Below are 144,179 nucleotides of genomic sequence, written 5' to 3'. Positions count from 1 at the left end.
AGACTTTTAATCAAAATACTTTTAAACATCTATTATTGATCTACATCCTTGACTTTTTAACAATCTTAAGAAACTTGTTAAACTGGGGAAACTTTTATAACCTATTATTGATTTACATCTTAGACTTTTTAACAACTCTTAGAAATTTTTGAAATAAATTGGGAATCTTTATCAACTTTTAACTTTTAAATTAACTTTGGAAGTCACCTTCCTAATGCCTGCCCCCAAACAAAGCCTCGAGCCATCGACCATCAATGGCGCTACTCGGTGCCGAGCTTGCGGCCAACACTGCGCCGTAGGCTTATACAGCTGTGTCTGGTCTCCAGTTGTCTTGGACCCCCTTGCCACTGGACCAAGATCTTGTTCAGCTAAGCCCGCGTGATTGCCGGTGTGCAGCGGCCACCCCACGTTAAAAGAACTCACGCACAGGCATCTTCCACTTCGTCAGTATGAAGGTCGGGACCTGGAACGTCAGGACTTTCATGGACAATCCCAACAGCAACAGGCTGGAACGCCGCACCGCCATAGTGGCCCAGGAACTCAGACGTTTTGACATTGACATCGCCGCCCTATTTAGATAGGTTAAGCGAATGGGCTAAGGTTTGGCAGATGGAATACAATGTCGGAAAATGTGAGGTCATCCACCTTGGAAAAAAAAAAACAGTAAAAGGGAATATTATTTGAATGGGGAGAAATTACAACATGCTGCAGTGCAGAGGGACCTGGGGGTCCTTGTGCATGAAACTCTTTTGAGTTTACCTGCAAAAACATAAACATTAAAACCATGCCACCCGACCTGGGTGACACAGCAGACATTTTCAAGGCCCCTTTTTTTTTAAATTTATTTATTTTTTATTTTTTTTTTTGTTTGTTTTTTTGGGGCGCTAAAATCAAATTTTTCCAGTGCCCCCTATAAAAGAGGAGGGGGACACTAAAAGCACCGGCAATGAAAACAAATTAAACTTTAAAACGTAAAATCAAATTAAAATTTGGTTGCCGGGCGTGATGATGCACTCCAGTCCCTCTGGTGCCCACCTCTCGCGGAAGGCCGCGAGCGTACCGGTGGACACCGCGTGCTCCATCTCCAAGGACACCTCCTTGTGCATGAATCCCAAAAAGTTAGTTTGCAGGTGCAGCAGGTAATCAGGAAGGCGAATGGAATGTTGGCCTTCATTGCGAGAGGGATGGAGTACAAAAGCAGGGAGGTTCTGCTGCAACTGTATAGGGTATTGGTGAGGCCGCACCTGGAGTACTGCGTGCAGTTTTGGTCACCTTACTTAAGGAAGGATATACTAGCTTTGGAGGGAGTACAGAGACGATTCACTAGGCTGATTCCGGAGATGAGGGGGTGACCTTATGATGATAGATTGAGTAGACTGGGTCTTTACTCGTTGGAGTTCAGAAGGATGAGGGGTGATCTTATAGAAACATTTAAAATAATGAAAGGGATAGACAAGATAGAGGCAGAGAGGTTGTTTCCACTGGTCGGGGAGACTAGAACTAGGGGGCACAGCCTCAAAATACGAGGGAGCCAATTTAAAACCGAGTTGAGAAGGAATTTCTTCTCCCAGAGGGTTGTGGATCTGTGGAATTCTCTGCCCAAGGAAGCAGTTGAGGCTAGCTCATTGAATGTATTCAAATCACAGATAGATAGATTTTTAACCAATAAGGAAATTAAGGGTTATGGGGAGCGGGCAGGTAAGTGGAGCTGAGTCCACGGCCAGATCAGCCATGATCTTGTTGAATGGCGGAGCAGGCTCGAGGGGCTAGATGGCCTACTCCTGTTCCTAATTCTTGTGTTCTTATGTTCTTATATGCCCTAAGCGAGACCCGGCGGGCAGGGGACGGCCAGTTGAAGGAACATGGTGGAGGTTACACCTTCTTCTGGAAAGGGAAACCAGAGGCAGAATGCCGCCTTCATGGAGTTGGCTTTGCCGTCAAGAATGAGCTGGTCGACCGCCTCAAAGACACCCCCTGTGGGGTTAACGAACGCCTCATGTCTCTTAATCTCATCCTATCCCGGAACCAATGCGCCACACTCATCAGTGTATACACCCCAACACTCGATGCAACGGATGAGGCTAAAGTGGGTTTTTATTCCAATCTCGGAACATCCTTGTCCCGCATCCCCACGGACGACAAATTGATCCTCCTGCATGATTTTAATGCCAGGGTCGGCAAAGACACAGCCCTCTGGGGAGGCGTGATTGGCAGAGAGGGGGTAGGGAAAGCCAACTCCAGTGGTACACTACTCTTGACAAAATGTCGAGAACATGAACTCCTCATTACCAACACCCTGTTCCGCCAGAGGGACAAATGCAAGGCATCGTGGCAATACCCCCGCTCCAAACACTGGCACCTGCTTGATTATGTCATCGTCTGAGCCAGGGATCGCAAGGATGTGCGCATCACCCACGCCATGACAGGAGCTGACGACTACTGGACGAACCACCGCCTAATCCGATCCATCATCAACATTAACATTGCCCCAAAGCAGAGGGGACAGCAGAAGCAGTTCCGCTAAAAAGTTAATGGCAGGGCACTTAGAGACCCAGCTAAGAGATCCCTATACAACCTGTGCCTCACAGCCAATCTGGCGTGCCTTGATGACCCTGAGATGCTGAATGCCCATAGCACTTGGTCTGCCCTCCAGGCCTCTATAACCAGTGCCTGAGAAGAGACACTTGGTCACTCAACCAGAAAACATCAGGACTGGTTTGATGAAAATGATCAGGAGATCAAAGAACTAATAGATCGCAAGCGCAAAGCATTTCTGAGACTCAAGCAACAACCCAACTCGGGAGCTGCAAAATGACATTACAAACGGCTCAAGGCTCAGGTCCAACAAAAAACCCAGGACCTAAAGAACAGGAGGTGAATGGAGAAAGCACAGGAGAGACAACAACTGGCTGACAGCCACGATATGCGAGGACTCTTCGCTGCAGCCAAGGCCACCTACGGTCCAAACTCCCAAGGCCCCACCCCACTCCTGGCCAAGAACAGGGAAACACTCATCAAGTCACCGAGGCTGTCAGGGCCTGATGGAAGGAGATCTCCTCAATCGAGACTCTGCCTTTGACTCAAGTCTTCTCGACTCCATCCCGCAGCATGTGACCCGCCACCAACTCAGTGAAACTCCAACGTTGCACGAGGTAGGCAAAGCCATAAAACACCTCAAGAATAACAAGGCTACGGGTGTGGATGGAATCCCTGCTGAGGCGCAAAAGTATGGCAGAGAGGCGTTGTTGGCGCAGATACATGACCTCATCTCTCTCATCTGGAGGGAGGAGAGTGTAAAGTCCTTACTCTACAGCATGAAACCACATGAGGCACATTCCAGGGGCAAAGCCATTCAGTGACCTTAACTCTTTATGACAACACTCCAGAAGTGATGACCTTGTGTGGGACCTCCCTTTATATACCTGAGTGATTGTCATGTATCTTACATTATTATATATAACTGTATCCTAACATGCTATACATGACTGTAATAAGATATGACCTGTAACCACCAGCATACCTTACCACCAGGGGTGCACTTGCAAGAGACAGGTATATAAGGACAGGTCTCAGGCAACTGCAGCATTCCAGAGCTGTGAAATAAAGGTGCAGGTCCAGAGTGACCTTGACTTCACGACATGCCTCATGTGAATCTGTACTGAGGGGACAGGACTTTACAGTGGCGACGAGTTATGGGATTACAGAATCCACAGAATGGCGAACAATGGATCAGATGAAAAGTACAATGCGGGAGACAATTGGGAGGACTTTCCAGCAAAGCTTAGTAACCAAAGACTGGTTAGGCGACGATAAGGCAGACAAGAGAAGAGCCCATCTCTTGACCAGCTGTGGGTCAAAAACATACACTTTAATGAAGGATCTGTTGGCGCCCGAGAAACCAGCAAGCAAGTCGTTTGAAGAATTGAGCACACTGGTAAGCGACCACCTGAAGCCAGCGAGCAGCCTACATATGGCCAGACACAGGTTCTACAACTACAGACGCTGTGTGGGCCAGAGCATACCCAACTTCGTGGCGGAACTTCGAAGGTTGGCTAGTTTATGTGAGTTCTCCGATGAACTGAGGAGAGAGACGCTGAGAGATTTTTTCATTGAAGGAATAGGCCACGCAGGCATATTCCGAAAGCTCATAGAGACCAAGAACCTGACCTTCGAGGCAGCAGCATTGGTTGCACAGACATTCTTGGTAGTGGAAGAAGAAACGAGGTTGACTTACAATGCAGGTACGACAACTAACTAAATATCGGAAGAAGAAGTTCACAGCAGTAAACAAGCTGCTACCCCCACACACAGACAAAACTGGGAGAACAGGCTCTCGACAGCAGACAGAAGCCATTAAGGGCCACAGGAACAGCCGTTCACACCTCATCAACCCACAATGCGAGCAATCAACTACAAACTGAAAGAAGCTCAAGAGAGATCAGCCAGACGCAGCTCATTCTTTGGGAACACTTTGAACAATGGAACAGGTCTGTGCTGGAGGTGTGGGGGTGGGCACTCGTCAAGGGGCTGTTTGCAGAAATTGTGAATATACAGGGCATTTGGCCCGCATGTGCAAAAAAACGGCAGCTTGGCTAGTATACGAATCGGATGGGTCGGAAAGTGGACCAGAAGATGGTGGGGACAGTACCCGGAACACCGATGTACAGCAGGTCAACACGATCAATGGCCGCTGCTCCTACAACAGGACGCCTCCTTTAATGATGAGGGTCCTACTCAATGGGATATCTGTCAATGTGGAGCTGGATACAGGAGCGAGTCAATCTCTCATGGGCGTTCAACAATTTGAACAACTGTGGCCGCATAAAAGAGACAAACCAAAACTCACAAGGGTCGACACCAAACTAAGGACCTATACCAAAGAAATCGTACCAGTCCTCGGCAGCGCTATGCTCTCTGTCACACACAAAGGGACAGTGAACCGACTTCCCCTGTGGATTGTCTCCAGAGACCCCCCCCAGCACTGCTGGGGAGAAGCTGGCTGGCAAAACTAAACTGGAAATGGGATGATGTCCATGCCATGTCATTAGAGGAACGGACCTCCTGCTCAACAGTTATAAAGCGATTTGAACATCTCTTTCAGCCAGGTGTGGGCACTTTCAAAGGGGCCAAAGTCAAAATCTACATCACACAGGATACTAGACCGGTCCATCACAAGGCCAGAGCTGTACCCTATGTGATGAGGGAAAAGATTGAACACGAACTAGACAGGCTTCTGCGGGAAGGCATTATATCACCTGTGAAATTTAGCGACTGGGCAAGTCCCATCGTCCCAGTCATGAAGCCTGATGGATCCGTACAAATCTGTGGGGACTACAAATCTACCATAAACAGAGTCTCCCTACAGGACCAGTACCTGCTGCCCAGAGCGGAGGACTTATTTGCCTCATTGGCTGGAGGTAAACTTTTCTCAAAATTAGATCTCACATCTGCGTATATGACGCAAGAATTGACCGAGGAATCCAAGCTACTCACCGACATCAACACACATCGAGGCCTTTTCATGTACAATCGATGCCCATTCGGCATCAGGTCGGCAGCTGCCATATTCCAGCGCAACATGGAGAGTCTGCTCAAGTCCATCCCGGGGACGGTTGTATTTCAAGATGACATACTTATCACGGGCAGGGACACCGATTCCCATCTCCGTAATTTGGAGGAAGTACTAAAGCGGTTGGATCGGGTAGGCCTACGAGTCAAGAAATCCAAGTGCCTGTTTCTCGCACCCGAGGTTGAATTTTTGGCAGAAGGATTGCTGCTGATGGAATCCGCCCAACAGAGTCCAAAACAGAAGCAATTCGCCTGGCACCCAGGCCCCGGAATGTCTCAGAACTGCGCGCCTTTCTCGGGCTACTCAATTACTTTGGGAACTTTATGCAGAACTTAAGCAGGCTGCTGGAGCCTCTCCATGTGCTACTCAGGAAGGGGTGCGATTGATTTTGGGGGGACGCCCAGGAGCGCGCCTTCAATAAGGCGCGCAACCTTCTGTGTTCCAACAGTGTTTTGACTTTCTTTGACCCAGGTAAAAAGCTAGTTCTCACATGCGATGCGTCAGCGTATGGGGTCGGGTGCGTTTTGGATCATGTCAATAGTGCGGGCAAATTACAACCCATAGTTTATGCCTCCAGGTCACTTTCGCGGGCGGAGCGCGGATACGGAATGGTAGAGAAGGAGGCGCTCGCGTGCGTGTACGGTGTCAAAAAGATGCAACAATACCTTTTCGGGGCCAAGTTCGCGTTAGAAACCGATCACAAGCCCATCACCTCCCTCCTATCCGAGAGCAAGGCAATAAACGCCAACGCCTCGGCACGAATTCAACGGTGGGCACTCAAGTTGGCGTCCTACGACTATACCATAAGGCACAGACCAGGCACAGACAACTGCGCCAACGCGCTCAGCAGGCTACCCCTGGCGACCACGAAAGGGTCTGACGAACAGGACTGTGAGATAGTCATGGCAATCAATGCCTTTGAGTCAACAGGTTCGCCCATGACGACTCGCCAAATCAGAGCCTGGACGGCCAGCGACCCCACATTGTCCTTCGTAAAAAGAAGGGTAACTTTGAAGGTATGAGGCGTGAATTGGCTAGGATAGATTGGCAAATGAAACTTAAGGGGTTGACTGTGGATGGGCAATGGCAGACATTTAGAGACCTCATGGATGAACTACAACAATTGTACATTCCTGTCTGGCGTAAAAATAAAAAAGGGAAGGTGGCTCAACCGTGGCTATCAAGGGAAATCAGGGATAGTATTAAAGCCAAGGAAGTGGCATACAAATTGGCCAGAAATAGCAGCGAATCCGGGGACTGGGAGAAATTTAGAACTCAGCAGAGGAGGACAAAGGGTTTGATTAGGGCAGGGAAAATGGAGTACGAGAAGAAGCTTGCAGGGAACATTAAGACGGATTGCAAAAGTTTCTATAGATATGTAAAGAGAAAGAGGTTAGTAAAGACAAACGTAGGTCCCCTGCAGTCAGAATCAGGGGAAGTCATAACGGGGAACAAAGAAATGGCAGACCAATTGAACAAGTACTTTGGTTCGGTATTCACTAAGGAGGACATAAACAACCTTCCGGATATAAAAGGGGTCAGAGGGTCTAGTAAGGAGGAGTAACTGAGGGAAATCCTTATTAGTCGGGAAATTGTGTTGGGGAAATTGATGGGATTGAAGGCCGATAAATCCCCAGGGCCTGATGGACTGCATCCCAGAGTACTTAAGGAGGTGGCCTTGGAAATAGCGGATGCATTGACAGTCATTTTCCAACATTCCATTGACTCTGGATCAGTTCCTATCGAGTGGAGGGTAGCCAATATAACCCCACTTTTTAAAAAAGGAGGGAGAGAGAAAACAGGGAATTATAGACGGGTCAGCCTGATGTCAGTAGTGGGTAAAATGATGGAATCAATTATTAAGGATGTCATAGCAGCGCATTTGGAAAGAGGTGACATGATAGGTCCAAGTCAGCATGGATTTGTGAAAGGAAAATCATGCTTGACAAATCTTCTGGAATTTTTTGAGGATGTTTCCAGTAGAGTGGACAAGGGGAAACCAGTTGCTGTGGTATATTTGGACTTTCAGAAGGCTTTCGACAAGGTCCCACACAAGAGATTAATGTGCAAAGTTAAAGCACATGGGATTGGGGGTAGTGTGCTGACATGGATTGAGAACTGGTTGTCAGACAGGAAGCAAAGAGTAGGAGTAAATGGGTACTTTTCAGAATGGCAGGCAGTGACTAGTGGGGTACCGCAAGGTTCTGTGCTGGGGCCCCAGCTGTTTACACTGTACATTAATGATTTAGACGAAGGGATTAAATGTAGTACCTCCAAATTTGTGGATGACACTAAGTTGGGTGGCAGTGTGAGCTGCGAGGAGGATGCTATGAGACTGCAGAGTGACTTGGATAGGTTAGGTGAGTGGGCAAATACATGGCAGATGAAGTATAATGTGGATAAATGTGAGGTTATACACTTTGGTGGTAAAAACAGAGAGACAGACTATTATCTGAATGGTGACAGATTAGGAAAAGGAGAGGTGCAACGAGACCTGGGTGTCATGGTACATCAGTCATTGAAGGTTGGATGCAGGTACAGCAGGCGGTTAAGAAAGCAAATGGCATGTTGGCCTTCATAGCGAGGGGATTTGAGTACACGGGCAGGGAGGTGTTGCTACAGTTGTACAGGGCCTTGGTGAGGCCACACCTGGATTATTGTGTACAGTTTTGGTCTCCTAACTTGAGGAAGGACATTCTTGCTATTGAGGGAGTGCAGCGAAGGTTCACCAGACTGATTCTCGGGATAGTGGGACTGACCTATCAAGAAAGACTGGATCAACTGGGCTTGTATTCACTGGAGTTCAGAAGAATGAGAGGGGACCTCATTGTCTAGGTTTAAAATTCTGATGGGTTCAAACAGGTTAGATGCAGGAAGAATGTTCCCAATGTTGGGGAAGTCCAGAACCAGGGGTCACAGTCTGAGGATAAGGGGTAAGCCATTTAGGACCGAGATGAGGAGAAACTTCTTCACCCAGAGAGTGGTGAACCTGTGGAATTCTCTACCACAGAAAGTTGTTGAGGCCAATTTACTAAATATATTCAAAAAGGAGTTAGATGAAGTCCTTACTACTAGGGGGATCAAGGGGTATGGCGAGAAAGCAGGAATGGGGTATGAAGTTGCATGTTCAGCCATGAACTCATTGAATGGCGGTGCAGGCTAGAAGGGCCGAATGGCCTACTCCTGAACCTATTTTCTATGTTTCTATGTTTCTATGTGTCCTAACCGGTGACTGGGCAGAGGCTCGCGATGCCTGCCCCGAGGAATTAAAAGCCTTTCATAGGCGCATGCATGAGCTATCACTACAAGCAGACTGCCTGATGTGGGACAGCCGAGTAGTCATGCCTCTGCGAGGCAGAGAGGCATTTGTCCGGGAGCACCCAAGGATCATTCTCATGAAGGCCATAGCCAGATCCCATGTCTGGTGGGCTGGTATTGACGCGCTCTTGGAGCTCTGCGTCCGAAGGTGCACCATTTGTGCCAAACTCAGCAATGCCCCCAGGGAGGCTTCACTGAGCCCCTGGCCCTGACCTACCAAACCGTGGTCACGGGTGCACGTAGACTATGTGGGCCCATTCATGGGCAAAATGTTCCTCGTAGTTGTAGATGCATTTTCAAAGTGGATCGAATGCACCATTTTAAATTCGAGCACAACCTCCACCACTGTGGAGAGCCTCGCAACCATTTTTGCAATGCACGGCATCTCTGACATATTGGTCAGTGACAATGGTCCGTGCTTCACCAGCGCAGAATTCCAAGACTTTACAATTGACCACGGCATAAATCACGTCAAGACGGCACCGTTCAAGCCAGCCTCCAACGGCCAGACAGAGAGAGCAGTGCAAATCATTAAACAAGGCATGCTTAAAATCCAAGGTCCCACGCTGCAGGGTCGCCTGTCGCGACTGCTGCTGGCATACAGATCTCATCCGCACTCACTGACTGGGATCACCCCCCCGCGCAACTGTTGATGAAAAGGACTTTAAAAACAAGGCTCTCATTAATCCTCCCAGACATGCACGAAATCGTTGAGGCAAAACGCCGTAAACTGACTGAGTACCATGACAGAAATTCGAGGGGGTGATGGAATGAGATAGGGGACAAAGTGTTTGTACTAAACTATGGCAGGGGTCCCAAATGGCTTGCAGGGACAGTAACGGGCAAGGAAGGAAACAGGCTACTGGTAGTACAAATGGACAATGGCAAAATCTGCCAGAGGCATGTAGACCAAGTCAAAAGCAGATTTACCAACAACACTGCGGAACCAGAGGCAGACTACAATGTGGAATTCGCACCACACCTGGTGGACAGACAGAGGGAACAACCTGAGGAAAGGGCAATCCCAACAGACAGCCCAGGCGAGTCAACAACAATCACACCAATCGAAACAGACAGCCCAGGCGAGATACCAGCAACCACACCCAAAGAAAAACAGACACGAAGGTAAACAACTGAACCACAACTCAGACGCTCCACGCGAGAGCGTAGACCACCTGAGAGACTGAACCTATAAAGACAATAAGACCTTGGGGAGGGTGATGTCATGTATCTTACATTATTTTAAATAATTGTATCCTAACATGCTATACATGACTGTAATAAGATATGACCTGTAACCACCAGCATACCTCACCACCGGGGGTGCACTTGCAAGAGACAGGTATATAAGGACAGGTCTCAGGCAAGTGCAGCATTCCAGAGCTGTGAAATAAAGGTGCAGGTCCAGAGTGACCTTGACTTCACTACATGCCTCGTGTGAATCTGTACTGAGGAGACAGGACTTTACAGTGATCAGGTAAGGAGTGTCTCCCACAAGTTCAGGCCCTGTGGTCAAGGTGTGCATCTGTGTTGAGTGTACAGTATACAGTAATACAGTAGTGTTACATTGTAGTTACAAACATGACATCACCTTCGCCCCCCTGCCAAAGTCTTTTCGGGATCATAGATTTAGTCTTTCAGGTGGTCTGCGCTCCCTCGTGGAGCGCCGCAGTTGGGGCTCTGGTTGTTGGACACTGACATGAGTGTCTGTCACCTGTGGTGATTCGGCCTGTCCGGGCTGACCTCAGGAACTGTGCATTCCTCTGATTGCTCTTGTTGCACGTTCACTGGCGGTAGTGTGAGCTCCATCTCATGGTCTTCTTCAGGTTCCTCCGTGTCGATGCTGAACCTTTTTTTTACTTGGTCCAGATGCTTATGGCATATCTGGCCATTGTTGAGTTTTACCACGATGACCCTATTCCCTTCTTTGTCAATTACGGTACCCTCGAGCCATTTGGGCCCCATGGCGTGATTGAGGACGAATACAGGATCATTTATTTCTATATATCTCCCCCCTCGAATTATGGTCATGGTACTCGTTTTGTGCCTTATGCTTGCCATCAACTATGTCGGTCAGGACTGGGTGGATGAGGGACAACCGAGTTTTGAGTGTCCGTTTCATGAGTAGCTCTGCCATCAGGACCCCCGTGAGCAAGTGCGGCGGGACCTTTCGGCCAGCAGGAGGCGCGATAGGCGGCATTGTAGGGAGAGTCCTTGAATCCTGAGTATCCCTTGCTTAACGATTTGGACTGCACGTTCTGCCTGGCCATTGGAGGCCGGCTTGAACGGCGCAGTTCTGACATGGTTGATGCCATTGCCCGACATAAACTCCCGGAATTCATAGCTCGTGAAACAAGGGCCATTATCACTAACCAGGATGTCCGGCAAGCCATGGGTTGCGAAGATCGCAGGTAGGCTTTCCACGGTGGTGGATGACGTGCATGAATTCAGGATGATGCACTCGATCCATTTTGAGTACGCATCTACAACGATAAAGAACATCTTCCCCATGAACGGGCCCGCGTAGTCAACGTGAATGCGTGACTATGGCTTGGTGGGCCAGGGCCACGGGCTGAGCGGGGCCTCCCTGGGGGCATTGCCCAGCTGGGCACATGTCATGCACCTTCGAACACAGTGTTCCAGGTCTGAATCAATTCCAGGTCACCAAACGTGTGACCGGGCAATGGCCTTCATCATCACAATGCCTGGGTGCTTGCTGTGGAGTTCCCTGATGAACGCCTCCCTGCCCTTCTGGGGCATGACTACCCGGCTGCCCCACAGTAGGCAGTCAGCTTGGATGGACAGCTCATCCATCCATCTGTGGAATGGCCTGACCTCCTCAGGGCATGCTCCGTGTGTGGGCGCCCAATCCCCAGTCAGGACACATTTCTTAATCAGGGATAGGAGGGGTTACCTGTTTGTCCAGATTTTGATTTGGCAGGCTGTGATAGGGGAGCCTGCACTGTTGAAGGCATCGACAGCCATGACCATCTCAGCGCTTTGCTCAGCTGCCCCCTCGGTGGTGGCCAGTGGGAGTCTGCTGAGCGCGTCAGCGCAATTTTCAGTGCCGGGCCGGTGCCGTATGGTGTAGTCATAGGCTGCTAGTGTGAGAGCCCATCGCTGTATGCGAGCTGATGCGTTGGCATTGATAGCCTTGCTATCTGATAACAGGGATGTGAGTGGCTTATGGTCCGTCTCTAATTCAAACTTCTTACCAAAGAGGTACTGATGCATTTTCTTTACACCATAGACACATGCAAGCACTTCCTTCTCAACCATCCCATAGCCCCATTCTGCTTGAGAGAGCGACCTGGAGGCATAAGCCACAGGTTGTAGCTGACCCTCAGCATTACCCTGCTGCAACACACACTCAACCCCATAGGACGATGCATCACATGTCAGAACTAAACTTTTGCAAGAGTCGTACAGGGTCAACAGCTTGTTTGAACACAGTAGGTTTCGCGCCCGATCAAAAACCCATTCCTGACAGTCCCCCCAAAACCAATCGCAACCCTTACGCAGGAGCACGTGTAGCAGCTCCAACAACGTGCTCAAGTTCGGCAGAAAGTTCCCAAAATAGTTCAACAGTCCCAGGAATGAACGCAGCTCCGATGAGTTGCAGGGCCTGGGTGCTCGTCGAATTGCCTCTGTTTTGGATTCAGTGGGCCGAATCCCATCTACAGCAACCCTCCTGCCCAGAAACTCAACCTCAGGAGCTAAGAACACACATTAGACTTCTTCAGTCGCAGGCCTACCCAGTCCAGTCGGCGCAGCACCTCCTCCAGGTTGGGGAGATGTTCCTCGGTATCTCGACCCGTGATGAGGATATCGTCCTGGAACACGATCGTTCCAGGGATGGATTTAAGCAGGCTTTCCATGTTGCATTGAAAAATCGCGGCCGTTGATCGAATGCCAAGAGGGCACCTGTTATACGCAAACAGTCCCTTGTGTGTGGTAATGGTGGTCAGTAGTTTAGATTCGTCGGCCAGTTCCTGGGTCATATAGGCTGAAGTGGGGTCCAACTTGGTGACCAGCTTGCCGCCTGCTAGCGTGGCGAAGAGGTCCTCCGCTCTTGGGAGCGGGTATTGATCTTGTAGGGACACCCGATTGATGGTGGCCTTCTAGTCGCCACAGATCCTGACAGAGCCATCCGCTTTAAGAACGGGGACGATGGGGCTCACCCAGTCGCTTAATTCAACAGGCGAGATGATGCCCTCTCGCAATAACCGGTCCAATTCGCTCTCGATTTTCTCCCGCATCACATACGGCACCGCTCTGGCTTTGTGGTGCACTGGCCTGGCATCCGGGGTGATGTGTATCACTACTTTAGTGCCTTTGAAAGTCCCAACACCCGGTTGGAAACGTGACTCGAATTGTTGTAGGACTTGTGAGCACGAACTTCGCTCCACCGAGGACATTGCATGAACATCCCCCCCATTTCCAGTTCATCTCGGCTAACCAGCTCCTCCCTAACAGTGCGGGACCATTGCCCGGCACAATCCAGAGCGGCAGCCGGGTCACTAAGCCATCGTGCGTGATAGCCAACATTGCACTGCCGAGCACTGGAATGATTTCTTTGGTGTAAGTCCTTAATTGTGTCTCGATACGTTCTAATTTGGGTCTACTGGCTTTGAGTGGCCATAGATTCTCGAATTGTTGAATGCCCTGTTGACTGGCTGGCCCCCGTGTCCAGCTCCATGCGTACTGGGATACCGTTCAATAAAACCCTCATCATCATTGGTGGCGTTTTGGTGTATGAACTGTGAATATTCGCCGCATGGACCCGCTGAACCTCGGCGTCCATCGATTTGCCCCAAAAGTCATCCTGCCTCACAGAACCCTCTTCTGGTCCATCTGCCTCATATATCAGTCTGGTTGCAGGCTTTCTGCACATATGAGCTAAGTGACCACTGAGATTGCAGTTTCTGCAGACAAACTGTTGGAATCTGCAAGATCTGGCTGAGTGTTTGCCCCCACACCTCCAGCACGAGTTAAAGTTTCCATTGTTGGGGACAAAAGGGCTGCGGCCAGGAATTCCGCGCTGACTGTCCCCCTGACTGCTCTTAAGTACCCTATTAGTAGGTGTCAATGGCCCCATCCCGGGCCGCATTGTCCACTGTGATGGCGTGAACGTCTGTTCAGCCTGCCACTGTCTCTGTTGAGGTCCTACTCTGGGGTCTATTACTGCCTGATGAATGTCGGACTGCCCCTGTCTGCCCGCGGGGTTCTGAGTAGCATTGAGGACGTTGACCCCCTGATCCATCACCACATTGGAGGCAGAATTGCGCGCATAAATCATTTTCGTCTCTTCCTCCCCCACCATGAAAGTCTGAGCCAACAACACCGCCGCTTCCAAGGTCAAGTCTTTGGTCTCAAATAACTTGCGAAAAATTCCCACATGATCAATATCCTCGATAAAGAAGTCCCTTAGCATCTCCCCCCTGCAGGCGTCTGTGAACTTACAGAGGCTGGCCAAGCGCCTGAGGTCCGCTACAAAGTCCGGTATGCTCTGTCCTTCACGACATCGGTGGGTGTAGAATCTGTGTCGAGTCATGTGTATATTGCTCGCCAGCTTGAGGTGCTCCCCAATCAACTTGCTAAGCTCTTCAAAGCTTTTATCCGACGGCTTTTCGGGTGCCAGTAAGTCCTTCATGAGCGCATAAGTCTTTGGTCCGCAGCTGGTCAAAAGATGAGCCCGTCGCTTGTCGGCCGCTGCATCCCCCAGCCATTCTTTCGTGACAAAACTCTGCTGAAGCCTCTCAACAAAATCGTCCCAGTCTTCCCCAACACAGTACCATTCATCTGTGCTACCGGTGGCCGTTCTCGTGGGTCGAGAATTCCCGTTTCTCGTCGCCAATGTAAAGTCCTAACTCTACAGCATGAAACCACACGAGACACATTCCAGAGACAAGGCCACTCAGTGACCTTAACTCTTAATTACAGCACTCCAGAAGTGATGACCCTGCATGGGACCTCTCTTTATATACCTGAGTGATCAGGTAAGGAGTGTTTCCCACAAGTTCACCCCCTGTGGTCAAGGTGTGTATCTGTGTTGAGTGTATACAGTAATACAGTGGTGTTACATTGTAGCTACAAACATGACAGAGAGCATGCCGGGACATCAGTGATTGTGACCATTTTTAAAAAAGGGGACAAGTCCGACTGCGGCAACTACAGGGGAATCTCCCTGCTATCAGCCACTGGGAAAGTTCTCCTCAATCGTCTTCTCCCTGTGACCGAGGAGCTCCTCCCGGAATCACAATGCGGATTTCGTCCCCTACGGAGCACAACAGACATGATCTTTGCAGCGCAACAGTTGCAGGAAAAATGCAGGGAGCAGCGCCAGCCCTGATACATGGCCTTTTTCGATCTTACAAAAGCCTTTGACACTGTCAAACATGAGGGTCTATGGAGCGTCCTCCTCCATTTCGGATGCCCCCAAAAGTTTGTCAACATTCTTCACCTGCTTCACAATGACATGCAGGCCGTGATCCTTACCAACGGATCCATTACAGACCCAATCCACGTCTGGACCGGGGTCAAACAGGGCTGTGTCATCGCTCCAACCCTCTTCTCAATCTTCCTCACCGCCATGCTCCACCTCACAATCAACAAGCTCCTCGCTGGAGTGGAACTAAACTACAGAACCAGTGGGAAGCTGTTTAACCTACGCCGCCTCCAGGCCAGGTCCAAGATCACCCCAACCTCTGTCGTTGAACTGCAGTATGCCTGTGCACATTCAGAGGCTGTACTCCAGGATATAGTCAATGTATTCACTGAGGCAAATGAAAGCATGGGCCTTACGCTTAACATTCATAAGACAAAGCTCCTCCACCAGCCTGTCATTGCTGCACAGCACTGGCCCCCCAGTCATCACGATTCATGGCGCAGCCCTCGACAACGTGGACCATTTCCCATATCTCGGGAGCTTCTTATCAACAAAGGCAGACATTGATGCGGAGATTCACTATCACCCCCAGTGTGCCAGTGCAGCCTTCAACAGTCTGAGGAAAAGAGTGTTTGAAGACCAGGCCCTCAAATCTACTACCAAGCTCATGGTCTATAGGGCTGTCGTAATACCCACCCTCCTGTATGGATCTGAGGCATGGACCATGTATAGAAGGCACCTCAAGTCACTGGAGACATATCACCAATGATGTCTCCGCAAGATCCTGCAAATCCCCTGGGAGGACAGGCGCACCAACATCAGTGTCTTCGACCAGGCTAACATCCCCAGTATTGAAGCACTGACTACACTCGATCAGCTTCGCTGGAAAGGCCACATAGTCCGCATGCCAGATACAAGACTCCCGAAGCAAATGCTTTATGTGGAGCTCCTTCGTGGTAAACGAGCCAAAGGAGGACAGCGGAAACGTTATAAGGACACCCTCAAAGCCTTCCTGGTAAAGTGTGACATCACCACTGACATCTGGGAGACCCTGGCCGAAGACTGCCCGAGGTGGAGAAAGTGCATCCGGGAGGGCGTTGAGATCTTCGTGCCTCAATGCAAAGAACATGAAGAGGCCAAGCGCAGGCAGCAGCAGGAGCGCGCGGCAAACCAGCCCCACCGACCCCTTACCTCGACGAATGTCTGTCCCACCTGTAACAGGGTCTGTGGCTCTCGTATTGGACTGTTCAGCCATCAAAGAACTCACTTTGGGAGTGGAAGCAAGTCCTCCTTGATTCCGAGGGACTGCCTATGATGATGAGACTGTGACCCCTGGCTCTGGACTTCCCCAACATTGGGAACATTCTTCCTGCATCGAACCTGTCCAGTCCAGTCAGAATTTTATATGTTTCTATGAGATCCCCTCTCATTCTTCTAAATTCCAGTGAAAAAAAGCCTAGTCGATCCAGTCTTTCTTCATATGTCAGTCCTGCCATCCCGGGAATCAGTCTGGTGAACCTTCGCTGCACTCCCTCAATAGCAAGAATGTCCTTTCTCAGATTAGGAGACCAAAACTGTACACAGTATTTCAGGTCCTCACTGGCCCTGTGCAACTGCAGTAAGACCTCCCTGCTCCTATACTCAAATTCTCTTGCTATAAAGACCAACATGCCATTTGCCTTCTTCACCGCCTGCTGCACCTGCTGTCTGCAGGAAAGAGAAAAGTTGAACAGCTTTCTATCAACTAGCCGGTCTGTTTCTCCAAAAAGGCTTCAGCTGTCTTGTGTCTCAGATAGGCTTCAGGGAAAGGAGGGCAGGGAAAAGTGCATGCATCATTTTATATTGCTTATATAGGTGCAAAGACTGAATCCAGGTAGAATTTGTATCTAAACATACAAGAAAAAAATAAGGTCCTTAAGGCTAGAAATTCATTATAGCCAAGAAATGGGCGGTGTCGGTAGAAAAGTTGGAGAATTAGCGCCAAGTGCAGATGCATGAAAAATTCGTGCTCACTGCTCAATAAAATGATTGGAATCCTAAATCAGTTTTAAAACCCAAGCTCATTGGCGTTACAATTAAAGGGTGGACCAATATCGGGTGCAGTCGAATCGCAACTCATCATTGTCACAGGCTTTTTTTCATTACTTAAAGAGGAGGTTCATTGATGCTGCAGCACCTCATTTTCAGCATTGCTGGCTGTGCAGCTGCCTCGGGAGCGGGAGCGGGAGCGGGAGCGGGAGTGGGAGTGGAAGCGAGGGCAGGAGCGAGGGCAGGAGGGCAGGAGGGCAGGAGGGCAAGAGGGCAAGAGGGCAGGAGCTCCAATGAAGCACTGGAGGCATTGGTTTTCACTGTGCAGATGGAGGGCGGTGGTCTACCTGGCAAGTTGCAGGAGGCCCTCACCACAAGTCTTCTGCGCCATGTGGAGGGAGGTAGCACAGCACATCTCAGGCAGCACCGCGATCCCCAGGACCCACACCCAGTGCAGGAAGAAGTTTAACAACCTCACTCGGGTGCTCAGAGTGAGTGAATACTTCAATAAATGCTACATACCACCATCTGTACCATAATCTTCACACAATGTCCTAAGCACCACACCCACAACACTCAGCCACCAACAATCTCTACCTGCCAACACTCACACCCACATCTCACACCTTGCAACAAATTCCAGCTATTCAACTATGGCAGGCACAAGGGTCATTAGTTATTCGAATTCATGTGATATTTGTAATATGTTTATAGATACATTTATTAATGGTCATTGGAATATTTTATGGTCTCTCTCATTTCACCTTTGTGCCCAGGACACTGTGATAAGCCATGAGATACGGACTGTATGATGGGGATATGGTGAGCTGCAGGATTCTGGGGTTTCATTCATGTGAATCAGAGTCTGATGAGCCAGTCACGGACAGCCTGTCCAGAAGGCCTATTGTCTCGCTGACTCCTCCCTCCCTCCTGCTCCTCCTCCTTTACCTTGTCCTCCTCCTGAGGTGGTCCTGCAATCCCTGATGGCAAGGGCTGCACTCTCATGATAGCCAAGTTGTGGAGCAGAACCACCACAAAATGGGACATCCGCTCTGGTGAGTACTGGAGGGCTCTTCCTGAGCAGTCAAGGCAGCGGAACTGTGCCTTCAATAAATCGATGGTATGCTTGATTATGTTTCAGGTGGCAGCATCTCTCTCATTTTATGAATGCTGGGCACGAGTGTTGGGGTTGTGGAGCACAGTCATGAACCAGGCGGTGAACGGATAGCCCTTGTCTCTGACCAACCACCCTCGAGCTTGATGTGGTGGCTGGAAGAGAGCAGGCACACCGGTTCTTCATGACGCTCCATAAAACATACCTCTTTGACCAAGCTTTTGGTCACCTGTGCTCATTTCTACTTATGTGGCTCAGTGTCAATTTATTTATCTCATACTACTCCTGTAAAGCGCCTTGGGACGTTTCACTATGTTAAAGGTGCAACATAAGTATAAGTTGTTGTTGTTTTCAAATTCCACCCCCCCCCTCCCATCACTTCACTCCACCTCTATAATATATAGTATATAGTACATGTGTTCTGACGAAGGGTCATCGACCCGAAACGTTAACTCTGCTTTCTCTCCATAGATGCTGTCTGACCTGCTAAGATTTCCAGCATTTTCTGTTTTTATTCCAGATTCCAGCATCCGCAGTATTTGCTTTTGTGTTATCCTAGTATATACCCTCCACTCTACTGAGTGTGCCCTCCACTCTCTGCTCCACCACTGGTGCCAGAGTCTTCAGCCATCACATGCTTTTACTGCGGAATTCTCTTCCTAAGCCCGTATACCTTGCTTCCTCTCTCCTCAACACCTTCTCAAAACTTTACCATGCCTTCAGTCACCTCCGATAAATTCTACCCCATCATCATCGGCAGTCCCTCGGAATCGAGGAAGACTTGCTTCCACTCCTGAAGTGAGTTCTTTGGTGACTGAACAGTCCAATACGAGAGCCACAGTCCCTGTCACAGGTGGGACAGACAGTCGTTGCGGGTAAGGGAGGGTGGGACAGGTTTGCCACACGCTCTTTCCGCTGCCTGCGCTTGATTTCTGCACTCTCTTGGCGTTGAGACTTGAAGTGCCCAGCACCCTCCCGGATGCACTTTCTCCACTTAGGGCGGTCTTTGGCCAGGCATCTTGCTCAGTGTCCTCCAAATCCCTTGGATGTTTTATTCTTCATCAAAAGACTGCCTTTCAGTGATATTATCTGTAAGCATTGGGTCAGTTTCTATAACTATGCTGACGTGACACTGCCACCATCCTCCATTCTGCAACTGTTACTGCGCTGTATGAAGTTACAATTCCCTCAACTGAAATTCACTCAATTCAAACTGCAGAAAAATCTATTTCTGTTTGACTGATCATGATATAAAATGTCATGCATACTTACGCTCCTTTCAATTCTCACCCTTCCTCCCAAAGACCCTGGCTCATGCTGGGGGTGTTTGCTATCCTCTTGTACTTCACTCACATGGTCATTCTAAATCTGTGAGTTTTGAGAATGACTATCAACAGGTTAGTCAATTGTTGGTGGGGAGGGCATCAAGGCTGAGCTCAACCCTGTCCTCAGCTGACGACCACACATTACAGGAGAAGTCATTGGATGATGATTAGAAGCAGGGCCCATTACTTGTTTCTCCATTCACCAACCTAGTGGTGCTGTGGGCGATGACCATGTGCCTCCACTGCAACATCACTGAGATTAGATACATCGGTACAGACCGGGAATTAAACCTGGGACCTCCTGGTCCGTACAGCTCATTGGCACACTGAACAACATGGTTAGTGATGAAGACACTGAGATGCGATGACTCGGTGAACTATTTTGCGGCTGTGTAGCAACATTATAGGACTGATGAATGTATTCTCTACTAAAGTAAAATTTACTTTTCATCTGCAATTTTTCTTATCAAACAGCTACTAAAAGGAGGCATGATGGGTCAAACAACAATGATCCTACACAAAAGCAAGATGCTGTGGATGCTGGAAATCTAAAATATAAACAGAAAATGCTGGAAATACTCAGCAGTTCAGGCAGTATCTGTGGAGAGAGAAACCAAGTTAACATTTCAGGTCGATGACCTTCTGTCAATACAAATCATCCAGAAGGTCATTGACCTAAAACATTAACTATGATCCAAAACATCCTAGCAAGTGGCCAATTCCTCTATTGAACAGCATTATTTCTGATAGTTCTCTTCTTCACTCATCATTTTGTGCACAAAATGAAAAACCTTCTCAAAATTGCCAACCTTGTATCTATCTTTCGTATTTCTAACCTCCTTCAAAGCCATAAAAACATAAGAACATAAGAAATAGGAACAGGAGTAGGCCATGTGGCCCCCCCGAGCCTGCCCCGCCATTCAATAAGATCATGACTGATCTGATCATGGACTCAGCTCCACTTCCCCGCCCGCTCCCCAGTGAATTTCAATGGGGTGAGGCATAAATCCTAAAACTGCTTTATTGATCGGCAGCATGTGAACATACAGAGGAGCAGTCAAAGCAAATTCCTCTTCACTCCATCGCACTTTTCTCCTCAGAAAATAGGAATAAAATAATAAACCACATCCCCTGCACCTTTCGTGGGCTGGCTTACTTTATTTTGTGGACAACGTTGAACTGCAAAAACTGACCTGCATTTTCACTTTGCACTCCACGCCCCAGGCTTGGATTACACAGTCTCTTGTCTAACATCCTCCCTTGATTGCTCATGTGTCCCTTTTTTTTATTTTCTCTCTGTTCCCTGGAAGGGCCATGATACTGACATCCAACCATTCAGTGATTCACCATTAGGCATGTCAATAAAACCAGCTACTTCTCCTCCACCCTTGGGGTGCGGGTTTGAAGAAAGCATCCCCTGCTGTGCTCAAAATAAATGGGGTCCATCCTGGCTGATGGGTCTGCGATGAACCAATTGAGAGTTTGAAATAGACTGTTTGCAACATATCTTCAATGCCTGCAACCTGTAGCCTTTTTTAAACCTGTCTCAATTCACTTTGTTTCAAAACACACTTCAAAAATACTCATTTCCAAATCCTTTCCAAGAAAAAGAAAGAAAGACTTGTATTTATATAGCGCCTTTCACGGCCACTGGACATCTCTAAGTGCTTTACAGTCTACTAAATACTTTTGAAGTGTAGTCACTGTTGTAATGTGGGAAACGCGGCAGCCAATTTGCGCACAGCAATCTCCAACAAACAGCAATGTTATAACGACTAGCTAAACTGTTTTTTTTTGCCATATTGATTGAGGGATAAATATTGGCCAGGACACCAGGGATAACTCCCCTGCTCTTCTTAGAAATAGTGCCATGGGATCTTTTACGTCCACCTGAGAGAGCAGACAGGGCCTCGGTTTAATGTCTCATCCGAAAGATGGCACCTCCGACAGTGCAGCACTCCATCAGCACTGCACTGGAATGTCAGCCTAGGTTTATGTGCTCAAGTCCCTGGCGTGAGACTTCAACCCACAACCTTCTGACTCAGAAAAGAATGATCAAACAACCTAAAATGTGACACCCACATTTTATGCTGTGCTATCTCCCACTCAGTTATCACCCCTGTCCTTGCCAACCTCCACTGTCCTCCAATGCATTGATTTTAAAATCATTGTGCTTGTGCACAGAGGAAAAGCTATCAGGATTGGCAGCAGCTTGCAGTATACATCTGCTGGCATCTCAGTACGGAACACCAGTAAAGGCAGACATTGAGAAATACACGGCTCAGAGTGTGTTGTGCCTTTGTAGCTGAATAAGTAGTGACAAAAGTGAGATGCAGCAGTGGGGAACTTAGAGGAAACTCATTAGATAAAAATATATTTAAAAAAATCTTTACTCTTCGTGATAGCCTTTAGAATTATAATATTACTCACTAAAGATACAATTTGGCATCTTTCTCACTGACAGTGCCTGTTTCTTAGAGAATATCCAATATGACCATTATGCAAAATAGCTCTGAATTATGATGAGTGATTTAACAGCAATGTGCAGTGAGTGATTTTAAAGAGCTTACCAGGAATTTGTGACCTGAGAAATAGGTGTTTGAGTCTTGCTCAAAGGATTATGTGGTTTCATTCTGCATGAGTTTTCAGCCTCTCAGATTTGTGATGCATCCTAGCAGTGGGTTTTTTGCTCCATTTATTTTATTTGACCCTAGAAAGTATGTGCATATTTCATTACAGCACATGCAAACTAATGTTTTTTCATCAATAACATTAATAAAAAATATTAATACTAACATATTTCTCATCCAAGTAAAATGATTTGATGTTGTACAGTTACAGCTCTCCAACAAGGGGAATTCTTTGTTTGAACTGATTCTGTGCATAAAAATATTTCATGCACAGAAGTATTACTGTGCTTTAACAAAGGGGAACTGGGATTAAAGATTGGGAGTGCCTTTCACTCTCATTTCTGTTGTTGTAGTTTCTTCTGATAAATTTCAATAACGTTCAAGCAAAGCTGTCCAAAAGTCAATGCAGGGATGATGGATATTAAGCAGGGTATTCACTGAAAGGAGTAATTTTATTATCAGATTTCAAAGGAGAAGGTGCTTGTGTTATTTAATCGCTACAATTAAATTATTGTGCAGACTTTCAAAAAAAACAATTTCAAAACACAGGTTTATATCAATTACATCCCTAAGAGCATTGACCTTTACGACAACCCGTACATACAGTAATAACACAAACATGGCTTGTGAGAGGTTGACGCAATGAGGGTGACAGCATTGTTTCTCGTGCATTATTATCAGTAGCCTGATATTTTCTCCAGCATATTCTGAAACGTCTTTTCAAAGATTGTATGACTAATTATAGATGTCGTTCTCACGAATCTGCATTTTATAAATAATGCCAATTCAACTATCTGTTAGATTATTTATTATTAAATTAACAAAAATAACAAGAACAGAAAATGCTGGAAATGCATAGCATGTCCATCAACATCTAAAAGGATTGCAGGTTAACACTTCAGATGGGTGTGATGAAGGGCACCCTCCCGACATGTTAACCTGCTTTTTCTTTCAGATACTGGACATTTTTCCAACATGTCCCTTTCACATTTCCAGGTTTTTTTTCTCTTCTTATTCTAAGGAGTTTCATCTATCCTTTCATCTATCAAACTTGGGTTATAATCCATCTAACTAATAAGATAATGGTGTACACAACCTGGTGGCTGTAATTAGGTTGGAGATTCACCATTCAGTTCCCAGATCTCATCATCGTAGGCAATCCCTCGAAATCGAGGAAGACTTGCTTCCACTCTCAAAGTGAGTTCTCAGGTGACTGTACAGTCCAATACGGGAAATACAGACTCTGTCACAGGTGGGACAGACAGTCGTTAAAGGAAAGGGTGGGTGGGGAGTCTGGCTTGCCGCACATTCCTTCCGCTGCCTGCGCTTGTTTTCTGCATGCTCTCGGCGACAAGACTCGAGATGCTCAGCGCCCTCCCGGATGTTCTTCCTCCATTTAGGGTGGTCTTTGGCCAGGGATTCCCAGGTGTCGGTGGGGATGTTGCACTTTATCAAGGAGGCTTTGAGGGTGTCCTTGAAATGTTTCCTCTGTCATCCTGGGGCTCGCTTGCCGTGTAGGAGTTCCGAGTAGAGCGCTTGCTTTGGGAGTCTTGTGTCAGGCATGTGGACAATGAGGCCTGCCCAACGGAGCTGGTCGAGTGTGGTCAGTGCATCGATGCTGGGGATGTTGGTCTGATCGTAAACACTGACGTTGGTGCGTCTATCCTCCCAGGGGATTTGCAGAATCTTGCGGAGACATCGTTGGTGGTATTTCTCCAGCGATTTGATCTAAGTTCATAGTAGAAAACACCCAATAAGCTCAGCACTAAATTAGGCTATAGCTCTGCTGTAGATTGCAAGGACAAACACATTGAATGGAAGTATACAAACAGTGCAGCAAAGACATTCCTGAAATGAATTTTACTAGTTCCATGAAGAAAATAGTTTTGCTTTGTATTTCAGCTAACCACTGCTGTCATTTTCAGCAATACCGTCAACATCATTAGGTCAGATATTGCACCGGATTTTGCTGTAGAAATAATGGTGAGGTTCAAAAGCTTCCTGAAAACAGTATCTCGCCATCTGACTCACCATTCAAATGCACTGAACGGTGTGAAATTGCTGCACTTGCCTCACAGATATGGTCTAAACTTGCCACAATAAGTTAGGGCTTCTCCATTTCAATCTGAGGCTGTGTAATTCCCTCTCCTGCTGACCACTGTTAAGGCAAGTTTTGGCCAAAAAATGGCTGCCGTCTCGCTTCTGGCCACTTCCGGTGCATCCAGGCCTCGGGGAAACTTAAGGGAGGCGCGGACAGCTTCAGGGAAAAGGAAGAACAGGAGTGCTTCTTCCTGTCCCAAAAGCTACCTGGTTCCCTGGGATTGGACCCCCCACCAGAACGCCCTCATCCAAAGACCACCCCCAATCGGGAATCAGACCCCCACATCTGGGATCGGAACCCCCACCGGTGTCATAGATCGGACCACCACACTCCCACTAGGAGCTACAGGCTCCTCACCTGCAGCCACAGCTTGCTCCGGACTGGCCCCCACCCAAATTGGAGCCAAGTCTGTCAATCAGACGGACTTCTGGGCAGCGATCCTGCCAAAAAAAAAACCCACGCTGTGGAGTCAAATCTCCACAACATGCAGGGAAATCCAGACTTCATGTTTCCCACCCACAATGTCGTCCCTGCTTGGAAAACCTGTCCTTATCAATATCGGGGCCCTTGTCTCTTTAAAAATCCCATGCCACTATTTAAAGGTGTGCAGGGAGTTCTCTGATGTCCTGGACAATAGCTGTCCCTGAGCCAAAAGCAGTTTATTTGGCCTTCCATTAATTTTCTGTTTGTGGGATCTTGGATGCATATATTGGATGGAACAACAATTTCTGCACTTCAAAAGCAATGTATTCCTTATAACTGCTTTAAAATGTCTTGAGGATGTGATAAGGTGCTATATAACATAGAATGATATAGCACAGAAGGAGGCCAGGTGGCTCACCATACCTGTGCCGGCTCTTTGAAAGAGCTATCCAATTAGTCCCATTCTCCAGCCCATTCTCCATAGCCCTGCCAATTTTTCCAATTCAGTTTTGAAAGCTATTTTTGAATCTGGAACCACTGGTTCAGGGAACTCATTCCAGGTCATAACAACTTGCAGCATAAAAAACGTTCTCCTCGGCTCATTTCTGGTTCTTTAGCCAATTATCTTAATTGGCCTGGCCTCCTTCTGTGTCCACTCATTACCAATCTTTCTGCCACTGGAAACTGTTTCTCCTTATTTACTCTATCAAAACCCTTCATGATTTTGAATACCTCTGTCAAATCTCATCTTCTCTGGTCCAAGGAGAACAAACCCTAGTGCATCTCCTCTACATCCTCTCCAAGGCCTTGACATCCTTCCTAAAGTTGGGTGCCTAGAATTTGGCACAACACTCCAGCTGGGGCTTAACCAGTAATTTACTTTTGTACTCGATGGAGGGAATTTTAACCCCCCCCAAAAATGGGTGGGTTTTGTAATGTATTATCGCATGGTTTAGTATGAGCATGCTCAGTTCACCCTGGCCTAAAAGCAAACACACGAACTAGCAACTCATCGTGTCTTTTACCTTCATTTGTTCTACCCACATATATTACATGTTGGTGACGAAGGTGAGATCCCAAAACCATTTTGTGGGAGCATGGAAGGACGCAGTGTTCAACCTTCGCGTGGACAAGCTTAAGGTGAATTTATGATACCTAAACTGAATTTTTGTGATGTTTTAACATTAATGCGAATGCAGAATCATCTGTGCTTCACCTTCACGTGTGTGTATATACAGCAACTGCGGCATTGATTCGCACACGTACACAGTTAGTGTGCCGAGTCACTGTTCAACAGGATCAGGACAATCATGCCCACACCTATGGGTTTCATCGGAAACCTCGGCATGTATGACCAAACTCGCGAACCATTCAGTTCTTACACTGAGCAGATGGAGATGTTTTTTAAGGCCAATAACACTATTGAGACCGAAGGTACAGAGGAGAATGTTCAAGCTCAGAATAAAGTGATTCGTGAATGGAAGAAAGTGATCGGGCCAGATGTTTATGTAACATTGGGAAACCAACTCATGCCAGGGAAAGTGAAGGATGTGTTGGTTGGAGACATTGTCGAGAAACTCGAGGACAATTTTGACCCAAAGCCATTAGAAATAGCAAGAGCTATAAGAATCCAAAAACATGGTGATACCATCAGTACCATTGTAGCTCTTAAGAACCTGTCTTTGCATTGTAACTTCGGCACATTTTTGAATCGTGTGTTGCGAGATAAGTATGTGTTGAATGGTGGATGAGTGCACACAGTCCAAGTTACTGAACACTCTGAACCTAACGTTTGACATAGCATGCAAAATTGCCCTATCCACGGAGAGGGCATCTAACAATGCTAGGGAGCTCCATCCAACCCAAGTGACTTGTGCAGCTGAGGTCTACAGCCATAAAGCCACCGCCAAACCTAAAGTGAAAAGTGAGTAGACCAGGCCTATATTCTCCAGAGTTTAGAAGAATGAGAGGTGATCTCATTGAAACAAACATAGTTCTAACAGGGCTTGATGGGATATATGCAGGGAGGATGTTTCCCCTGTCTGGGGAGTCTAGAACCAGATATCACAGTCTTAGAATAAGCAGTCGGCCCATTTAGGACTAAGATGAGGAGAAATTTATTCACTCAGAGGGTGGTGAATCTCTGGAATTCTCTACCCCAGAGGGCTGTCGTGACTCAGTCGTTGAGTATTTTCAAGACCGAGATCGATAGATTTTTGGATGTTAAGGGAATCAAGAGATTTGAGAATAGTGCAGGAAAGTGGAGTTGAGGTATAAGATCAGCCATGATCTTATTGAATGGTGGAGCAGGTTCGAGGGGCCGAATGGCCTAATCCTGCTCCTATTTCTTATGTTCTTATGTCGATGAGACAAGTTCAGTGAATTGTTATCGCTGCAATGGAAACCACTCGTCACACCACCAATATAGAAATGCAAAGTGTTTTCACTGCCCTCAATTAAAGGGAAGGGCCCATGCTGCCAACTCTGCAAAACAAAAAGGTACCTACCTGGACCACCCGGTGTGGGGCTGCCATGCAATCAATCTAGCACTCAAGCATAGCGCTGGGCTGAGCGATCGCAGCCACATAAAAAGCACATTTGGAGTGGCAATGAAAAAGTTAGGTTTTTTTCTGCACTCGGCCACCTCCCTTTTAATTTTCACCCCGGTAGTGGCCGGCCGCCCGATAAGCATCCCCTGAAACTGTCGCTGTTATCGCCCGGCACAGCTACAGGGTCGAAAGCCAATTTCGGAGCCGGGGCGCTAATGGGGCGATGATGCAAAGTAGCCCAATTTCTCCCCCTTAGTCTTAAGTTTATTCCTGCAAGTTAGTTGATAACTTATTAAATAGAGGCATGGCAGGGCAGCTCAGTCCTGAGAAAAGCACATATGGGAAATCCAGGATGCTTCCCGTATCCTGCACATCTACGTATTTCAGTAGGTGTCATCAGCTGGAGGAGCTCGAGCTCTGGGTTTCGGAGCTTGAGCCGCAGCTGGCATCACTGAGGTGCATGCATGAGGCTGAGAGCTTCATGAATAGCACATTTCAGGAGGTGGTCATTTTGCAGATAAGGACTGTGCAGGCAGAGAGGGAATGGGTTAACACCAGACAGAAGAGGAGGACTAGACAGGTAGTGCAGGAGGCCCCTGAGTGCATCTCACTTTCCAAACAGTATTCGGTTCTGACTACTGCTGAGGGTGATGGTTCCTCTGGGTGTGAGAATAGAATGGCAGCCAGCATAAAAGGTAATCCAAAAGTCTTCTATAGGAATATAAATAGTAAGAGGAGGGGCAGGGCCGATTAGGGACCAAAAAGTAGACATACACATGGAGACAGAGGTACTAAATGAGTACTTTGCATTTGTCTTCACCACGGAAGAGGATGCTGTCATAGACATAGTGAAGGAGGAGGGAGTGGAGACACTTGATAGGATAAAAATTGATAAAGAACGGGTATTAGAAAGGTTAGCTGTACTTAAAGTAAATAAATCACCAGGAGCGGATGGGATGCATCCAAGGATAGAAACATAGACATAGAAACATAGAAAATAGGTGCAGGAGTAGGCCATTCAGCCCTTCGAGCCTGCACCACCATTCAATGAGTTCATTGCTGAACATGCAACTTCAGTACCCCATTCCTGCTTTCTCGCCATACCCCTTGATCCCCCTAATAGTAAGGACTACATCTAACTCCTTTTTGAATATATTTAGTGAATTGGCCTCAACAACTTTCTGTGGTAGAGAATTCCACAGGTTCACCACTCTCTGGGTGAAGAAGTTTCTCCTCATCTCGGTCCTAAATGGCTTACCCCTTATCCTTAGACTGTGACCCCTGGTTCTGGACTTCCCCAACATTGGGAACATTCTTCCTGCATCGAACCTGTCTAAACCCGTCAGAATTTTAAACATTTCTATGAGATCCCCTCTCATTCTTCTGAACTCCAGTGAATACAAGCCCAGTTGATCCAGTCTTTCTTGATATGTCAGTCCCGCCATCCCGGGAATCAGTCTGGTGAACCTTTGCTGCACTCCCTCAATAGCAAGAATGTCCTTCCTCAAGTTAGGAGACCAAAACTGAACACAATACTCCAGGTGTGGCCTCACCAAGGCCCTGTACATCAGTAATAACACCTCCCTGCCCCTGTACTCAAATCCCCTCACTATGAAGGCCAACATGTCATTTGCTTTCTTAACCGCCTGCTGTACCTGCATGCCAACCTTCAGTGACTGATGTACCAGGACACACAGGTCTCGTTGCACCTCCCCTTTTCCTAATCTGTCACCATTCAGATAATAGTCTGTCTCTCTGTTTTTACAACCAAACTGGATAACCTCACATTTATCCACATTATACTTCATCTGCCATGCATTTGCCCACTCACCTAACCTATCCAAGTCACTCTGCAGCCTCATAGCATCCTCCTCGCAGCTCACACTGCCACCCAACTTAGTATCATCCGCAAACTTGGCGATACTACATTTAATCCCCTCGTCTAAATCATTAATGTACAATGTAATGCTGAGAGAATTGAGGGTGGAAATCGCGGAGGTACTGGCCATAATCTTCCAATCCTCCAAAGATACAGGGGTGTTGCCAGAGGACTGGAGAATTGCAAATGTTACACCCTTGTTCAAAAAAGGGTGTAAAGATAAACCCAGCAACTATAGGCCAGTCAGTTTAACCTTGGTAGTGGGGAAGCTTTTAGAAACAATAATCAGGGACAAAATTAACAGTCACTTGGACAGGTGTGGATTAATTCAGGAAAGCCAGCATGGATTTGTTAAAGGCAAATCATTTTAACCAACTTGATTGAGTTTTTTGATGAGGTAATAGAAAGGATTAATGAGGGCAATGCGGTTGATGTAGTGTACATGGATTTCCAAAAGACGTTCGATAAAGTGCCACATAATAAATAGGCTTGCCAGAAAAGTGGAAGCCCATGGAATAAAAGGGACAATGGCAGCATGGTTACGAAATTGGCTAAGTGACAGGGAACTGAGAGTAGTGGTGAACGGTTGTTTTTCGGACTAGGGGAAGGTATACAGTGGTGTTCCCCAGGAGTCAATTCTAGGGCCACTGCTTTTCTTGATATATATTAATGACTTGGATGTGGGTGTACAGAGCACAATTTCAAAATTTTCAGATGACATAAAACATGGAAGTATAGTGAACAGTGAGGAGGATAGTGATAGACTTCAGGAAGACATAGACAGGCTGATGAAAAGGGCGACAAGTGGCAGATGAAATTTTACACGGAAAAGTGTGAAGTGATACATTTTTGTAGAAAGAATGAGGAAAGGACATAAACTAAATGGTACAATCCTAAAGGGGGTGCATGAACAGAGATACCTGGGGTATGTATACACAAATCGTTGAAGGGGGCAGGGCAGGTTGAGAAAGCATTAAAAAGGCTTACGGGATCCTGGGTTTCATAAATAGAGGCTATAGTGTACAAAAGTATAGTAATTACGATGAACCTGTATAAAACACTAGTTCGGCCTCATTGGAGCATTGTGTCCAATTCTGGGCACCGCACTTTAGGAAGGATGTGAAGGCCTTAGAGAGGGTGCAGAAAAGATTTACAAGAATGATTCCAGGAATGAGGGACTTCAGTTACGTTGATAAACTGGGGAAGCTGGTGTTATTCTCCTTGGAGCAGAGAATATTGAGAGGAGATTTGATCGAGGTATTCAAAATTATGAGGGGTCCTGACAGGGTAGATAGAGAGAAACTGTTCCCATTGCGGAAAGGCTCCAGAACCAGAGGACACAGATTTAAGGTGATTGGCAAAAGAACCAAAGGTGATGTAAGAAAAAACTTTTTTACACAGCAAGTGGTTGGGATCTGGAATGTACTGACTGAAAGGGTGGTGGAGGCAGACTCAATCTTATCTTTCAAAAGGGAGTTGGATAAGTATCTGAAAGAAAGAAATTTACAAGGCCACAGGGAAAGGTCAGGGGAGTGGGACCAGCTGAGAGTCTGCATGGGCTCGACGGGCCAAATGACCTACTTCCTTGCTGTAACCATTCTATGATTCTGAGGGCTAAACTTTCACCTTCATTTTTGACAGTTTGTTCGCAGCACAGCTGTTTTTTGACGAAAAACCGACCAGCGAAAGTTTCCTCTTTATTTTTTAAAGAGACCCACCCACATTTTGAAAAGACCGCCAGATAGCAAACCGCCCATGTGCACCGCTGAGAAAACCGCCAGGATCTAAGTTTGGCCTCAACGGAGGACCCGTACACCACTGCCGAGGAAACCGCCCACGAAAAGCTGCCTAAAACAGGGCGGTACGTGAGCACCCTTCAAAGAAAGGTAAGTTAAAGTTTTTTATAATTATTTTTTAAATTCTAAAACGGTGATTACATTAAAAAGCGTCTTGGGAATATTTTATAACTTTTTATTTTTTGTTTAAGTGAAAAAATATTTTGAGTTTCCCCCCTCCCAACCACAACCTCGGAGTAAATTTTAAAAAATTTTTAAGAACCGCCTGTTATCGTTACTTTCGGCTGTAATGCCCAGAAACCGCCGAGAATCTTGGTGTAAGAACCATTTTCTTGCCGGGCAGTTTTAATTACCTAATTAGTGGAAACTTTCACCGGCGTTAACTGATGAAGCTTAGTGGTATTTTCTGGGTGGCAATCGGGTGGTGAGGGCCTTAGGGAAAGTCTAACCCTATGATTCTAAGCGATTTGATACAATGCTGCACAAGTACGAAAGCATGTTCACGCAGTCATGAGGATGCGACTCTCTGCATGAAGTCCAATGTGAAGCCTGTCTATTGTAAGTTATGTGTTGAAAAGTCAGGTGGAGGAAGAGCTTGTGAAGCTGAGAGAACGGAGTGCTAGTAAAAACTCTCAAAAGTTAATTGGCTACCCCAGGCAAGGGATACTGAGGGAATGATCAGCCATAATCTTATGGAATGGTGGTGCAGGCTCGAAGGGCCAAATGGCCTACTCCTGCACCTATTTTCTATGTTTCTATTATGGTACTTCCCAAAGTAAACAAAACTGCTTTTTTTAAGGGGGAAAGCAGTGTAATGTATTATCATATGGTCACATGGTTTAGTTCGCTCTGATCGCTCTGACCTAACAAAGCAAGCACATGGACTAGCAACTCATCGTGTCTCTGTCCTCCCAGTTCTTAAAGGGGAGGTTCATTGATGCTGCAGAACCTCATTCTCTGCATTGCTGGCTGTGCAGCTGTCTCAGCAAGCAGCAGCAGGTCAAGGAGAAGGAGCCAGAGGACTGAAGCAGCTGTACTCATGGCAGATCCACGCCCCAGGGAGAGAGCCCACAGATTCTGCGATCAAGCCTTGGAGGCATTGATGTTCACTGTGGAGAGACGAAGGGCAGTGGTCTACTTGGCAAGTGGCAGGAGGCCCTCACCACAAGTCTTGCGCACTGTGTGGAGGGAGGTAGCGCAGCATGTCTCGGGCAGCACCGTGATCCCCAGGAGCCCCACACAGCACAGGAAGAAATTTAACAACCTCACTTGGGTGGTCAGAGTAAGTGAATGCTTCATCATCATAGGCAGTCCCTCGGAATCGAGGAAGACTTGCTTCCACTCCCAAAGTGAGTTCTTTGATGGCTGAATAATCCGATACAAGAGCCACAGACCCAGTTGCAGGTGGGACAGGCATTCATCGAGGGAAGGGATCGGTGGGGCTGGTTTGCCGCGCGCTCCTTCCGCTGCCTGCGCTTGGCCTCTTCACGTTCTTTGCGTTGAGACTCGAAGAGCTCAATGCCCTCCCGGATGCATTTTCTCCACTTCGGGCGGTCTTCGGCCAGGGTCTCCCAGGTGTCAGTGGTGATGTCGCACTTTACCACGGAGGCTTTGAGGGTGTCCTTGTAACGTTTCTGCTGTCCTCCTTTGGCTCGTTTACCACGAAGGAGCTCCACATAAAGCATTTGCTTAGGGAGTCTCATATCTGGCATGCGAACTATGTGGCCTACCTAGCGAAGCTGATCGAGTGTGGTCACTGCTTCAATACTGGGGATGTTAGCCTGGTCGAGGACACTGATGTCGGTGCTCCTGTCCTCCCAGGGGATTTGCAGGATCTTGCGGCGACTTCATTGGTGATACATCTCCAGCGACTTGAGGTGCCTCCTATACATTGTCCGTACCTCAGATCCATACAGGAGGGCGGGTATTACTACAGCCCTGTCGACCATGAGCTTGGTGGTAGATTTGAGGACCTGGTCTTCAAACACTCTTTTCCTCAGACGGCCGAAGGCTGCACTGGCACACTGGAGGCGATGTTGAATCTCCACATCAATGTCTGCCTTTGTTGATAAGAGGCTCCCGAGATATGGGAAATGGTCCACGTTGTCGAGGGCCGCGCCGTGAATCTTGATGATTGGAGGGCAGTGCTGTGTGGCGATGATAGGCTGATGGAGGACCTTTGTCTTACAGATGCTAAGCGTAAGACCCATGCTTTCATATGCCTCAGTGAATACATTGACGATATCCTGGAGTTCAGCCTCCGAATGTACGCAGATTCATGCTACGTACCACCATCTGAACCAGTCTTCACACACTGCCCATAGTATCACACCCCTAGCACTCACCCACCAACAATCTCTACCTACTAACATCATGCCCACATCTCACACCTTGCCCACAATGACAGCTATTCAACTATGGAAGGCACATCACCCAAACACATTGCTCCACACTCACACACTTTCCTTTCTTTTGCAGGCCAAGGTGGCTCACAACAGGAGGGAGCATGAGCGCACAGGCGGGGACAAGCCGATGCCCAACCACTGTCTGCATTCGAGAATCGAGTGCTGCCGATCCTTGGCGGCCAGGTGGTGGGCGCCGTGGCCACCGGCAATGTTGACCTCCTTGGGGAAAACAATAGTATGTTCATCCCTACTCCTTCTCACATCCCACTTCCCCCTCACCCCACGTGTTTTTCACTTTCCAGCTAATCATGCTGTATGCATGCATTTCTGCCTTCCTGCCCCCTCCCCTCACCTTAACCCGACTCTTGTGCCTTTAGGCTTTCAGATAATCAGTAAGCACCTGAGCAGCCTGTCCCTTAGGGTACCATGGAGACCGAGGCAGAAGAAGAGGAGGAGAAAAAACGCACTGCATCACCGCATGTCTCAACCGCAGGCATCAACTCAGATACTCGAACTACGCATTCTTTCGAGGTTAATATCGTAGCAGGATATGCACAAGATGAGGAACCAGGGATGAGTGTGCTCCAGCAAGGCCAACTCTCCAGGGGGCAAGTTCCTGAGCGAGTTCTGCTGCACAAGCCTCAGATGAGGACCTCTATGAGGAGGCGTTTAGAAGAATGGTGATGGGCATGCACACAGAGGTGATAGGGGCAGTGGGTGTCCGAGAGCCTCTCAGCAATGATAAGGAGCGTGGAGGAGTCTGCCTCCAACATTGCACTAGGCTCTGCTCACATCATGGAACCCGTTCTTTCCAGTCTGCAAAGGATGGTAGAGTTGCAGAGAGGCTGTGGTGACCCAGACCTGATGCCATGTGTGGTGGGCGATCTGGCAGCTTTCATTGCAGCACAGGCAAAAGCAACGCAACATCTTAGTGCTGTAAATGCAGTCTATGGTTGGTGGCATCCAATCTCAGACTGCTCTTGTGCAGTCTCAACTTGATGCCACACAAGTTCTGACTGCTGCCATCGTGGCTCGGTCTACCATCGTCAATCAGGGCTTTCATGATGTCTCAGCAGGCCAGCAATCTGTGCTCCAACAGATTGCTAGGGATGCTGAGGTGCTGCCCCGGGGAGTGGCAGTGGGTCAGTGGAGCAGGAACCTGCTCCCACCACTGCCATTCTGCCATTGCCCTGATCGCTGCCTGTCATCCAGCCAGCCCAAACTGCTGCCGCACATGTTGTGGTGGTGTAGTCTGCTGCTGGGCCGAGAGTAGGCCAACAGGAATTGTACAAGGGTGAATCGTTAATATTTTTGTTATAAATATGTGATCACTGATTATTGATATATTTATTAATTCAGTTTGGATTCTTTTGTGGTGTCTCTCATTTCAGCTTTGCTCTGTGATTTGGCCTGTGAAAGGGATGGAATGATGGGGATCTGGGGTTTAATTCATTCAAACCGCCCTTCCGGAAGCCAATTGTGTGGCTGCCTCCTCCCTTGCTCCTCCTCCTCTCACTCTTCCTCCTCCTGAGGTGGTCCCGCACTCCCTGGTGGCAAGGGCTGGGCCCTCATGATGGTCAAGTTGTGAAGCATGCAGCAGACCACCACAAAATGGGACACCCGCTCAGCTGAGTACCAAAGGGTGCCTCCCTAGCAGTCCAGGCAGCGGAACCATTGCTTGAGCATTCCGATGGTCTGCTCAATGTTAGCATTATCATAGACAGTCCCTCGGAATCGAGGAAGACTTGCTTCCACTCCTGAAGTGACTTCTTTGGTGGCTGAACAGTCCAATACAAGAGCCACAGATTCTTTCATAGGTGGGACAGATAGTTGTTGAGGGAAGGGGTGGGTGGGACTGGTTTGCCGCACGCTCTTTTCGCTGCCTGCGCTTGATTTCTGCACACTCTTGGCATTGAGACTAGAGGTGCTCAGCGCCCTCCCGGATGGAATTCTTCCACTTAGGGCGGTCTTTGGCCAGGGACTCCCAGGTATCAGGGAGGTTTTGAGGGTATCCTTGTAATGTTTCCGCTGCCCACCTTTGTCTCGTTTGCCGTGAAGGAGCTCCGCATAGAGCACTTGCTTTGGGAGTCTCGTCTCTGGCATGCGAACTATGTGGCCTGCCCAGCGGAGCTGATCGAGTGTGATCAGTACTTCAATGCTGGGGATGTTAGCCTGGACAAGGACGCTGATGTTGGTGCGCCTGTCCCCTTGATGGCAGCATGGCTTTCATTATATGAGTGCTGGATAGGAGTGTTGAGGTTATGGAGGCGAGACATGGCTAAGGTGGAGAGCAGATAGCCCTTGTGTCCGACCAGCCAGCCACGAGCTTGACCTGGTGGCTGGAAGAGTGCTGGCACACCAGTCTGGCACAGGATGAAAACATCGTGGCTGCTACCAGGATAACGGGGATTGACATTGAGGATTCTCTGTCTGTGGTCGCACACCAACTGCGCATTAATTGAATGGGAGCCTTTGCGGCTACGGAAAATCTCAGGATTGTTATGTGGTGCCCGTAAAGTCACATGGGTGCAGTCGATGCTGTCCTGCACCATGGGGAAGCCCGCTATACTGGCAAAGCCACATGCACGCTCATCCTGCTTCTGTCTAGTGATGGGAAGACAATGTAGAGAGCCTCTGTGACCTCCCAGATGCAACAATGGATGGCGAACTGCAACATTTTAGCTAAGTTTCCTGTTGCAGACTGGAAGGATCTGATGGCGAAGAAATTGAGGGCCACGGTGACCTTGACTGCCACTGGGAAAGCTGTGGTCATGTTGATCTGAGGCTGGAGGTCTGGTTGCAGGAGATGGCAGAATTGTGTGACCACCTCCTTGGTGAAGCGGAGTCTGCTAATACACTGTTCCTTGCTTAATTGGGGGAGGAGCTCTTGAAATACCCTCAGAGGGTAAGGCCTCCTATTGAGAGCCCTGATGTCCCTCCTCCTCCCTCTGGCCACATGTTTTAATCTTTCTCACTGCCTCCGCTCACTCCACCATAAATCCTGGAGTGTGAGGTCGACTGCCAGTGCAGCCCCCATTAATGTTCCCAAGTGTAGCAGTTTGATTTTTATAAGAACAAATGTAGCTACTTTTTAGTTGCCATAATACTTCTGTTTCTAAATAACCTTGAAATTACTAAATGGAACTGTTGCAGTGGATGAATCTAAAAAAAAACACTGAAACTGCACTAACCTGATCGCTGCGAGTCATGACTGATGATCCCTTTAAATAACGTCCCTGACTACCTGGTGCTGCACGCCAGCTCTCCCTGTTGGTGTTTACTCTAGGCTGTGAGGTAGGTGGTGACAATCAATTTCACAGTTGTGGCGGTCAGTGAGCATTGCAGACTCACTGACGTCACTATCCATCTGGCATTGAGGCTCCCGGCGATAGCTGTTAACGGCGGCGCTGTGGGGGGCTGAGATTTGGTGTGCAGTGCTAGATTCGCCTCACCCAGGTGGTAATGATCTAGCGCCATGTTAGCACTATCTGTTAGCGCTAAAGGCAGGCGCTAAGTTATCGAATTTTTCCACCTTTGTGTTTAAGTACTTTTGAATAAATATTGTTCATTTAGAAAAACAAAATTCTACTATGTCATTTGAAAGGCCCGGGGGCCAAAGTTATCCCTTTGCACAGGGCCAGTTAGTATTGTCCCCCGGTGCTAACAGAGAGCTAATGAGTTAGCGCACAGTGGCCACATCGACCTGCGCGGAATTGCCCACGGGGTTCCATCGGCAAAGTGGTTTGCACCGCGACCTGCGATTAGCGCACCAGTGTGGTGAGCATACAGCGATGCCGTCATCACCATGCACACCAGCCCCTTATCACACCGCGCCAACCCCTTTGCGCCCCTTGGGGGAAATTGCTCCGTGGGACATGAGGTCGGTGATGGGCGATGCCACCGACAGTTTCTTGATGCGAGAGGCTGTGATAGCTGTGGCGTCCCGGCCGCCTTTAAAGACGAGGTGGTAGCCTCTTGGGTGTCAGACTGCTGGCCTGGCCGACACCCTCCCTGGTGGCCCAGAGCGTGCTATTAAAGAAGCTGCAGAGTTCACAGTGGCCATTCACTTTCAAAGAAGGGGAGAAACATTGTGAGGCATCAGCGTGATGTGGCAAGCGGTCTGTGTTGTCCTGGATGGTGTCGCGCTTCTTGTGTTGTTGGAGCTGCACTCATCCAGGCAAGTGGAGAGTATTCCATCACACTCCTGACGTGTCTTGTAGATAGTGGAAAGGCTTTGGGGAGTCGGGAGGTGAGACGCTCCTGCAGAATACCCAGCCTCTGACCTGCTCTTGTAGCCACAGTGTTAATATGGCTGGTTCAGTTAAGATCCCTGTTAATGGTGACCTCCAGGATGTTGATGGTGTGGGATTTGGCAATGGTAAAGCTATTGAATGCCAAGGGATGGTGGTTAGACTCTCGCTTGTTGGAGATAGTCATTGCCTGACACTTGTGTGGAGTGAATGTTACTTGCCACTTAGCAGCCCATGCCTGAGTGTCATCCAGGTCTTGTTACATGTGGGCATGGACTGCTTCATTATCTGAGGAGTTGTGAATGGAACTCAACACTGTGCAGTCATCAGTGAACATCCACATTTCTGACCTTATGATGGAGGGAAGTTCATTGATGAAACAGCTGAAGATGGTTGGGCCTAGGACACTACCCTGAGGAACTCCTACAGCAATATCCTGAGGCTGGGATAATTGACCTGCAACCACCACAACCATCTTCCTTTGTGCTAGGTATGACTCCAGCCAGTGGAGAGTTTTGCCCCCTGGTTGCCATTGACTTCAATTTTACTACGGCTCCTTGATGCCGCACTCGGTCAAATGCCTTGATGTCAAGGACAGTCACTCTCACCTCACCTCTGTAATTCAGCTCTTTTGTCCATGTTTAAACCAAGGCTATAATGAAGTCTGGAGCTGAGTGGTCCTGGTAGAACCCAAACTGAGCATTAGTGAGCAGGTTATTGCTGAGTAAGTGCCACTTGATAGCACTGTCGATGGCACCTTCCATCACTTTGCTGATGATTGAGAGTAGACTGATTGGGCAGTAATTGGCCGGATTGAATTTGACCCACTTTTTGTGGACAGGACATGCCTAGGCAGTTTTCCACATTGTCGGGTAGATGCCAGTGTTGTAGCTGTACTGGAACAGCTTGGCTAGAGGCGCAGCTAGTTCTGGAGCACAAGTCTTCAGCACTACACCCTGGATGCTGTTGGGCCCATGGCCATTGCTGTAACCAGTGCGCTCAGCCGTTTCTTGATATCATGTGGAGTGAATCGAATTGGCTGAAGACTGACTTCTGTGATGGTGGGGACCTCAGGAGGAGGCCAATATGGATCATCCACTCGGCACTTCTGGCTGAAGGTGGTTGCAAATGCTTCAGCCTTGTCTTTTGCACTCATGTGCTGGGCTCCGCCATCATTGACGATGGGGATATTCATGGAGCTTCCTCCTCCTGTTAGTTGTTTAATTGTCCACCATCATTCACAACTGGATGTGATAGGACTGCAGAGCTTTGATCTGATCCGTTGATTTGGGATCGCAGAGCTCTGTTTATAGCATGCTGCTTCCACTGTTTAACATGCATGTTGTCCTGCATTGCAGATTCCCCAGTTTGGCTCCTCATTTTTAGGTGTGCCTGGTGCTGCTCCTGTTAACATTTTTTAATGTTTACTTGTTTGCCAGCAGGAGCAGGAGTGTTCCTCAAAGCCATACAAGAAAGTCTTGAGCCTCACCTGCCCTAGGTTTCTCTTCCCCACCCCTGACTACAATCTCCTCCAGATGCCCCTCCCCCATCACCATCTACCATAGCATCGGGCACCATTTCCTTGCATCCTCAAGGCAGCCTCCGACCCTGCCGAATCCTGCTGCCGCCTGCCAGCCACCTCTTCATTCCCACTGGATTTGTGTGGAAGTAATGAGGCCTGAGGCTTAAAATGGACCAGGCCTCACACCGGCACCATCATGGGTGATGGGTGCTTCCCGCCCACCCCAGCCACGGCACCAAGAACTCACACTCTGAGTTAAAATCGGAGCTCAATAGTTTCACAGGTTTTACCTTTGAAGAATCAATGTTGACTGAGAAAATACTCATATACTCAGGGGTGGTTTAATGACTCTTTTACAGGTATCACTTTTGCAGTTTTATATGTCGTGGACAATCATCTCTTCAAATTGAGACAAATGTAGAACCAGCTGTAAGTTAAGATTGAATGGGTGAAACATTCTTGGTAAAATACATAATTACTCTGATATCTGTGGCTCACTTTCAGTGTCTGATTTTATTCTGCAGTTATATTTTCCAGACTTATTGTACACTACAGACAGGAATGTTCAACAGTCTGATGATTCAGTAATTTTGCTAAATCGACAACTTACAGTGCAAATCTCACAAAAAGATTGTGTGTTGAAAGGTGGAGATGAAACAGAAAGCACAGTCAAAGCCTGGACCTCACAACCTGCTCAGGTTTCTGGGTTGTTGAAAAGAACTGTACAATAAATTGAGATTTGGTAACTTTTCCCATGTTACTCCATGTACAGTTTTTATCATCATCTTTAAATAATGAATTCTTCTGTTTTCCCCAGATTGCTACTGTTCCTCTTTTTTTCTAGTAATGTTCTATATGGCAAGGGAGCAGAAAACGTGATCACATGCAGAAGGACAAGGCATATGGAGCACAGCTGACCTGCCAGCTACAAGGTACTTGGGTAAGTGGAAAGATGATTATTTAAAAAAATGTTTTTCGTCAGTTATTTTCCATGCCTTGTAAACACTGAGAAGTGACCCTAATTTAATACAATTATGTTTTTTAAGAGGGTATATTTTGTATCTAATAGTTACAAAATTCAGAGATCACTTTAGTTTTTAATGTTAGCCTAATCCTGAAATAGTCATCGAAGTCTCAGGGATTTATTTAAATTTTGGCTATTGATGCCAAGACCAATGAAAGCTTTCGATAAGAAAGTAACACTAATTTTTCTAAAGGATTGCACAACTTGTGAACTTTAAGATACCCTAACATTATAATCAATAATTATATTTAACAAACCATGTATTAGAATACTTTATAAACAGAATGTTAATGGACTATTTAATTGTTCATCACTTCAAGTATTTATGATTTGATTGGCGCATCAAAGACTAATATTTAAATTTACTTTTGATACTTCAATGAACTCTCTAACAAAATAACTTTCTTTTTATCACAAGCCCAACCCTGATTTAAAACAAATCTGCCCATAATCTGTATTATTTCCTTTAATTTTGCTGATTGCATTTGTTGATAAATTCCTTATTTGCTCATTCTCCATATAAGATATTGTAAAATGCTAAGCCGACTTCCATAATTTTTAGTTAGCTATGTTTCATTTGTATTCACCTCTTCACAGGGAAGAGGGAATATAATATAGACTTTGCAAATCTGTCTACTTATCTATTTCTAGATGCCAGAAAGATGTTAACTTTTTTTAAATAAAGAAACCGAGGCAATGGGGAAATCGCATTGTGAATGGACACCGTCAATTTTATTATAATAAAAACTTTTATTTATAACGTAGTAAAATGTCCCAAGGCGCTTCACAACAATTTTACAACATATTAGATATTGACCATTGAGGGAAAGAGAAAAAAAGCATGAGAAGGAAGTGTAAAAAGAGGTTATAGGCTCAATTTTGTAAAGAATAGGAGGGAAGATAATGTCAATTAGGAAAATGTGATTAGCTGGAGGCTAGTTTGTCTTACAAAAGCCTATAGATTGTAGAAGGAAGGGATGACTGGGATGAGGGTAAAGATTTGTAATGTTTTGAGGTCCTGAGAAAGAATGGGAGGCGACAACTGTGATGAATTTTGATTTTAGTACGGGTGAGGATCAGAGAAGAGGAAAAGTGAAAAGGGCAGAATATTTGCATCTTTGAAGGAGCAGATAGAAAATGTCACATAAGCAATGAGATAGTATTGATGAAATAGATACAGATAATAAAGGCTATGGTAAGATTTGAGATGAGGTAGCAATAACAAGATCATTCAAAATAATTCAAAGTTAAATAACTTAAAAAAACAACTCCCGGCCTGCTTCATAGATCTTCATCAAATTCTATTGATAAATTCTAGAAATTAACTTAATTTCCTTTCAAAACCTCATTTGATCTGGGAGAAGTAAAATAATGGAACCCTAATTATTCTAAGTTACAATAACAACTTACATTTGTATCGCGCTTTTAATGTAGTAAACGTCCCAAGGCGCTTAACAAGAGCGGAATCAATAAAAAAACATTTTTGACACTGAGCCACAGAAAGAGATATCAGGATAGATGACCAAAAGTTTGGTTGAAGAGGTAGGTGTTAAGGAGCATCTTAAAAGAGGAGAGAGAGGTAGAAAAGGAGAGAGGTTTAGGGAGGGAATTACAGCGCTTAGGGCCAAGGCAGCTGAAAGCACGGCCGCCAATGGTGAAGCAATTCGAATCGGGGACGCACGAGAGGCCAGAATTGTAAGGGTGCTGCGATCTCGAAAGCTTGTAGGGCTGGAGGAGGCTATAGAGATAGGGAGAGGCGAGGCTATGGAGGAATTTGAACATAAGGTTGAACATTTTAAAATTGAGGCGTTGTCAGACTGGAAGCCGGTGAAGGTCAGCAAGCACAGGGTGAATGAGATTTGGAGCGAGTTAAGATGCAGGCAGCGGAGTTTTGGATGAGCACGAGTTTATGTAGAATTTGTATTTGTGTAGAATTTTAGCAGAATTTGTAAAAGCAAAATAACTGATAGAGGTGTTCAAAATTATGAGGTTTTGATGAGGTAAATTGGGAAAAAGTATTTCGACTGACCAGCTAGTCTGTAACTAGAGGACATAAATTTAAGATCATCACCAAAAAAATGAAGGGAGAGGTTAGCAGAACTGTTTTACCCTGACTATTGTTAGGACATGGAATTCCTGACCAGAAACAGTGATGAGATCAGAATTTGCAACAGCTTTTAAATGGTAAATGTATAAATATTTGAAAAATAAAATTTTAAAGGGTCGGGAGAAAGAGTAGATAACAGATTAAGTAGATAATTCTTTCAGAGAACTGTGCAGGCATGATGGGTCAAATGGACTCCTGTGTCCGAAAATTCTACGGGGTAGCTTTTGGCTTTGTGTGATAGCGTAAAGTGGGTGATAGCGAATTGGCAGCCCGTTTTACATCTCTCCCGATTTTTTTATTTCCATTGAAGTTAAACTAGAGGAGCTGAGTTTATTTTCCTTCAAGCAGATAATGTATGGGGAGATTTAATAGAGGTGTTCAAAATTATGCGGGGTTTTGACAGAGTAAATAATTTTTTATACGCATCGTGTTGATATGATCTGGAATACACTACCTGAAAAGGTGGCGGAAACAGATTCAATAATAACTTTCAAAAATGAATTGGATGTATACTTGAAACAGAGAAATTTGTGGGGCAAGAGCAGGGGAGTGACACTAATTTGATAGCTCTTTTAAAGAGCTGACACAGGCACAATGGGCCAAATGGCCTCCTCCTGTGTGGTATGATTCTATATCTCATTTCTGTTTGCGGAACCTTGCTGTGTGCAAATTAACAGCAATGTTTCCTGCATTACAACAGTGATTGCAGTTTAAAAGTACTTTATTGGCTGTAAAATGCTTTGGGACCTCCTGAGGCTTCAAAGGCACTAAATAAATGACTTTCTGACTCAGAAATGAGAGTGCTACCACAGAGCTAAGGCCTTATATTAACTATTATGTCCATAAATTGCCTTCAGCGCAGCATTCAATATTTATTTTGTGAAAACAAACTGCTACTTATGAATCAAATATTAAACAAAATTATGGGAGAAATAAACCTAATTCAATTTTAAGTTTTAAAAATCCCTTAGATTATAATATCAGTTAACATGGGCCATTCATTTTTGTACATTATGCCAACACACATTGGGCCTGAAATTCAGTACCGCTGGAAAGCTGGTGCTCCCCCCACCTTTTTGTGGCCATTAGCGCTAAAATTTTTTCGTGGCTAAACCATCCCATATTCAGCTCCAAAAGTGAACAAGTGGATTCCAGCACTAATGAACCCTTCCAAAATGGATTTTTTAGCTTTGTGGCTGTCTTAATTTGAGCGTTATCACCACTGAGAAATTCAGCATGCAGGTAAGGGTTTCTAACGAGCCAGCAAAGGCCAGGGTTTGCAGCTAGGCCTTGAGGGGGGATGGAGGTTGGAAGGTTGGCTGGTGTAAGAGGTGGAAGGAGAGCCAACAGGTTCACTGATATGGAGCTGGAGACACCGATGGACGGTGTGGAGGACAGAAGAAGAATATTGTTTCCTGACATGGGGAGACCTGGCAGACCGGCAGTACATAATGCATGGAGAGAGATTGCAGGGGAGGTGTCAGGCACCTCCTTATATGTGAGGATGTACCCACCCAGGAGGGTTCTGGCCAGTCTGCACCCAGCCCTTCCAGAATGGTGGTGGGTCGACACCTTCTAGCTCTGGGGCGATGGGGATCCTCCTCCTCCTCAGGTGGTACTGCTGGTTCGACCACCAGCGGCTGTCCCTTCATGATGGCCAGGTTGTGCAGCATTCAGCAGACCATGACAATTATGGAGACCTGTTGAGGAGAGTACTGCAAGGTGTCACCAGAGCGGTCCAGGCACCGGAATCTCTGCTTAAGGATGCCTATGCACTGCTCGATGATGCACCTGGTGGCACAATGAGTATCACTGTATGCATGCTCTGGCGCTGTCCTGGGGTTCCGCAGAGGAGTGAGCAGCCAAGTGGACAGGGGATATCCCTTGTCCCCAAGCAGCCAACCGCAATCCTGATTCGGGCCGGTGAAGACAGCGGGCACACGGGTCTGGCGCAGAATGAACGAATCATGTTGCTGCCTCCCTTGCCCACTGCCTGTCTGCACGGTGCTAATGGCGACGCCTTCTGCTGTGTGCCGCCCTGCTTCTGACCAGGTGTGCCAGGTGTCACCCCCCCAACACTCCTCCCATCCTCAGGGTGAACCCTGCCAAGCAGGTCTCTGCAGTCCACAGGCCTCCACTAAAGAGTCAGACCTGAAAGTTGTACAAAAGTGCAGGGGTATGTGCAAACCTCTGAGCAGCACTCAACAGGTTTAATGGAACCAAAACAATTAATAAAACTATATGAAAAGATAAATACTGCGCATGCTGGAAAATGAAATAAAAACATTAATAATAAAACTATATCAAAAGATAAATACTGCGGATGCATGCTGGAAAATGAAATAAAAACAATAATAAGTAATGAAACTTTTTACCTACCAAAGGGCCCCAGCGGTGTCGTGTTTGAGCACCATATCAAAAACCTCGCGGGGGCACTCCCAGGAAAAGTCCTACCTTTTCCTCGATGAATTTCACTGTGATAGTCCCTTTCCAGCGGCCTGCACGCTGCAAAGCTGGAAACCTTCCTTTCTGGCGGAAATGAACACCGCTGAAATGCTCTCCGAGCTGAATATAGCTCGGGAAGGGAAAAGTACCCAACCATGGCAGCCGATCGATTTTTTTCGATCGACCGCCCAAACTCCGAGGTAGCCGCCCCTTCGGGGACAGGGAATTTTGGGCCCATTATATAAAATTATCGTTGACATTTTTCTAATCTAATAACATTATATTTGCATAGAATCATAAAAAATATAAACTGAAAAGAGTAAAACTATAAATACTAATAATGCTCTAACAAAAGCATTTTTTTCATTATCAATATGCTAAAACACTAAAGTATTTCCTATTGTAATATTTTTGCTCTGGAATATAAAACAATCTGAAGATGGTAAACTATAGCAATTCTACTTGAAGTGGGAAAGATCTGTAGCGAATGAGAGATGTAGCCCTGACCATGTTTGCGCTTTGTGTACAGTCAGGATTGATGTATAACCAATCTGGTGATGAACTTTCCTTGGTTATAAAGTTAATAAGAAATGTAAAATAAATAGAGGCAGGGATAAGACTAACTTTTTGTTCCTTTATTATTACTTTATTTTCTGAACAGTGCTGTGTCCGTTCAATAATATAAGACATTTTTAGTGAATGTTGTTGGTAGATATGGCTGTGACACTGGCTTCAGTTTTATAAATGGACTTTTATGAAAAAGACGTTTGGAGAAAAGGTCAGGATGATTGAAGAAAAACATGATTTATCCTTCAAACATGAAAGAGGCATACATTATTGAATGAAAATCATTATTGAATGAAAATCAACTAAACCAGCAATAAGTTGATTTATTTATTCCATGAATTTTTGGACTGTGTGCCTGACAGTGTTAAAGATGATAATTTGTCAATGTAAGTGGTTCCAGTCAAGAGCAGAAAGTGAATAGCCCTTTTCCGTGTATTAGATAGTCTAAAGTTTTAGTCAATCAGAAATTATAAACAAATATCAACTGAAGTTGAGGTAATGCAAAGTTTTCAATATTAATTACATACAAGAAGTATGGAATTGGTAGCAACTAATTATTTGGAAAACAGAATACCGCTAGCAGTTTTTATATTCTCTATAGTGCCCATTATTCCTGTGATACACATTCCTACTAACGAGGAATAAAAATATATTATTCATTCCGTTGTGTACTCTTAATGGGTGTGGTTGGCTGAAGTCATGATTGTGGTGACTGGTAATTGAATTAGAATGCTATGCCATTATATCACAAAAATGGACAACTAGATGTCAAAACAGAACATTTCCTGGACTAATTCACCAACAAGAGATTACTTATAAGAGCCAGGAAGTTACTCATTAGATTGTAGGGAAATGTTTTTGCTGGGTAATAAAGCATCCATTTAACACACAAACCAGCCTCTTCATCATTTTTAACAGTGCATGTCAATATATTCCACCTGTTCCAACAACAATTTGGAAGAGTGAGGGAGAATAGCCTTTGAGGCTCTGGGAACATCAAGAGAAAAACAGTAAAATAAATTGGAAAAATTACAAATGCTGGAAATCTGAAATAAACAGAAAATGTTGGAAATACCGGCTGGTCAGTTAACACCTGTAAAGAGAAAAGAAGGTTATGTTGTAATGGGTGTGTGCTCTTCTTTGTGAAGGATACACACCCGGATACACACCCAAGTACACACCCTTAATGTCATAATCTGTGTTTTCTCTTTACGTATGCTGACTGGCCTGCTCTGTATTTCCAACATTTTCTGTTTTCATAAAGACGTAAGTGCCTGGGATATTATTCATGGCAGGAAATAGCTGAGAGGGTTGCACGCTGTGACTCGTGAAAGAACATGTCAGATTTGAAGAAATCTACAAAGGTCACAAATTAATTTTAATGTGCATGATATGCACTTGGCATAAATGAATGAAAGGAAGTTGCCCAAAACTGCTTGTCCCCAAAAAACAGTGTGATGAATTTAGCGAGTGCAGTGAGTTAACCAAGGGATCCAAGCATTGTCATGAATGTGAGAAAAGACGCAACCCTGAAGGGAATAAAGATTACTATGCTTAGTTGATTAAACATTTCTGTAAACAACGAGCAATTAGAAGGCTATTTTAGATAGCCAGGGCTTGTAAGTGAACCTAGCAAGGTGATTATCATTTTCTTTGAACATCCAACATTCGAGATAGACTATGCTGCACCATTCTCAGTGGACTGTGCACTCTCAATCTTTGAGTGCTATTCTACTAGCAGGGCAGAAAAACATTTAATTGACATGAATGGATCTGCAATGGTGATGAGGGCAAGCATTGCATATCTCTTTCTCATATTTAGGGAACTATAATAGAAACTATTGGCAAGGAAAGCATAGAGGGAATGGGACCAGTAAAGCTGGTGGATGAACCCAAACCTATAGTTAGTAGTGTAACATTCATATTGTGTAACATTATCCAAAATTCATGCAGACACACACTCAACTTCCACAACACTGCAGAGGATGGCATGCGGTGATAGTGGGGGAGAAATTCGAGTCGTTTGCGCCTCCCGTTAACAAATTCCATCCGGGCGCAGCGCCGCTACCAACTCCCATGAAATCTTGTGGGCGTTTAGCAATGGTGCTAACCGGTAGCAGCCCGCTCTTGCCGGTAGCACCCCGGGCTGCTGCACCGGCATTGACGACGTGATCACCGTGCACAGCAACCCGTTTTCGCTCCGGAGCGAAAATTCAGTAGCGCCCCATGAGGCTGCCACGGGCAATGCCCGTGACTGCTTCGCGGTGCACGTACTGAACTTTAGGCCGCTCATGGGGCAAAACTTAAAGGAGAGCTGCGGCGTTGAAAATGTTTTAAATGGCTGACTTAATGCGATTTTGCAGTCCGGCACTCTGTTTCTGTGCTGGGCTGCTGCCATGACTCCACGCTCCCTAGTAGTCTAGCGGTGGCCCCTTCTCCCTAATGCAGGGTCTGCAGCGTCCCTCACCATTAATAGAAGGGGAGGGCCCTGTGTTCCCTTAAGCGTTATGCGCCTCTCTGCATAGCCCCGAAAATTCACAAAGGTTAGCGCCCCAGACACACTCCCTGCGCCTGGCGCAGCAAGTTCCGCTTCGCCGCTGTTACCATAAGAACACAAAGAATATAAGAAATAGGAGCAGGGATTGGTCACCTGGCCCCTCGAGCCTGCTCCGCCATTTAATAAGATCATGGCTGATCTGATCATGGACTCAGTTCCACTTCCCTGCCCGCTCCCTATAACCCTTTGCTCCCTTATTGCTCAAAAATCTGTCTATCTCAGTATTAAATATATTCAATAACCCAGTCTCCACAGCTCTATGCGGCAGAGAATTCCATAGATTTACAACGCTCTGAGGGAAGAAATTTCCCCTCATCTCAGTTTTAAATGGGCAGCCCCTTATTCTGAGACTATGTCCCCTAATTTTAGTTTCCCGTGTGAGTGGAAATATCCTCTCTGCAACCACCTTGTCGAGGTCCCTCATTATCTTATATGTTTCGATAAGATCGCCTCTCATTCTTCCACAACTCCACCTATCTTCATAAGTCAACCCCCTCATCTCCGGAATTAACCTAGTGAACCTTCTCTGAACGGCCTCCAATGTAAGAATATCCTTCTTTAAATACGGAGACCAAAACTGTACGCAGTACTCTAGGTGTGGCCTCACCAATACTCTGTACAGTTGTAGCAGGACTTCTCTGCTTTTATACTCTATCCTCCTTGCAATAAAGGCCAACATTCTATTTGCCTTCCTGATTACTTGCTGTACCTGCATCCTAATTTTTTGTGTTTCATGCACAAGGACCCCCAGGTTCCTCCGTACTGCAGCACTTTGCAATTTTTCTCCATTTAAATTATAATTTGATTTTCTATTTTTTCTGCCAAAGTGGATAACCTCACATTTTACCACATTATACTCCATCTGCCAAATTTTTATTTCCCACCCATCTTTGTATCATCAGCAAGCTTGGCTACATTATGCTCAGTCCCTTCATCCAAGTCATTAATATAGATTGTAAATAGTTGAGGACCCAGCATCGATGCCTGCGACTGTTTGCCAACTGGAAAATGACCCATTTATCCCGACTCTCTGTTTTCTGTTAGTTAACTAATCCTCTGTCCATGCTAATATATTACCTCCAACCTTTTATCTTGTGTGTGACACCTCATCGAATGTGGCACCTTATCGAATGCTTCTGGAAATCCAAAGACACCACATCCTGTTTCCCCCTTATCCACCCTGCTTGTTACATCCTCAAAGAATTCCAGGAAATTTGTCAAACATGATTTCCCTTTCATAAATCCATGCTGACTCTGCTTGATTGAATTATGTTTTTCCAAATGTCCCACTACTGCTTCCTTAATAACAGACTCCAGCATTTTCCTAACCGCAGATGTTAGGCTAACTGGTCTATAGTTTCCTGCTTTTTGGCTGCCTTCTTTTTTAAATAGGGGCATTACATTTGCGGTTTTCCAATCCGCTGGGACAGCCCCAGAATCCATGGAATTTTGGTAGATTACAACCAATGCATCCAGTATCTCTGTAGCCACTTCTTTTAAGACCCTAGGATGTAAGCCATCAGGTCCAGGGGACTTGTCTGCCTTTAGTCCCATTATTTTACCAAGTACTACTTCATTTGTGATAGTGATTGTATTAAGTTCCTCCCTACCTATAGCCCCTTGATTATCCACTATTGGGATGTTTTTAGTGCCTTCTACCGTGAAGACCGATACAAAATATTTGTTCAACATCTCTGCCATTTCCCTGTTCTCCATTATTAATTTCCCTGTCTCCTCCTCTAAGGGACCAACATTTACTTTAGCCACTCTTACTCTCTGTTTTTACTGGGGCGGTACGCATTTTCGTGCTCAGTGTTTCCACAAGCTGGTTCATAAATATTATGTTCAGATATAAATGGAAGGCTGCATCTATGAATACCTGCCATGTCAGTCCATCCTCCTGCAATGAGAGTTCCACAGCTGATTCTCATCCTCACTCTTGGCCTCATGGTCTGCCATGGATTGTAGATGTTCATTTTCTTCCACAGTGAGAATTTTTGGAAGAACAATCTGGTGCAGCATAAAAATTAATTCTGGAGACACTATAGGGGCTGCATTATAATTCTCCCCCTCCGCCCCCGAATCAGTCCAAACCTCTGAAGCTCAGTCTTGGGATCACAATGGTGTGTTCAATGAGAACCCTTTTGCTATCATGAGCATCAATATACTTGTGTTCTGCTGCTGTATGTGGGTAGTACAAAGGTACTGCATTAATTGCAGTGGCTACCCAAGATTTCCAATCTGATCTCTTTTCTCCTTCAAGCAATATGGGACTCACTAAAATTAAGGGCATCATTGGAGCTCAACAGGCATTGACTTGAATTTATTAGTACTGATTATCACATACCAGCTGGATGTCGCTGAAATAAAATCCCTCTCTATTCATGGTATTGTACACTGGGACAAGCATGACAACATAGGTACGTTCATTAATTGACTGCAGTCTTAGTAAGGTAGTAGTGCTAGAAAAATGTGTCAGCCCATCCTGCTGTTGCTATTGGTCCATACTGAACTGAATATATGGGCTAAATTTTCCATAGTGGTAGTGGGCTCGATTGGTGGCAGGCCAGGGGGAAAGTTTTTTTTTGACAGTAGGTCAGGAACCCACTGTCAACTTGCTCCCATGTGCCTTTCCCACAGATGCATCCATCAGCATGGAGCCGACCCGACCAGCAGCTGGGGGCTGGGGCGAGATCCAATTGGAATCATTACGAGGTACTTTACAGGCACTTAAGAGCCTTTTTCCCCTCAATGTTTTAAATTTCCCAGCATGACCACAGGATTCACAGACCTTGGGAACTATATCAGTCAACCTGAGACATGAGTTCAGCGGCCATTGCTCCAGCTGATGACTTGACAGCTCGGAAAACAAACCAAAACAAAAACAAAAGCAAAATACCGAGGATGCTGGAATCTAAAATAAAAACAGAAAATACTGGAAATCTCAGCAGGTCAAGCAGCATCTGTGGAGAAAAACAGAGTTACCATTTCAGGTTTGTGGCCGGGTGGAAGGCAGACGAGATTAAGAGACAAAAGGGATAATGGGCAAAAATGAGATGGTAATGGAACAAGTTAAGAAACAAAAGATGAGTCTAGATGGGGTGTGAATGGCAGAATCATCACCAGCTGCCATGGGGGAAGAGAAAAAAGAGGTGGGGTTTGTAAAAAAATAAAATAAAAACATTTTGCTTACATTAGCTAACAGATTGATGGTGATTCTGTTCTACTTGAAAAACTAATGATAATTTTTCACTAGCCATTCTCAGCTGCAACCTTCCAATTGAACAGTAATTGCAGTGGATTGATCTGCATAAAAGAAATTACATACGCCATTTAAATACATTTTTGCGTTGTTTCTGGTCAAGTTTTTCTGACAATATACTGTGATTGTCCAGTTACACATTAAATCATGTCATCAACCATAACAATATCATTCTCATCACTCAATTTGCTTTCAGTCTCTGAATAGGAGTAATTTAATTTTTCAGTCTGAGTCTTTAGGGTGAATTTCTGCGGAAGTTCTCTCACTTGTCCATTGTTAACTTCAACAAAAGAGCTGCAGAAATCTCAAACACATTGTTAACATCACTTACACCATTTGTCAGGGATTCCACAGCTCTTCCGCTGAGCTTGCATAAGATTTTAAATCCACCCCTTTATAATTACATTTAAAATCTGCTTACTTTTATGTATTACCTATATATACACATCTTTTATTTGTACCAGTTACTGATACAGAAAACTATAGATTTGTGACTAAAGCATCAATAGCTTCCCAATTAATGTACTTTTTAAATTATGTTCTTGATCATATTTGCAGATAGTCATATTAATGTTAATTTTATTTAAATAGTTCTTTGTCACTTATACATAATTTTTATTACAATATTGTACAGTAAAGATTCAATATGTTAGATTGAATTTAAAATTGAATGTGGCCAGTGTCCATTTAAGGATCCCGGTTTAAAACATGTCATGAATGATGTCACGAGACCCACTGCATCTAATTGGGCTGGGTAACGTGCTGGGCGGGCTTAATAGGCTCCATTAAGGTAAGTTTATTCTGTACAGTGGGATGGAGCCAGCAGTGGGGTGGGGACCCGCCACGGACACCAGCCGCACCGAACCCGCCGAAGTAAGGAAAATTCCGGCCTATGTGTTTGCATAGTGGAATAAGATATCTGTGATCTCAGCAGTGATGTATAGATATAAAGTAGCTGACACAACCTCTTATAGCCAGCATTTGACTGGAAAGACGCATTGCGTAGATGTTTAGGGCTGTGGTGATTATCACTGCCACTGATAGTGGAGTGTGTTTGCAGGTCTTGCAGAAGACAGCACAGATATGTCATTACATTCTTCCTTCATCTGAGCATTCTGAGGCACAGATCCACTGTGATGCCCAGGTAGGTTTACGTCGACCAGTATAACTAGCTAGTACTGGCAGGCCCTGGCTGTTGCTTTACTTCGCAAACCTCCCTCTGATGTTCCTCCTGATCCACCTCTGCTACGTGGTGAGCTAGTGGCCCACCAAATGAGTCACCTCCGAATAAGAAGGTCACGGGTTCAAGCTGCACTCCAGAGACTTGAGCACATAATCTAGTGCCGTTGCGTAGAAGTGCTGCACTGTCGGATGTACCGTCATTCAGGTGCGATGTTAATCTCCCCGCTAGATTAGATGTAAAAGATCCCATGACAATATTCAAAGAACAGCAGAGGAGTTTTCCCAATGATCTGACCAACATTTATTCCTCAACCAGCACTAATACAATAGAATATCTGATCATTTATATAAATACTGCTGTGGGATCTTGCTGAATCCAAATGTTTGCCAACCTTACAACAGTGAGTACCTTTTTAAAATAAGTACTTCATTGGCTGTAATACTCTTTGAGATGTCCTGAACACGTGAAAGACATTGGGTTGTAATTTGCGGCCCTTACGGGCGCGTACGAGATGCATGCGTGCCCGTAGGGGCTGCACAAGTTCCGGGTTTAGGCATATGCTGCGCATCCTCTAAAACCCGGAACTTGACATCTGTCAAGAATTCTCTTAACAGATCGCACACATCCCAGGAGAAGCGCCACCACAGGCGGAGAGTTGGGCGACAACTTCTGTCCAGCTAATGCCCGTGAAAGTCTTACGCCTGATAAAAGCAGGCATAAATGCCATTTTAATTAATTTTAAATATGTAATTTTTTTTTTAATTTGATGTATAGAGGTATTTTTTATGTGATCCCATTTCATACATATGGGCTTTCCGTACATATGGAATCCCCATAAGCATGAATGGAGATTCTCTTCTTTGGTTGGGCCAGCCCATGTGGTCCCCGTACGATTGCGAACTGCATGCGCCCCTGGGTTACAGGGCCTCTCTGGAGGCCTACACGTGGAGGCCCAGGAGCACGTGTCTGAACCTCCGTGACCATCAGGTAAGTTCGTTGATTTTTTTCAGGTCGGAGGCATCAGCCTGCGGGAAGCCTCCAACCGCAAACTCAGCCCCATGATATCAATGCAAGTTCTTTCCTTACTTACTCTTAGATGGTGTCCCAAATAGAACCAAGCTGCTCCTGTAATAGGTTAGTTGCTGCCCTGCAGTCAGTAAAACAAAGCTAATTGTCCCATACCTGAGATAGCAATTTATCACTGATGTTCCAATCATAACTGTACTTACGCATTCAATCTCCATTATTACACTGACTTCATGCAGGGAACATATTTAGAAACAGAAGCAGAAAAGTTCAGCACAATAGTGCACAACTGAAATTCTGCCCCATTAACAGATGATTAGCATGTGCGATAGAGGAATCTTTGACCTTGTATGACAGATTCAATTAGGTTTTGAAACATTTTTTGGGCAAAGTATACAGTGCAAACCATTAACTGGCAATTCACAGGTATATCTTATTTTAATTACAGAAAATTATATTGGGAGCAGTACAACACCAGTAGAATTTTTTTTTCACCGCAAATTAAGGTGGGGTAACGTTGCTGGTTAAAGAGGAGATTAACGAAATAGTAAGGAAGGACATTAGCTTGGATGATGTGGAATCTGTATGGGTAGAGCTACGGAATACCAAAGGGCAGAAAACGCTGGTGGGAGTTGTGTACAGACCAACAAACAGTAGTAGTGAGGTTGGGGATGGCATCAAACAGGAAATTAGGGATGTGTGCAATAAAGGTACAGCAGTTATCATGGGTGACTTTAATCTACATATATATTGGGCTAACCAAACTGGTAGCAATACGGTGGAGGAGGATTTCCTGGAGTATATAAGGGATGGCTTTCTAGACCAATATGTCGAGGAACCAACTTGAGAGCTGGCCATCCTAGACTGGGTGTTGTGTAATGAGAGAGGATTAATTAGCAATCTTGTTGTGCGAGGCCCCTTGGGGAAGAGTGACCATAATATGGTAGAATTCTTCATTAAGATGGAGAGTGACACAGTTAACTCAGAGACTAGGGTCCTGAACTTAAAGAAAGGTAACTTCGATGGTATGAGACGTGAATTGGCTAGGATAGACTGGCAAATGATACTTAAAGGGTTGACGGTGGATAGACAATGGCAGACATTTAAAGATCACATGGATGAACTTCAACAATTGTACATCCCTGTCTGGCATAAAAATAAAACGTGGAAGGTGGCTCAACCGTAGCTAACAAGGGAAATTAGGGATCGTGTTAAATCCAAGGAAGAGGCATATGAATTGGCCAGAAAAAGCAGCAAACCTGAGGACTGGGAGAAATTTAGAATTCAGCAGACGAGGACCAAGGGTTTAGTTAGGAGGGGAAAATAGAATATGAAAGTAAGCTTGCAGGGAACATAAAAACTGATTGCAAAAGCTTCTATAGATATGTGAAGAGAAAAAGATTAGTGAAAAAAATGTAGGTCCCCTGCAGTCAGAATCAGGTGAATTTATAATGGGTAACAAAGAAATGGCAGACCAATTGAACAAATATTTTGGTTCTGTCTTCAATAAGGAGGACACAAATAACCTTCCGGAAATACTAGGGGACCGAGGGTCTAGCGAAAAGGAGGAACGGAAGGAAATCCTTATTAGCCAGGAAATTGTGTTGGGGAAATTGATGGTATTGAAGGTCGATAAATCCCCAGAGCCTGATAGTCTGTATCCCAGAATACTTAAGGAAGTGACGCTAGAAATAGTGGATGCATTGGTGGTCATTTTCCAATATTCTATAGACTCTAGATCAGTTCCTATGGATTGGAGGGTAGCTAATGTAACCCCACTTTTTAAAAAGGTGGGAGAGAGAAAACTGGGAATTATAGATCGGTTGGCATGACATCGGTAGTGGGGAAAATGTTGGAATCAATTATTAGAGATATAATAGCAGCGCATTTGGAAAGCAGTGATGGGATTGGTCCAAGTCAGCATGGATTTATGAAAGGGAAATCATGCTTGACAAATCTTCTAGAATTTTTTGAGGATGTAACTAGTAGAGTGGACAAGGGAGAACCAGTGGATGTGGTGTATTTGGAATTTCAAGAGATTAGTGTGCAAAATTAAAGCACATCGTATTGAGGGTAATGTATTGACATGGATAGAGAACTGGTTGGCAAACAGGAGGCAAAGAGTAGGAATAAACAGGTCCTTTTCAGAATGGTAAGCAGTGACTAGTGGGGTATCGTAAGGTTCAGTGCTGGGACCCCAGCTATTTACAATAAACATTAATGATTTAGAAGAAGGAATTGAATGTAATATCTCCAAGTTTGCAGATGACACTAAGCTGGGTGGCAGTGTGAGCTGTGAGGAGGATGCTCAGAGGCTACAGGGTGACTTGGATAGGTTACGTGAGTGGGCAAATGCATGACAGATGCAGTATAATGTAGATAAATGTGAGGTTATCCACTTTGGTGGCAAAAACAGGAAGGCAGAATATTATCTGAATGGTGACAGATTAGGAAAAGGGGAGGTGCAACGAGACCTGGATGTCATGGTACATCAGTCATTGAAAGTTGGCATGCAGGTCCAGCAGTCAGTGAAGAAGGCAAATGGCATGTTGGCCTTCATAGCGAGAAGAATTGAGTATAGGAGCAGGGAGGTCTTACTGCAGTTGTACAGGGCCTTGGTGAGGCCACACCTTGAATATTGTGTACAGTTTTGGTGCCTTAATCTGAGGAAGGACATTCTTGCTATTGAGGGAGTGCAACGATGGTTCACCAGACTGATTTCCAGTGTGGCAGGACTGACGTATGAATCGACTAGGCTGATATTCACTGGAATTTAGAAGAATGAGAGGGGATCTCATAGAAACATATAAAATTCTGACGGGATTGAGCAGGTTAGACGCAGGAAGAATGTTCCTGATGTTGGGCAAGTCCAGAACCAGGGGTCACAGTCTAAGGATAAGAGGTAAGCCATTTAGGACCGAGATGAGGAGAAACTTCTTCATTCAGAGAATTGTGAACCTGTGGAATTCTCTACCACAGAAAGTTGTTGAGGCCAGTTCGTTAGATATATTCAAAAGGGAGTTAGATGTGGCCCTTATGGCTAAAGGGATCAAAGGGTATGCAGAGAAAGCAGGAATAGGGTGCTAAAGTTGCATGATCAGCCATGATCATATTGAATGGTGGTACAGGCTCGAAGTGCTGAATGGCTACTCCTGCACCTATTTTGTATGTTTCTATGTTACACTTGTGCAACTCGTTCATTTTTTTCTCAACAGCTTTGCAATGGAACAGTTCTGCTTCCTGCTGCTATTAGCTATCAAGATACATTCAGTGGATACACAATTCAATGGGTACAACTGTGATGCTAATCTGCACAGCAGGTTCCCTGGTAAGATTAAATTAAATAAAATGTACATAAAATATTTAACCCCCTTAACGGCAAGCAATATATTTCATCTGTTTGGCCTGTTACTTGAAAATACTGTTTGCAGAGTCGCAGAATTTCTAATTTTACTCAACAGTCTTCCTGCCAGGATAAGCAGGCTGCCTGAAGAAAGCCACATATTTAGATCACTCAGAAATCTGCATGGTGGTTAGATTTAATAAACACACATTGGAACCATATTTTATATCCTCAAGTTGCTTTGCAGCAGATTTCACTCTAGTCCAATTTTTCTCCCCATCTGCTGTTGAAACTCCCTGGCATGCCGTTGTCATTTTCGGATTTGATTACTCCAATTATCTCCCTGGCTGGCTTCCCAATCAATATCCTCCTTAAACTTTAGCTCATCCAAAACTCTGCTGTCCTTGTCAAAACACAAAAAGCTAGTGCAGAGATCCAAAAAATATGATCAAAAAGACTAAAGAAATGCTGGCCTTTTACTCGAGGGTTGGAATTCAAAAGTGAGCAAGTGATAATTCAGTTGTACAGAGCCCTGGTCAGACTCCATCTGGTTTAATGATCCAGTTAATGATTCATTTTCTAATCATCATCATCATAGGCAGTCGCTCGGAATCGAGGAAGACTTGCTTCCACTCTTAACGAGTTCTTAGGTGGCTGAGCAGTCCAATACGAGAACCACAGTCTCTGTCACAGGTGGGGCAGATAGTCGTTGAGGGAAGGGGTGGGTGGGACTGGTTTGCCGCACGCTCTTTCCGCTGCCTGTGCTTGATTTCTGCATGCTCTTGATGACGAGACTCGAGGTGCTCAGCGCCCTCCCGGATACACTTCCTCGACTTAGGACAGTCTTTGGCCAGGGACTCCCAGGTGTCAGTGGGGATGTTGCACTTTATCAGGGAGGCTTTGAGGGTGTCCTTGTAACGTTTCCGGTGCCCACCTTTGGCTCGTTTGCCGTGAAGGAGTTCCAAGTAGAGCGCTTGCTTTGGGAGTCTCGTGTCTGGCATGCGAGCTGTGTGGCCTGCCCAACGGAGCTGATCGAGTGTGGGCAGTGCTTCAATGCTGAGGATGTTGGCCTGGAAGAGGACGCTAACGTTGGTGCATCTGTCCTCCCAGAGGATTTGTAGAATCTTGCGGAGACATCATTGGTGGTATTTCTCCAGCGACTTGAGGTGTCTACTGTACATGGTCTATGTTTCTGAGCCACAGGAGGGCGGGTATTATTAGAGTTTAGTGGCAGTTTTGAGGGTCTGGTCTTCAAACACTCTTTTCCTCAGACGGCCGAAGGCTGCACTGGCATACTGGAGGCGGTGTTGGATCTCGTCATCAATCTTGTTGATAGGAGGCTCCCGAGATAAGGGAAGTGCTCCACGCTGTCCAGGGCCACACCATAGATCTTGACCCCCAACACCACCACCCCCCCAACACCACCCCCGCCCCCCCCCGCCCACAATACAGGGCACTTGATATCCTGAGCCTCTGGTCACTGCATCAGTACCATTAGAGCAGATACAGTCTGTGCACAGTCCATTTCCTTCTTCAGCCTGTACCATTCTTCACGAGAAGGCTGGATGTGGCATGCCAGTGCCTAGTATCCAATAAAGCCACACATGCTGGTGACCTGTTTACCTACCATCCAATTAGTTGGTGGGTGTGTCCCATTTGGTTGCTTGGCTCGGCCCATTTTATTGTGACTGTACATTTTCAGGGTGCTGGCCACCAATGTCACACACAGGTTGAATAAGTGAATAATCCTAGTTACTCAGCTGAAAGAGTCAAGCATGTTACAATTACCAGTTTCACTTCTGATTGATCACTTAAGCTGATTTATATGGTGCTATTTAGTTCCCTTTTTGATAGCTTTACCTATATACTGGATTAGGAAAACAGCTGGACTTGCTCTGTCCACAATAAGTAAAGGTTATTTACATTTTGGTTCAAATAAGTGTTGTTACTGTAATTTAGTACCATCACTACACCACCAACCTCGTATTCCAATGGCTTGCCTTTTTTGGTCAAAATTTTGCTTAGTCTGCTTTTTACATTTTACAAGGGAAAGTTCTGAATGAGTCCTCCGCAGTAATTATCACAAAGTTAAAATAACTTGATTGGCATTATCAAATATTCTTGAAATGCATTTCTATGCCCGGGGGAAGGTTTCTTCTGATCGCTATGTATTAGTGACATAGCTGGAAGATTTCCCATATTTGTTATTTTTAATCAAATCGGAAAAGTGTTCATAAAGAACATAGAAATTGCAATCAGACAAATCTTTCCACTATGTTTATAATGTCGCTAACACATAGCAACACATCAGCAATGCTTTCTTCAAATAGCATTGCTGATAACAGCTTCATGTTGTCTGGACACGCAGATAAATCATGCCCGAATCTCTTCCTTTTCCAACTTTGCCAATGGACTCACTACAGTTCACATTTCCTGTTCCAAATTGAATAACCTTACATTTATCCACATTCAAATCCAATTACCATTCTTTAGCTCATCCACATAATTGATTTGAACCCTTTGAATGATATCTTATACTCTTATACTTATCACTTAACTATATAAATTGGCATCATTAGAAAGTTTATAATATTACTTGAATCTAAAAAAAAAGCATACTTACCATCTGGCCGCTTGAATGACTTTATGTTACTTATAATATCATGTTTATATTCCAGCTAAATATATGCAAGGTCAACAAAATTGAATTTAATTGAAGTAAGAGTTATGCTGTCAGCAACGTATAATGTCAGCCAGTCTTTACTGAATTTCTTTGATTATATTATAATTGGTTTCATTTAATGTTTCTTCCTACAGGTGAAAAGGACATCCTTGTCTTTTGTGGGGTACAGACCATAACAATCAAGATCAATTTTTGTCCAGTACTGTTCTCTGGCTACTCAGAAACAGATTTAGCATTAAATGGTAGACATGGCAACGCACATTGCAGGGGTTTTATTAATAATGGTACCTTTCCCACAGTCGTCATATTCACCATCAACCTCAATACACTAGAAGTCTGTGGAAATAACCTAGAGGTAAGTTTATTATTTTTTCTCTTGTAAACAAAAGGTTTTGCGCTGATAGTTCATAAATACTTCATAGACATAGAAACACTGAAAGGAAGTATGAATCTCTCAACTTGTTAAGCATCCAACATTTTCCATGTATGAGTCTGTGTGGGCAGCCTCACTCTAGTTATAGAGCATTAGACTCAAATGGCACTCAAAATTGATTGGGTAGTTTTCTGCCAGGCTATTAAATGGATCATTTCATGTCAGTGGCTCACTTGCTCTCAAAAGCAAGGGAAAAAGGCAAATAGCACTAATCTTGTCTTTGCCAATACTGGAGCGACACTGATCTTCTCCGTGGTCAAGGTCACTTCGGAGAGGGAAAACCAGAGATCAACTCATCCTCGATTGCTCTCATGCACATGTTAATGGCCGTCTACCCTCTTGGCTAACAGATGATGCGGCCGCAATGCATGCTCGAATCAGGAAGCCCAAGGCCAGCCTAAAATTGGGCCTCAGGTCTCATTAATTGGACGCGTTGCTGGTGCCTGTCTCCCAGGTTGCCCATTTTCAGAAAAGCAATATTGGGTCATTTGCCTTGTTAGCAGTGGTCTGAAGCTGAGTCCCGGGTGGTGGGGTGGGGTGGGTTGGAGTGGAGTGATAACATAGAAACATAGAAATCTACAGCGCAGAAGGAGGCCATTTTGGCCCATCGTGTCTACACCAGCCGACAAAGAGCCACACGGCCCTCGGTCAGCAGCCCTGCAAGTTACACATAAACTAATGAACAATGGCGGAAAGGTAAAGCACACCCAGCCCAACCAGTCCACCCCACACAAATGCAACATCCCTTGCACCGAAACATTCTACACCACCCCAACCGGAGCCATGTGATCTCCTGGGAGAGGCAAAAACCAGATTAAAAACCCAGGCCAATTGGGAGAAAATAAATCTGGGAAAATTCCTCTCCGATCTATCCAGGCGATTAAAACTAGTCCAGGGGATCACCTTGGCCGTATTCAATGCCCTGCAGTACTTACCATCAAGAGAGGTGGGCAAACGAGAAACTGCAGAGTCGAGGAAGACTCCTGCTCCATTTGGTTCCACGGTAATGTATTTTTTTAAATTTAAATTTACCTGTTGATGGCAACCACTGCTTATGTCGCAGCGGCTTTGAAGGAGCCTGAGCGAAGCAAGATCTGCTCCGCTGATCAGAAAACAATTTCCCAGAGGGATCCTTAAACTGACATTAGGCCCTTTCATTAACACATACCCAAGACGTTTAAAATTTAGCAGTGGCTGCAACACACACGCGGATTGGGCGTGGGCCTTCCCATTGCTAAATTTGTCATCATTGCACCCAAGCTATGATCGAAAGATGGGTCCAACACATACCAATTTTTACCCTGGTAAACGGCAAGTCAACTAACACTCCTTGTTCTCTTTCAGCTTCCCCCTTGGCAAGTTATATTCCCAAGATGTACAAGTGCCTCCTATTTTGGGCTATAGAATCTCCTATTTTGAGCTGTAAAATTAGTAAAAATTGTCTTGTGAACTATTTTATAGGTCTCCACCACTCAAGGACTCAATGCATTAGGCAATATTTCGATGATGCAATTTGGGAACATTTCAGGTTATATTGACACTCCAGACCCACCAACCATTATTAGCTACCTGCCAGGACTGTTGTACAAATATAGCTGTAGCTACCCACTGGAGTACCTTATCAATAACACCCAGCTTGCCTCGTAAGTTTCCATTTAAATTGGAAAAATATTTCAGCACATTTGTTATATTACATGACAAGTATTCCTGCTCAGTTTTTAAACTATTTTTAAAACATTATTTTTAGATCATCTGCAGCAATTTCTGTGAAAGACAGCAATGGTACATTCATCAGTACATTGAACCTACTCCTGTACAATGTAAGTTTGTCAACAACTTTCTTCTAATAAGATTGCTTCTATGTTATTGAAATAGCAATAGTCAATATAGCCATACTTTATAGTACTGTTCAAAATTATGAAATGAGTGAAAAATTGCAGATGAGAAACATTTCCAAATCCTGCTTTATTTTGTTTTCTGTATTGTATATATATTGTATGCAATACACATGCATCACACATTTTAAGTTTCAAACTCCTTAACTAACTTAGTATCAATTTGCCTCAGTAGTAGAATTTTGCATTTTGTAGGTTCAATCCTTACTTCATAACTTGGCTGTGATACCCCATCCACCAGCCCATCATTCATCCCTCCCTCCACCACCGGCGCACTGTGGCTGCAGTGTGTAAAATCTACAAGATGCACTGCAGCAATTCGCCACGGCTTTTTCATTCCCCAAACCTGCGACCTCTACCACCTAGAAGGACAAGGGCAGCAGATGCGTGGATTCATCATCGCGTCCAAGTTCCCCTCCAAATCACAAACCATCCTGACTTGGAAATATATTCTATTCCTTCATCGTCGCTGGGTCAAAATCCTGAAACACCCTCCCTCACAGCACTATGGGAGTACCTTCACCACACAGACTGCAGCTGTTCAACAAGGCAGCTCACCACCATCTTCTCAAGGGCAATTATGGATGGACAATAAATGCTGGCCTTGCCAGCGACACTCATATCCCAGGAAGAAATTTTTCAAAATATATCCCTATATGCACTCCCAATGTTTGAAGGTCTGTGCTGGGTACACAATTCATTAAATTAGCTCTGAACAATACATCATAGGACAGAATCACTTCTGAGATCTGTGGATTGGGACTTCAATAATACTGGGAAAATATATAATTTAACTAGTTGGTCTCAGAGGGATCGATGATGGATAAAACATTAAAAAATGTGTCTCTCTTGCTGTAAATCTTGTAAAATTCAACAATTCTTTCTATTGGCCTCATTATTTTTCAGTTTGTCTTCTGCTCTCTCCCTCTCTCTGTATGGCTCTAAGTTTGTCTCTGCAACTTGTCAGTATTTCTGCTTCCCTCCTGTGGAAGTGTTTTCTACTCTCTGTTTCATCTTTGTTCGGTATTAATTGCAGTGCCTTTATATGCCTCCAACATGTTGCTTTAGTTAGTTGATTTTTTTTAACCATTTTTAAAGCTCAGAGTAAATAACAAAATGGGAGTTACTATGTCTGAAATTTGTATTGAAAGTGGGTGGAAGAGGCTGCTGGGCAAGGCTGGAGACGAGTGGGGAAGAAGCAGTTGAATGTAAGAGAAAAACTATGTGCCAGATTTTGGGCTAATAGAGAGCAAGGGGAGAGGGTGGAAGGTTGGCCTGGTTGGGAGAAGTGAAGTGTGGGGTTGGATTAGAAAGGCAGGGCCAGTACCTTGGATGGACATAGTGAGCTGGATGGTCTCCCTCTTGTAATAGATTCAGAGCTGCAGTCCTGGCCAATGTTGGTATGTTCAGGAACACTGCAGAATCATCATCATCATCATAGGCAGTCCCTCGGGATCGAGGAAGACTTGCTTCCACTCTTAGCATGAGTTCTTAGTGGCTGTACAGTCCAATTCGAGAACCACAGTTTCTATCACGGGTGGGACAGATAGTCATTGAGGAAAGGGGTGGGTGGGACTGGTTTGCCACCCATTCCTACTGCTGCCTGTGCTTGATTTCTGCATGCTCTCGGCGACGATACTCGAGGAGCTCAGCGTCCTCCCGAATGCATTTCCTCCACTTAGGGTAGTCTCTGGCCAAGGACTCCTAGGTGTCAGTGGGGATGTCGCACTTTATCAGGGAGGCTTTGAGGGTGTCCTGGTAACGTTTCCTCTGCCCACCTTTGGCTTGTTTGCCATGGACGAATTCCGAGTAGAGCGCTTGCTTTGGGAGTCTCGTGGCTGGCATGCGAACTATGTGGCCTGCCCAGCGGAGCTGATCAAGTGTGGGCAGTGCTTCAATGCTGGGGTGTTGGCCTGGACGAGGACGTTAATGTTTGTGCGTCTGTCCTCCCAGGGGATTTGCAGGATCTTGCAGAGACATCATTGGTGGTAATTCTCCAGCGACTTGAGGTGTCTACTGTACATGGTCCACATCCCTGAGCCGTACAGGAGGGCGGGTATTACTACGGCCCTGTAGACCATGAGCTTTGTGACAGTTTTGAGGGATGGCCGCCTGAGGAAAAGAGTGTTTGAAGATCAATCCCTCAAAACTGCAGAATACATGGGTGAGAGATAGCAGAAAGTGGGGAGGCCATCAGAATGGAGGTTGAGGTGTGAGAGAAAAGGAAAATTGCACAATTGGAAAAAAAGAAGAAAACAGCATGGGTGGGAGTTCTAGCAGGAAGCCCAGGTTAAGAGGCGTAGAGCTGGGTTACTTTAGGAAGGACTTGAGCAGAGGCAGAGGTTTGAGCCTGTGAGCTTCAGTCAGGTTACTTAAAATACCTGGAGTGGAGCATTAACAAAGGAAAAGATGGAGAGCTATCATGACAGCTAAAAATAGTAGTTCAATTTTTTTCTGGTGATCTGATTAGTTTGTGGTATTACATGGTTAACATAGACCATGCTCACTAAAATATTACAATCATCCACTATTACATACACTTAGATATGGGGGACAATTTTCCAATTTTCCGATTTTTGGCGCAGTTGTAGAGGTATATCCAATTTTTAGGTACCAACAGCGCCCCAAAAAAATTTGCAGGTTTCGCCGGAATAAACATTTTGGAGTGGCGCAGATTGTCCTTAAGCTCTGTGGGTGGAGCTTAAGGTCTGCACTGAAAAACTGATGCTTCCAGGATAACGAGGGACACACTGAAGAGCTGAGGCTGCAAAGTGAAACATACAAGATGCAGCAAGACATAAGCAATTGTAGAGCCCCGGTCTGCTGCTATCCTGGGCCGAGAGGCCCACCGCCCCCGGAGCCAGTGCCGCTCCTACCCTGAGCCGAGAGGCTCTCTGCCCTCGGTGCCGCTGCTATCCCGGGCCAAAAGGCCCTCCGCCCCCCCCTGGTGCCAGTGCCACTGCTATCCCATGCCGAATGGCTCCCCCCCCACCCCCGGTGCCGTGTCTTCTTCCCTCCCTCCAAAACCTAACTCTGCTCTGATAAAACAATGGCGTCTTCTCTGCGCCGATTTTCTGAAGTTCAGGTGCACTGCGCCGTTTTTGAAAAAAATCCTCGTTGGTCAAACTTGCTTAAATGGCCAGAAATAGTGCAGCCGGCACCCCCAGTGGCGTCAAAAAATCGGGAACGCAAAAAAATCGGCAGTAAGTAGGTTACAATGGCGTAGAAACTTTGGCGAAACTTGCAGATTTTAGCCTGCTCCAAAAAAAACAGCAATGCCATAAAAACAGTGCAGAATAGTAGCGAAAATTCCGCCCAAAGCTTTTGGATATATTATGTCAAATTTACATTTTATAAATAAGAAGTGAAATGAAAAACACCAAAATTATACATGGCTCATTGCTTATAGTCAATCACATCTGTTTAGTGTTCACAGGAGTTAGGTGTAGAATGAGACAATAAAGACTTCATGGGACATGCTGTGCTGCTGAGTCAGCGGGTGGGGGAAGGTTATGTCTGTGGAAGGCAGCAGGCCAGGGCTAAACACTCCAGTTGGAATAATGTGGTGTTTTAATTGATTTGCTTTGTGAACAGGAAGTATTTATGCAGAACTTTGCCACCCAGTAAGATTAGAGACCCTAATAGAGTACATGGTATGAGGAAAAAGCATGATTGACTGAATGTTCTGTCTCATTTTACATTTCGTTATAATCTTCCTACACATTGCTAACATAGAACTATACATTACAAACTGGAAGGTGGAGGCATCCATTTATTTGTCTGGCAAGTAGAATTCTCAGAACTTTAAGCAATCTTTTTATTTCTCCAGGATTCAGCTTACAATCTCCCTCTCGTGATACCAACCGCAGGTTTGCCTTTAAAGACCAAGGTATATGCAGCTGTGAAAGCTACAAATCTAGACGGAAGGTAACAACTTGATTTTCAAATTTAATTTGATCCATTATAAAAATGATACATGTTTCAGATTTTTTTAAACTGTCCTGTTGTTTGTGTAGATGGCACGTCTTCATGGATTATTGTTACACCACACCTTCTGGTAATCCAAATGATGAACATAGATATGATCTTTTCTTCAGGTGAGTAGTTTCCTTCTGTCCGATCTATAAGAACAAATGCAAGACCTCTTTCTGGCTCCCTATGCACAAGTTCAACAAGTCAAAATATATCCTGTTCTTGGGATGCATTTGGTAGGGTTTGAAATAAGTATAAATAAATAAAAATCCAAACAGCTTTCAGAAGCTCTGAACTCAAAATAAAACTGTAAAATGTCCAGCAAAGTTTGCACCGATTTTCTAATACCCATTCGTGTGACAGTTATGTCAAATCTAAAGCTATAGCCATTTTAAAACATCACCATAAAACATAGATAAATAAGTTATAGAATCATAGAAAAATTGTAACACACAAAAAGAGCCCATTCAGACCATCGTGTCCTTGCCTGTCGAAAAAGAGCTATCTAGCCTAATCCCACCTTCCACTAGGTCCGTAGCCCTGTAGGTTACGGCTCTTTAAGTGCACATCCCAGTACCTTTTAACTGTGATAAGGATTTCTGCCTCTACCACACTTTCAGGCCCAGACTCCCACCACCCTCTGGGTGAAAACATTTCTTCTCAAATCCCCACGAAACCTTCTACCAATTACTTTAAATCTATGCCCCCTGATTATTGACCCCTCTGCTATGGGAAAAAGGTCCTTCCTATGCACTCTATTTAGGCCTCTCACTATTTTAGACACCTTCATTAAATCTCCCCTCAGCCTTCTTTGTTCCGAAGAATACAACCCTAGCCTATCCAATCTTCCCTCATAGCTAAAATTCTCTAGTCCAGGCAACATCCTCTTAAATCTCCTCTGTACCCTCTCTAGTACAATCACATTTTTCCTATAATGCACACAATATTCTAGCTGTGGCCTAACTAGTATTTTATAAGTTTAAGCATAACCTTCCTGCTCTTATAGTCTATGTCTTGGCTAATAAAGGCAACTATTCGGTATGCCTTCTTAACCACCTTATCTACCTGTCCTGCTACCTTCAGGGATCTGTGGGCATGCACTCCAAGGTCTCTCTGTTCCGCTCTGTGTCCTACCATTTATTGTGTATTCCCTTGCCTTGTTAGCCCTCCCCAAATGCATTACCTCACACTTCTCCAGATTGAATTCCATGTGCTGCTGTTCTGCCCACCTGACCAGTCCATTGACATCTTCCTGCAGTCCACAGCTTTCTTCTTCATTGTCAACCACACAGCCAATTTTGTATCATCTGCAAACTTCTTAATCATATCCCCTACATTCAAATCTAAATCATTGATATATACCACAAAAAGCAAGGGATCTAGTACTGAGCCCTGCAGAACCCAACTGAAAACAGCCTTCCAGTCACAAAAACACCCATCAACCATTACCCTTTGCTTCCTACCTCTGAGCCAATTTTGGATCCAACTTGTGACTTTGCCCTGGATCCCATGGGCTTTTACTTTTGTGACCAGTCTGCCATGTGGGACCTTATCAAAAACCTTGCTAAAATCCTCTTGCAAACTGTTGGGGGGAAAACCCCGAGGTAGAAATAAATCTACTCCGAGACTACGTCAGAGAGTTGAAAACACACACAGTTTATTAATACAAGGTACCAGGGGAGTTGTATGTAGGTCCGTCAACCAGGCAACAACTCAATTTGGGGTTACAAAAAATGAGTATTTAAAGTCGTAAACCGTAAAGGTCACATGTCACTGCTTCTACATCTGGCATTGCAAAAGTGTCGACACAACGCGTTTTTTTTTCGTCTTTGTCCGGCTTACTTCCTTATCTTCGGCCAGTGTCTGGTGTGGTTGGTTTCTTTCTTGCTCGGCGTCTTGTGACCTTTTCGCAATTGCTTATCTCATCCTGTCATGCAGTACATTTTCTAAAACACAGCAATTTTGCACTAACGCTATTAACCCTTCAATCCCTCAATTGGCTGAAATTTTTCATATACATAATTCTAGGCCAACGTATACCCGGTCTTTATGCAGAAATTGGTGATGTGATGTGCCGGTTCCTGAGCCCCGGGGTCTCCACTCCGGGGTCCAGGTTCCCATCTCCTGTTGCACCTCATTCTGCTGCTTGTAAAACCCCATCATATAGGTGTTTTGGGCGTGTGTACGCCAGCTTCTGAGACAGCGCTAGGTTCTCGTAGTTTGAGGGTGGTTGGGTTACAGGTCTGCTCGATAGTAAAGATGACAGTGCTTTGCTTATACAACATTTAAGTAACATACATAGGCAATACAGCATTATTACCACCACCACAAAGGTAACCAGGCCTTGGATTAGTGACGTTCCCATAGATCCTAACCACCCTGAGAACCAGTCCCACAACGTGGAGGCTGGTGGTTGCTTAAGCTTTTTAACCTCTTCTTGGATATGCTCTGCCAGATTGGTAATTTCTTCCGAGCTATCCGGGATGTATGTACAATATTCGGCCCCGATGAGGGCACAGGTTCCCCCTTTTTCTGCCAACACATGGTCAAGGGCCTTCCGATTTTGCAGAGCTACTGTGTGGAGGGCTACTATCTCTGCATTAACCTTAACTAGGGTTTCAGCTGTATCGTTGGCCACCTGTTCCAGGACGGAAGCCATGTTAATGGAATCCCTTGCCAATTTACCCGCTCCATACCAGGGAAACACAATGGCCCAGAATCTTTCAGTCTCTGTGATGGCTCATCTGGCTCTCCGGTGGAGGTCCTTCAGAGAACCCAGGTGATACATGTAGGTACAATATAAGCCAGATAACAAGAACCCATCCATTCTCGGGGCAACCAGCGGTAGGCCCTGTGACCGCACACAAAATGAGTCCCGTTGTAGGGCGTATACTTATTTATCGCTGGGGGACCGAAAAGTCACCGTTTCCGTTTAATGACAGGAGTGTCACCCTCCCCCCTTCGGCAGGTAAGGTAAGGCTATATGTGCAGTTACTGTACCCCACAATAGGATCTCCCGGTCGTCCCTGCCTTGTGAGGCATAGCCCCCCTCCCTGTCCCTTCTTACACCTTGTTCTCAGGAACAGTAGTAGATAGGAATCATTATAGGTTGATCGTCTCCACCCACTACACTGTTCTGGGTTATACCCATGACTTTTAAGTTTTATTATGGTGCTGGCATCTGCCTCTAAGACGTAAGAGCCAACGCGTGTGGATCCTGCTCTCACGCCAAACATCCAGCTGGCCGTCTCATTATCACTAAATGGGATTGATTGTAGGGGGATTCCTTCCTCCGAGTGTGTGGGGATATGGGCACAGACCCAACAGCTGGCAACATTGGCTTACTTGGCATAGGTGTATGACATGTACAAAAAGGTGTTCACATACAACTCTCTTGGTCTGTGGGGATACTCTGGCCTGAGTTCTCCCTAGGCTACATATTACAATTACACAAAAAAGCAAACTGCACCTAATATCGTGTAACACATTCATCTTGGATCATCTTTATTTCCTCCAGCGTTTTCTGCTGATGCGTCCGCCTTCAGTTTCCTAGAATTTGTATGAAGGCAGGGTTATTTGTTTTGTTCGCTTGTGCTGGGGTCGTTGGATTCATATTCTTTGAGCTGAAACCAATGTTTCCATCGGCCAACCCCACCCATATCTATGCAGGCGCACGTATCTCCGCCAATTAGGACTTCAAATGGGCGAGACCAATGGGGAGCAAACCCGGTTCGTCCTGGCAGACATTTTACCATTACCTTCGCGCCTACCTGCGGGACCTCCCCCTGGTCCTCCAATTCCTTCTGTCCGTCCCTGCCTGCTTGCCGTTCCCTCACTTCCTTCCTCAATTTCTTAAGTTGCTTACTCAGTTCCAAGACGTACTTTCTCATCCGATCCCTCAGGGGTCCTACGTCGGATCCCCCGATTATGATTCCTTCCGGCAGGCACATCGCCCTGCCTGTCATCAACTCATATGGAGTTAATCCCATCACTCAGTTAGGAATTGCCCTTTGTCTCATCAAGATTGTGGGTAATAGATCCATCCAAGCTTGTCCCGTCTCTTGGATGGTCTTTGCTAGGGCTGTTTTAAGTGTCATGTTCATACGTTCTACCATCTCAGAGCTTTGCAGGTGGTAGAGGATATGAAACATCTGTCTAATACCCAACATAGCACACACCTCCTTCATTATTTGTTCGGTAAAATGGGTTCCCTGATCAGCATCGATTTGGATAGGGACGCCCCAAATTGGGATTACTTCCTTTGGCCACCGTGATTGCGTTGCAGTTTCGAGTGACGAACGCTTCTACCCACCGCGTAAACTGATCTATTATTACTAGACAGTATTTCTTGCCCCTTGAGGATGGTAAAGGTCCCGTGAAGTCTATCTATATACACTCCCACGGCCCCCTTGGTCGTGGTTAGTGAACCATTCTAACCTTAACGGCCTTTCCTGGGTTGTGTTGGGCACACATTGCTGACAGTACTTAGCTACATCCCGTCCCATTCCTGGCCACCACCAATCCCGTTATGTTTGTTATCATGACGTTCCGTCCGACATGACTGATGCCGTGGTGTAGTTCCAGGAGCATTTGTCTGATACAAGCCGGGGCTCTCACCTTCCCATCTGTCCTCCAGACCAAGTCGTCACCCTGGCTCCCTCCTTTTGTGCCCCAATCTTTCTTTTCTTCATCACTTACATCGTCATGTAATCTCACAATGTCTATATCATCCCTGGTAATGATACAACATACAACTTCTTCCTGCACTTCTGAGGATATACTTGCTTCCTGTGTCGCTTTATCCGCTGCTTCATTGCCCCGTTGGACATTGTTTACTACTTTCTGGTGAGCCTTAACCTTGATCACTGCTACCTCTGCGGGTTTACTGGCGGCGTCTAATAGTAGTCTGATTCGGCCCTCATGTTTGATAGCCTCCCCGCCCGAAGTGACGAACCCTCTCCTGGCCCAGGCAGTCATGAAGTCATGGACTACCCCGAAGGCTTGGCGGCTATCCGTATATATATTTGCCCGCCAGCCTTCGGCCAGTTGGAGGGCTTCAGTCAGGGCAGTGAGTTCAGCTACTTGGGCCGACAGTCCTCCGTCTAACCTTCCCTTTCGGACAGTGTTTAGCGCTTCGTTTACCACCACCCATCCCGTATGCGGGGTCCCCTGAATATATTTCCGGGACCCATCCACGTACAGGATCAGCTCGGGGTTTTCAAGGGGAATCTCATTTATGTGTCTCGGTGAGTCCTCCCATTCCTGTGACTGGCACTCATGAGGCTCACCCACGGATAAGAGGCCCTCTGCCGGGTTCTCCCCCATGTTTCGTACAATTTTTACGGACCCATCTAATGGAAGTAATACTGCTTTCCATTTCGCCCAGCAGACGTTGGACACGGAGCGCAATTTCCCGGTGTTGAGCATTTCCACCAAGGTATGTTTGGTATGTAGTATAACCTCCCCTGTCATTACTACTGGCTCACTAACTTTCACCGCCCACGTTGTGCAATCCAAGGCTGCTACACATCTTGACAGACCTCCTGCCACGGGCGACTGTTGGGTGGAATAGTAAGCTACTGGGCGGGCTCAGTCTCCATGCATTTGAGTAACTACTGCTCCATAAAACCCGCCCTCATTTTCACAATGAATGTGAAACGGTGCATTCATATTTGGCAGTTCTAGGCCTGGTGCCGACATCAGGTCTTCCTTTATCTGGCCGTATGCTGTTTCTTGTTCCGGGCCCCACTCCACACTTTCTGGAGCTGGTTTTCCTCCCTTAACTAGTCGCTATATGGGTTCCGCGATTGCCGCGAAGTTGGTTATAAAGTTCCTACAGTAGTTAAAGAGTCCTCATACTTTACGCACTCCTCAGACCGTTTTCGGTCGGGGCATAATGCGAATTGCTTCCTTTCTGTCGTGGGGCATTGTTTTTTTCCCCTGCGACAATTGGTGACCCAAGTACTGTACCTCCTTCAATCTGATCTGAGCTTTCTTGGGGTTTACCTTAAATCCCGCTTTCTTTAAGGCTTCTGGGGTTTCTATTAGAGCCCCCATATGTCCTCTCTCGTCCTCTGAGGCAATCAACAGATCGTCCACATATTGAAGGATGGTACTTCGATAGGGGGCAAATCTACGGTCTCCAAGGCTCGACTTACAGTTCGGTGAAATATGGCCGGACTGTTGTGAAAACCCTGGGGCACTCGTGTCCAAGTGTACTGTCTATCCCCGACCGTGAATGCAAATTTATCTTGGGACTCCTGGGCTAATGGTATGGACCAAAATCCATTAGCTATATCTAAGACCGTAAATATTTTATGTTCTGGTTTCAGTCCATTAAATATGGTCACTGAGCTTGCTACGATGGGGTGCTGGTGGGGAGTTAGTTTATTTAACGCCATATATTCTATGGTCAATTGGTATGACCCATCTGGTTTCTTTATGGGCCAGGTTGGCGTGTTCGTAGTGCTTTCGGCTTCCCAAAAGACACCGCTCCGCAAGAGGTCCTCCACTATTTTTTTACGGCTTCTCGGGCTTCAGGTTTAATGGGGTATTGCTTATGAGGAGTGTGTTCCGGTCCAGGAATGACCACTGGCTTGGTTTTTACCAGCCCACAATCCTGCTTTGATTGATCCCACACTTCCCTCATTTGTTTGCATAATGGGCCGTCGTCTCCTGCTGTATCCCAATCTCGGGTGAGAAGTTTCACACTTCCGACCTTTGCGTGATTGTACAAATTAGTCTGTTCCCCATACGTCGTGATTTTGCATCCTCCCTTACTTCTCCAAACTATTCTCTTATTCTGTGGGTCTATTAGTGCCAGGAGGTCGATCCACAATATGGTCCCTTCTGCATTTGGGCATACATAAAATTGTGCCGGGATCAGAATACCAGCTATCTCCAATAGAATTACTTCACTCTGGTGGGCTTTGGTGGCAAATCCTCCCACGCCAGTTATATGGACTACATGTTTAGTTGTGGGTAAGGGAATATCTGTTATAGATACCGATGCTCCGGTATCCACTAACATATCACACTGCCGGCCCCCTAACAGCGCTGTTATGTGAATACGCAGATCCTCTCCCTGCCCCACGGAGACCGCTGGCCTTCAGTCTCTTCCTAAGTCCCTCAGCGCTGTAATTAGCTGCTGTCAGTTCATCTCCTCTACTCTAAGGCCTGACTGACTATTTCTTTTCTCCTTGGGCGCCCAACATTTATCAGTGGCATGTCCCTTTTCCCGCAATTGTCACATCGGACGGTTGGTCTTTTGGGGCCCCTACAGTCGGTGGCAAAATGACCCGTCTTGCCACAGTTGTAGCATTCCCCTCGGCCCGCACTCTTACTACTCTTAGTCGCGGCCACTTCTTGTTTTATTCCCCCAGAGTTAATGTGGCATGTCCACTGGACAGCTTGGTCATAGGTGTCTGTGACTACCACCCCCATTTTTAAGATCTTTTGATGGTCGGCCGAAAGGCCGTCCTTAAACATTTTCACGAAGACTGGGTCGTCTCTGTTCGGGGCCGCCTGTCCCGAGGATTCTTGGTATTGGAACCATAACCTCTCTCCGTAGTCATTGGCGTTTTCTCCCTTTTTCTGGCGGGTCTGCATTATCAATCCCTAATTTGGAGTGGATGCTCCCATTAAGACCTGTACAGCCTGGACAAACCCCGTTCTGGCAGCGTCCCGTTGTGCCCTTGTGGCACCCACGGAGGGTATTCATGTGCCGTCACTGTGATGGGGTGCGAGCCCTGTCCACCTGTCCTTTGGACACTTAGCCCGAACTATTTGGTGGACATCTTGCTCATGCATATCGTAGGTCTCATACAATTCTTCTAATATTTGCCAAAATTCTACATTTCTCTTCCATGGTTGTAGACTACCAAATCCTGATTCATCATTTGTTTTTCTGTGGAGGTGAAAGTGTAGTATTGATATCGGGGGTTCCCTCCCTGTACGCCCTGGGTTACCCTAAGAGGGTCTGCCCTTTCTGTATTTACTGAATTTGACCCTTCCATCTCGGTCTCCTCATCAAAGTGAGAAGTCGAGGCCGCTACTGCGACAACATAAGTCGGAGGGAGGTCATAATCTGATCCCCCCACTTGCTGGTTTGTTCATACCGCTCTCTCCATTTCTTATTCTCGGCTTCTGTCTCCTTACTTTTCTCTACTAATTGTTTGGTTTTACTTTGTAACACACATAACTGATATACGAAAAGTACTCCGGCTTTCTTTGCCTTTTTCTGTTTCTGTTTCTCGCACCAATTCTTTTGTTCCTTGGGGACAGCCGAGGGATCCCACCCGTTTTTAATCATTTATCTATTAAGCCCTTCTGGTCATCTGCATAGAACCTACTAAGAGACCCTCCCGGCCCCCATTCAAGGTCTTCCCCTGACGCCATTATGTGATCTGACCTTCCCTCGCTTCCTCTGCGAATGAGTCTCTTCACGCGGGCCTACTTCTACTCCGTCACTTATTTATTGCGATGGGATTATCCCTCAACTCTCTCACCAGTTCATGCGTATCATACAGTACCTCACAGGTTTCCGCCATCACTTTGTCTTCCCAGTTTTCTCTTCGACCTTAATCCTTGGCCATCACGTGGGGCATTTACCCTCTTAATTCCGGCTCAAGTTAGGTGATTGAGATAGTTTGTGACAATTGAAGTGACGGGGACACTCGTTTCTCTTACACACCACTTATCTTACTTATATTCTACTTTATCTTAATTTCTACTCACTGTGTCTGATATCACACCTCCCCGAGTCTCACTTGTTCGTTGGGTGTCTGGCAGCCTCAGCCCTGCCGGTTCAACGTTCCAATTTCTGGGATGTCATGAAATCCAACCTTATCCCCGTACGTTTGAGTCTCGGTCAGGAGGGCTTACCGGTACACCTTGCTCGCAGTGCCAAAACTGTTGAGGGAAAACCCCGAGGTAGAAATAAATCTACTCCGAGACTATGTTTGAGAGTTGAAAACACACACAGTTTATTAATACAAGGTACCAGGGGAGTTGTATGTAGGTCCGTCAACCAGGCAACAACTCAATTTGGGGTTACAAAAAATGAGTATTTAAAGTCGTAAACCGCAAAGGTCACATGTCACTGCTTCTACATCTGGCATTGCAAAAGTGTCAGCTTTGTCCGGCTTACTTCCTTATCTTCGGCCAGCATCTGGTGTGGTTGCTTTCTTTCTTGCTCAGCGTCTTGTCACCTTTTCACAATTGCTTATCTCATCCTGTCATACAGTACATTTTCTAAAGCACAGCAATTTCGCACTAACGCTATTTACCCTTCACACAAGGACACCAAAATCTCTCTGAACTCCAACATTTAAAAGTTTCGTACCATTTTTTTAAATTCTGTTTTTCTATTCTTCCTATCAGGTGAATAACTTCACATTTCCCTACATTATACTCTATCTGCCACGTTACTGCCCACTTACTTTGTCTATCTATATCCCTTTGCAGATGTTTTGTGTCACAGCTGACTGTCCCACCGAGCTTTGTATTGTTCACAAACTTGGATGCATTACACTCGGTCCCTTCATCTAGTTCATTAATGTAGATTGTAAATAGCTGAAGCCCCAGCACTGACCCTTGCAACACCCCACTAGTTACAGCTTGCCAACCTGAAAATGATCTGTTTATCCCTACTTTCTGTTTTCTGTCGGTTAACCAATCTATCCATGCTAATACATTATCTCCAATCCCATGGTCCCTTATCTTGTGTAATAACCTTTTATGTGGCACCTTATCAAATGCCTTTTGGAAATACAAGTTTATCATAATTGGTAACTTTGCTTTTCTTTTTATTGATTAAAACAGCTGTACCAAGGATCCACAGACGACAGTTATAGAAAATGGCAGGAGTCAGATGGGTAGATTCTCATTTGAAGTTTTTCGCTTTGTGAAACACAAAAACCAGAAGATGTCTCCGGTGTTTTTACACTGTGTAACAAAGCTTTGCAAATCAGATGACTGTCCCTTCTTGACACCAGTAAGTGGTACCTGTATCATTTAAATGTATGTGGAACAGGAGCCTTTGAGATTGTTATGTCAAATAGACAATATTATTAGGTTACTGTTTTATTGTGTGGTTTGATCTCAGTTTCTAACCTCATATCCTCTCCATTACAAAGACGACCAACTGCATGGCTCCTTGCTCAGCCCATCTACCATTGGACCCTTCTGTAATGTCTTTATCACTTCCAGCCTCAATTACTCCGACCAGCCTTACATACTCCAGCCTCCCTAGATTTCAGTTTATCTAAAACCCTGCCGCCCATATTCTATCTCACAAGATGCCCCATTCACCGATTACCCCTTTTTCACTATCCTCCATTGATTCCTGCTGCTTCTACATTTCAAATTTAATATTCTCATCCTTGTGTTTAAATCCCTCAAAACCTCACCCCTCCCTATCTGTGTAACCTCTTCCAGCCTTGTAACCCACTCATGAACTCTCCATTCCTCTAACTCTGGCCTCGTGTTCATCCCTTTGTCCCTTTGCTTTGCTACTGGTGGCTGTGCCTTAAGCTGGCTCAGCCCCAAATTCTGGAATTCCCTCCCTAAATCTCCCCCACCTCACTACCTCCCGCTTCTCTGTTAAGACTTTAGTTAAAATCCACCTCTAACTAAGCTTTTGGTCACCCCCTAATTGTACATTAATTGGCCTGGTTTTCAATGTTTTGAAGCACTTGGAATGTCTTATGATCTTATTGAATGGCGACGCAGACTCGAGAGGCCGTACAGCCCACTCCTGCTCCTATTTCTTATATATTAACATAAGATAAGAATTAAGAACAGGAGTACGCCATCTAGCCCCTCGAGCCTGCTCCGCCATTCAACAAGATCATGGCTGATCTGGCCATGGACTCAGCTCCACTTACCCGTCCGCTCCCCATAACCCTTAATTCCCTTATTGGTTAAAAATCTATCTATCTGTGACTTGAATACATTCAATATAAGAACATAACATAAGAATTCTTAAACCGTTTATAATATTTCCTGTTGACACACTTAATTCAGAATATGTGTGGTATCTAACATGAGGGTAGGATATGAGTCTTGGTGCAGAGCTTCATGTGCCAGGAGCACATATCAGGAATTTAGATGGGGAAGTCAGAAGAGGAGAAAATGTTAGATTTTTGTCTTGCAATACATTATGTGTGATGTTTGTGTGTGAGCTTGCATAGCAGTGAGTGTGAAGAAGGACAAGCAGCAAGGAGCTAACCCTGAACCCTCCCTTTGTATGCAAGGATATCCAGGGTGTCCTGTTCCAAAAGAGTCAAGCTTGGGCTAGAAATTCGGCATGTTTGCGCCCATTTGGCGCCATGGTGAAGCTGAAAAAGTAATTTTTGGGGGGCGCTAAAAATGATCGCCGGATCTTTTTTTTGCCATTTTTATGATGTTAATCATTGTGCAATGCTGCGCTATCGCTGGGGGCAGAAAATTTGCCGATATTGCCATTTTTATCGCCGGCCTAAAAACACGCCCGAAAAAATCAAGTCTTACCAGGTCAGATCCACGATGCACTCGGTGCCATCTTGAAAAACAGAGCAGAAGTTCAGTGCATAAAAGGATTTGGAGGGAAGGCTGCGTTTTACACAGAGCTTTATTTTAGTTCATAGTTCGTTTTTAAGGATTTTTAAGGACATTTAAAAGAATGTGGGCTATAATATCTCTGCCATTATTCCTGGCTACTTTTTCTATGCCGCATCAAGCTGGAAGAAGGCTTATTCAAGAGCATTTTGAGTATAATCAAAAAGCTCACAGACATATGGGCTGGACGCCTTACCCCCCCACGGGCTTACAGGGAACAGCGCTCATACCTGCAGCTGTCTGAGGCACAGTGCATTCGAAGGCTGCACTTCCAAAAAGAGAAATATGCCAGCTCATAAAGGCTGACCTACAATCTACCAGCAACAGGACTGCACTGCCCATTGAGGTGAAGGTGACTGCGGCACTTGCCTTCTATGCCTCTGGCTCGTTTCAGGCATCAGCAGGGGACATATGCTCCATCTCACAGCACGCTACACATCGCCGCATTCGCCAGGTGACTACTGTACTGTACACATGCAGGATGGACTTTATAAAGTTTCCAATGACCAAGGAGGCACAGAATGAGAGGACTGTATGTTTTGCATGAATTGCTGGCTTCCCCAAGATTCAGGCTGCCATTGTTTGTATACACATTTCCCATGTGAGCACCTTTGGAGGATCCAGAGATCGACCGAAACCGAAAGAGATTCCACTCCCTGAATTTACAGATCGTCTGCGACCATACTCAGCGTATCATGGCAGTAAATGCATAATTTCCAGGGAGATCCATAATATTTTGGTCTTGCGTGAGAACACTGTCTCATACTTGTTCGAGCATCAGCCACAAGGCCAGAGCTGGATGCTCGGGGACAAAGGTTACGTCCTCGCCACCTGGCTCATGACCCCCCTCCGGAACCCTCAGACACAAGCCGAGCTCATCATCATAGGCAGTCCCTCGGTATCGAGGAAGACTTGCTTCCTCTCTTAGCATGAGTTCTTAGGTGGCCGTACACAAGCTGAGCGTCGCTATAATGACAGCCATATAGCCACATGCAACATCATCGAAAAGACAATTGGAGTGCTCAAGCAGCGCTTCTGATAACTGGACCGCTCTGGAGGCAGCCTGAAATACTCCCCTCAGCAGGCCGTTGAGTTCATTGTGGTGTGCTGCATACTACACAATTTAGCCGTCATGAGGGGACAGGATTTGCCAATGGGGATTGCAGGACCACCTCAGGAGAAAGCGGAGGAGGGAGGAGGAGGATGAGGAGGAAGATGGGGAGCCTGGTGATGAACCCATGCCACCACCCCCACCACCACCACAGGGGAGGCCTCGTGGAGTTTTCGTCACTGCAAAGCCTTATGTCAGCAGCTCATAAATCAACGCTTTGCTTGATCAATGAAAGGCATGTTTCACCGTTGTCTGCTCACTCTCTCCCACCATGTTGACTATTCCCCCATATTTTGCAAATGAGAAACTACACAGGAATTGTTACGGTGAACAAAAGAATTTATTTAACATACAGTAACTTGAATAAGATTTATTAAACATTGTAAATAATTTGCAAACTGGAATAACATTCATTAAACATTTTTGTGAACTTTTAATAACTTAACAGAATTGGGAAACTTTTAACTTTTATAAAATAGCAACAACAACAAAAGGACAACAAAAGAACAACCCCTTCACTGAACATCTTTTACCTGAGGCCACTCCTCACCCCCTCCCCCCCGCCTCTGCCCACTCCCCCCCTCACCCTAAACCCCCTCCCTCGTGCCCTGACCATACCCAAGGTGGTACCAAGACGTCGGACAATAACGCGATAAGAGTCCTTCTCTAAAAGGGGGATAGACAATGGCATGTGTGGATCCCCTGGATAAGCTCGGGGTATGGCAGGCTCAGCTTCTGAGTGATGAGCCTCTTGCTTGGCCTCGCTACTCACAGGTGGTGTGGATCTGGTTGCTGTGACACTGGGGACTGCAGTGCCAAATGTCGAGATCATCAATTGGACGTGGTCATTGACAGCCGTGACAATCTGCGACATGCCCTCCCTCATGTCTGCCGATAGTACCGCAATGCTTGTGGGAAAACCACCCAAGACCTCCAGGAGCTCTCGGCGGAGCTGGGTGCTCTCCCTGGACAGTCCCACCATGTCCAGGTGTGTGTCTGCCTGTCTGTCAGTAGACCGGCTTTGCCGAGAGACGACATACGGGATTCAACCCTGGGAGTACATTGCCGCACGCCATTTGTACCCGGGGCCTCGGATTGGAGAAAACCCGAGAATGTGTCTTCCTGGTCAGAGCCACTGGCCACAAGTAAAAGAGGTATCGATTGCATCGCCGCCCCCCCTCCCAACCGCCCCCCCACCCACCCCCACCGCCCCAGAATAGCTTCCTGAGTTTTCTCCTCTTCCTTGTCCCCGGTGTCTTCGTGGTGCCCCTCCTGCACTCCCACATGATGGGCTGAAGTAGAGGCTTCCATTGGTGGATTTAATGCCTCCTCATCTGGAAATGGAAAACAACAGACAAGTGTTTTGCAGCAGGGGGTTGGACAGGGAGACATGAGGAAGGTCACATAACACAGGCTCATTTGAAGGACCGGCGCTACTGCAGTATATGTAACCAACAGACATTGCATCACATTGCTCCAACCCTAGTCCACAGACACTGCATCACATTGTCTCAACCCTAACCCACAGACACTGCATCAATGCCCCAACCCTAACCCACAGACACTGCATCACATTTCCCCAACCCTAACCCACAGACACTGCATCAATGCCCCAACCCTAACCCTAACCCACAGACACTGCATCATTGCCCCAACCCTAACCCACAGACACTGCATCATTGCCCCAACCCTAACCCACAGACACTACATCACGTTGCTCCAACCCTAACCCAGAGACACTACATCACATTGCCCCAACCCTAGCCCACAGACACTGCATCACATTGCCCCAACCCGAGCCCACAGACACTGCATCACATTGCCCCAACCCTAACCCACAGACACTGCATCACATTGCCCCAACGCTAACCCACAGACATTGCATCACATTGCCCCAACGCTAACCCACAGACATTGCATCACATTGCTCCAACTCTAGTCCACAGACACTGCATCACATTGCCCCAACCCTAGCCCACAGACACTGCATCATATTGCCCCAACCCGAGCCCACAGACACTGCATCATATTGCCCCAACCCTAGCCCACAGACACTGCATCATATTGCCCCAACCCTGGCCCACAGACACTGCATCACATTGTCTCAACCCTAACCCACAGACACTGCATCACATTGTCTCAACCCTAACCCACAGACACTGCATCACATTGTCTCAACCCTAGTCCACAGACACTGCATCACATTGTCTCAACCCTAGTCCACAGACACTGCATCACATTGTCTCAACCCTAGTCCATAGACACTGCATCATTGCCCCAACCCTAGCCCACAGACACTGCATCACATTGCTCCAACCCTAGCCCACAGACACTGCATCACATTGACCCAACCCTAGCCCACAGACACTGCATCACATTGCCCCAACCCAGCCCGTGGATTTTGCAGGACTTACCCTCAGTTTAGATCAGGGGCTCAGCATCCCCCACGGGTAGTTGACCTCTCTGAGGCACCGATCAGAGCTGCCACTCTCTCCTCAAGGTCCGTTAATGGCAGTGTCTGGGGTGGACCACCGCTTGTGCGTCACTGCTCCTGGCGGTTGTGGGACATCTTTCCCTGCAAATATGACAATTGGAATGGTTACCAAAGGGCCCTTCTGCTCTTGTGGCACACACAGAAAGCCATCAAAGCATTTATACCATACTGTGTGCATTTCATACAGTCCTCTGGTTTAATGGCCCTGGTAGTTGCACATGGTTCATGAGGAAGACATCGAAGTGCAGAAACATCTTTTAAGATGTCAAAAAGCAGTCTTACTAATGTGTAACAATCATTCATGGCAAATAAGGTGCAACACTAAACCTACCTATACCAACATGTGTCAGATTTACAATTTAAGTAATGAACGAGTGCATGAATAAAAATATTACTTACTCTCACGCCCCTGCAATGGTCACTGAACTTTTTCCTACATTGTTGATGGTCCCTCTTAGTATTATTGACTGAGGAAACCTCCTCAGTCACGTTGGTCCGCAATCGCCTTCACAAGGCTGGGAGGGGTTCGCCAGCATTCATCCTATTAAATTCCCCCATCTGGTTTGCACAGCTGCAATGAGGGCCTCGTTTGCTTCATAGTTAAACTCTGCCTGCTGGAGTCCCCTTCCATCGTGGCTGCATGGTCTGTGAAAAATACTTGCTTCAGTCCTGGTTGTACTGCGCATGCACAGGCGCACCCTGACAGCTGACCAGAATCGTGGGAAGAAAGAAATCAGGAAAAAAGAATTTGCGCATGCGCAGAAGGTCTGTTTTTTTTTCTCAAAATTCGGCTCTCGTGCACAAAATGCATCGTGCAAGGCTGGATTTCGTGCTATCGCTGGTCACCGTTTGATGAATTTTGCGACTTCCAGTGATAACGCTAACCCGACACTAAAAAAAAAACTCCACGATTATCATCCCAAAATGGGCAAAATCGCTAAAACCCGAATTTCTAGCCCAAGGGCTTCTATTTACAAGCCCTTCTCCAGTTTGGGTCTGTTTCTTTACTTTCCGTTCCATCTTGTGTTAGCAGAGAATCAGTCTGGACATGTTGTCAGTTGAGTCTATGCATAGAAAGTTCCAGACATGCACCCAACCTGCAGTCCATCTGGATGTCAGTAATAGATCATCCATCAGGCAATTATGTATTCAAAGATTCAATGAGTGAGGCCCTTGGAAGATGTCAGTGTGCCAAGGCTCAATTGTAAATTTCAGCTTGAATGGCCCTGATATTTACAGGGCTGCGCATTTGGAGCGGGGAGGGGGAGAACATATGGATGGGAAACCCGGAAGTCCGGGTTTTTCTCCAGGTTTCCTGCCCTACAGCCAGCCTGATTAAGAAGCCTGTATGACATGACAGCCTGCAGCAGGAGGATGCTATGGAGGAGCAGGTAGGGAGGCAGCGAGAGATTATGTTCATGGGGGGGTCTAGTGGGGAAGGGGGAGATCGCAGGGGGCAGAGATTGTGGTCAGGGGAGAGAGATTGTGGTGGGGGGATGGGATGGTGGTCAGAGGGAGAAAGATGGTGGTCAGGGGAGCGAGATCATGGTCGGGGTGGAAATGGCAGTTGGGGAGGAGGAGAGTGAGGAATGGAGCAGATAGATTGCAGGGGGGGTGGGTTTACAGGGTTAGCTTGTTGGATCGAGAGGAAAAACTCCTGCTCCTGCTGGCCCAGAAGTAGTGCTGTAAAAATATTTACCTTGTGGATCCAGCTCTTCTTGCCTCCTTTAACTGGCCACATTTCCCAAGGCCCGGAAAACCTGGCCAGCATGAGCTAAAAATAGAAACAATGTTAAAATGAAGGCACGCCGCCCCTTTAGAAAGCTTCAACGACCAGCCCTCCTCCTGAAAGTGGATTAGTCGCCCGTCCCCACCCACCCCCCACCCCCGCCCCCACCCGCCCCCCCGGTTCTGGCTCCTGTAAAACCGGACGTGGGCGGGTTCGATATAGGTTGGCTTCCTGTTTCAGATTTTTAACATTTGAATCCCCCACCGAACCCAAACCCACTTATTTTGGGGATGTTAAATTTACCCCCAATGCGTTTCCTGCTGAACTATGCACATGCATGACTTGTGAGGCTCTGTGAGAGCTCAGCACCGGTGAATAGTAAGTGTCGAATAAGTTGACAGGCACCACTTTGCGGCACGGATAATTGGGTCAGCTATTTGGTATATGGTACCATGAGGCTGTCATTATCTTGCCATGTTCCTCAAAGTATGCATCCTCTCCCCCATCTAATGCAAGGTCAGCATCATGTCCAAGACAACTAAAATAGCAAAGGTGAACCAGAATAATCTGAAGTTTCTCAATGATCTCCAACAATGAAATCTGATTGCAAAGGACACTCAAAGGTAATCACAAAATCAGTTTGTTTACTAATCTGAACCTCATGCAGATGCCACATAATTGGTGAATTTCAGAAAAGAAGCAGAGAGCACTGGTGCTGGGGTACATTTTCACCAATTTTAAAGCTCCATTCCTGACATATTCCATTTATCCATAAGGAACAATGAACAATATTCCTACTTTCTATGGCTCAACTATTCACCAGCTGATCCATCAAATTTGTTTAATCACCCAATTTTGTTTTCCATTTCCTTTTCGGTGACTGTTATCCTCAAACATTTCAGAATACATGATGAAACATGGGCCATTAGGAACTAAGGGGGGAAATGGCACAGCGCCCCGTTTGGGAGGCGGTAACAGCCGCAAGATGGGATTTCCTGCGCCAGACGTGGAAGTCGCGTCCCGCGACCTAAATTCGAGTTAACGCCTGCGAGAGCAGGTGGAGCGCAAAATATCATGCTCCACTTGCTCTGTGGGCACGAGCGGGGCAGAAAGGATCAGTGAATGGTGCAGCGCTATGTGGTGGGATGCATAGCGTTGCGGCATAGACAGGGCTAAAGGGGAGGTCCAGACTTGATGGGGGAGAAACGGGTACCTACCTGGACCACCGGGGAATGGGGTATCATTGCATCAACCTGGCACACAAACTGAGTGCCGGGCTGGAAGATCGCGGCACGGACCCCGCGATTCAACATCCAGCAGGCCTCTGGGCCAATTTTTTTTTTAAATCGACACCTCCCCTTTAAATTTCATCCTGCGAGTGGCCTACAGCCCCGTACACGCCCCCGAAGCTGTCGCTGGTATCGGCCAACGCAGCTTCAGAGGGCACTACTGAATTTTCACTCCGGGGCAAAAACGGGTCGTTGCACAAGGTGATGTCATCATCATTGCCGGTGCAGCGGAACGGGGCGCGACCAATTATCACCACGGAATTTCAAGGGAGTTGTTAGCGGCGCCACACCCGGGCGCTAAGGGGAGGCGCAAACGACCCAAATTGCTCCCCCTAATTCACATTACTGTAAGTATTGTGAATGTTGATGAAGTAAATTCTTTTTGATTTCAATTGACAGAATTGTTACAAGAGGAAACGAAGAGACATCATGGAAGTCACTACCACAATCCCTCGCAGTTCCACTGGGAATGCAATAATTACTGCAGGACCTATTATCACCAGGAGTGAAAGTGGTAAGGAAAACCTGGTATAGTCTGACAACAAACGAATATTAGCGAGTATTGGAGTAAGTTCAGATTCCCATGCGATCATAACTTGTAACGTGAGGCTAGAAATTACTGTTAGCAACAATAGCAGATGAACACTTAAAGGCTAATTTTATGGGAAAGCCCACCTGCAAGCCATATTAGAAATTGGGTAAGTGCTGCACATGATTTTCCAACTAAATGGTTTTGAAATTATGCACTGTGGTGATTTTTGTTAATCACTGTAATTTCGCATTATGCCACTAATTTCAAAGTCATGCTTGAGCATTCTAATGGGCAGATTTTGCAGACAGCGGTGAATGAGTGGCGTGGCGTTCGTTTATCAGATTGAAGAATCGTTAATGAGCAGTGCAGAGTCTGATGCAGGAAGTGTCAATTAAATTATTTAATTCAATGTCAAATCAGGTATAGAAAGCGAAATGAAGAAATAAAGATTGAATTAAAGAGAGATAAAAGCAACAGAAAGAAAACGTTTTTTAAATATTTTACATTTTTTTATTATTTTAAATCTCTATCAATAATTAAAATCTGAAGGAATGCAATTCCACACTTGGAGTTAATTATCAATGCCAGGGAGGTTGTTTGGCAGTAATTAGGACTTATCACGCCATTAATAGGGTAATTACACTAGAATGGACAAGCCCTAACTTTTCCTGGCGACTTTAGAGCATATATAATCAGGTAAGTTCAGCAACTTCATGCCTTTTCAGATATTTCAATGGTGAGTCAGACGGCAAGATACCCTTGGTGCACAGCTTCTGGAGCAGCAGGGCATCTCAGACAGCAACTGCCTGATTTCCGCGTTTCACTGCTCATGTGCAGTCGCTGGAAGTTGCTGTCCAATTAACTCTAAGAACAGTGAGCACTGATAATCTCACGGTTATTTTTACCGCAAAATCCAGCCCAATGTATTTACAATGTGTGTAAGCAGATTATTATTTATTCCATGTTGGTGGAGTAATAGAATATTAATATCCAAGATCCAATTTGAATAAGCCTGTCTCTGATATGTTAGTATTGAACGAGATTCATTGGTTTACATCTACAATCTTGTCAATGCTTATGCAATTATGGCTAGACTTGCTTTGTACCCTATGCACTTTGTAGACAAATGATATAATATGAACCCTAAAGGCAGGCTCACTGTTATGTATAAAAGAACTCCACAAGGCTGAGTATTGTGAGCTAAACTTAGTGTGACCTTAGTCTTCTTTATTACAATTCCAGAGTGCCTAAACAACATGGCAGCCAACCTTTTTCATTGGCCCTGCACATGTGTGCAGGTGACCATTTGGACTCCAACAGTCACGCCCTCTGGTGGCAAATATTACATAGTTACATACATAACACTGACCAAATAGGCACACATAAAAAAGCTATGAGTATGTTATTATGTCAGGTCTGCTAGTTTGATAATAGTGGGTTCCTAATGGGCTTTCTTATACCATGAGTATAAGGTGAAATAAAATTTCATCAATAGAAAATAAATAATAACCTGGTTATTCACATCCTAAATATAATGATGCTAAAATTCCGGCCTTGCTGAATGCACACGAACCCGGCGAGGCCTTGCAAAAGCCGGTTTTCGGCGTGCGATGCGCATGAACCGAAAACCAGCTTTTCCGATCTGTCAAGATCCTCCGCATCCCCGCAGCCAGGACATTCGCGTTGGCGAGATTGGGCTATTTACCCATTTCTTGCCAAGCGAATGTCCTTAAAACTTTTACGTCTGGTAAAAGCAGATGCATAGCCTACTTTTGCCAGCGTAAGAGTTTTAAAACACAAAAAAATAAAATTTGAACACACATTTTTAAAGTGGGGGCCCTGTCCATTATGGTAAGTTTATTTTGGATCCTATTAAAAAACATAAAAAAGAAATCCAAAAAATATATATATTTTTATATATATAAAACATTTGATTAACTTTAGTTTGTAACTTTGTTTTATTTGTTGTGTTGTGTTTGGGTGTTTTGAGGTTTTTTCTCATTGATAACAATGAGAACTCGGAGTTACGGAGTTCCCATTGCTATCAATGAGAATACTGTACCGTGATTGGTTGTCCAGGCCCACATGACTCCAGCTTCTCCGTGCATACCTGGAAGACGTAGACTCGCTCCGCTGTGCGAGAAGAGAAGGCCTCCGACCGGAATCTAAGGAGCCTCCGGGACCACCAGGTACTTTCGCAAAAAATTCTCGGGTTGGAGGCGTTCGTCCGAAGGAAGCCTCCAACCGGAATTTCAGGGCCAATACTTTGGATACTAAAGTGTGACCTGGAGGTTTTAATTCAGAAAGTGATGGGAAGGAGGGAGCAGCTCTTCCTCACAAGCCGCAAGGGTGTCTCCAAGGCCAGGATGAAGAAGGTGTAAACTGAGGTGGCTGAAACGTTCAGTGCCTCCAGCATAAGCCCAAGGACCTGGCTTTAGTGCAAGAAGCAGTTCCATAACCTCAAAAGAGCAGCAAGAGTGAGTACTCCTCTTAATTTCTCCACCTTTCTCAACAGTATTCTTTTCAATCCTTCTTCTCCACTCTCAGCAATTTCCTCCCCTCAATCACAAGGGTGGCTGTCAACACCTCTTTTTCTCATTACAAGCGCTCTCACCTCTTCCTTTCCTCTCTTCGCCATTCTCTTCTCACATACTACCACTTGCACAACTATCAACTCCTCCTACATTAACTCACCCTCTCTTTCTGCAGAAGACAGCGCACAATGCGAAGGAGCGGGGGAGTACCCAAGCAGAGCAGGGGGCCCTGAAGATCAGTGGCACAGACAGAACCAGCACCATTGCAGAAAGTGAGGCTGGCGACCTCACAGCGCAGGATGTCTGCATATTACTTATAAGCCTTCCTTCACCTCGGCAATAGATGCAGCAAGCTACACAGCTTCAAGCTATATTCTCAAAACTATCACCTGCAAATGTTTAGCTTAAATCACCCATCCTAACTCTTGTCCCTTTTCTCCTTCCTCTAGATCCTTCTAAGCAGCAAGAGCCTCCGGCACAGGAGGACATGTCAGAGGACAATCCTCCTGAGGATGCACCATCAAGTGCTCAATCCCTCCCAGGCACCAGTTCAGATACTGGCACTCCATGTGGATTACTGCGTCTGAGGGGTCTGCATGTGGTGAGGAACAGCACAGGAGAGAACACAGCTGAGGGCGAGATCTTCTCCTAGCCCTGCTCAGGAGGACACAGATGACGAGTACAAGTGTTCTGCCATAAAAAGAAAGCTGTTGGCATCACACAAAGAGCAGTATGTGATATTAGGAGACCTTCTAAGGAGATTCACCAATATGGCAGACAGTATGGAAGAGTCCACTTCTTGCCTGGCATCAGCACTCTACAATCTAGCCTGGACAGTGTGGCCCTTCCAGGGATGCAGCAGCCGGGCCTTCTCATGCTTTGCAGCATTGTTGGAAGCTCAAACGGCTGCCATGCCAACTCTAGGCATCGAGAGACATGTGTCCACCTTGGACAAAGTGGTGTCCAGCCTGTACAGGGTTGGTTTCCGAATCGAAGGATCTTTGAAGGATCCATTTTTGCAGTCTGCTCTCCTGCAGGTAGTAAAAGTGATGAGCCCCAGCTGTTTGGAAGTAGCAGTGATGCGATGGGAGCGGCACATGTTGCCCTCTTCCAGGGTAAGAACATAAAAATTAGGAGCAGGACCTCAAGTCTGCACCGCCATTCAATGAGATCAACCGGTGTCTTGAATATACTCAAAGACTGAGCCTCCGCAACCCTCTGAGGTAGAGAATTCCAAAGATTCACCACCCTCTGAGTGAAGAAGTTTCTCATCTCAGTCCTAAATGTCAGCACGTCTGGTCCTGGTATAATGTGGGAAAATGTGAGGTTATCCACTTTGGCAGAAAAAATAGAAAAACAAATTATAATTTAAATAGAGAAAAATTGCAAAATGCTGCAGTACAGAGGGACCTGAGGGTCCTTGTGCATGAAATACAAAACATTAGTATGCAGGTACAGCAAGTAATCAGGAAGGCAAATGGAATGTTGGGGTAGCAAATTTTGGAAACATTCTTGTAAGAAAAGCATCATGGTACTTGGGTGAGAGGTGAATTCAGGGCAAATACTGTTTGGTTTCAAATTTATGGCCATATTGAATTTGACACAATTGGCCGATAGTGGGGTTTCATAGCAGCTTCTGAGACTTCATTTCAGTATATCAATGATATAGGAGTTGTCTGATCAGGTCATCGGAATCGCTAAGCAGTAAGGTGATACCTCACATCTCATGCTCCAAGGTGTTGAGGTGGCCTTCCTCCTTCTGCTGCTTCCTCCGCTTCCCCCTCATGCTCCTCATCCAACAAGGCCTGCTGTTGCTCCTCTGGCTCCTCCAAAGGCAGGCCTCTCTGTAAGGCAAGGTTGCAAAGTATGCATCACACAATGACTATGTGGAAGAATCTACATGGTGCATACTGTATGGAGCCCCAAGGCCTGTCGAGACACCTGAACCTTATCTTCTGCATCCCTATAGTGTGGTCTAGGTGGTCCCATAGCTGTGTTTTTCAGAAGTGGTGAGATCGTTGAGGGGTGCAATGAGCCACGTCAGTAGGCTTTATCTCTTGTCACCCGGCAGCCATCGTACCAAGTTCCTGGGCGGGTCAAATACTGGGGGGAATGGCAGAGTGTCTCAGGATCAATGCATCGTGACAGCTGCCTGGGTACTTTGCAGAAACTTGCATGATCATGTTTCTGTGGTCAGACTCTAGCTGTGCATTGATGTATACTGCTGGCTGGTGATCTGGTGCCCTGATGGCAGCTTGTGTGGAGTCAATAGAGCCTTGCACATGGGGAAAGCCAGCCACTGCCATAAATCCTCCACTTTGAGCGGTCTTGGGCCAGGAATTCCCAGGTGTCGATGGGGATGTTGCACTTTTTCAAGGAGGCTTTGAGGATGTCCTTGAAGCATTTCCTCTGCAAACCTGGGGCTCTCTTGCCATGTCATACAGTTACATGGCATACATCAACCACTCATATATGTATCATCAGCCACTGGTCATCATGTGCATAATGGTATCGGTACTCATTCTTCATATGACATATCTAACTCATCTTTTTACTCTCCCACATGTCAAACAAGAGCCCTTCACCCCCACTCTACAGGAGGAAGAGGAGCCTCCAGTCTCTGAGCCCGTCACCAGACATAAACGCACCCAGCACCAGCACAGATACGCACACCTCAGTGGGTGCCACATGAGATAGAGTAATGTTGTCACCTGGTCTGTCATAAATCACAAGTGAACAACAGCAGATGGTGGAGACAAGCACAGCAGTGGAGACTCCTCGCCGGAGGGCACAGGACACTCCCAGCTCTGCTCAGCTGCATGCAGACACTGATCTCGGGGGCCATCCAGAAAGAGCACGATCCTGGAACTGCAGGAGGAGGTGTAGGGGGTTGTGACAGGTTTTGCGGCTGCAATGTCATAAATATTCAGCGAATGGAGGAGTCCATTTCCAACGTGATCACCACCATGTCGCAGGCGTTTGAAACTGTAGGCTCTTCCATGGATTGGATGGCCACCTGCATGGAGCAACTAATGCACCACTCACAGGAGCACATGCTCACGGGGAACAGATGGCAGAGGCTCAAATACCTCCTCTCCAGGAGGGATCTCAATGTAGACGTGGATCCTCATGGCCCCACTGCATCCCAGCTCCTTGCAAGCAGGGAAGTGCGGATGGCCTATGAGAGAGATGATGGTGAGAGGGACATGGAAGTGGGGTTCCTCTCAAAGCACTCCGACTTCTCCCCCGTTACCTCCCCCTCAGTCAGAACCCCAGATGCCTCCTGGGATCACAATGGCCGAGTCTGCCCTTGCACAGTCGCAGGAGCAGCAGACTTTGCCGGGGCCACCACAGGCTCCAAGACCCGGAGACATCCACCAAGAATGTCTACGCAAACGCAGCAGGGAAGTGAGCAGCCGGCCTCTACCTCTGGTGAACCCACAGTGGTAGCACCTCATAGAAGCATGCGTAAGAGAAAGATAACACACAAGTAGATTCACAAGGGTAGCCACTTGGGTGTTTTATTCAATGTTAATGTCAAGTTTCCATTAATGTGATCTCAACCATAAAAATCATTATTTTCACCACTTTCCAGTCTTGGACCAATTTGTGTGTACCTTTGGAAGTGGCTTAGTGAGTTGTAGTAAATGGTGAGACATAAAGGTGCCGTCAGCAATGGTGCACAGTATGAAAGGAATGGCCTGGTCATTGTAGGGATCCTTTATGGTGTTGCTTTGGAATAGTGCTCACCTAGCGCAGCATGTGGCAGCCATATGGGTGTACTGTGTAAAGTTAAGTAATTCTGGCCATGTTGAGACCATCCCTGGCCTCTCGGGCAGCAATGTGCTCGAATGCTGGTGGGATCTGACCAGCAGGTTCCTCCAGTTCCTACTCCTCTGACGAGGCTGTGCACTCAGAGTCTTGCTCCTCATGCAGCGCTAATCCTCACTGCTGTGCTATGTTGTGCAGGACGCAGCAGACCATGACAATTCTGGAGACCCTGGCTGGTGCATACTGAAAGGTTCCTCCAGATCTGTCAAGGCATCTGAAGTGCATTTTGAGCATGCCTATTGTCTGCTCTATGACACATCTGGTGGAAATGTGGCTTTCATTATATCTTTCCTGAGCCTCAGTACTTGGCTTCCTCAAGGATGTCATGAACGTAAGAAAATAAGAAATAGGAGCAGGAGTAGGCCATTTGGCTCCTCGAGCCTGACCCGCCATTCAATAACATCATGGCTGATCTGATCTTGACCTCAACTCCACTTCCCTTCCATGTCTTCAGTGGATAGCCCTTGATTCCAAGCAGCCAGCCAGAAAATCTGTTTGGAGGAGTGAAGAGCTGAGGAAGGGTGACTGGCCCAGGATGAAAGGATCATGACAGCTGCCAGGGAATTTGCTGCACACATGCATGATGATCTTTTTATGGTTGCAGACCAGCTGCACATTGAGGGAGTGGAAGCCCTTGCGGTTGACAAAGACTCCTGGGTGATGAGGGGATGTCCTGATGGCCACATGTGTGCAGTCGATGATGCCATGTATCTGTAGAAAGCCAGCCAAGTGGTAAAGCCGAGCGCTCACTCAGTAACACTGGCTTCATCAGTGGCAAAGCTGATATAATTGGCTGACTTACCAAAGAAGGCATCGGCGACCTGTGTGGTGCATCTGTGGGCGACAGACTGAAAAATGCCACAACTGTCTGCTGCAAATCCCTGGAAGGAGCCTGAGGTGAAGAAGTTGAGGGCAAGGGTGACTTTGACAGCCACTGGTAAGGCCTGTCCATCAGATGCTCTGGGATGCCGGTCTTACTCCTGCAAGCTGCAAATGTCTGCGTCGACCTGGCACAATAGCCTGAGCTGCTTTGGCACTGCTGCTCAGTCATGTTGAGGAAGCTCATCCTCTGCCTGCACACCCTGTGTTGGGGGTATCGCCTGCAGCACAGTGCAGCCTTGTGTTGATGCCCTCTGTCCTGTGCAGCATCAGATGGTTGAGGAGAAGGTTGGTGGTGTTATTGTTGGTTCTGCCGGAGTGCCTGGTGCTGCTGGCGTTGGGGCTCATCATGGTCCGATTCTGAGGACCAAGGTGAGACAGTATAAACAGTACCCATGCTAATGTAATAGATGGCAGGTCAAGTAAAGATGAGAGAAGCAATTTGTCAATGGTGTGATAAGTTCTACCAATGAGGTGACACTGGATGGTGACTTTGCTGCAAACACTTACATAGAAACATAGAAAATAGGTGCAGGAGTAGGTCATTTGGCCCTTCAAGCCTGCACCACCATTCAATAAGATCATGGCTGATCATTCACCTCAGTACCCCTTTCCCACTTTCTCTCCATATCCCTTGATCCCTTTAGCTGTAAGGGCTATATCTAACTCCCTCTTGAATATATCCAATGAACTGGCATCAACAACTCTCTGCGGTAGGGAATTCCACAGGTTAACAACTCTCTGAGTGAAGAAGTTCCTCCTCATCTCAGTCCTAAATGGCCTACCCCTTATTCTAAGACTGTGTTCCCTGGTTCTGGACTTGCCCAACATCGGGAACATTCTTCCCGCATCTAACCTGTCCCGTCCCGTCAGAATCTTATACGTTTCTATGAGATGCCCTCTCATCCTTCTAAACTCCAGTGTATAAAGGCTCAGTTGATCCAGTCTCTCCTGTGCCTGTTGAAAGCTAAATGTGGTGCTAGGAATGCAGTCAGCAACCGCTTCTGCTGGATGAAAGTGATCAGCTGTGAGGTGGGAGCTTTTATAGAACATTTGATGTTGTCATCTAATCAGCTGGAGCAATGGCCACTCAACTCCCACCTCAGGCTGACAGAAATGATTCCTGAGTTGTGTGAATCCCGTGGGCAGCCAGGGAAATTTGAAAGGTAGGGTGAAAAAGACGCTTAATGATCTGATAACAAGGTGATAATGATTTGAATTAGGTCATCCGCCTCTCCCATTCGGGTCGCTGTCACACCGACAAACACGCCCCGACTTATTTCAAACTTCCCACCCGACCCGTCTCTGATCGCGCCTGCAAGGCCCCCAGAAAATTCTGGCCAATGTCAAAAAAAGGTGTGAAAGAAGTGATCTGGAAGCTGGAGGCTTACCTGGAAAGCCACACAGCAGAGAGTCAATGACCTGAAGGGCTGCAGCTCTATGCCCCTTTCATGCAGTGTCAGTGGGCTTATGAGCCATCAAACCCGCCAAGTATGCCTGTTGGCTTTCAAGCTGGACAGACCTCCCATTTGAGTGAGTTAAAATCACATTGCAACACCAATGACATAATCAGATTAAAACCTTTATAGGTAAAGTAGGTCTCCCCTGCCTGGGACGGGGTGCCCTCCCAAACCATCTTTTTGCCAAGTTTAAATGGTGTTGGGCGGGAACACGTCATAAACATGTCTGAACCCCTGTGCGCCATTTGAAACACCCATCACCCAGTTCATGCAGGGCAAGGTGGGTTAAATCGGGGCTATTATCTGAAATCTTTTCATTTTAAACGTGCACCACACTTGCACACTCTTATGCCCTTCCAATAAGTACTTCAGGTGGGTAAAGCTCTCTGCCTATGGCACAAAGTCAGAAAATTATGCATTTTATGTGTTCATATGATATTCCTTTCTTCACTATTTTAATGGAGGTTATACTCATTTATTGTAAACTGGTTAATACCTCCTTTAAAAAATTACATGGGATCTTCCCTATTTTTCCTTTCTGTTTCCATTTCATTTGCCTACTATTTGGAATTGTTTTCATGTCCTTTTGTCTTTCTGATACCTTTTCCCTGCCTAAGTGAGTAAGAAGTTTTCAATATTCTTTGAATTAACATTTTAAAGGAGAGGTGAGAATGGTGGAACAAGATAAGATGGGCGTAGGAGGAAAAGGTACCAAAGGAGTGGGGAGAGAAGCCAAGGTGTGATTTGGTGAAATCGGCCCATCGCCACTGCATCAGTTTTGGCAGGGTAGATGGTGACAAGTTAACCAGATGGGAGAGTTCAGTGAATGGGTTGCCACCCATGAGCCAAGTTTCAGTCAAAGCCAGGATGTCAATGCAATCATCCACAACAAGATCATAGAATCATAGAAATTTACAGCATGGAAGGAGGCCATTTCCGCCCATCGTGTCCACGCCAGCCGACCAGCCTAATCCCACTCCCCAGCTCTTGGTCCATAGACCTGCTGGTTATGGCACTTTCAGTGCACATCCAAGTATTTTTTTAATGTGGTGAGACTTTATGCCTCTACCAGCCTTTCAGGCAGTGAGTTCCAGACCCCCATCAACCTCTGGGTGAAGAAATTTCCCCTCGTACCTCCTCTAAACCTCTCCCCAATTACTTTAAATCTATGTCCCCTTGTTGTTGACCCCTCTGCCAAGGGAAACAGGCCCTTCCTATCCACACTATCCAGGCCCCTCATAATTTTATACACCTCAATCAGGTCTCCCCCTCAGCCTCTTCTGTTCCAAAGAAAACAGACCCAGTATCTCCAATCTTTTCTCATAGCCAAATGAGTGAACAAACATTCTGGAGGGAAATCTGGAGAGGGGTGGTGATTGTTGATGTGTTGGCATAGTCCAAGGCAGGAGTGGTGTGTGATAGGAGTGGGATGAGAAGGAGGTTGACAAGCTTATCCCCAGGGGGTCATACTGGGCAGCAATGCTGGTGCGAGAGACAAAGAGCAGTTTGGGTTGTTATAAGGAGGCAGTAATAGGTGCCCATAGTTGTGGGCTTATCTAAGAAGGATTCAAGTCTGGTGGCAGGAAAGTCGGAAGGTAGAGGAGTAGTGATGGGTTGGGATAGGAATTGGGGGAAATATCCAAGATGAGAGAAGTGAAATATAGTATGATTGGTGACAGGAAAGAGAAGAGATAGGACAGAAGAGCCCAAAAGAAGAATAAATAGATAGAAATAATTGGTTCAGGTGTGGAATGGCAGAAAAAATGGGCACACAAATGGACACTGACTAAGATTCTTCGTTGTGTGTACTGGATACTGTGTTCTGGCATTTAATGTCACATGCTTTTCTCCTATCTTTCAACAAACGGACTGACAAATGCAGTAGTGAAATAAAGCTAATTATGAACCAACAAACTGGTTTATTTTACATGCAATATATGAATGAACAGAATACAGTTTTATGTGAAATTCTTGCTGTTCCTCATAGCATGGAAAACAAAAAAAAAATGAAAACTTAAAGACCTTTGATATGAGCATCACTCGCTTTACAATCATAAATCTCAGCACTGACTGGCACTATCCTTGAAAGTGCTACCTCCATGCCTCACCAACTGTTACAGATTCAAACTTGTTAACTGTCCATCTTCTGTGCCCTCACTCAGCTTTCTGTGTCAAGGATTGAGCTGCCAATCTTGAAAATAATTTGTTTCCCCTCCCATGTGGGAACTATGGCAACTGCATTTCCTGTTTAGCTAAGACCGCTGCAGGCATCTCTGAATGGAACCCAGTCCAACATTATAGATGTGAATATCTCTGGGAAATGTTAGATTGGCTCAAACTAACCTGGCACCTGAAGAACACAATTCAGAAATGGCTGATATTCCAACTAATTCGTCCCATGCAAATTTGCAATTAGCTTGTGTCTCTCTGGGAGTTAATCCTTTTAATTTTATTCACTGGATGTGGACATCGCCGGCAAGGCCAACATTTATTGGCCATCGCTAATTGCCCTCGAGAAGGTGGTGGTGAGCCGTTTTCTTGAAGACAACTGAGTGGCTTGCTCGGCCATTTCAGAGGGCAACCACAGTGTTGTGGTCTGGAGCCACATATAGGAAAATTTCCTTCCCTGAAGGACATTAGTGAACCAAATGGGTTTTTATGACAATCTGGTAGTTTCATGGTTATCACTACTGATACTAACTTTTTATTCCAGATTTATTTAACTAACTGAATTTAAATTCCCCAGCTGCCAGGGTGGGAATTGAACTCATGACTTTCGATCATTGGTCCAGGCCCCTGGATTACTAATCCAACAACATAACCACTATGCTACTGTATCCTTTATGACATTAACCTGACTTAATATCAGAAATATATTGGGGTAAATTTTTGGCTTCACCACCTAGACAGTAATCCAGCGTAGCAGGTCATCATCGTTGGGATGAAAATTCGGTGGCTTCTACAACAGGCAGAAAACCAATTTGCTGTATTACCAGCCAAGTGGTAAAGATGAAAACATACTCCATTATAATTTAAACCAAAAATCCTTTCTTAGTCAATAAATAAAAATATCAAAGAATGACACTAGGATCTGAATAAAGTTTCTTCAACTCTGCCCCAGCAATTTATCCAAACTTCTACTGCGAAGGTTTCCATTTCCCACATCAGACATCTTAATGTTAAATCTGAGTAAGACATCAGTTTAGGCAATTTTCTGTTGTGAACCCATACAGTCCATTACTGACATTGTCCAAACCCTTTTCATGTAGAATCCTCGCAATCAGCTGGGAGAAGAAACTTTGATTGAAGCATTTTGTGCTTGATTCAAATCCAGGTCCTCGCAGTAAAAAGATGGCTTCTTAACCCACGATGCCACCTACTTCAAAGGATTGCTTTTACTTTTGCCTCTTCGTATAAAATATCTGACATTGTTTTGGGTAAACTTGACGCCATTGCTGAAGAGATAGCTTACAATGAAAAATAATGGTTAAGGATAGACCAGGAATAAAAGTCCCAGATTGGGGAAATAGCTAACTTTACTAAGTTGAGAAGTGATTTGGCCACAGTGGACTGGAAACAGCTACTTGTAGGTAAATCAGTATCGGAATAGTGGGAGGCATTCAAGGAGGAGATCCGGAGGGCTCAGGCCAAGCATGTGCCCTTAAAGAAAAAAGGTGGGAATAACAATTCTAGAGCCCCCTGGATGTCTCGGGACTTACAGGGGAGGATAAAGGAAAAAAGGGAAGCTTATGTCATATACTGACAGCTAAATACTGTAGAATCTCTGCAGGAATATAGAAAGTTCAGAGGTGAAATTAAAAAGGATATTAGGATTGTTAAGAGAGAGCATGAAAAATTCTTGGCAAGTAAAATCAAGGAAAACCCAAAGATGTTCTATAAATATATTAAGAGCAAGAGGATAACTAAAGAAAGGCTATTAGAGATCATGAGGGTTATCTGTGTGTGGAGGCAGAAGATGTGAGTATGGTTCTTAATGAATACTTTGTGTCTGTTTTCAAAAAGGAAAGGAGCAATGCAGATACTGCTATCGAGGAGGAGTGTGAAATTCTGGATGAAATAAACATAATGCGAGAGGAGGTATTAAGGGGTTTAGCAGCTTTGAAAGTAGATAAGTCCTCAGGCCCGGAAGAAATGAATCCCAGGCTGTTGAGTGAAACAAAAGAGGAAATAGCAGAGGCCTTGACCATAATTTTCCAGTCCTCTTTGGACTCAGGCATGGTGTCGGAGGACTGGAGGACTGCTAATGTGATACCCTTGTTTAGGAAGGAGAAAGGGATAGGCCAAGTAATTACAGGCCAATCAGCCGAACATCAGTGGTGGGAAAATTATTGGAAAAAGTCCTGAAGGACAGGATAAACCTACATTTAGAAGACAAGGATTAATCAGGGACAGTCAGCATGGATTTTATCAGGGAAGATCGTGTTTGACTAACCTGATTGAATTTTTCGAGGCGGTAACCAGGAGGGTTGATGAGGGTAGTGCGTACGATGTAGTGTATATGGACTTTAGCAAAGCGTTTGATAAAGTCCCACATGGCATACTGGTCACGAAGGTAAAAGCCCATGGTATCCAGGGCAAAGTGGCAAGTTGGATCCAAAATTGGCTCAGAGGCAGGAAGCAAAGAGTAATGGTTGATGGATGTTTTTGTGACTGGAAGAATGTTTCCAGTGGGGTTCCACAGGGCTCAGTACTGGGTCCCTTGCTTTTTGTGGTATATATCAATAGTCTAGATTTGAATATAGGGGGTATGATTAAGAAGTTTGCAGATGACACTAAAATTGGCTGTGTGGTTGATAATGAAGAGGATAGTTATGGACTGCAGGAGGATATCAATCTATTGGTCAGATGGGCTGAAGAGTGGCAAATTGAATTTAATCCGGAGAAGTGTGAGGTAATGCACTTGGGGAGAGCTAATATGGAAAGGGTATACACATTAAACGGTAGGCCATTTAGAAGTGTAGATGAACAAAGGGACCTTGGAGTGCTTGTCCACAGATCCTTGAAAGTAGCCGGCCAGGTGAATAAGGCGGTTAAGAAAGCACACAGAATGCTTGCCTTTATTGGCCGATACATAGAATACAAGAGCAGGGAGGTTATGCTTAAATTGTATAATACACTGGTTAGGCCACAGCTGGAATACTGCATACAGTTCTGGTCACCGTATTATAGGAAGGACATGATTGCACTGGAGAGGATGCAGAGGAGATTTACGAAGATGCTGCCTGGAACAGAGAGTCTTAGCTATGAGGGCTGATTGGATTGGCTGGGTTTGTTCTCTTTGGAACAGAGGAGGCTAAGGGGAGTCCTCGTTGAGGTGTATAAAATTTGAAGGGTCCTAGATATAGTGGATAGCAAGGGCCTATTTCCCTTACTGGAGGGGTCAATTATAAGTGGACATAGGTTTAAGGCGGTTGGTGGAAGGTTTAGAGGGGATTTGAGGGGAAGCTTCTTCACGCAGAGGGTTGTGGGGGTCTGGAACTCACTGCCTGGCAAGGTGGCAGAAACCCTCACCACATTTAAAAGGTGCTTGGATAGGCATTTGAAGTGCCTTGACCTGCAGGGATATGGACCTAGAGCTGGTAAATGGGATTAGACTGAATAACCTCTTGTTGGCTAGCGCAGATACGATAGTAAGTACTTTAGGGAATCTAAAACGGCCAGAGTAATCTCCTGGACTAGTTTCGATCGCCTGGATGGGTCAGAGAGGAATTTTCCCAGATTTCTTTTCCCTATTGGCCTGAGTTTTTATCTTTGTTTTGCCTCTCCCAGGAAATCGCATGGCTCCGGGTGGGGTGGAGTGTAAAGTGTTGCGATACATGGGGTATCGCAGTTGTGTGGAGCGGACTGGTTGGACCGGATGCTCTTTACCTGTCCACCATGATTCATTGTTCATAGGTTTATCTGTAACCTTCAGGGCTACTGACCAAGGGCCGTGTGGCTCTTTGACATCCGGCGCGGACACGATGGGCTGAAATGACCTTAGTCTGTGCTGTAAATTTCTATGGGTCTGAAATTGGTGAAACCCAAGGCCCGCCCAAAAGACCGCCGATAGCTGCTGAGAGACCCGGCTGTACTTTGCCTGGAAGATTCCTCTAAAAGTGGTGGCAGTACTGCCCAGCGGCAAAATAATGGCTTACGCCGTCAATCTGGGCAGCAGTGGGCGGAAGCTCTCAATCTCGGCGACAAAGGCTCTTGCTGTCCAAGTGCCGCCAAGGATGGAGTCGTGCCCAGGGAGGGTGGAAGACCTGCAAATAAAAATCATTGCAAAGAAAAAAAAAGAACGGAACAGCATCAGGGGACCCCATCCAGGTAAGTCGGTGTAAAAAAATGTTTTTTAAATGTTCACGAACCTTTTATTGCAGGTTTTCGTCTGGGTTTGACCAGCCTCCATGCAGTGGTCCTCCCCCTGCTGGCATCATCTCCTGCTCGCACCAATCTGGCAGCTCGGCGGGCAGGAGGTCACTTACGCTACTTGGCCGTCAGCAGGCGGTTCCCGGCGGTACTCCCCTCCCGCCCACTCCAGCCCAAGTGGAAACTGGCACAGAGGGGAGACCAGAGGCAAAACTCAGCGGCAGTTAGCAGCAGTGGGTGGTATCAGGGCCACCAATATCATGGCCTTTGTTTTTGTTTCTATGTTTCGAATGGGTGATTGGTTACTGAGCTGCAGAATCATAATGGATGTCTCAACCTGGAGTTATAAAATTACCTGAAAATAATATACATGCTCTTATGTAAGTTAACACAAAATACAAAAATTGGATTTTGCTACAGGAGGAGAGAGAATAAATAGCCAAATGAGTTAGAATTCCAAGGTAGATATTCCAATTGTTAAAGTTCATGTACAATGCTTAAAATGCTAGCACTACATTCCTGTGGGCATTATTCCTATACAGAGGTTAAGCTTTCTAGCCTCCTATATCCCTGTCACTGCTGCACAGATTTTTAAATCATATAACTCCTTTGTTTTGATCTTGCCTAAATGTTTTATTTTCTCTTTTGCTACTGACAGATGACACAGCAGCAAACAAATCCCAAGTCGGTAAGACTTATTTTGTTCATATTTTTTGTGACTTGTTTCAACATCAAAATGCTCAAGCTTAAAATCTCTCATTTTCTTTTATCATAATACTTCACTGGTGTTTTTAACAGATTAAAGGGTAAATAATTGCTCTGCTCGCTATGTATGGCAACATTATGAATGCACTCCCCAAAATTTCCTCTGATCTGTACTTCTAGTGAAATCGTAAGGACAAGAGAGCAACATAGAAAGAGAAATGGGGGGCTAAAATTGTCCCTTTCCTTAAAGCTTGTTACCACCGCAAATTGGCAACCATGCTGCGGAGTCGAGTGGCCACCAACTTTTGGTGGAATGGCTGCTGCTAGCCCAATTTCCCTCCTGAGTTTTACCGGCGGTGCCCCAATTCCCCCCCTTACCGCTCCGCTGTTGCCGATCCGTCTTAAGCGTGTCATCACCATGTCCACCACTGATCTAACCCCCCGGTGGCGATATTCCCCTCAGAAAATCTTCGGTGTCAAAACAAGCTTTTCCCCGGTGGTCCAGTGAGGCTGTGTGTGGCCTTCTGCAGCGGCGGTGCGGCTTTCCTTAAAGGGGAGGACGCACTGCTGCTGCCGCCATGTATTTTTTGTCAGCCCACTGCCATGTTGGCCCGACAATTGTACACCCGGGTTCGGTTGGGTCGCCAACCTGGCATCCCCTCTTGGGTGCCAGGCCGCTGGCCCAGCCAAAACCCTCCCTGGTGGTCCAGTGGGCTGCCGTTTTGAAATTGCAAAGGTTCTCCCCTTTAAGTGAAGGAGAGAGCCGTGGTGATGTGCCGCCATAATGATGTCATCACGGCAGTGACTCCGCTCCACACCCAACTTCCGCCCCTCAGTTGCTGTCACCACCTCGTCTTTGCCCCTCAGGTGTAGTCACCGCCCCCATTTACACCGACTTCCGGATCAAAACAAAAAAAAAACAAAGAGCCAAATGTCACTCAAGAGGTGATCTGACCCACAGCTGCTGTAAAAACCACCAAAACGAGGGTGGGAGCGCCCCATTTTGGGCGGGGAGCAATTTCTACCCCATATATTATAACTTTCAGGGTATAATTTAGAGAGATTTAAAAAGCAAAAGGCTCTGCACAGAGTGCTCTCGTAGGTCATTAAGCAGATTTCTAGGAGCAATCCTTTTACTCAGTGGTAGCACCTCACCCCTGATTCAGAAGGTGCAGCGTTTGAACCCCATTCCAGATAGTCCTGCCTATTACAAACTGGAGCTTCAGCTCTAAATTCTGCCAGCACATCCAGTGGGATACTCACATCCGGTGGGTGCTGCCCCTTTCCTTGTATGAGTTGTGGGAGCCCATAAAACCCTCCTATCATATAGGACCAACTACCCAATGATGGTTACGGCCATGTAAGGAGCGTTCATGTTGTGCCTGTGAGATGATTAATCAGCCTGTGAATCCTCCCACTACTTCACAATGTTCTCCAAGGGAAGAGTGTGAAGATATAAAAACAACAACAACATGGGTTACCTAGAATCTTGAAAGTAAGATCTAGAGCTTTAAGTGTTGTCTGAGAGAAATCAACAATTTCATCCAGAATTCAGCTATTTGGAAACATGGCCAGTTGAAAGTGAGCAAAACTGAAGTCATACTTTTTGGCTGCTGCCAGAATCCATATATCTCCGACTCCATCAACTTTTCCTTCTGCCCTCCTAAACTGAATATGGTGTTATGCAATATTGGTTCAACCCTCAGCTAAGTCTTTTATTCCATATTCACAAAGACTGCACTCCTCCATCTTTGAAACATTTCCCATTCACACTTCATGTCTCTCCTTCATCACTGGTGAAATCCCATATCCATGCTTTCATCACCTCGAAGATTGATTTCTCAAATACTCTCCTTGCTAGTGTCAGCCTTCAGCTGATTCAGAACACCACAGACCTTGTCCTCTCCTGCACAAAGCCTTGCACATCCATTCAACCTGTGCTTGTTAAACTCCGCTGGCTCCCTATTCTCCAAAGAACTTAAAGGGCTAGAAATTGTGTTGTGCCCCGGTTGGGGCAATAACCTTTCAGGGAGCTCAAAACATCGGCAGGTGAAAAAGATTTTTTGCTCTCAGGAACTTCTGCTTCAGCACTCCAAGAGGGAAGTGGAACGCTAAATCAAGCGCTAGCACTTCCCTTAGAGCGCTAAAGTGAGTGAGAAGAGCAGTCGCGACAGAGCACTGAACAATGTTCTGCGCAGCGCTGCCGTCTTTGGAGGCTCCTTCCCTCGCTTAAAGGGAAGGCTAATGTTGGTTTGATTCAATCCTCATGTTATCTCTGTGGGGCCACAGAACTTGCGCTATGGGCATAACCGCCCCAAGCACTCTGAGAGTGGAGGGCCGAGGAATCGCACAGAAATCATTTGTCAAGTTCAATCAGAAGGCACCAGTAATAAAGTCTGCCCTGCCTGACCACCACTGCCTTCAAATACCCCCTCCCCCATACCCCTCCTCCTCCCAATGGCCAGCTGAGGTGACAACACTTCCTGCAGCTCCCGTTGTTGACGCCCGGCAATGCTGCAGGGGACGGGACCCAGTATCACATCCGGGGCGGAAACGGGGCGCTGCATACCAGATGACGTCGCCATCTACAGGGTGCAAGAGAGCGAGGCGGTAACTGTTAGCGCCAGTGCAAAACTGCCAGGGAAGTTTGCGGGCGTCGGTAATTTTGCCGCACCCGGTCGGTAACCCCTTAGTGCCAGTTACCATCCCCACCAGTGCTAATGGGAGGCGCAAGCCAGGCCAATTTCTCCCCCAAAGATTCTTGTCTATAAAGCCTCCGTGACCTTACTGCGCTATATCTGAGTGATGTCCTCAACTTACATCTACGTGCCTGAACCCGCTACTCCTCTGACTCAAGATTACTGCTTGTTCCTCACTCTTTTTGCTCCACCATCAGTGGTCAATCATTCAGTCACTACATTCTTGCCCTCTATAATTTCTTCCTAAAGCCATACTGCCTTCCTATCTTCCTCCCTGCCTTCAAAAGATTTCTATGTTTGTTTTGGAATTCAAGAAGTTAACACAAAAACTGTGTTTAAATTTGATACAATAGTAATTAATTTGGATATTTTACTAAATCACAGTTTCTTCACTCCTCTCGCCAATTGCATGTGCCATCCAACCTATCTGTCACTTAACAGTATTTTCTTGCATATTAATTGCTGCGATTAGGGTTGAATCATTGGCCAAAATTTTCCATCCTCCTTTGATTTGGCACATCTCCAAGGACAGGGTGAGGGAAAAGGGCAGACCTGCTGCCTACCACAGGAATGGACCCCTGACTCCAACATGAGAACATTAATGTTTTGGAGGCAGGTTCCTGAATTCTGCAGGGAAGTCACAGCAGAGTAGTAGGAGTTTTGCTGCAGTAGAGCTCTGAGACCTGCCTCAAATGAATGCAGGCAACCTCTGAACTGCCTGCAAAATTTGAACTTTGTAGTCTCCTATTCAGCCTGTGAGCGTTTGCACTGACTTAGGAAACAAAAAAGGTTATCTCTGAATTCCTAATCCATACCAGAATTGTAGGTCTAACAGGCCTCCTTTGTGCCTAACATTCTAACTAAGCAAATCTTTAAAAATACATTGGGGAACATATTTTCCTGATGCTCATTAATTGTAATAGACCCGTCCATACTCTCTGCTGACAGGTCCAGGGAGTAAAAAATGGAGCTGCATGAGGAGGGGATGGGATGCGCAGAGTGTGGCTCGAGCAGTTTGCTGGCCCTGCCCATCCCAGATCTGTCTACAATCAACAGGAGAGAAGAACTTGGCAAACAGTCTCTAACTATAACTTAAATTTTCCAAATATGTGCAAGTTTCCTTGATGCCGACATACACTCAGAACATTACCCTCTTTAAGTCATGCTTGGATCAGGTCTCTCTAGACTATATAGATAAAAAGTAGCACTTATGCCTCAAAGTGAAGTTACTAATACTGAAGTAGAATCTTATTCAAAACAACGCAACATACTTTACTATTAGATAAACAAATATTTTACAATTGGTAAAATTCTGACCTATTTTACATTTTCTTTTCAGGCAACATGGGAAAATCTACCTTTCATTTCAACTCTGTGACAAGTGCATTAGTTTCTGGAATTGTTATTCTGGGTGTGATGAGCATTTCCTTTTTTATAATCTCTGTCATTCTTAATAGGAAATGGCAAAATAGTAATGCTTTATCTGGAATCAGAAATCCTGTTTTTAACTAGTTAGATCTGGATAATTAGAATTGTTTTCTTATACAGATGGATAGCATATTTCCTGATTACTCTATTCTAGGGCAGGAAGTTCTGAGTTTTTTTATTCTAAGAATCTAGTATAGGCCTTCTAGATGTTTTTATAATCCAGTTCATTTATATTTCCTACCATACAACAGTATCAGAAAAGAACACATTCTTCACACAAAACCTTCAGTGATATTTTAATGAATGTGCCTCATTTCTTGGGCATGAGCTGGGTTGGCAGAGGGTAGAAAGGCCATACAGATCTGACAGTAACCTGAGGTGTTAGCAATAATGAGAGTATCAGCATGATATAATCCTGGTAGTTGAACCCAACTACGCATTAAACTTAACGATGGAAGGGAGAGGAGAAATGGTGAGCCTGTTGTGCATTTATGATATTTACAGACCTTTTTGATGAAACTTTTATAGTTATCAAGCTAAGGAATGTTAGCACAGGGTAATGGATCACTTTCCTATTTCAGGCACCCAGTGTTAGCATCAAGCATTCCCAGGTCTGAAAAAACACTCCCCTCTGGATCAGTATGATATTTCCATTTTCCATAGCAGTGGCCCCTTTGAGTGAGGTTGTCATTTTTGTGCCAAATGGAGAACAGCTTTGTGTTGTGGATCCAGGCCCACTAGAATTGGATTGAGACTACCAAAACTCATTTTATTTAGACCTTTAAACGCCAACAGTTAAAGGAGATTTTTATCACATCAGTCTAGGCTGGATTTGAACCCAAATCCCAGATGCAACAGGTCGGTGAAGGAACTCATGGTATCACCCAGTTTGTTGGAAACATCTACAAACGTGTAATTTTCATACTACAGTTTGAAATATCGTCATTATGCAAATGTCCACATATTTTGTTTTCTTTTGCTGTCTGAGAGATTCTATCAGTACTACATGAACATGTCACCAAGTCTCAATTCTTTATAAGCAGTGTTGCTGGGTCCATGTTAGGCATTTCTAAGAAAACGGGACATGTAAATAACATGTAGTTCAATTCATTCCTGTTTATTGCAAACTTTAATGTGCTAAGATTTTACTGTAAGGAAGTCGTATTTAATAATGGAAAAGAAAAATGGGCAGAGTACGAAATTGGCTGCTTGTTTTGCGCCACTGCCCGAGACTAAATGCTATCCCTATATAATTCTATCTGCAAGAAATTAAAGCTAAAAAGCTTTACCTGAAAAGAGAAAAGAAAATCAGCCAAGGTCCCAGCTTAGCTGTCAGCACATTGGAAGTAGGGATACAACATTGCAGCACTGACTATCTGGCTCTTGGAATGAACCTCCTCACTCAGAGTGCAGGATCAGTGAATTTACTCTATATCCTACCTATACGGGGGTCATTTCCCAAAATTGTGCTCGTGATGGTGATCCTTGCCCACCAAAAGTTCATATCAGGAAGTTGGGCGCCCCACAGTTTGTCATCATTAAAATTTTATATTAAATTTTATATAAAATTATCAAAGCTCTCCTAGCACTCTATTAACTTTTCTTCAACGATTCGCTGCTTTATCTGGATATTGAAAATTATGCATTGCCTATTACTTTCAAGTGCCTTATCCAACACTAACTGCAACACTAGCTGCAATTTGCTTTTGTTCATTTCTACAAATATTTTTTAATATGTTAAAATTGATCTGGGTCACTTTTTCACAATTGTTAGTTTTGAAAATAGTCTGCCGGGCAGACTGTGGATGTACAATTCAACACACTGAAAATATCAACATCCCAAATAAGCTCAACCTGTGCAAAAAGTCCATTCACAAGCAGCGCTGCCAAATGAGAAGCCTGAAGATAAGGTCCTTTTTCTAGCATTGAGGAAAATGTAAACACATAAACAGAACAGATTTTCCTGTCAGAAACAAACACTCAGAATGTTCCAGTAGTCCACGAGTTGTTGGAGTTATCCAGTATGTTGTGAGTATAAGATATTCATAGTGTAAAGAGTAGCATCTCCTGAGAGATGGGCTACTTAGTTCTGATCGCCCACTAGTGGAATAATGATCTGTAACATTAACTCACAACAATCTGTGTATAGCTTAACTCCAGTGAATGAGTTTGAAACACATCATTCTCTTGATTTTCAATACCTCAGTAACAATGTGCACTGCAGGGCTGTACTCTGATGACATTGTCATTCATAAGACCTTTATATAATAAATTGTACCTAAAGAAAATGTCTCAGCCTGCCTTTTCTTGCATCACTTTACAACATTTGGCAATTATTTAGCTCATTTTCTTTCTATACATCGCAACAGTGGCTGCTCTTCAAAAGTAATCCATTGATTTTAAAGCACTTTGGGTTGTCCTGATAGCGAAGTGCTCTCCCGTGTCTCTAAATATAATTTGGGTTCAGGACTGTCGAATTAATTTATTCTTTATTTATGACAGACTTCAAATATACCAGCAAGTAGTGACTGCAGTGAGAGGATATTGCACCACATATCAACAGGAGGCAACCTTAACAATAGGAAACATTATTATCTCTGTCCAAGGAAATATGCCAACTGAGGCTTCTTTCTTCTTTGGAAGATTCACTGTAGCTCCCCAGCTCGGTGTAAACCCATTCCCTTTATAACCTTGGTTATCACTGCTGTATGTTTTGTTTCCCAGACTTTGCATAAACCTTAATACATCTGTCTGGACAGATGGCGCCCCTGTTGCTGACTTAATAATCTAGTGTCCTTGCAATCAACATTGGTAAATATCAACTATCTTTCATCCAGCATATTCTTTTTCGTTCTGATAACTGTTCGATTTTGGAAGTCTTTCAACTTACAAGTCCACAGATCTCTTTCATGCATCCAACATCAGCATTTCCCACAAGGACATTTGCACTCTATCTTATTTGTTCCCACAGGCTTCTTTCTCATGTGGTGCCATCAACATTCCAGACATTGTTTAGCTATTTCACAATATTGTGGTTTAAAACAACATTGTTATGTTTCTCGAACAAATAGTTAAACTTTCACTCAGTTACAATATACTCAATGACCTTGTGATACACAAAACCAGCATTTGCAACATTACACTATCGAACTTCATCAAATTCTGCTGTTACCCTAATTAACCCTTTTCATTCTAAGTTATTGCATTTACCTAAAATTACTATCCAACAGTCCATCTTGTGTGACAAGTTGCTATATAAATGCAAGCTCTTTCTTTGCTTATACATGCCTATAAGTCAAGGTGACAGGTATTGGGAGTGAGAGAAGAAGAATACTTCCACGTTATACTAAGTGATGGCAATCCCTTATGGAAAAGACCTGCAGATAACATATGAACTGTAAATTTATGAACTGGGAAGATTGTAGACAAATCCTGTTAATGTTTTTCTTATTTATCAGTGCTTAGTGATAACTAATATTCTGCAGCAAACATGGAGATGACAAATAGGAACATCAGTCAAAGGCAAGGAAGGTCCACTCACCCCATCAAACTTTGACCCTCTGGCATCCTAACTCTCCCAGCCTGCCATCTAACTGCATTTTGAATGTATCTAGTGTTTCTCTTTACTACCTTCCCTGGGAGATTATTCCAAACATTTATCACTCCTTCAGTAAAGAAGTTTTTCCCAATATCTATTCCTAAATTGACCTTTCGCTAATTTAAATTTATGTCCCCTGGTGTAGCTATGGAGTACGCTTCTGACCTGCAAAAAGAATGCAAACTTACCTTGACAGATCGCACGCTTCTGACCTGCAAAAAGAATGCAAACTTACCTTGACAGATCGCAAGTTTGGGATTTAACGCATGCGCAAAATCTGCCCCTTTGTTGTCTCACTTTACATTTTAGACTCCCGACTTTCCTTATTTGAGATGCTCCATTGTGGTTTCCAACCTGCCACAGCAGAGTCTGCCCTGGTCAAAGTCACAAACAACACCCTGTCTGCATGTTCCTATGGCCCTCTGTTTTATCTTCATCCTCCTTGAACTTTCTGCTGTCTTTAGCACAGTTGACCACTCCACCCTCTCTTCTCTGCAATTCACCTCCATTGCACGATTCTCATCAGGCTCTGCGTGTTCCTGTCACAAAACAGGCTTCCACTTCTCTTCCTGTAGTGTCATCTGGGAGTCCCTCTTTGGTCCCTTCTTCTGAACTGTTTACATGCTCTCATTGTTGATAGAAGCAAGGGGACAGATTCCACATTTATGCTACACAATCTAGCTTATCCTTCTCCATCTGCCTACTCTCTAACTACCTATTCAACAGTAAGATTTGGATAAGCCCAACATTCAACTAGTTTAATGTCAGCAAAACTGAAGCCATTCTTTTTGATTATTTCCAGTACCTACATGCCTTTAGCCTTGACACCACCAAAACTCCCAGCTGCCAATCAAGCTGTATGGAACCTTGACATATTTCTTGACCCAGTCGCTCAGCTCCTTCCTCCACATCTATTCAATTATGAAGGCCGCTTTCTTCCAACTCTACAAATTTGCCCGCCATCAACCCTACCTCACCTGCTCTGCACGCAAAACCTTGTGTTCCTGTCCTCAACTCCCTGCCTAGCTCTGACCGCATTGCCAACTCCATGTCTGTTTTCAAAAACTTCCTCAAAACCTTTCACTTCCAATGTACTTAAGTCCCCTACCCTAATCATCTCAATTTATCACTTCTCCCTCCCATTCCGCATACTTGTCCTTCCAACTGTAAAGTGTTCTGAATATGACTTCCTGCTTGTGATGAATACTATGCAACCTGTTGTCACACACACTCCTTTTTGTTGTATGGTGTCACATGTAATCTTTTTATTGTATGGAGACCAGATCATTTTACTCCAAAAGTGGTCTTAACAATGTAATGTACAACATTAGTGTAACCTCTCTAGTTTGTACTGGTTACATATCCCTACATTCAAATTATTTCTTAATTGTTTTGCCAAATTGTCCACACATTGTCTACTATAATTCTTAAGTTCCTTTCTAATTTTCCCTGTGCTCATTCTATTCCATTTATTGTTTATTTTACCCAATATGTAAAACTTTATATTAGTCAGCATTAAATTTCATGTGCCATTTACGTGCCAAATGTTCTCTGATATCGCCCCTGTGAAGCATCTTGGGACATTTTACTACGTTAAAGGTGCTATATGAATGCAAGTTGTTGCTGTTGGTGTCCAGTTGTGTAACTGATCTGTCCTTCTGCAAATCTTTAACCCAATCCTCTTTCTCTTATGCTCTATGTGAATTTGACGAGCTTTAAATTGATTTCAGCAATTAATAATAAATGAAAAATATCTATTGGCTTCGTTCCAAAATGGCAAGTACTCCACAAGGTGCATTAGCATCAGGCCACATAAAAAGAAAGATAGAAAGACTTGCATTTTATATAGGGCCTTTCATGACCACCAGACTTCCAAAAGCGCTTTACAGCCAATTAAGTGCAATTGTAGGAAATGCAGCAGCTAAACTGCGCACAGTAGTTCCCACAAACAACAATGTGATCATGACCAAATAATTTTTTTTTTAGTGATGTTGATTGAGGGATAAATATTGGCTAGGATACTTACAACAATCCCTTAAATTGCTTCCGTACAATGTTCCCTTTAATTTTTATTTGGGACTGTGCAGCTCATTCAAAATACCATGCATGCACGGTTTTTCCTATTTAAATGCTGATGAGACGGCTGTGCGGAAGTTGCAGAGCACTGTGCACGTAGCTGCGTTGCTTAAAGGGAACATTGCTTCCATACCATCATCTCCCACACCCCTTACCATATAATGTTGATAGAATTAGAAGAAGACAAAGAGGCACCATGGGAATGTTATCTATTGGTGTAACAAGGCCAGCTGCAAGCTTTCTTAATTATATAACTTCCCACAGTTCAAAAAGGATATTACAGCTATTGAAAGAATACAGAAGAGAGCAACAGAATGATTGAGGGGATGGAGGGATTGGTTAAGAGGAGCAATTATATAAATGGAGCATGTTCTCATTGGGAAAGGGGAATTTGAGCGTGGGTATGATAGCTGTTTTTAGGATTCTAAAGGGATTAAAATCCTTGGGCCCAAAATTGGTGGCCTTACCGCCCACTGCCGCCGGCTGCCGCCGAGTCTTTTCGTCAGACTCCCCTCAGTGACAGATTCCTCCAGGTCTGCAGCCAGCGGGAGCGAAAAACTGCCGGGAACCACCCGCTGACGGCCGCTGGCAGCCAAGTCGTGTGAGTGTCCTCCCGCCTGCTGAGCTGGCAGATTCCTCCAGGCAGGAGTCGGCGAGAGTCGGCGACAGCAGGGGGTGGACCGTTGCGTGGAGGCAGGTCTCACCCCGACAGTCAGTAAGAAGACCTGCAAAAAAAGGTTAGTGAACATCTTTTAATTTTTTTTCCAGTGATTTATTTGTATGGGGTCCCCTGAAGGTGTTCCGGTGTTTTTTTTTAAAGATTTTTATTTTTAGGTCTTTCCCCCCCCCTCCCTAGGCCTGGCTCAATCCTCGGGCGGCACTATGGCGAGGATCGCATTTGTCGCCGAGATTGGGAGCACCCGCCCGCTGCCACCCAGACTGACAGCGTAATCCGCTATTTTGCCACCAGACAGTACTGCCATCTCCTTCAGAGCAATCTTCCTGGCAAAGTACCGCTCGGTCTCTCGCCAGCCATCACGGTCCTTTGGGCAGTACTTGGGCAGGCCTTGGCTTTGACCAAGTTTGGGCCCTTAATGTAGATCATGACAAGTTCAGACCAGTAGAACCAGAGGGCACAGCCTGAAAGTGGGTAAATTAAAAACTAATCTGCAGAAACAATATTTCAGTGAGCAAATGGTCAATCTGTGGAACAAACTCCCTAGGTAGATGATGGAAGCAGTTAGTATTGATTCATTCAAATGCAAATTCGATAGCATTTTGGGATACAGTATTTGGTTAATCGGAGGCATGATATTTGATAAGTGTATGATGCTTGGGAGGAGTTTGGACCTGTGGCCCCAAAGTCCTCCACCATTGGGGCTTTCCTTGTGTCATTTCTGGGTCTGTTGTAGACTAATTGCCACGATTAGTCAACAACTCCATTAGCATTGTATCATGCAACTACTAGGATGCTAGAAGGCAAATGATGGACCTTGTCTTTCTCGGTGCTCCCACAATGGCAGGAATAAGTGAAGTGGCTGACCTCTGTGTGTCAATAATCATAGACCGTTAATGATTGACTCGCAATATTAGTATTTCCAAACACCAAATGCTGGTTAAAAGTATACTGCTTCTTAAAAAAAATGGCCCTGAAATTCCAAGTCCTGTGATCTGCTGCTGAAAGTATAGTGGGGCAGGGCTGTTATGGAAACAGATTCTGCCAAAAGTTCTGGGTCAGCTCAATTGAATAATGCTGGGTGAGACATGGTCATGAATCACACCAACAATAGGGCAGAAGCACCAATGGAAGCTCAGAAACGTTGTGGTGGGGATGGAGGAAGGCAGAGTGCACTTAAAGGTGAGTAAGTGTCTTCATTCTGCAAAATGCAAAGTGGTATCCCAAGAAACATTTTCAAGATATCCCAAGAGAAACAAATGTTGCAGCTGCCTGAAGTATTGACTGCTTTCATTTAGGTTTGCAGTTTCCCTTTAAGAAACAACTGCTGCCTTTGGCATTACGGTCAGCAAGTTGAGTGGGAAATTTAGTGGATGCAAATGATGGTATTTAAGGCGGATGAAGCCATCCTGCCCTAATTCTTTCATTTGCATGGCTGCACTGGTGGCAGAATGGAGTGGAAAATCTGATGGAGCGTAACATGTGCAGCTATCCAGTCGTTCTAAGATTCTAATCCTCCCCAAAAAAGTTTTGCCCTTCTTCTGCTCTTCTTTCTCATTGGAATTGTCAAAAGGAACTACAAGTAACAAATCTGCTGGAATTTTGAGAACTATCACAACAGATCCAAATTTCCTTGTGAGTTCTACCAGACACCCACAAATTTCCTTGTGAGTTCTACCAGACACTACCCAAATATGCCAGGTTCCGACTAACTACAGGCTTTCCCAGTCAGCTTTGAAAGAAGCGTTACAAAAAAAAAATACTACGGATGATGGAATCTGAAATAAAAACAGAAAATGCTGGAAATACTCGGCAGGTCAGGCAGCAGCTGTAGAGAGAGAAACAAAATTAACGTTTCAGCTCGATGACCCTTCATCAGAACTGGAAAAAGCTAGAGATGTAACAGGTTTTTAAGCATGTGTAGGAGCAGGGAAAGGGGAGGGGGGAGGAAAGAACAAAAGGGAAGGTCTGTGACATGATGGAAGGCAGAAGAGATTCAGAGGTAAAAGGGATGATGGTGTAACGCAAAAGGAGATGGTAATGGGCAAGTTAAGAAACCAAAGATGAGTCTAGACAGGGTGTGAATGGAAAAATCATCAAGAGCTACCATGGGAAAGAGAGGGGAAAAACAGAGAAAAAAATATAAGGACAGGGGTTACGGTCTGAAATTGTTAAACTCGATGTTGAGTCCAGAAGGCTGTAAAGTGCCTAAAAAAAAGATGAGGTGCTGTTCCTCGAGCTTACAGTGAGCTTCATTAGAACAGTGTAAGAGACCAAGGACAGAGTGGGAGTGGAGCAGAGAATTAAAGTTACAGGCAATCGGAAGCTCGGGGTCACGCTTACGGACTGAATGGAGGTGTTCTGCAAAGCGGTCACCCAGTGTAGAAGAGACCACATCGTGAGCAGTGATATATCAAATTGAAAGAAGTACAAGTAAATCACTGTTTCACCTGGAAGGAGTGTTTGGGGCCCTGGACAGTGGGAAGGGAGGAGGTAAAAGGGCAGGTGTTTCATCTCCTGCGCTTCCACGGGAAGGTGCCGAGGGAGGGGGAGGGAGTGCGGGGGGTGACTGCGGAATGGACCAGGGTATCGCAGAGGGAGTGGTCCCTTCGGAATGCTGAGAGGGGAGGGGAGGGGAAGATGTGTTTGGTGGTGGGATCATGCTGGAGGTGGCGGAAATTGCAGAGGATGATCCGTTGAACGTGGGGGCTGGTGGAGTGAAAGGTGAGGACAAGGGGAACCCTATCGTGGTTCTGGGAGGGAGGGGAAGAGGTGAGAGCAGAAGTGCGGGAAATAGAATGGACAGGGTCGAGGGCCATGTCAACAATGGTAGAGGGGAAACCTCGGTTGAGGAAAAAGGAAGACATGTCAGCGGCACTAATATGGAAGGTGGCATCATCAGAACAGATACGACGGAGGTGGAGTAACTGGGAGAATGGAATGGAGTCCTTACAGGAAGCGGGGTGGGAGAAAGTGTAGTCCAGGTAGCTGTGGGAGTCAGTGGGCTTATGATGAATGTATGTCTACAGCCTATTCCCAGAAATGGAGACAGAGAAGTCGAGGAAGGGAAGAGATGAGTCAGAGATGGACCATGTGAAGGTGAGGGATGCGTGGAAACTGGGTTCAAAGTGAATTAAATTTTCTAGTTCAGGGCGAGAGCAGGAAACTGCACTGATAAAGTCATCAATGTACCAGAAAAAGAGGTGAGGGAGGGGACCTGAGTAGGACTGAAACAAAGAATGTTCCACATATCCTGCTCTTCCACTTGCTTAAAAACCTGTTACATCTCTTAACTTTTTCCAGTTCTGATGAAGAGTCATCGACCTGAAACATTAACTCTGTTTCTCTCTCCACATATGCTGCCTAGCATTTCTAGCATTTTCTGTTTTTATTATAGAAGAAGCGTTGACAAGTTAAATTGGATAAAGAATCAATGGAATGAAATAATTCTACGCAATATCAGCATTAACATGTTCATTAAATCTATCTATTTTTTAAAAATAAGAAACTGTGCAGCACTTTTAATTGTGAGACTAAGTAAGGTATTGTGTGATTTCTTTTTCTGATTACTAAGCTTACACTCTGCCGCCACTTCTATTGACTTTGTGTTGGCTGTAATACAGGAGCTCCACTTAGAACCAAGCAAGAAAGATTGGAAACCAATAGTAAGGAAACAGAGAATATAAGTTTAAGCATCATGTGCTACAGCTGTTTAGGGATCATTTGCAATATGATGATCATATCTCCTATTGTGAAGTGACATATATTGTCTGACCCTTTTTATTTATACAAAACAGGCCAAATTGAAAAGCAAGTGAATAAAGAGGACAAAAGAAATATTAAATTACATAGTTTCTCAAAATAACACATGTAATGTAATCTAAATAGAACACGAACTACACAATCCTCCATAAAAAAAATTGTAATGAAGCTGATCAGCACTCTTTTATAAAAGAACCTTACTGGTCTATGATTCAAGCAGTACAATGATTTTAGCCTGTCACTAAACTTTTGCACTTAGTGTTATGATTGGAAATTCCAACAGCCTAAATGCTATCTGAAATAATAATGCCCAACAACTATTAAAGATTTTCTGAATGTGCACTAAAACATATGGATGGAAAATCATGTGCAGTGCATCCTTGATATTTTTGGACATGTTGGAAAGTTAAGGGTTAATAATCGAACTGACCTGTATCACAGAGCAACAGGCTTTCTGAGATAAACAGGATAACAGCAGACTGCCATAAGAAGGAAGGATGGATAATGTTCTGCTCGAAATGTCTGATTATTCTCTACAAGAAATGCTTGTGCAAGGAAATAGTGAGTGGGACAACATCGGCCATAATATACATCAATGATTTAGATGAAGGAATTGAATGTAATATCTCCAAGTTTGCAGATGACACTAAGCTGGGTGGCGGTGTGAGCTGTGAGGAGGATGCTAAGAGACTGCAGGGTGACCTGGACAGGTTAGGTGAGTGGGCAAATGCATGGCAGATGCAGTATAATGTGGATAAATGTGAGGTTATCCACTTTGGTGGCAAAAACAGGAAGACAGAATACTATCTGAATGGTGACAGATTAGGAAAAGGGGAGGTGCAACGAGACCTGGGTGTCATGGTACATCAGTCATTGAAGTTTGGCATGCAGGTACAGCAGGCAGTGAAGAAGGCAAATGACATGTTGGCCTTCATAGCTAGGGGATTTGAGTATAGGAGCAGGGAGGTCTTACTGCAGTTGTACAGGGCCTTAGTGAGGCCACACCTGGAATATTGTGTTCAGTTTTGGTCTCCTAATCTGAGGAAGGACGTTCGTGCCATTGAGGGAGTACACCAGATTGAGGTTCACCAGATTGATTCCTGGGATGGCAGGACTGACATATGAGAAGAGACGAGATCAACTGGGCTTGTAGCCACTGGAGTTTAGAAGAATGAGAGGGGATCTCATAGAAAAAGGAAAAAATTCTGACGGGATTGGACAGGTTAGAGGCAGGAAGAAGAATGTTCCCGTTGCTGGAGAGTTCCAGAACCAGGGCTCACAGTCTAAGAATAAGTGGTAAGCCATTTATGACCGAGATGAGAAGAAACTTCTTCACTCAGAGAGTGGTTAACCTGTGGAATTCTCTACCGCAGAAAGTTGTTGAGGCCAGTTCGTTAGATATATTCAAAAGGGAGTTAGATATGGCCCTTATGGCCAAAGGGATCAAGGGGTATGGAGAGAAAGCAGAAAAGGGGTACTGAGGTTGAATGATCAGCCATGATCTTATTAAATGGCGGTGCAGGCTCGAAGGGCCAAATGGCCTGCTCCTGCACCTAATTTCTATGTGTCTATGTGTCTATAAGTGATTAATGTATAACTTTAGTGATTAGTGTAATAAGCATAGGCAGAGGGATCAATTAACTATGGTGTAGAGGAACTGTTTAGTTAAATAAGTTGGTCAATAAAACTGGTCTTCAAAGGATTCAAGAACAGATTGATCATAAGAAATAGGAGCAGGAGTAGGCCATACGGCCCCCTCGAGCCTGCTCCGCCATTTAATATGATCATGGCTGATCCGATCATGGACTCAGGTCCACTTCCCCGCCTGCTTCCCATAACCCCTCATTCCCTTATCATTTAAGAAACTGTCTATCTCTGTCTTAAATTTATTCAATGTCCCAGCTGTGGCAGCGAATTCCACAGAGTTACAACCCTCTAAGAGAAGAAATTTCTCCTCATCTCTGCTTTAAATGGGCGGCCTTTTATTCTAATTCTGCCATGAAGTCTTGTTGGTGGAAAGTATCTTTGAAGTAAGCAACTAAGACTGTTTATGTCAACAGACTGTTCTAAAATGGATTTGAGATCAGATCAATCATGCAGACTTATCTGTGAAATTTACCTTTGAAATAGGCACACTGAAGTATAGACATAGTGTCACCGCCCAGAAACAGGCCATTCGGCGCAACAGGTCCATGCACCACACAAACCTACTCCATCTATCCCCATCAACATATCCTTCTATTCCTTTCTCCCTCATGTCTTTATTTAGCTTACCCTTAAATGCATCTATGTTATTCGCCTCAACTATTCCTTGTGGCAAAGAAGCTTCTCCTGAATTCCCTATTGGATTTATTAGTGACTGTCTTATATTTATGGCCCCCTAGTTCTGGTCTCCCTACAAGTAGAAGCATCTTCTCTACGTCTACCTTATCAAACCCTTTCATAATCTTAAAAACCTCTATCAGATCACCCAGGAATTTCTAGCTCTAAGAGTCTTAGGGGTCGAGATTCGGTTGCTACTGCCAGCTGATACTGCCTGGGTGAGGCAGCAACAGGGTGTAAACGGCTGGGCAGCAGCGTTAGGCGAGGGTGCCGCCTGATGGGGAAAGCGGTTGTGCTTTTTCAAGGGCGTAAAGATTTGCTGCCTCGCCGACTACCACCATGGAAATCCCGATGTCAATACACGTGCATCGCCTCCTTAGCGCCAGTGTCGCCAAATTCACTTTTGCTGCCTCACTTACCGGCTGGCGGGGAATACGCCACAAAAAGTTGACGTTCACAAATCAATGTGAAGATTCTGAGGCGGTAGTTAAAGGGAGTTGCAGTCGCGGTCAGTGCTGCGTTCTCTCCTCGCAGAGTGCGTAGGTGTTGGCATGCTGCGACTACTCAGCTTCACAACTAGCATTTCACAAACATTGCTGGGTTTCAGGTCGCATCCATTGGCGACTAGTATATCGCGACTAACTTCTGCGACTTAATGGGGGAAGTGATGGCACACCACGTTGTCCTGCAGCGAAGACTTCAAAGGCACCGGCTACAGAGACGGCGTCAGGCCAATGTGGGTCCACGTCAGAGGAGAGGCTCCAGACCTCGGGGAAGGAGGCTGTACACATGCAGGGTTTACCATGTGCATTATTCTTATCTTGATATGTCTGAGGAGCTGCGCATAAGAAGGCTGCGGTTCCGTAAGGAGGTGGTCACCGTGCTCTGCCACCTCCTGCACACAGATCTCAAAGCTGACATCGGCACCAGGACCTCGCTGTCAGAGCCAGTGAAGGTGACAGTAGCCCTCAACCTCTATGCTACCAGCTCTTTCCAGGCTCCTATAGGTGATATATGCAACATCTCACAGTTTGCAGTACATTGCTGCATTCACCAGGTGACCGACACTCTCTACAGCCGATGCATGGACTACATAAAGTTCAGCATGTCCAGGCAGAGCCAGGATGAGTGCTCCCGTGGCTTCGCCAGGATAGTGGGCTTCCCCATGGTTCAGTGGGCCTTTGATTGTACGTATGTGGCATTCCGGGTCCCGCCTCTCCCGATAGTGGGCTTCCCCATGTTTCAGTGGGCCTTTGATTGTACGTCTGTGGCATTCCGGGTCCCGTCTCACAAGGGAGAGGTGTTTCGCAAGTGTTTCACAATCGAAAAGGCTACCACTCCCTCAACGTTCAGCTGGTCTGCAACCACAGGCAGATGATCCTTACTGTCAATGCACGCTATCCTGGCAGCTGCCACGATGCCTTCTGGGGGAGAGCAGTGTGCCACGACTTTTCCAGCCACCGCATGAAGGACGTGGCTCGCTCATCGGCGACAAAGGATATGGCCTCGCCATCTGGCTGATGATAGCCCTCCGCAATCCCACCACCCCTGCTGAGCAACGCTTTATATCGCAACCAGGATCATTATAGAGCAAACTATCGGGGTTCTGAAGCAGCGTTTCAGTACTCACCTGATAGCGTGTCCATCTTCACCATTGTGTGCTGCATGCTGCACAACCTGGACATCATGAGGGGCCTGCCATTACCAGGAGGGATGGATGATCCGCCTTAGGAGAACGACGACGATGAGGAGGAAGACAAGGAGCTTCAGCCAAGGAGGAGGCAGCCTGACACTGTTGCAGCTGCAAGGGCTGCTCGTCAGAGGCTCATCGTGCATCAATTCCAGTGAATAATGCAAGATGTGTCGAATGGCCAGCCTATTCACCTGGCGATCTGCTGAAGACATCGTGCCCCACCCTCCAAGCTTCCGTGTGTACAAATGGCAAGACAAATTAAAATAATTTTTATTTACAACAAAATCCATAGAGTGCTGTAAAGAAGCAATAAAGGATGCCATCCTTTGTTTCCACAGCAAACAATAATTAAAACCAGACCCCTTGACACATTATCATCCACATCCACGTGCAACTATTCACATTACTTCATATTCGAACAAGGTCACCATCTCTGGCCACTAGCACACACATATTTAGTGGCTATTTCTCAGTGCTTTCTCACCCCTTCCCTACTCCCCCCTCCCACGCCTACTGCTCCTCCTCAATGGGGTCTCAGAGCTTGCAGCAAGGTTGGTAGAAGGTCACTCTATTGGCGCCGCTGCCACAGCTGATGGTCTAGAAGGTCCGGCTGCAGACTGCATCACCTTAGCATGGGCGGCAGCACTCTGTTGTGGATGGGTTGCAAAGAGCGGCACGAGCAAGGGCAGAGTGATGTCGTCCTGAGAGATGACATCACGTTTCAACAGGCCCAACACGCTGCTACTCCCCCAGGGCAGAGCCTCAGCATCTGGAGCTATCTGGCTGAGCACAGATTGCTGCCCTGCTTCAGTAACGTTATGTCTCCATTGAACTGATGGGATCCCAGACACGATGGCAGTGGTCAGTGCCTGCATGGCATCAAGTTGTTTCTGCATCAGGGCAGACTCTGTCTGCAGCACACCACAGAGCTGATTGATTCCATCACGCACTGACGACACGACAGTCTGCAGGCCGACCATGGCATCGGCCTGCTGCTCAATGGCTACTGGTACATCAGCCATAGCCCGTGCCACCATAGTCACTTGAAGCATCCAACATTTGTTGGTATCTCCATGAGCTGCTGAGAGGCTTGTGCTACAGTTGAGGTGGACTCCTCCATCCTCACAGCTAGTGTATCGATACTCTCGGGCACCCTTGACAATGCACCCAGCAGATCATTGTGCATTCACTTATGACATTGTCTTATGACATCTTCTAATCGGGCTCATCATCAGAGTGCTGCTGAGCATCTCCGGGAAGCTGGCCGCTTGCTTTCTCTTTCTCCTCCCCCGTGGCTTTGCTGCAGGCCACTGGGTCTCGGAGCATCACCCACCTCCATCTCCCCGACCACGCCTTCCACCAAAAAGCTGCTGGCCCCGCTCTCTGAAGATGATGGCTCCTCCATAACGTGCGGAGAGGTATCCTCCACCTCCTCCTCCTCTCCACCATCACCCGCAGTGGAAGGCTGACGTGCAGGCCCCTGGCCCTCTGAGTCATCATCTGAAAGCACAAAGCCAAAGAGGAGTGGTAACCTGCAGGGGAGGGGGCCAGGACTGGGAAAGGGCTTCGTAAATGCCAGTCTCATGGAAAGTGTTGAAGGATTGTGGTGTCATGGCGAGGTGGCCTGCTAGAGGCTGCAAAGGAACTCAACATACCATCATTGTCCCGAGGGGGCTTGGTCTGACCCACCGCCACCGCACCCACTTGTGCGCCCATCAGGGCCGATACGCATTGCTCCACCCCAGTTAGGGGTTGCACCTCAGAGGCCCCTCCTCTGAATCTGGTGTGTTCTGATCTGTGTGAGCTTGGCCTGCAAGATTAAAGAGAATGTCAGAGTTAGTGCCCTTCTATCCATCTGTCCGAGGTGCCTTATATAGTTCAGAACATACTAATGTGTGAGAGTCTTTAAAGGTCGATGTAACTTCCATTAGCTGCGAGTACTTGGTGTGACAATGCTTGAATGAGGGGGTGAGGACCTAACAGTTACTGTGAGGATAGCGTCTTCCAGAGGCATATGAAGACTGAGGAGCTAATAAGATGAGGGATGGGTCTACACAACCAAGTAGGAAGGTTAACAGCGCATGTAGGCCCTTGGAGTGGGTGAGGCTGCAAATGCGCACCTTGCATCTGGCCTCACCCACATATAGCATGGGGTCAGACATATTCACATTGAGGAGAGACTGCGCATTGAGCTCAGAGCATGGCATGCTCAGGTTAATGTAAAATATACTCACCCTCAGCAACTGAGTCATGTTGTTCCACTTCTTACAACATTGGGTCATTGCCCTGGGCACCGTGTCACTCACTGACACTATTTCAGCGACTTCCTGCCAGAGCCTGCGAAATGTTTGGGGCTGTGGCCTCCTTGCAGCCTCCGTCCTCAGTAGTTCCCGACGCCTCTCCAGGGCATCAAGGAGTGCACCCACGGTAGTGTCCGAGAAGTGGTGAGCACGCTGGTGAGCTGCTGCTGCATCTGCCATCTTCACCCTGTGAGTGAATGCATAAGAGGGGAATGTACATACGAGGTGGTGCCGCACCCAATCAACGCCTCCATTGAATCCAGATGGCGGCAGTATGTCTGTGGCGCAGTTACAAATGATTATTGCTGCCTGGATGTTTCCGCCCCACTTACCGCTGCTTACTGCCTCCAGAGTAAAACGCAATGCCTGATTTAATGCTGCAATCCCCTTTTCAGGCAGCAAAACTGAATTTTGCATTTGAAGGGCCTGGCATTAAAATCTTCATTCAGACAGTGACACCGCCTCAAAAATGATGGCAGCAAATTTCAACCCCTTAATATTACACTTTTCTTTTACTCGCACGTTCCATTTGTATAATGTTCAGCATCAGAAAATGTTACATGCAGTTTATTAATATTTATTTTCATTGCTGAAGATTATTAGTATGGTATTGTGTTCAGGAACCTGATAGTAAAGAATAGTCATACTAAATGTTGCCATTACTGTGTTTTTTGGAGTTTAAGCAGATTTGGGTGAATTTCTCTGTAGTTTCTCCCATGCATCTGTAGTACCTTCAGACGAATCCCTGGACAAATGGTGTCAATGGCATTTTTGCTGTGGCTCTTCCACTGAAGTTTTGGGGGAGAAATTGGCCTCCTCTACACCTCCGGAGGAAGGCGATAACGTGGTGCTAAGGGCTTACCGACCGGGTGTGGTGAAATTACTGACGCCCGTAAACTTGCATGGTGTTAAAATCATACTGCCTCAATCTCCTGCACCCCAGAGGTCATGACGTCATCCAATGCGCAGCACCCCGTTATCGCTCCGAATCTTAAATTTGCTTCCGCACCCTGCAGCACCACCGGGCCTCAACAACAGCAGCTGCAGGAGGTGGTGTGACTTCAGCCAACCATTTAAGGAGCCGTAATTAAAGGCATTGGTAGTCAGGTAGGCCAATATGTTATTCTCACCCCTGTGTGCTGTTTTTTCAATTGTTCCCATCCCACGATTGAGCAGTGCTGCGTCTCTTTGGCCGGAAACTTCTCAAGTGTGGGTTTGGAGGCGGGCCCGCAGTCAAAATGGCTTAGATTGACAGTGGGTCGGGATCCCTCTCTCAACCCATCTCTGTGTGAGCTTCTGACCTGTCAGATCTGCGTTCGTACAGCTGACCCGACAGCAAGCGGCGGGGCAGGTAATTAACATCATTAAAAGGTACTTAAATGCAAGTTAAGAGGTTTAAAAGCAGGCATGTACAATTTTACCAAACTTTTGACGGGTTTGCCGTGCCTCGGAGAACACGCCAGATAAGTGGCGTCGGGTTCTCAGTGATTCTGTATTGCTGTGGCTAGCTGACAGCTGCAGAAGTAGTATAAAAGCTACCATTTCACAACTGTTCACTTTCCAATGTCAGAAATTGAAGCTTTCAGGATTTGGAAGAGAGCTGTATGCACTTCGGAAGTGTTTGCACTGAACTCTCCATTCACTGTCACCTCCTTGGAGCAACCTCTCTCACATTGACAGGGCACTTCTGTCATCTCTACCTCACCTGCCATCTATTCCAGCAACATCGGTGCCCTTAAAAAAATCTCACTTTGGTCCTTAGAATCCCACCAAGATCAGCCCCAAAACTAACATCGCTAGACACACCAGCATCACTAACAACACCACCAACCTTCTCCGCAATCACTTGATGCGGCACAGGACACAGAGCATCAGCACCCGACCACATTGCCACCTGGGAAGTCAGGGATGGCCTCACCATGGCTACATTTACTTCACTTCATGCTGTACACCCTGACTGCCACATGATGTGCCAGGTTGGCACCACCCCACACCAGTTCCATAAAGCATCCCTGCAATGTCCAACCCATTCCTTTCACACTCATCACCATTGTGGGGGGTACACTTATTTCTCATCATTCACTACACCACACTAAGCCACTTCCAAAGGTGCCCACAAATCTGTCCAAGAACACAAAGTGCTGAAAATAAAGATTTTAATGTTTGACAACACATCAACATTAACTATACATGGGCTAAAGGACCCTTGTGTGTTGTTAGTTGGTATGATTGGAGAAGGATGAGGGTGAGTGTGAGGGATGGCTAGTGAGATGGGGAACTGATAATGTAGATAGAGAGAGAGGAAGAGGGATGGGTGGAGATGCGAGGTAAGTAAGGATGGTGTGAGTAAGGATGTGTAGGAGTAGGGAAGGCAGAGTGATGGGAATGTGATGAGTGGCACATACGGTTGAGTGTGGCTTTAGAGTAACATTTGTGATCTACTGAGATCGCTGAAAGGTTTGCGCCACTGCAGCCAGCTCCTCCAGACCACTCTCTGCTTGTGCCCTCCTGTGCAACATACAACCAGGCTGTGTTGGTCTTCTGGAGAGGTCTCTTCCGTCCATTGGAATGGAAGAGAACCTCCCTGCATGCTGTGGGCCCCCCCCATAATCATCGGGAGGGAGTCATGGGAGAGCCTGGGTGCAGCTGTGTATCTTTGTGCAGTTTTTGTCAGTGTTTGCAGTAGCTCAATGCTGCAAAACACTGACAGAAGTCAAAAAAAAGTTGGGAATGGTCCCTTTAAGGAAACTGGCTAATGACGCTTCATCAGATGATGTCATCAGACCTGCTTTCAGTTAATTTGTCGGGAAACCTGCAGGGCGGGCTTAACAAGCCCCAGCTTGAAGGGAGAGGGCGGGCTGCACTTTGGAGCGGGTATCCTACACTGCACAAATGCCGCCCGCATCGAACTCGCCTCTGTTGGTGAAATCCCAGCTTTGAGCGCTTGAGGCTGCTCTTCATGGATTGCAGTCAACCACCATTCCCAGCCTTTCCTTGAAATCACCTCAGCATTGGCCCTTCCCTTTAAGGGAGAAAGGAGCCTGTGAATCCAGTAGCGCTACACAAGAGATTGTGCCGTGCTCGGAACTACCGCCCCTCTTGCTCCGTTTAGCACTCCAAGGCAGCACTTGATTTAGCTCTCCACTTCCCTCCTGGAGAGCTAAACTGGAAGTTCGCGTCCAATTGAATTGTGCAGCACCCATTGATACTTTTGTGCTCCCAAAAAAATGATCACCCCTAAAGGGGGCACTACGCAATTTCTAGCCCAAAGTGGACATCTTAGAAAACCCACATAGAAATTCACCCCCATTATTTCTTAGCCTTTTGGACCTCAAGAGAATGTGTATTTGTGTATCTCTGCTGTACCTTCTCATTATTACACTGCCTGATATACTCATAAAGAGACAACTTGCATTTATCTAATGCCTTTTATGTCTTCAGAACATCCCAAAGCACTTCATAGCCAATTAATTATTTGAGAAGTGTAATTACTGCAATTTAGTAGGCAAATAAGACAGACAATTTGGGAACAGCAACGCTCCACAAAGCAATGAGATGAATGATAAAGTTAATTGAATGATAAATGTTGGCCAGGATACAGGAAGAACTTTCAAAAAAGTGCCATGTGATCTTTTATATTAACCTGAACAGGCAGGTCGGGCTTTGATTTAACAACTCATCCGAAAGATGGCTCCTCCAACAATGCAGCGCTCCCTTGGTACTACACTGAAGAATCACCCTAGATTGTTCTCAAATCCTACTCGTTAATGAATCTGCTGATTAAGCCTCCTTAAGTAGCACCAAAGGCATGCCAGACACCTTTGCAATACATGGCCCATAACAATAAACATACTGTGCTCCATAATCTCTGATATAGCTCAATGCTTCATTGATAGAAATATCATGTATCATACCATTTAAAATATTCTTTACATGTAGCAAGAATGCGTTATAGCCAGAGATCCTATGAACTAGAAATTCAAGGAGCGCAAAAGTATCGCCAGGCACTAAACATTTGATTCTGCTGGAAACTTCTGCTTTAGCGATCCAAGAGGAAAGTGGAGCGCTAAACCAAGCGCTACCACTTCAATTTAGAGCGCTAAAGGGAATGAGAAGTGCGGCAGCAGCAGAGTGCTGAGCAATGTTTAGGGCAGCACTGCTGGTTTTACAGGTTCCTTCCTGTAGTGTCTGTAAGCACTCTAGTAATGACTCCACGAGGCAAGTTATTGCACTTGAACTGTTGTGACCTTAGTCCATTTATTGCAGCTCCAGAATCAGGTTACAATAAGGTGGGCTCCCTTTTATAACTGGTTACCTGCAGTGTGTAGGTGACCTCTAGGTCTCTACCAGTTGCACCCTCTGGTGGTACAGGCATAGTGTATACAGTATAAAGATGCATTCAATGGTCTTATGTAACTGTACATTGAGTGTACAGGGTATATACATACACAACATCACTCCCCCCTAAGTCTTGTGCCATTATCCTTTGCATTGGCCCTCGACTTGAGTGCCCAAAAGCCCTTGCACTTTGTCTGTGCTTGGGAATGGCTCTCTCCCTGTGGACCCCCAAGTCCTTATTACCACAACATTGGTAAATGGTCAGCAGTGGATGGTTGGAGGTTGAAGTGGGGGTTTGAGTGGGTTCTGGGTGTGATCCATATGTCCATGGCTACATACCCCTATTTTACCACCCCCACCCCCCCACCGCCCCATACATAGACCATGTGTGTGGCTCGGCAGTTGCATTTACACATATGTACAAAAAATAGGATTGGTTACATGACTGTTTGGGTTTAGCAATAGTGGAACAAATACATACGTGGTATTACAGTCTTGCCCCTGGGGTGTAGGTGCAAGTAGGTGAGGATACTAGTTCCAGAGTAACCGGACTGTGTCCAGGTTGTCTGATGGCGGCGCTGCACCTCCTGCTAGCTGGGTGGGCTTAAATCGCTCCCTTGGCTGGGTTTCAGGGCCTTTGCCATTGTCTAGTGGTGGGCAGAGCCACAGGAATGCGTGGCCTCCCTGTCCTCCTTTAAGGGCTGCAGTGTCACCTTGCTGACCTTCAGCGGTTGCAGGAGCCTGGTCATCCCAGGTCCCATCAGGAGGGCTAGAGGGTGCAGGCCTCTTGCTCCCGGTGCTGGCCCTGGTGGGCAGAGGGGTAGAGCTGATCTGGGGCAGGATGCCAGTAGTGGTGCCTGTGTCGTCCGCTGATCGCTGGCCCTGCAGTGGGTAAGCTCTCACTGTGTGTAGCCACACTCCCTGGGGCATCACCTTGGTCCCGGAGGCGCAGGCTACATGATTGGGTAGCCCGCTGGACCTGGGTGCTTCAAACGGGAGATTGCCCTTGGTTTTGTCGGCTTGCATCTTGAACCCAGCATCACACATTATTCCATCATTTACATTCATGATACATTGGCTCCGATCGCACTCAGGTACGAGTTCACATTTGTCAATTACATCTTTTCCCTCAATTACGTATTATACCTGTATATTACCGGCATCGTTGCACAATGTTACATTTAGATACTTGCATTTGTTAATTACATCTCTCACATTAGTATCAATGGCATCGCTGTACAAAAAGTGGAACTGTTCCTTTACTTGTTCTGGGTTGCCGGTCTCCTTTAAAGGGACTTGCAATCTTTACCCAATGCGGTTCGCTGTTCGGCATCATGTGTTGCTCCCTCAATGCTGCCCCTCGTGGTCTGGTCACGGCCATCTTGATTTCAGACACTTCGCCTCATGGTGCGGACGCCACCTTTTCACTTTTCTTGAGGTAGGCTGCGGTGATCCTTCTCTCCCCAGGTTTTCCACTGAAGCCGGGCATTTACCTTGTGTGTCGATCTTCTCCCTTCTGAGTCCTGCCACAGCCCGGAAGGTGAGGTCTGGTCGTTCAGGTCGGATCATCTCGCCGTTGGGTAGTGCGGTCTGTGTTGTCGCCACGCAGACGAGTTGGACGGTAGGATCTTCAGGTGCTGCGATGGATCCAAATTTGGAGCCACCTAGGATGTCGACGTCAGGGCCTGGAGGCTTTTCCAGCTCCAACAGATTTGGATTTGTTTCATCCAACTTCTTCCTAGCAGCATTGGACCATCACCAGCAATGATCCACAAAGGTAGCTTGTGCATCATGCCGCCGTAGGACATCTGGACATCCACGCTGCCAACCACTGCGATGGTGTCGTTTGTGTAGGTGAGCAGCTTCACCTGGATTGGTAGCATTTTAGGGTGTTCGATAGGATTGTCCCAGAGTTTCTCGAAGGCCGCCTGATTCATCAGCGATTGGCTCGCCCCTGTGTCGACCTCCATCGAGACTGGGACACCATTGATTTCAACTTCTATCTTCAACGGGAAACTCTCGGTGGAGCAGGTAAACACTCCGTACACCTCTTCCTGGGGCTGAGCTGCCTCCTGGACTCTCTCTTCGTCTTCATCAGCGCTGGAACCCAGGTGATCGACCAACTCTTCAGCGACTCTGTGAGTGAAGTTTCTTTTACACATTCGCTGTAGATGGCCTTTAGTGTTACAGCCCTTGCAAGTATAATCTCTGTATCTGCATTGGTGGGCTCTGTGATTTCCTCCACAGCGCCAGCATGGGGCTGGCTGGTTGGCCCCCTGCGGCGGACTCAGGGTTGCAGGGCTTGGGGTCACAGTCTTGCCTCTGAAAGGCGCCATTCAGTTCACTGTACTTGCCGTGTTGGAGTCCTGGAGTTGAGTCATCGTCCTTCTGGAATCGCAGGCTGAAGCCGTGAATGCTTGGCTCACGTTAATTGCTTTCTGCAGGGTGACGGCGGTGTCTGCAGAGAGCAGCCTGTGGAGGAGGCCTTCGTGGCTGATTCCAATAACAAAGATTTCCCTCAGTGCTTCGGTGAGGTGGTCACCAAAATTATACGGTGCAGCCAATCGTCTCAGGTCTGCAGCATATTTTGCGATTTCTTGGCCTTCGGGCCACCGGTGTGTGTAGAACCGGTGTCTGGCTGTTAGGATGCTCTCTTTTGGCTTAAGCTGTTCCTATGTCAGTTGTAGGTTTTCGTTGTCGTCTTCTCTGGGGCTAGCAAGTCCCTGACAAAGCCATGAACGGTGGGCCCACAACTGCTGAGCAGGTTAGCTCGGCGCTTATCAGCTAGCGAGGTCGGTGTGTTTCCAGCCAGGCCGTTCGTGGTGAAGTAGTGTTCTAGTCTTTCCACAAAGGCATCCCAATCTTCCCCATCAGCGAATTGTTGAAAGTTGCCACGGTTAGCCATTTTTCGCGTGGAATTCGTATGCTCGTCGCCAATTGTAGTGTCTGTAAGCACTCTAGTAATGACTCCATGAGGCAAGGTATTGCACTTGAACTGTTGTGACCTTAGTCCATTTATTGCAGCTCCTGAATGAAGTTACAGTAAGATGGGCTCCCTTTTATACCTGGTTACTTGTGGTGTGCAGGTGACCTCTAGGTCTCCACCAATTGCACCCTCTGGTGGTACAGGCATAGTGTATACCGTGTAAAGATACATTCAATGGTCTTATGTAACTGTACATTGAGTATACAGGGTATATACATACACAACATTTCCCTCCGTTAAAGTGAAGGGCCAAAGCTGCATTGGATGAATCCTCAGGCTGTGTCTGTTGGGTGACGGCACCTGCGATACACGCATCAGCCCCAAGCACTCGAAGAGTGTGCAGGGCTGAGCACTCGCGGGGGCAAAAGAAAGCAGGAGGCACCAAAATTGAGACATAAATAAATTTTGCCCTACCTGACCACCATTGTCTTTAATTAGTGGCCATCCGAGGTGACAACGCCTCCTGCAGCTGCTGTTGTTGCAGGGGGCGGAAGAGAATATTACATCTGGGGTGGTAATGGGGCACACCGGATTATATCATGATCTATGGGGCGCAAGAGGTCGAGGCGGTAAGTCTTAGCGCCATGCTAAACCTTGTGGGCATCGGTGATTTCGCCACACCCGGTCGGTAACACCTTTGTACCCCATTACCGTCCCCCACACGCACTAATGGGAGGCGCAGAGCAAGCCAAATTCTCCCCGAAGTATTTTCATACTTTGTGTTAGTCGCATTTTGAACTCTTTTTGTGCAACAATATACACAGGGTACATTATTGTACTGTAATAATCGGAATTCATCATCAATCAGCACAGTGCATCACCGATGGTACTTCTGATTTCAGAGAAATATACATACATATTGATTATTTTATGTAAAATGCGGCCTGAAAATGTATCAAATACAACAATGAAACCTGCTGTTTTAATGAATGAGATCCCACTTTGTACACATATATTAAGAAAATGCCGATATAGTGGGTAAAAGAGTATACCAGAAAATTGCAGAAGTTGAAAGTGCAAGGAACATGACTATCCCATGGTGTGAAGAATCATTTGTTTTAATGAGAAATGGTAACAGTTTCACCTGTATCAATGCCAATAAGACTGGCACAACATGTTGAAAATCAACTCTTCAGCAAGTAATCAAAGAATAAAGCATAAATCAGTTATTAGCTTACACGCAGAGAAAAGCAATTAATGCCATAACTATTTTCCTAATAACATAAATATAAAAAATACTGGAAATAGAACTTCAGAGGTAGATGTCCTGGACAACAAGCATCTGCAGAATCTTAAGCAGCCGCACACTTCAAAGCCCAACAATCATACCAGACTGGCAAATGGAGTCTGCATGCTTACGTCCCTAAGCTGCATGGAAGAGAGTGAGTGGTTGCTGGCTTGTATAGTTACAAAATTGCCCCTTTTTTGCACCCTGTTAGCGCCTCCAGGGGGCGTTAATGGGGCGCAAGGCAGTTTTTGCCCAGGGGAGTTGGGGGCGCTACCTCTTCCGAGGAATTGCCTGGTTAGCGCCCCGGGCCACCGCGCAACCATCATAACGTCATCGCCATGCACGGCAACCTCTCACCACCCCGCGCCGACTCCTCACCGCCCCACGGGGGAAATTGCCCCGCAACCATGAGGCTGGCATGGGCGGATGTCAATGCCAACTTCACAAGTCGCGAAGCTGGCGGACAGCCATTCTCGGGGCGCTGTTTATAGGGGAGGCCTGCAGCGCCATCATTTTATGTCAGCAAACTCTCCGGTCAGCTTGACGATCGAGGCCCTAGCCTGGTCCAGGCTGTCTTTGTGCAGACCAGCACTCACGCTGTCCTGGTGTCCCAGTGGCGGCCACCAAAGGGCCGTGCAGAGCGCGTAGCGGCCCTGCCCTTTAATGGGAGGGGAGGGGAGGGGCATTGTAGCGCGTTAGTGCTATGCCGAGCATCCGCGTAGTGCTTGCCTCAGCACTGAACTACGGGCCCGGGACCGCCCGAAAAGGAAACGGAGCGCCGGAGACAGTGTTCCACTTCCTTTGTGGGGCGTACGGCCCAATTCCGTGTCGGGGGCAGGAATTCTGGGCAGGGCAATAAAAGTCACGGCCCTGGAAGGTTACTGCCCCTAATCGGGGCGCGGGGCAATTTCGCCCCCTATATTCCCCAAGTTCTTGGGGCACTCCATGGCTGAAATTTCCCCTGGTGGTGACTTTGCAAATAGAACTGTAGTAGTTAGGGATGGGGGGGGGCGGCTTTCTGCCAACCCAATTGATCTAGCAGCCATCCTAGCAAATTTCCCAGGACCAGTCTCATTAACATTTTTTAGGCAGGCTCAGTTGTATTCCCAACTGAACAGGGAGGGGTAGAGCATGGCTATTGAAAGCAGCAGAATGAGACCAGCTGCCTGTGGTGCTGCATAAGGATAAAAAACTAACAACTTGAATTTGATTTCATAAGCCTGATGGGATTTAACATTTTAATAATCCCTTCCACTGCCTTAGCAGTGTGGGACACCAGAAACATGCTGACATTACTAGCCTCCAACACTAGTATGGCAGCAAGTACGGAAAATGTGTTGTATGGTTTAACTCCATCATTACCGGCTATTATAATTGTGTCGATCCATATTTGGCTGGGCATGTTCAATGTCCACAATCACTTCCATCGGAAAATTATGAAAGGGATCTGGTACAACTGCTTTCTGGTAAATCTTTGCCCTTAAATTCATCCTGCCCAAAACCACCATATTTTGAATGATAATATTTCGGAAAATCCAAGACCCGGGGGGCGGGTGAAATTCGATTAGGTGCAAAAATGCGCACGGGGGTCGCGATACGCGATCTGCCCGCACCCAGTGAAAGTACTGCAGGCAGCATGTAAAATTCGTGCTGCCTGCTCATTAGCATGACTGCAGCGCTGAGCCCAGCACTAAATGCTGATGGGCTCAGGGCTCAACAGAGGGATCAATATCGGGTGCAGTCGGCTGTCCAATTATGGTTTGCCTCCAGAGTGAAAGGCTGTCTGCACTTCTGAAAGGGGAGGTGCTTCGTTGCAGAAGTACCTCATTGTTACAGTAGCTACAGCAATGGCACACTCGGGAAGAGAAAAGGCACCACGCTTCTCTGATGCAGCACAAGCGGCCTTGGTCCAGTATGTATATAGGAGACAGGTGCTCTACCTGCAAGGAGTCCAGAGGCCTTCGAGACACACCATCAAAAAGCAGTGGGATGAGTTTGCGCAAGCTGTCAGTGCCACCAGTATTTCCCCCAGACCTAGAATTAGTGCTGGAAGAAGTTTAATGACCTCGAACGAGTAGTTAAGGTGAGTGAATGCTTCATCAAATGCCATATCCCAAAAACTGCACCACTAGCCTCACACACTGCTCAATGCACCACACCCCCATCACTCACCTAGCAACAATCTCTAGCAATCACAACTCATACCTCACAATCATAGCATCACTTTAGCTTCACGTACTTACCACTGCTGCAAGCCTTACACGCACATCTCACAGCTCGCATACACTGTCAGCTATACAACCATGACAGACACATCACCATTGCACCACTCTCACTGACACACATCCTTTTCTCTTGTAGGTCAAGATTGCTCATAAGAACATAAGAATTAGGGGGTCGAAATTCGGTTGAGCACCACAATGGTCTGCTCGATAAGGTTCCCTGGGGCAGTCACATGATTTTTTTTCTATTCATTGGATGTGAACATCACCGGCAAGGCTGGCGTTTATTGCCCCTCCCTAATTGCCCTCGAGAAGGTGCTGGTGAGCCACCTTCTTGAATACAACTGAGTGGCTTGCTGAGCCATTTCAGAGGGCAGTTAAGAGTCAACCACATTGCTGTGGGTCTGGAGTCACATATAAGCTAGACCGGGTAAGAACGGCAGAAGGAAACCCGAAAGACATCTGTGAACTAGATGTGTTTTTATGACAATCTGATAGTTTCGTGGGCACTAGGTTTTTATTTCAGATTTAATAATTGAATTTAAATTCCCCAGATGCCGTGATGGGATCTGATTTCACGTCTCCGGATCATTAGTCCATGTCTCTGGATTACTAGTCCAGTAACATAACCGCTATACTACCGTACCCCATATGATTGCTGGCCACGAGTGGTGAGGTTGCGGAGGGGAGTCATCAGCCAGTTGGAGAGCGGATTGTCCATGTCTCTAAGCAGCCACCCTCGGGTTCGACATGACTGGAAGATTGCTGGAACAGCGGACTGGTGCAGGATGAAGGCATCATGACTGCTACCAGGATATTGGGCATTCACCATAATGATGTGCTGGGCATTGTCGCACACTAACTGCACATTAAGTGAATGGGAGCCTTTGTGGTTGCAGTACATCTCAGGGATGAAATGTGGCACCCGCAAAGCCACTTATGTGCAGTCGATGGCGCCCTGCACCATGGGAAAGCCCAATATCTTGGCAACGCCACACGTTAGCTCCTCCTGCTTCTCTCTGTTCAAACAGAAGACAATGAAGTCCCTTCTCCTGGAGTACAGAGCCTCTGTGACCTCCCGGATGCAGCAATAGACGACGAACTGGGAGATATTAGCTATGTCACTTGCTCCAGCTTGGAAGGATCCAGTGGCAAAAACATTTAGGGCCACAGTTACCTTGTGGGCCACTAGCAGTGACATTGTCGCCCTGCTCTGAAGCTGCAGGTCTGGTTCCAAGAGTTGGTAGAGGTCTTTGACCACTTTCTTGGTGAAGCGGAGCCTCCGAATGCACTGCTCCTGGATTAGGTCCTGTAGGAGAAGTGTTCCATGAATCATAGAATCGTAGAAATTTACAGAATAGAAGGAGGCCATTTCGGCCCATCATGTCCGCGCCGGCCGACCAAGAGCTATCCAGCCTAATGCCACTTTCCAGCTCTTGGTCTGTAGCCCTGTAGGTTACGGCACTTTAAGTGCACATCCAAGTATTTTTAAAATGTGGTGAGGCTTTCTGCCTCTACCACCCTTTCAATCAGTGAGTTCCAGACTCTCACCACCCTCTGGGTGAAGACATTTTCCCTCATATCTCCTCTAAACCTCCTCCAATTACTTTAAATCTATGTCCCCTGGTTGTTGACCCCTCTGCCAAGAAAACAGGTCCTTCCTATCTGCTCTATCTAGGCCACTCATAATTTTATACACCTCAATCAGGTATCCCCTCATTCTCCTCTGTTCCAAAGAAAACAAACCTAGCCTATCCAATCTTTCCTCATAGGCAAAATTCTCCAGTCCAGGCAACATTCTTGTAAATCTCCTCTGCACCCTTTCCAGTGCTATCATATCTTTCTTGTAATGTGGTGACCAGAACTGCACACAGTACTCCAGCTGCAGCCTAACCAGTGTTTATACAGTTCAAGCATAACCTCCTTGCTCTTGTATTCCATGCCTCGACTAATAAAGGCAAGTATTCCATATACCTTCTTAACCACCTTATCTATTGGGCCTGCTACCTTTAGGGATCTGTGGACCTGCACTCCAAGGTCCCTTTGTTCCTCTACACTTTTCAATGTCGTACCATTTAATGTATATTCCTTGCCTTGTTAGAATTCCCCAAATGCATTACCTCACACTTATCCAGATTGAATTCCATTTGCCACTGTTCCTGCAATCTTCCTGCAATCTGCAGCTTTCTTCTTCATTATCAACCACACAGCCAATTTTAGTGTCATCTGCAAACTTCTTAATCATACCCTCAACATTCAAGACCAAGTCATTGATATATACCACAAAAAGCAAGGGACCCAGCACTGAGCCCTGTGGAACCCCACTGGATACAGCCTTCCAATCATAAAAACATCCATCAACCATCACCCTTTGTTTCCTGCCTCTGAGCCAATTTTGGATCCAACTTGCCACTTTGCCCTGGATCCCCTGGGCTTTTACTTTCGTGGCCAGTCTGCCATGCTTTGCTAAAATCCATCCATATGCACGACATCATATGCACTACCCTCATCGACCCTCCTGGTCACCTCCTTGAAAAATTCAATCAAGTTAGTCAAGACCTTCCCTTAACAAATCCATGCTGACTGTCCTTAATTAATCCATGTCTTTCCAAATGAAGATTTATCCTGTCCCTCAGGATTTTTCCCAATAATTTTCCGATTGAGGTTAGGCTGACTGGCCTATAATTACTCGGTCTATCCCTAGGTCAGGTAAGACCTCCTGCTGAGAGCCCTCATGCCATTCCTCCTACTCCCTCTGTGAGCAATTTGTCTTTGCTGCCTCTGCTCCATCTCCCTGTCATGCTGCAACGCGAGAGGCGCTGCAAGTAGAGCCCTCATGACTGGGAGTAAGTAGTGTATTCAGAGGCCTTCAGGTAACAGCTAAAGCCTTACCAATGTCCATCAGCACTCCCTGCACACGTTAACAACTTTAGAAAGGTGTTCTACCGATATAAATTATGCAAGAGCCAGTACAAAGGGAAAAAAATCAACTAACCTGCAAGTTGGATGTAACCCTTTAAATAGCCTGGTGGGGGGGGTCCCTTTTGCAGCTGAATACAGATTCAGCTGTGTATGTGCAGGAGAGGGTGGTGATTGGAACATCGATGTCCAAAATGCGTTAAATCAGTGTTGCATTCTAATTGTTGTCACGGTCTGCTTCATTTGAATTCTTTCCCCCACATGCAGGCAATGGCTGCGCTACCAACCTGCCCAAAATGACGTGCGCCATGGCCCTTGCCGAAAGTGGCCAGAAGTGAGGCAGCTGCCATTTTTCACCAAAACCAGCCTTAACTGCCGACGCTAAGCGGGGGAATTTCGCAGCCCCTGTCTCTTTTTGTCTCAAAGTGTGGGGGTGCAGAGCAGAACGCCCGACACCATGTCTAATGTGACCTGTCAAGCATTTTAAGTAGCCACCTTTTGAGAGATAGCCCTTTGATGGATACTGACTGTTAGACTTCAGGCTTTCTCAACGACCTCTTTCCATGTGCAAGCAGATTGGTAATAGTTTCCATAAGCAGACAAGTCCCATACAATCTGAATCTTGTGTTTTTACTCATCACTATACTAAAATAGCATGGATCTAGTCGAACAAATAAGCATAAGTGTAGAAAAAACCCTTGTGCATATGTTGCCCTTCGAAGACATTATCCATAGATATAGAATCAATTTCCACTTGTGCACTGACAACATCCTCTTTACATCCCCACCACCACACCATGATCACTTTCATTTTGTCAGATTGACAATCACGTATCAAAGTATAGCTGAGTAAAAACTTTCTGAAAACTGAGAAAATCAAATAAATCTTATTCATCTCCCACCATAAAACACACAGAAATGCATAGAAGTTATAACATGGAAACAAGCCGTTAGGCCCAAACAGTCAGTGAAGGTTTTTATCCTCCATGCGAGCAAGTAGTTCTAATCATATTTACCCAACCTGTTCCCATATCCCACCAACCTACCCAATCTAATCTTGAATGTTAACATAAGCCTGGATTTTAACTCGGGTGTGAATTGTGCGTATGGCAGGAGGGATGTGAATGGCATCGCCATGACGTCGCCAGCGTAAGACTCGGGCGATTTTAACTCTCAAGCCTCATTTCAAGATGATTGACCAGCTACCCATCCGGTGCATCGGGAATTGGCCAGCCTTCCCTCTTGATGCACGCAAATTCTGGTGGGCCTCTTGAGGCCTATTTAAAGCCTCCTTGATAAAGTGTAACATCCCCACCAACTCCTGGGAATTCCTGGCCCAAAACTGCCCAAAGTGGAGGAAGATCATCCAGGAGGGCGCTGAGCGCCTCGAGTCCCAATGCCGAGAACAAGCAGAAACCAAGCGCAGACAGCGGAAGGAGCGTACGTCAACCCAGGCTCCCCACCCACCCTTTCCTTCAGCCACTGTCTGCCCCACCTGTGAAGAGACTGTAATTTCCACATTGGACTGTAGAAATCAGTGTTTAAACTCTCCAGGCTCTTCAGGCTTACAAACTCCTAATTTTCGCCTTCATCAGGTCATCCTGGCAGCTGCTGCAGCTCACTTACGTTGAATGCATTAGCAGTACAATGCCAGGAAACTCACATCTGGCTGTCAACCTGAATGTTGCCTTGGTGGACGGATTGTGGGGAGGCTCAAAAAGCATGAGCGAACTCGGGGGAAGTATTGTAACAGTGCACAATGAGAGAAAATGACTTCCATCAGATTTCCCTGGCTTTGTAAATTTCCTGTGCCGTTTATGCACAAGAAATTCACTCCTTCCAAGCTGTGATACTGTCTCAGGTGTTCAATTTTCAAAGCTGTTAGAGTTCATCCACTTTGCTTCTGAATTTTGAATTAGATCAGACTCTTCCTCCTCAGATTATTTTTAATGGACAGAAAATCATGCAGGGTCCGCTGAGCTCTTTCCACTGCCACTCGAAGCTCTGCACTGAGAGCTCATAAAATTTACTGCATATTAAAATCATCTCTAAAGATATATCATGGGAATTCTGAATTATCTGAGGAGAATATTTTTTTAAACTACTGAAGACTGAACTGCATGTAATTTGTTGAAATAGATACTCAGAACTCTGATCATGTGCTTCTTGACTGCACAGAACTTCGGCTCACCAAAGTGTTTATGTGCAATCTTGCACATGTGTTTTTGGTCTGTTGGAATGACTTTGCAATGTAAATAGAGGCTATTGTGCAGCACTAGGACTGAAAGCAATGACAGAACTGCTTTCTACATTGTTATGTATGCAACACCTTGTAACCAGTATTCTACAGCCACTAGAGGACGCATCTGCTGGAGTCCAAAGGGATCCCAGCATCCCGTGGAGCACTGCATACAAGCAGGCCTCCCATGCTGTACCAGCACTCTGGAGTCAGAATAGAGACTAAAGTCACACTTACTCAAGTCTACAGTACTCAGTCACATTGCTTTATTTGAGACATAACAACTGGCGATGAGTAATAGATAATGAACCATCATGCGAAAATGCAGAGAACTGTTAGTATCTTGGAGAAATTCTCAGAAGGTGATGATTGGGAAGCCTTCGTGGAGCGACTTGACCAATACTTCATGGCCAACGAGCTGGAAGGGAATGAGAATGCTGCCAAACGAGGGTGATCCTCCTCACTGTCTGCGGGGCAACAACCTATATACTCATGAAGAATCTTCTTTCTCCGGTGAAACCAATAACCAAATTGTATGAAGAACTGTGTACGCTGGTCCGGGAGCACCTAAATCCGAAGGAGAGCGTTCTGAAGGCAAGGTATCGATTTTATACATGTCAATGGTCTGAAGGCCAGGAAGTGGTGAGCTACGTCGCCGAACTAAGGTGCCTTGCCGGACATTGCGAATTTGGTGGATTCCTGGAGTAAATGCTAAGAGATGTTTTTGTGCTTGGAATTGTCCATGAGGTTATCCTTCGCAAACTATTGACTGTTGGAACACCGAACCTGAGCAAAGCCATAACGATAGCCCAGGCATTTATGTCCAACAGCGATAACACCAAACAAATTTCGCAGCATAAAGATGCATCGGCAAGTACTGTACACAAAGTAACATCGTTTTCAGGCAGGAATGCATAACCTCAGATGATTCAGAGTCCGCCATCAATGCGAGGCAATTAACACCTTGTTGGCGCTGCGGAGGTGATCATCGAGCCCATCAATGCCACTTCAAACACTATGCGTGCAAAGGCTGTGGAACAATAAGACACCGCCAGCGAATGTGCAGACGAGCTGCAAACTCTGCAAACAACCATGTTGTAGAGGAAGACCGATCCATGGCGGATCAAACTGAACTAGAGATTCGAACCGAGGAGGCGGAAGTGTACGGGGTACACACCTTCACCACGAAATGTCCACCGATCATGTTAAAGTTGAACTGAACGGAATTTCAGTACCCATGGAATTGGACATGGGTGCAAGTCAGTCTATCATGAGCAAGAAGGCCTTTGAGAGGCTGTAGTGCAACAAGGCACAAAGGCCCAAGCTGAGCCCTATTCATACCAAGCTGAGAACTTACACTACAGAGCTGATTCCTGTAATTGGCAGTGCAGCAGTAAAAGTCTCCTATGATGGAGCAGTGCACCAACTACCACTATGGATGGAACCAGGAGATGGCCTCATGTGCCCAGGTTTTGAGCAAGTTCCCGTCGTTGTTTGAGCCAGGCATCGGAAATTTCTCTGGGGCGAAGGTGCAGATCCACTTGGTTCCCGGTACATGACCCATCCACCACAAGGCATGTCCGGTGCCATACATGATGCAAGAGAAAGTGGTGATCGAGCTGGACAGGCTGCAACAAGAGGGCATCATCGTGTCAGTTGAGTTCAACGAGTGGGCCAATCCGATTGTTCCGGTTCTCAAGGGTGATGGCACGGTCAGAATTTGTGGGGACTATAAAGTAACGATTAACCGTTTTTCGCTGTAGGACCAGTACCCGCTACACAAGGCAGATGACCTATTTGCGACGCTGGCAGGAGGGAAGACGTTCACCAAGTTGGACCTGACCTCGGCCTACATGACACAGGAGCTGGCGGAATCTCCGAAAGGCCTCACCTGTATCAACACAAACAAAGATCTGTTCATCTACAATAGATGCCCGGTTGGGATTTGATCGGCCGTGGCTATTTTTCAAAGGAACATGGAAACTCTGCTAAAGTCGGTTTCGCGTGGTTTTCCAGGACGACATATTGGTCACAGGTCGGGACACCATCGAACACTTGCAGAACCTGGAAGAGGTTCTAAGTCAGCTAGATCGTGTGGGACTCAGGTTGAAATGCTCGAAGTGTGTTTTCCTGGTGCCAGAGGTCGAGGTCTTAGGGAGAAGAATCACGGCAGATGGCATCAGACCCTCCGACGCCAAGACAGAGGCCATCAAGAACGCTCCGAGACCACAGAATGTGATGGAGCTGCGGTCATTCCTGCGACTCCTCAATTATTTTGGTAATTTCCTACCCGGGTTAAGAATTTTGCTAAAACCTCTACATGTGTTGCTACGCAAGGGAGATGACTGGGTATGGGGAAAATCACAAGAGACTGCTTTTGAGAAAACCAGAAACCTGTTATGTTCCAACAAAGTGTTTGTTCTGTATGACCCATGTAAATGTTTAGTGCTAGCTTGCGATGCATCTTCGTACGGGGTCGGGTATGTGTTACAATAAGCAAACGAATCGGGAACATTGCAACCGGTCGCTTATGCGTCCAGGAGTTTGTCCAAGGCCGAAAGGGCCAAAACACGATTGAAAAAGAAGCTCTGGCATGCATTTGGGCCAAACAGTATCTGTTTGGACTTAAGTTCGAGTTAGAAACTGACCATAAGCTGCTCATATCGCTATTCTCAGAGAGCAAAGGTATTAATACCAATGCCTCCGCTCGCATCCAAAGATGGGTGCTCATGCTGTCTGCATATAACTATGTAATTTGCCACAGGCTAGGCACCGAGAACTTTGCTGATGCTCTCAGTTGGCTACCATTGCCCACCACCGGGGGTGGAAATGGCACAGCCTGCAGACTTGTTCTTGGTGATGGATGCATTTGAAAATGAAAAGTCACCCGTTACGGCCCGCCAGATCAGGACCTGGACCAGCCAGGATTTTTTACTGTCCCTTGTAAAAAACTGTGTCCTCCATGGGAGCTCATCCAGCGTCCCAGCGGAGATGCATGAAGAGATCAAGCTGTTCCAGCGGCGCAAAGATGAAGGGCCCAAGTTTCCACATGATTCGCGCCTGATTTTTAGGAGCAACTGGTGGAGAACGGACTATTTTAGAAATCGCAATTCTCCACATTTTTTTTTCTGCAGTTCTAGTCAGGTAGAACAGTTCTAGTTTTGAACAGAATTTTTTCTTCAAAAGGGGGTGTGTCCAGCCACTGATGCCTGATTTGAAAGTTTCCACAGTGAAGATGTACTCCAAACTAAAGTAGAATGGAGCCAGTGAAGATTTTTGTAGAACTGAAAAAACCTGTTCTACACATTAAAAAATCAGGCGCAGGTTACAAATTAGGCGTCCAGAACGAGGTGGGGGGGAGGGGGGGGAAGGGAACTCATTAAATTCGACAATAAATCCTTATTTATACTTCTACAAATATTATACAAATAAATCCAACCTGAATAAACATTTATAAGCCAAGAAAAGATTAAATAAACCATCTTCCTACCTGTGTGAAAGTGCTTCAGCCAGGGAGAATTCTGCAGCCGTTCGTGCCGCTGAGCGGGAGGGAGGGAGGGAGGGAGGGAGAGAGAGGAGGGGGGGGAGGGAGAGAGAGTGAGAGAGAGGGGGGGGAGGGAGAGAGAGAGGGGGGGGAGGGAGAGAGAGTGAGAGAGAGGGGGGGGAGGGAGAGAGAGTGAGAGAGAGGGGGAGGGAGAGAGAGAGAGGGGGGGGAGGGAGAGAGAGAGAGAGAGAGAGGGAGGGAGGGAGAGAGAGAGAGAGGGGGAGGGAGAGAGAGAGAGGGGGGGGAGGGAGAGAGAGAGAGAGAGAGAGGGAGGGAGGGAGAGAGAGAGAGAGGGGGAGGGAGGGACAGAGAGAGAGGGGGAGGGAGAGAGAGAGAGGGGGGGGGAGGGAGAGAGAGAGAGAGAGAGGGAGGGAGGGAGAGAGAGAGAGAGGGGGAGGGAGGGACAGAGAGAGAGGGGGAGGGAGGGAGAGAGGGGGAGGGGGAGGGAGAGAGAGAGAGGGGGAGGGAGAGAGGGGGGGGAGCGGGTGTCGGATCGGGTCTGGTCAGCGGGGGGTGGGGGGAGCGGGTGTCGGGTCTGGTCCGGAGGCAGGGGGGAGCGGGTGTCGGGTCCGGTCGGGGGCGGGGTGGGGGGGGGAGCAGGAGCTGGCCGTGGGAGGAGCCTTATTCACGCAGCCCCAGTGAGGCCATTCAGCCAGGGCTAGGGGCTGCGTGCTTCGGGCCCCTCCCACACAGTTCGGCGCCTGGAGCTACTGCACTTGCGTGCCGACTGTAGCGCGCATGTGCAGAGGTCCCGGCACTGTTTTCAGCGCAGGGACCTGGCTCCGCACCCCCTCACAGCTTGTGGTGGCTGCGCCCAGGGCCAGAGGACCTGTAAGTAGGTGGAGAATACCGAGGATTTTTTTAGGCGCCGTTTTAGGCGCAAAGAACGGGCGCCCAGCTCGGAGGGGCGCCCGTTTTTTTTCTTGTGGAAACTTGGGCCCGAAATGTCCATACAGAAAGACTGTTTTTGTGGCGTAATCGTGTGGTTTTGCCTAAGAAAGGCAGGGAAATCTTCATACGCGACCTACACAGCACCCACCCAGGCATAGTAATGATGAAAGCTATAGCCAGATCCCATGTGTGGTGGCCCGGCATCGATTCAGATTTGGAGTCTTGCGTGCGCCAATGCAACATTTGTTCTTACTGTCAGAAACACATAGACACTGACAGACAGAGAGAGAGACACTGACACTAGCAGACAGAGAGTGAGAGAGAGAGACACACTGACAGACAGAGAGAGAGAGAGAGGCACACTGGGGGGGCCCCATCCCAGCATGCTGCTGGAGGGCTCCGGGTACTGCAGCTGCTGAGTAGAAACTTAATTTTTTATTTATTGATTTTTAATTTTTTTTAATTTTTTATTTTTTTTATTTTTTTTGATTGATTTATTGGTTGATTTATTGATGTATTTATCATTTATTATTGATGATGGCTCTTTATTTGTAAAACTGAAGTGTTTCATGTTTGTAAACTTCCCTTCCCCCCCCCCCGCCCCCCTCGTTCCCAACGCCTGATTTGTAACCTACGCCTGATTTTCTAAGTGTAGGCAAGGTTTTTCTGAGCGTACAAAAATCTACACTTACTCCATTCTAAGTTAGTTTGGAGTAAGTTTTCACTGCCTTAACTTTCAAAACAGGCGAAAGTGGCCGGACACGCCCTCTTTTAAAAAAAAAAATCTGTTCCAAAATGAAACTGTTCTAACTGACTAGAACTGGAGCAAACTAAATGCCGAGAATTGCAATTTCTAAGATACTCCATTCTAAACCAGTTGCTCCAAAAAAATAGGAGCAATTCAGGCCAAAACTTGACCCCAAAGAGACTAAGGTCACACTTACTACAATACTCAGTCACATTGCTTTATTTGAGACATAAAATACATGATATGGTTCTGTAATGTAAACTCAGTTTGATTGGAGAAGTATGTAAAATATCAGGGGGGACATGCAGCCAGCTGCTTTGCTTTAAAGTTATCACAGTTTGGGCTATTCTGAACTTTCATTATTATTAATCAGCCTGTCTAACACTCTTAGAAAATCAGACCACTCGTTTCTGTATTAGTGAACTCAAATACTTTTATTTACTGTATTTCACTATAGTGTTACACCACAATAACAAGGCCCATTCTTTCCAGTCCTGTGTACGCATACATTCCAACTGTCACATGTTATCTAATTACACGAAAAATGCATTCAGATCTTATACATGATGTAAATCCAAATATGGAGCAAAAGCACGCCACATCACTCACAAGACCCTTTTATATTGGCAGACATGTTCTGGTTCTGGGAGAGACCCAGTTCTCATATTGGTCTTAGAAGCTGCCACCAAATTCATGGCTCTATTTTTGCCAGCAACTGATGGCATTGCACTGCTCTCCCGAAACCTATGCTGAAGTATAAAAATACCTACAGGTTCATATCCTCTACAGGTTTATAGCTATGCATTGGCCTTACATCAATGCAAAGTGTTTTACCAGCCTTTCTGAAAACACCTGCTGCCTGTTCCGTTACCCCCTTATCGTTTAAGAAACTTTCTATTACTGTCTTAAATTTATTCAATGTCCTAGCTTCCACAGTTCTCTGAGGCAGCGAATTCCACAGATTTACAACCATCTGAGAGAAGAAATTTCTCCTCATCTCTGTTTTAAATGGGCGGCCCCTTATTCTAAGGTCACGTCCACGAGTTCTAGTCTCCCCCTTCAGTGGAAACATCCTCTTTGCATCCACCTTGTCAAACCCCCTCATAATCTTACACGTTTCGATAAGATCACCTCTCATTCTTCTGAATTCCAATGAGTAGAGGCCCAACCTACTCAACCTTTCCTCATATGTCAACCCCCTCATCCCCGGATTCAACCTAGTGAACCTTCTCTGAACTGCCTCCAAAGCAAGTATATCCTTTCTTAAATATGGAAACCAAAACTGCACGCAGTATTCCAGGTGTGGCCTCACCAATAACTTATATAGCTGTAGCAAGACTTCCCTGCTTTTATACTCCATCCCCTTTGCAATAAAGGCCAAGTTACCATTGGCCTTCCTGATCACTTGCTATACCTGCATACTATCCTTTTGCATTTCATGCACAAGGACCCCCAGGTCCCGCTGTACTGCGGCACTTTGCAATCTTTCTCCATTTAAATAATAACTTGCTCTTTGACTTTTTCTGCCAAAGTGCATGACCTCACACTTTCCAACATCTGCTTTGGTTAATTTTACTTCTTAAAATTATAATTTAATGATAACAATGCCTTTTTAACAATTCTCAGAGGCTTAGGCACCATCTGCCTAAAAGAACATGGGGGGGGGAGGTGAATTTCCTAGCTATTTTCAGCATTTTACCGCCACTTTCAAGGTGGCAGGACTGATAGTTCTGGGTGACTACACATTGTTCATTCTATACTACAGTTTCGCAGTTGTGGTTCGAGTCAAATACAAGAGTGCCCAATTTTGGTTACTTGACAGCAGATTTCCTTCCCTTGAGGACATTAGTGAACCAGATGGGCTTTCACGATAATTTGATAGTTTCATGGTTACCATTACTGATACTAACCTTTTATTACAGATTTATTTAATTGAATGTAAATTCCCCAGCTGCTGTGCTGGGATTTGAACTCACGTCTCTGGATCTTTAGTCCATGTCTCTGGATTACTAGGAACAGGAGTTTGTTCATCCTGCCTTCGATGTCCTCCAGAAGGGTTTGGAGGTCTGTATAAGGAAGTTGTGCATTCTCCTCTCTGGCTTGGTGCCATGCCCACTGCACTGTGGTGATACTTGACTGTTCATAATTCTATCAAAGTTTAATAAAAGTATTGGTGAGACAT

General features: G+C 45.9%; 1 protein-coding gene across 1 annotated transcript; it reads left to right on the top strand.

Moving 5' to 3' along the window:
- The first annotated feature begins 56,690 nt into the window (after positions 1–56,690).
- Positions 56,691–104,539, top strand: zpld1a (zona pellucida-like domain containing 1a). Its single transcript, XM_070892986.1, has 10 exons — positions 56,691–56,796; positions 59,629–59,849; positions 61,389–61,570; positions 61,675–61,747; positions 65,652–65,749; positions 65,839–65,919; positions 75,617–75,788; positions 84,415–84,529; positions 100,282–100,311; positions 104,367–104,539. The coding sequence occupies exons 1-10, from the start codon at positions 56,691–56,693 to the stop codon at positions 104,537–104,539; spliced, it is 1,251 nt and encodes a 416-aa protein (XP_070749087.1).
- The last annotated feature ends 39,640 nt before the right edge of the window (positions 104,540–144,179 follow it).

This window comes from Pristiophorus japonicus, chromosome 11, assembly GCF_044704955.1.
Source record: "Pristiophorus japonicus isolate sPriJap1 chromosome 11, sPriJap1.hap1, whole genome shotgun sequence".
Classification (NCBI taxonomy): Eukaryota; Metazoa; Chordata; class Chondrichthyes; family Pristiophoridae; genus Pristiophorus; species Pristiophorus japonicus.
The sequence above is the reverse complement of the archived record's forward strand: the minus strand, read 5'-3'. Positions and strand labels throughout refer to the sequence as shown.

What these genes read in the sequence shown, in the direction of transcription:
- zpld1a (XM_070892986.1), top strand. Translation starts at nt 56,691, where the DNA reads ATGGAACAGTTCTGCTTCCTGCTGCTATTAGCTATCAAGATACATTCA. An exon ending in AATAACACCCAGCTTGCCTC is followed by an intron (nt 61,571 to 61,674) that starts GTAAGTTTCCAT and finishes CATTATTTTTAG; the next exon opens with ATCATCTGCAGCAATTTCTG. An exon ending in TGAACCTACTCCTGTACAAT is followed by an intron (nt 61,748 to 65,651) that starts GTAAGTTTGTCA and finishes TTATTTCTCCAG; the next exon opens with GATTCAGCTTACAATCTCCC.